Source organism: Euleptes europaea, chromosome 10 (assembly GCF_029931775.1).
Source record: "Euleptes europaea isolate rEulEur1 chromosome 10, rEulEur1.hap1, whole genome shotgun sequence".
Taxonomy (NCBI): domain Eukaryota; kingdom Metazoa; phylum Chordata; class Lepidosauria; order Squamata; family Sphaerodactylidae; genus Euleptes; species Euleptes europaea.
The window spans coordinates 9,198,849-9,342,399 of NC_079321.1; the positions used below are offsets into that span (position 1 = coordinate 9,198,849).

Here is a 143,551-nt window from a genome sequence, read left to right on the forward strand (position 1 = left end):
TCCAATCTATCCTTAGTGAAACTGGAATGATGACTTTAGAGACCAAAGCTTGGCTCTCAACTTTTAAATACTGGATTAAGATTCATTTTTTTCCAAATGAAAATCGTCTTACTCCCTTCTTATTAAAAGAAGCTGCAGATACAGAGTGGTTCACTCTTATCCCACACAAACTGAAAACCTTGGGATTAGATATAGACAACTTATTGATGCTGGACAGCCAAACCATCATCCGAGTTATTAAGCAAAGACTACTTGATCATGAAAGACAAACAATCCTGCCTGCAACTCCTTTATCTTGTTCTTCATCCAAATTGGGTCTTTCTGCCAATTTTGGACTCCGCCAGGATTACTTCTACTTTCTAAGTGATCCTTCCCTCCGCAGGGCCTTTATGCTAGCTAGACTAAACGCCTTTCCATCGGCAGTTTTATTCGGGAGATTTAATGGTTCCCCTTTGGAAAAGAGAATTTGTGGCTGTGGCTTGAACCAGATAGACTCCATTTATCATATTTTATTGGAATGTGAAATGCTAGCGGACCTACGTACTAAATTTTTAATGCCATCAATTTTGGATAGGAACTCTCCCCCCCACTCTTTGATCAGACTTTTATTGAACGGGTATGATCCAGAAACTACAGAAATAGTAGCCATGTTTTTGAAGCAAGCTCTAATGATAAAAATCAAACAAAAAATATAATAGCTGCTATTCCGGTTACTTGTAGAAACTAGTTTTCTATATATACCTTATATCCACTGTATTCCGGCATACCTCATTTTATTCATATCTATTGCTACAGATTGCGATATTGATGTTTTATCATTTGCCAAATTCTGGAATACCTTGTACGATTTGTTATGCCAATAAAGGTTTTTGAATTTGAATTTGAATTGGAAGCGACTTGATGGCACTTAATACGCACACACGGTTGCCAACCTCCAGGTGGGGCCTGGAAGTCTCTGGGAATTCCTATTCTTTTCCAGGCTCCAGAGGTCCGTTCCCTTGGAGAAAATGGCAGCTCTGGAGGGTGAGCTTTGTGGCATCCCATCTCTTCTGGGGCTCTCTCCTGTCCCCGAATTCGGACGCTCCCAAATCCCACCCCTAAATCTCCAGGAATTTTCCAACCAGGAGTTGGCAACCCAACCTTCGTCTTATGTAAAACCACCTAGGAGCAGGGGGAATCCTTGCAGGTCAATGAGAATGCTTCTTGGCTACCCCACTGCTCTAGTAGGGTTGCCAGCGTGGTGCAGCGGTTAAGAGCGGTGGTTTGGAGCGGTGGACTGTGATCTGGAGAACCCGGCTCGATTCCCCGCTCCTCCCCGTGAGCTGCGGAGGCTAATCTGGTGAACTGGGCTGGTTTCCCCACTCCTCCCCATGAAGCCAGCTGGGTGACCTTGGGCTAGTCACAGCTCTCTCAGTCCCACCTCCCTCCCAGGGTGTCTGTTGTGGGGAAGGGAAGGCAATGGTAAGCCGGTTTGATCCTTCCTGGAGTGGTAGAGAAAGCCAGCACAGAAAACCCAACCCTTCTTCTTCGCCATCTCACAGCCGCCCCCCGCGCACGTCCAGACCCGGCCCCGTCCGCAGGTGGCGAGCGACCCCGCCTCGCCCTCTTCCCTGAACGTGTGCACGCGAGGGCATGCCCGTGCAGGGAGCGCCCCGACCCGCGGGAGGCGGGGAGTTGCCAGCGGCGGCGGCGGTGATGCAGCGGCTCCATCGGCCGGACGCCAGAGCGGCGGCGGCGGCGCCTGCAGCTGTTGCTGCTGCTGCTGCTGCTGCAGGAGCAGCCGGCTGTGCGGAGGCGCTGGGCAGGTGAGGGGAGTGGGGGGCCTCTGAGCGCGTGCAGAGGGCCGCGCGCCCCGGAGACGCGGCTGTCCGTCGGGGCGCGGGCGGTTGCTTGCTGGGCTCCGGGGGCGAGAGGCTCCTGCGCGGGCGGGCCGGCCGGCCGGCGTTCGTCTTCGGGTTGCCAACTCCAGGTTGGGAAGTTCCTGGAGAACTGGAGGGGGGCAGGTTGGGGGAAGGGGGTTGGGGGGATCAGGGGAAGAGGTGTTGGGGGAGAGGTTTGGTAGGGGCTGGGGAGGGGTTTGATGGGGTTTGGGGAGAGGTTGGGGGGCTTTGGGGGAGAGGTTTGGTAAGGGTAGAAGAGAGGGTTGATGGGGTTTGGGGAGAGGTTGGGGGAAGAAGGTTGGGGGAGCTTTGATGGGGTTTGGGGAGAGGTTGGGGGGCTTTGGGGGAGAGGTTTGGTAAGGGTGGAGGAGAGGGTTGATGGGGTTTGGGGAGCGGTTTGGGGGAAGAAGGTTGGGGGAGGTTTGGTAGGGGCTGGGAAGAGGTTTGATGGGGTTTGGGGAGAGGTTGGGGGCTTTGGGGGAGAGGTTTGGTAAGGGTAGAGGAGAGGTTTGATGGGGTTTGGGGAGAGGTTGGGGGAAGAAGGTTGGGGGGAGGTTTGGTAGGGGCTGGGGAGAGCTTTGATGGGGTTTGGGGAGAGGTTGGGGGGCTTTGGGGGAGAGGTTTGGTAAGGGTGGAGAAGAGGGTTGATGGGGTTTGGGGAGCGGTTTGGGGGAAGAAGGTTGGGGGAGGTTTGGTAGGGGCTGGGAAGAGGTTTGATGGGGTTTGGGGAGAGGTTGGGGGGCTTTGGGGGAGAGGTTTGGTAAGGGTAGAGGAGAGGTTTGATGGGTTTGGGGAGAGGTTGGGGGAAGAAGGTTGGGGGAGCTTTGATGGGGTTTGGGGAGAGGTTGGGGGGCTTTGGGGGAGAGGTTTGGTAAGGGTGGAGGAGAGGGTTGATGGGGTTTGGGGAGCGGTTTGGTGGCGGTTGGGGAGGGGAGGGACCTCAACATGATGCTCCGGAACCCCCCCCCTCCAAAGCAGCCATCTCCCTCCGGTGAACTGATTTATACATTCTGTGGATCCGTTGCGATTCCGGGAGATCTCCCGGCCCCACCTGGAGGTTGGCAACCCTGGTCGGTCTCTTCTTCTGACAGTTTGGCTGCGCTGGGCTTGAATGGCCCCGGCTGCTGGCCGCGGCTTAAGGCAAGGAGTCAACGCTCCTTTTTTCTTTCCTCCATAAGCCTTGAAGGAGGTGAGCCCTTTTCTCCCCCCCTCCCAGCCCTGCTGTGCTGTCCAGCGTGGCTCAGCTTTGCAAAATGTTGGGGTTTCCCCTCCAAAAGGAGTCGGCTACTCCGATTGTACAACATCTGGTTCGTTTCCAAAGGGTGGACTCCCTCCCCGCACTTTCTCAGCGCTTGCTTTGGGATGCCAGATGCCCATCCCGCATAAGAGTGTGTTCCCCCCACCCATGTGCCCTGATGCGGGCGAAAGCAGCTGGCAGGGGTGTGTGGGGTGGGTGGCTTCCTCCCTCCCTCTCTCAGCCGCTCTTCCCGACCAGGATTACCTAACCGCACACAGGCCTTTTGCGCGAGATTTATTCACCCAGAGCATCTTCGCTCGGCGCCGCTTCTCCCCACGCTGAGAGCCGCTGGCGCATAGAAAACAACCGGTGGCAGAAACCATCTTGTTTTTCTTGTAAATCGGCTATAGGGTATCGCAAGATCTGGTCACTTGGGGGGTCACAGCCCCAGTTAAAAGGACCATATAGTTGGGGAGGGCTTGCTTGGCGTGGAGGTGCTGAAATTGCGCTGTTCAGATGTGGCGGGATTGCTCCCGGAAGACCCCTGAGTGTTTGTATGCGCATGGTCCTACACCGAAGATGCAGTTTGGGTGATCTTAGGCTTCCTTTTTAGTGTGCGGTGGCTCGCTGTTTTATGGCTTTTCTGGCAAAAGCAGTAATTAAGAAGTCCAGTTTGGGTGCTAAAGTTGGAGTCCGTCCAGGATCCAGAAATGTCTAATTATGCGCTGGTCACATAAAGAGAACAATGCAGCATAACCTAAGGTAAAGATGATTTAAAACTTTGATTTTGCAGAATGTTTTTTTAAAACGTAATTTGAAATATGTTTTAATTGTTGCGTTATGTTATAGAAGCATTATAGGAGGTTCTGAGGAAACACTATATGTATACTAATATATTCCATTTAGATCCAGTTCAGGCACAATACTGTAATACATCATTCAGAAGTATATAGAGTTTTAAAAATTTGGAGACAAAATGTTTTAAAAGAATTTGATTTGTTTTCTGTAATTTAGTTAGAAAGAGGTTTTCCCTCCCTCCTAATAAACTCTTACACTGTTTTATAATTACCCATATGTGCAATCGAAGAACATCTTCTAGTAAAAGCCTGAGGGGGAAACCCCTTTCTCACAAACATCTGTGTAGTTGCTCAGTCCTAGTATTGTGGGAACTGATGTCTGTTAGGTAGGCTGTGTGGGGTCTCTGCTCCACATAGGAGAGGGGGCCATGGTGAAAAACTGTAGTCTTTTAGAAATAAAATTATTTGACCCTCTAACAAGAGGCAGGGGGAAGATGGGAAGGACTGTGGCTCAGCGGTAGAGCACCTGCTTGGCATGCAGAAGGTCCCAGGTTCAATCCCCGACCCCGGCATCTCCAGTTAAAAGGACCAGGTAGTTGGTGATGGGAAAGGCCTCTGCCTGAGACCCTGGAGAGCCGCTGCCGGTCTGAGTAGACAATCCTGACCTTGCTAAAGCAAAGGCCTGTGGCTCAGTGGTAGAGCATCTGCTTGGCATGCAGTAGGTCCCAGGTTCAATCCCCGGCATCTCCAGTAAAAGGAGCCAGGCAAGTGGGCGATGTGATAGACCTCATCCTGAGACCCTGGTGAGCCGCTGCCGGTCTGAGTTGGCAATACTGACTTTGATGGACCAAGGGTGTGATTCAGTAGAAGGCCGCTTCGTGTGTTTGGGTGCTTTTCCCGGATTTGTTTTATGGGCGGGCTCATTGAATCAGTTTATGAAGTTCTCTTGACGGAGTTACAGGCAGCCATTTCTCTCACTGTCCCAGCATGCTAAGCGTGCCTTCATTTTCTTCTGCGGCCCTTTCTTCAAATGTCCCTGTCCTGTCGCCTGCCCCTGCAGGATGCTGTAGTTCCCCTGTTAATCTCCTGTCTGCCTGATTTCTCCGAACCCATTCCTCCTCTGAAGTCCACTGCACCTCTTCAGCCGTGAAGCTTGCTGGGTGACCTCGGACCAGTTGTTCTTAACCTAGCCTACCCCACTGGGTTGTTGTGAGGATTAAATGGGAGGAGAACCCTGTCACCGCCCTGAACTCCTTGGAGGAAGCAGAGGATCAGAAATTGGAATGCTTTATTTCTACCAGGGGTACAGGTTTGGGCCTTTTTGTTTCAACACAAGATCTCCCCCGGCTTTGCAAGACAGATCCCAGCCCCAGTTTGTGGTCCAAATAAACGCAGGATATTCTTGTTCATTCATTTTCTTCTACCTGTAGTCAGGGTGTTGGTCTGAGATAAAGGCCCAACCCAGCTCCTCCTAGTAAAATCCTACTGGCCAGGCTCTTTCCTGACTGCTTGCATTCCAGATGTTTGGTGTGGGGGCACTGGAGGTTACTGAGAGTTGCGTGAAGGAAGCACTCGGGTTCAGAGGTGCTCTGTGCTGTACGGTGACACACCCCTACTAGTTAAATTGTGGAACTCCCTGCCCCAGGATGTGGGGATGGCTGCCAACTTGGAAGGCTTTGAGCGGGGAGTGGACATGTTCATGAAGGAGAGGGCTATCCATGGCTACTAGTCAAAATGGATACTAGTCATGATGCATGCCTATTCTCTCCAGGATCAGAGGAGCATGCCTGTTATATTAGGTGCTGTGGGACACAGGCAGGACAATGCTGCTGCAGTGGTCTTGTTTGTGGGTTTCCTAGAGGCACTTGGTTGGCCATTGTGTGAACAGACCGCTGGACTTGATGGACTTTGCTCTGATCCAACATGGCCTTTCTTATGTTCTTATGAGTGAACATGTTCATGGAGGAGAGGGCTATCCATGACTACTAGTCAAAATGGATACTAGTCATGATGCATACCTGTTCTCTCCAGGATCAGAGGAGCATGCCTATTATAGTAGGTACTTTGGAACACGGGCAGGATGGTGCTGCTGCACTCGTCTTGTTTGTGGCTTCCTAGAGGCCCCTGGTTGGCCACTGTGTGAACAGACTGCCGGACCTGATGGGCCTTGGTCTGATCCAGCAGGGCCTTTCTTATGTACTTAGTCATGAGGGCTATCTACCCCCTCCAGTACCAGAGGCCTCTGTCTATCAGTTGCTGGGGAGCATGGGCGTGAGGATGCTGTCGCAGTCATCTTGCTTGTGGGCTTTCTAGAGGCAGCTGGTTGGCTGCTGTGTGAACAAGATGCTGGACTCGAGGGGCTTTTGGTCTGCTTCAGCGTGGCCGACGGAGAAGCTTAGAGGGAGAGGGGGAGTCCGACAAACAGCGTTGTGGAGGCTCCGCTGTCAATAAGCAAGGGAACTGCACTGTCAGCGCAAGGGCTTGTTTCGTCCGTCGCTTTGACAATGGGCCCACAGTTTTGTTTGGGTGGTGTGCGATGTACACAGTCCCTTGGACACCGTAAGCACCCACAGTGTGTCATTGTCATGCCACTTGAACGATGACTCACACAGCAAAGGGCAGGGTAAACAGCCGAAACGCCGAGTTGGATGTCGAAGCATTTATGCGGATGGTTGTTCAAGGCGCCGCTTGAAGACCTGCAAACGGGGCTTGTTGTGTTCATTTTTAACAGTGTGACAGAGCCTTCGCAGGGGTTGCCCCTACAACGGAGGTCCCTAGCCTTGTTCGAGCCTGTGAGCACCTTTGGAATTCTGGCACAGGGTGGTGGACGGAACCACAAAATGGCTGCCGCGGGAGGAGGAGCTACTCACAAAATGGCTGCCGCAGGAGGTGGAGCTACTCACAACATGGCTTCGCAGGAGGTGGAGCTACTCACAAAATGGCTGCCGCAGGAGGTGGAGCTACTCACAACATGGCTTCGCAGGAGGTGGAGCTACTCACAAAATGGCTGCCGCGGGAGGTGGAGCTACTCACAAAATGGCTGCCGCGGGAGGTGGATCTACTCACAAAATGGCTGCCACAGGAGGTGGAGCTACTCACAAAATGGCTGCCGCGGGAAATGGAGCTACTCACAAAATGGCTGCCGCGGGAGGTGGAGCTACTCACAAAATGGCTGCCGCAGGAGGAGGAGCTACTCACAAAATGGCTGCCACGGGAAATGGAGCTACTCACAAAATGGCTACCGCGGGAGGTAGAGCTACTCACAAAATGGCTGCCGCGGGAGGTTGAGCTACTCACAAAATGGCTGCCGCAGGAGGTGGAGCTACTCACAAAATGGCCGCCGCAGGAGGTGGAGCCGTACACACAGAGGAAGCCTAAGTGCAGGGGAGAAGCGAGATCATTTAAACCAGGGGTGTCCAATCTTTTGGCTTTCCTGGGCCACATTGGAAGAAGAATTGTCTGGGGCCTCACATATAATTCACTAACACTAACGATAGCTGATTCATGATGTTTTAAGTAAGTTTACGATTTTGTGTTGGGCCGCATTCGTAGCCGTCCTGGGCTGTATGCCGCACGGAGGCCGCAGTTTGGACAAGCCTGATTTAAACAAACACATTGGGAAAGAGGAGTGAGAATCAAACAACACAGTGGTGGCAGCGATCTGTCTGTGTACATATTTATTGGATTTATATCCCGCCCTTAGCTACTGCTGAAACATTAAACATTATTTTAATCTCCCCATCCAATCGGATCTCCAGTTGGCCAGTCAGAAGCCCTGCTGGGCAAGTTCCCAACTGGCCCCATTCCAATTTTTAAAAAACTTGGTGAGCAACAGGAAAGGTGTTGGCAGGTGCCATGGCGCCCACGGACACCACCTTAGGGATCCCTGCCTTACAAGGTTAAAGTGTTGAATTTGGCCACCCAGTAACTTAACTTGTTCAGATGCACAGGGGAATATACAACCATTAAAGGTAAAGGTCCCCTGTGCAAGCACCTGGTCATTCCTGACCCATGGGGTGACGTCACATCCTGACATTTCCAAGGCAGACTTTGTTTGTGGGGTGGTTTGCCAGTGCCTTCCCCAGTCGTCTTCCCTTTACCCCCAGCAAGCTGGGTACTCATTTCACCGACCTCGGAAGGATGGAAGGCTGAGTCAACCTTGAGCGGCTAACTGTAACCGACTTCCGTTGGGATCGAACTCAGTTCGGGAGCAGAGCTTTTGACTGCAGGACTGCAGCTTACCACTCTGCGCCACGGGGCTCCTATACAAACATTAAAAAGGTAAAGGTCCCCTGTGCAAGCACCGGGTCATTCCTGACCCATGGGGTGACGTCACATCCCGACGTTTACTAGGCAGACTTTGTTTACGGGATGGTTTGCCAGTGCCTTCCCCAGTTGTCTTCCCTTTACCCCCCCAGCAAGCTGGGTACTCATTTTACCGACCTCGGAAGGATGGAAGGCTGAATGAACCTTGATCCAGCTACCTGAAACCGACTTCCGTTGGGATCGAACTCAGGTTGTGAGCAGAGCTTGGACTGCAGTACTGCAGCTGACCGCTCTGCGCTACAGGGCTCCTACACAACCATTAGGCCTGGTAAAATACCCTTCTAATAGATGGACTCCTGGTCGTTTGAGGAAGTGAGTTACGTCTCGCAAAGGTTTTGGGCTGAAATAAATTGTGTTAGTCTTTAAGACGGTGCTGGACTTCGGTGCAGTTTTGGTGCAACAGACTAACATGGATATTCCCTCCTCTGGCATGTTTTGAGGAAGACTGCTTGTGGCTGTCTCCATGGATGGCTGCAGAAAAGAGCAAGACCCCAGTAGCTCCTCAGAGACAAACAAAATTTCTGGCAGGGTCTGAGCTTTCGTGAGCCACAGCTCACTTCTTCAGATACTGAAGATCTGAAGAAGTGAGCTGTGGCTCACGAAAGCTCATACCCTGCTAGAAAGTTTGTTTGTCTTCGAGGAGCTACTGGGGTCTTGCTCTTTTCTACTGCTACAGACAAACTAACACGGCTACCCATTGTGATCTGTCTCCACGGATGGCTTGCGTTTAACAGTGTTGGAAGCCCCCTTTGCCTGTATGCAGAAGGCATGCTTTCATTGATTTCTGCTAACTCACTATCTGAAACTCATGAAAGGGAGTCAGCGGGACATACTTTTCCAATTTCTCTCTCTCTGGGGCATACCAGAAGTTTGGAAAGTCTGGCATGTGCTAAGCAGAGACTACAGCAGTTCTGTTCCAGTCGACTTGTTTCGCCGAGTTTCTATGCGCGCACCTCCCCGTATCAAGTGTGCTGGCATTGATGTCACATTTAGTGAAGGCCAGAAACTCTCCCCCTTTCTCGCCCCTATCGAAACTAATCTTGTGGCTGTAAGGATCTCTCCACTTCCCTCTATGACCCCAAAGTGTTTTCTGTGATCCTACGAAATTCACGTGCCAAGGGCGGGTGAAGAATGTCAACAAGAGTAACAGCCTACTTTCAGAGGGGCAGCTATCTTAAGTCCTTTTCATGGTGTTGGTGATGGAAAGTGCCGTCAAGTACACTTCTGGGCAGCAGAGTATGTGAACAAGATCTTGGGGTACGGGTGGACCGTAAGTTAAATATGAGCAGCCAGTGTGATGCAGCGACAAAAAAAGCTAATGTGATCCTGTTGGCAGCAGAGGATAAGACTCGCAATAATGGGTTTAAATTGAATTTGAATTATACACAATGATACCTCACCCAGTACTTCCAGCATTTTGTGGTCCTTTTATCCTACTTTTTGGTTTCCCCCCCCCCATTAAGTGTTATATAAATATCTTCCTAGTAGTGACCCACTGATGCTGGAATAAAAACTTTGGTAATCTTCATTACGTAACTGTGTGTTGTCAAGTCACAACTGACTTATGGCGACCCCAGCAAGGGGCTTTCAGTGCACTTGAGAATCAGAGGTGGTTTGCCATTGCCTTCCTCTGCACAGTCTTTCTTGGTGGTCTCCCATCCAAATACTGACCCTGCTTAGCTTCTGAGATCGGACGAGAACAGGCTATACCATGCCGCCTCCCCCCTCCAGTCTTTATTAAGGTGCCACAAAACTTTTATTTATTATCACTGCATTTCAAATTTGGGATATATGTGCATGAAAGCATGGAAAATGTCTTCCGGTATTAATTCCTGAGGGATCGTCTGTTGTAGCAAAATTACACGGGAGTCCGGCAGCGCCTTAAAGACTAACAAAGAAGTATTTCAGCCTGCTCTTTCGGGCGTCAGAGCTCATTGGGGAAGTGAGCTCTGACTCACGAAGCCTCAGGCTGAAATATTTTTTTTGCCAGTCTTTAATTTGCAACCGGATTCCTGTGTAATTTCTTTGCAGGTACATAGGTTGGAGATCTGAGTTTGCAAGTTTTCTCTTTGCAATAGCAGCGGCTCCTTGTGCTACGTCGAGGGTCGCCAACAAACATATTGTTATAACTTCCGTTGTAAAGCCTGTCGGGACGAGAATCAGAAAGACGTGGAGCGGACTTCCTTGTGCTTGTGTATAAAAAGAGAGAACAAACACCATCAATTGTGATAGGAGTAGGTGATAGGAGTAAATTACCTCGTAAATCTCTGGAGAATTCGGAAAGGTGTCTTTGGGAAAGACACCGTGAACTCTGTTCTCCTTAGTTTGTGTTTTAGAGAAAACCACCGACATTTTGCCTGCCTGCAAGCTCACGTAATTCTGTCATACATCCTCCAGGGCACTGGGACACTGCCCAAAGGGCCAGATGTGCCGTATGTATTTCCTGGCAACAGACCCATCTACAGACAATGCAGGGCTGGCGTCAAGAGGTGGAGCTGATCAGGGTAGCTGAAAGGGCTTGGCAGCCAGGCGTTCTTCGAAGCCAGCAAAATGGACATACAAAAAAAAATAAAAATACACAAACGTCTCTGTCTTTTTTGGGGAAATTAGAATTGCAGGATTCCAGTCTGTAGCGCTATAGGGTACGATGCATAGTGTTTTCTCATTCAGTGATGGCAAAATGTAGGCCCAGGGGAGAACATCTGGTCCCTCGGGGTCATTTTGTTTGGTGTCTGGTGGTGGTACTAAATTTCGATGCAGAGTGAAAAAGTTGACCGCCTGAAAGGGGAAAAGCAAGTCGGGCATTGAGGGAGTCCACACGTTGTGTGTGTGTAAAGTGCTGTCAAGTTGCAGCTGACTTATGGTGACCCCAGCAGGGGGCTTCCAAGGCAAGTGAGAAGCAGAGGGGGTTTGCCATTGCCTTCCTCTGCGAAGCCTTCCTTGGTGGTCTCCCTTCCAAATACTGACCCTGCTTAGCATCTGAGATTCAATGAGACCGGGCGATACCATGCTGCCATTCCTGCCATCCACACTTTAATGCCACATAAAACCCTAAGAGGGGTGTAACATACATATGTGTCACATTCAGCCTTTTCTTTGCAGCATCTTCAAAATCGGTGAGATTTTATTTGTTAATAAATGTTGTTTTCTTCTCCCCTCCCTGGATAAAAAATACAAAGTATAAAAAACAACACAACCCCATAGTTTCTGGAACAAATGCTACTTGGAATACATTTAAAGGTAAAAACACTGAACCACAAAAAGGTATTCTGTACTCTGTTGGGGACCCGTGAACTCTACCTGTAGAAGTCCACATTTTCAGCATTGTGTTCTAGATCTGGAGCATCCTGAGAGCCAAACTAGGTGATAGATCATTCCTGCATCCCCCATGGGTAGGGTTGCCAACCTCCGGGTGGTGGCTGGAGATCTCTTGCTATTACAACTGATCTCCAGGCGACAGAAATCAGTTCACCTGTAGGAAATAGCTGCTTTGGAAGGTGGACTATGGCATTCTACTCCATTGAAGTCCCTCTTCTCCCCAAACCCTGCCTTCCTCAGGCTCTGTTTGGGGGGGGGGGGAATTAATCCAATCCCTTCTTGTGGAGTAACATCCCAGCACAGACTAGATGCAGGATATTCCACCTCTTTAACAGCAGAGTCCTCAAACAGCCAATTCTATGAATGTGGAGGAATTTTGAATAGCACACGTATCAAATGTATAAGAAAAAACTGCTTTAATAAATGTTCATAAAGTCTTTCAAAACAAAACATTTTCTTTAAGAGGTTTCTGTAACTTTTATATATTAGGTGCTGTGGAACACAGGCAGGACAATGCTGCTGCAGTCGTCTTGTTTGTGGGCTTCCTAGAGGCACCTGGTTGGCCACTGTGGGAACTTGATGGGCCTTGGTCTGATCCAAAATGGCTTTTCTTACGTTCTTATGGAGGATAGGGCTATCCATGGCTACTAGTCCAAATGGATGCTATTCATGATGCATACTGTCAGCGAGGGCATGCAATCGAACCCTGGATAGCGAGGTGACTTTCTTTTCACCTCTCCTTCCCGTGGGAAGGAAGGAAGGGGCAACGGCCAAAGGCTCGAGAAATCTCCATTTCAAAGTGACTTCCTGATTGTAATCCTGCTCTGATCTTAAGGTGTGAATTCTCTCTCTTGGTGTTGGGGAACCTCTAATGTTTTGCATTTCAAAGCTTTTTATTTGTAAACATTTCTACCTTGTGTACTCTATAAGAATGCCCTCCAAATGATTTTGCGCCATTGTAACGTTGTGTGTCCTAGATTACTGTACCCTTCCTTTCAAATAAATTCTACTTTAACTCTCTGCTAACGTCTGGAGTAAAGTTGATGATTCCTGAGAGGCAACGGAGTCCCAGAATCTGACACATACCTACTATCTCCAGGATCAGAGGAGCGTGCCTATTATCTTGTGTGTGTGTGTGTGTGTGTGTGTGTGTGTGTGTGTAAAGTGCCTTCAAGTCGCAGCCGACTTATGGCGACCACTTTTTGGGGTTTTCATGGCAAGAGATTAACAGAGGTGGTTTGCCAGTGCCTTCCTCTTCACAGCAACCCTGGTCTTCCTTGGTGGTCTCCCATCCAAATACTGACCAGGGCTGACCCTGCTTAGCTTCTGAGATCTGATGAGATCAGGCTAGCCTGGGCCATCCAGGTCAGGGCCGCCTATTATCTTAGGTGCTGTGAAACACCGGCAGGACGCTGCTGCTGCAGTCGTCTTTTTGTGGGCTTCCTAGAGGCACCTGGTTGGCCACTGTGGGAAACAGTCTGCTGGACTTGATGGGCCTGGGTCTGATCCAGCAGGGCCTTTCTTATGGAGGATGGGGCTATCCATGGCCACTAGTCAAAATGGATACTAGCCATGATGCCTATTCTCTCCAGGATCAGAGGAGCATGCCTATTCCATTAGGTGCTGTGGAACACAGGCAGGATGGTGCTGCTGCAGTCGTCTTGTTTGTGGGCTTCCTGGAGGCACCTGGTTGGCCCCTGTGGGAACAGACTGCTGGACCTGATGGGCCTTGGTCTGATCCAGCATGGCTTTTCTCATGCTCTTATGTTCTTATGTACCTCATCATAACTAAAACAGCGTAACATCTTTGAGAGAGAGAGAAAGAGCGTAAAGCAGACGGACAGGTAGACGTCAGTGGCAGTTAGCAGCATCAGTTAGTTACAAAAACTGTCAACAGAAGGCAGCATCAGTTAGTTACAAAAACTGTCAACAGAAGGGAGGGGCTGATTCCGGAGGAGTAAAGAACTCTCTGTCACTCAAGTTAGGCTCCAGAGATTTTTCCAACAGGCTCCGCCCCCCAAAATCTCCAGGTATTTCCCAACCTGGACCTGGCAACCCCAGCCATGGGGAAGTGGGCACCATTGTAGAACCGGTTTTTTTTAAAAAAACTTTTCAAATCACCACAACAGCTCGATCCTGCCTAAATTATGGCCTGTTTCGACCCTTGAAAGTGGTGCGGAAGGAGTTGCGGGAGCAGAGAATAGCCCCTTCCCCCCTCCCTGCGTAGCAGTCCCTGCAGTGCTTTAAAAAAAGGGGGGGAGACTCTAAAAGGGTTTTACATCCCTGTGGCAGACGCAAGGATGCTGTATCATCTAGTCTGGCCCTGAGATTCATAGCGCAGGGGCCGTGTGTATTTTCCATAAGCCCAGAAGTTGTTCTTGGGTGTAGAATGTTGCCAATCTCAATTTTTTTTCACATTTTCAGAACAAGACCAAACTCCCAGTTTTCTAGCTTATGTGGCTACAGAGACTTGAAAGTAAGCGGCCGATCTCTGGAGATAATCTAAGAAACTGGGGACAGCGACTGACTAGGATTGCAGAGGTGTCAGAACTCTGTAAAAGCCGCATTTCCTTTCCGTGACTCACAGAAGCCACATAAACTGCAAAATATGCAAATGGGTTGCAGATCTGCTTAACTGACATTATTTGTGCAAATATCAGGATCCTGCTTTCCTTGGGGTACAATTTTGACCTTCTTTAAAACAAAGCACAGGGAGTTAAATCTCGGTGTTGTGTGTTGATTCTGAACGAGAACAGCTGGGGAAAGATTGTCATAAATTTCCATAGTGCTCTGTGGGTGCAAGTCTACGCATTCTTTGTCATGTGCACCAGCCAGTCCCTCCCCCTCCCCCATGTGCACTGTTTCCGAGTTTCCACATAAGTTGCCTGCAAACACTGTTTGTTACTTGGGAATAGCCAAAGTAACTCAGAGTGTAGCTCTAAACCGAGTTTACACCTTTCTAAGTCCATTGAAATAGTGGGCTTACCTGCAACTACGGCGGCTAGAACAGTGTTTGCAAAATATTGGCAAGCGAAAACTGTACCAGAACTGGCAGAATGGATTACAAAACTACAAGAGTATGCAACTATGTCGAGATAAACACACTTTCTCAGAAATAAGTTTGCGGAAGACTAAACAAAAACGGCAGCCATTGTTTGATAGATATGCTTGATCTAACTTTATATATAGACTAAGCAAATGAACCTAGATTGATAGTCAGAATTGATATGCATTGAATGGTTGACAAACATAGATGGATATGACATAACCATGTACATAGATTAAGAGACGAGAGGATAACCAATGAGATTTAAGAGTCTGGGTGGGAGACTTAAATACAGTATTTTAAGTAACTAGAAACAGTTTAGGAGTAATATTAAAACCTAAGATTCTAGCATACGCTTTTTATATTATGATATCAGGTTTTAATGTGGGGTGGAATGAAAGTAAAGACTAATTCTGGGCACGGAGGTAACAAATGACATGTCAAAATCCCTATTTGTCTTTCCTCTCTTTTCTCTGTACCCCTTTTATTATGAAAAAATAAAAATCAGTGGGCTTAGAAGGATGCAAATTGTTTAGGACTGAAGTCTGAGATAGACACATTATTAAATGAATCCAGCTCTTTGGCTGCCTGCTTCACCCACACAGAAAGGAGAGAATAGAAGCTTTGTGAATGCGAAATGGGGGCTGACCTTGGATTTTTCCTTCTGTAATGTTAATTGTGGGCTGCTTTGTGATGGCTGAATATTGGCAGTGGGTTTCCATTCACTAACGTCATGGGATCTACTTAGAAGACGAATTTTGCAAGCCTGTTGATTTTTCCATAGTTTCCTAAGTGGGCTCCTTATCGTTTTGATATCAAGATATTCCTTAAGAAGTGTTGGCGCGGGTTTAATTCTTTGAACACAAACATTTTCTACCACTGAAGTGGTTGTTGCAATTCCCACATCCAAGTTGGATTAAGGCGGTTGTTAATAGTATTGGCCAACTTTTGTGTGTGTGTGTTGGGGGGACCTTTGCTGCTTCTGTTTTTTAAATAAACTTACCGTAAGTGGTTGTTTTGGGTGCGATCCAGCATGACTTATGCAGCAACGTCATATTCACCAAGTTGGTAGAGAAAACCCAACCAGTTCTTGCGGATTCTGTTCTGAAGCGTTGGTAGTTGGGAAATCCACCTTGCTTCTGTCGAGATTGAAGCGAATGTAGCGCCACAAGGTGCTTTGAAATTCTGACTTGCGGTGGTAAAACAGGTTCTTCACATCCTGAAGATCCAAGAGGTAAAATATATGACCCAGTTGTCTGTGGGGAGGAAATTTTGAAGTGGCGGGAAGGGGTGACTGTGGTTAACGTGGTCTGGGATTATGGGTGGTCCATTCATCTTATATTAAGAATTGAAACAAGAATAGTACTGCTATTTGAGAGGAGAACTGATTTGTGACTCGTTTCTTAGGGTATTAAACCCATGTCTGAGTCAGGCTTGAACACCCTGAACACATGAAGCTGTCTTACACTGAATCAGTGTACACTGCCTTACACTGAATCACTGATGGACCCTTGGTCCATCAAAGTCAGTATTGTCTACTCAGACCAGCAGCAGCTCTCCAGGGTCTCAGGCAGAGGTCTTCCACATCACCTACCTTCCTAGTCCCTTGAACTGGAGATGCCGGGGGTCGAACCTGGGACCTTCTGCATGCCAAGCAGAGGCTCTACCACTGAGCCAAGGCTTCCAAAAATGTGTCTCTCTGAGCAAACACAAACTTATTTTCTGGTCTGTTTTGCATCTTTTTGTGCAACGTACGCTCTCTGTTTGCGATGCATGGGAGTATGGATTCTGGGAAGTGGTCTGATAAATGTATGTGGAGGTAGGTGGGTAGGTAGATCCAGGGTGTTTTGTCACCCAAAGCAAGAAATTTATTTATTATTTATTTAAAACGCACACCAAAGCACACCAGCCGTCTTTTTTCCTTCAGAGCTCATGGAGGCTTACAACATAGACAGCAAAATAAATTGAGCTTATAACATAAAACGCCAAATCTAAAACCTCTACTCAGGACTGCTGATAACCAAATGCAGTTCTCAATAAAACCTTTTCCAACTGCCTGCTAAAGATTGAAAGCGGGGGATTTGTAGTGGGGCTCCATAGTGGGAGGACAGTGTTTCATCCTTTCCTCCCTTTTTTCCTAGTAGAAAGACCCCCCTCCAGATGTTGTTAGTCTGGGGGGGGGGAGTAAGACATTGCATCTTATTTTTCCTCTGATAAGCTTAGTAACACAGTGTGTGTTTATGGGGGGAGGAATGAATTTCTACCTGGAAAACAGCCCAGGAATTAACAGGAATTAAATAAACATTCATGTCATGGCCAAGATCCAAATCAGGGGTTAGGTGGCTACGTGGTGTAGTGTTTAAGAGCCAGCGTGGTGTAATGGTGAAGAGCAGTGGTTTGGAGCCGTGGAGTCTAATTTGGAAGCCAGCTGGGTGACCTTGGGCTAGTCACAGCTTTGATAGAGCTCTCTGCGCCCCACCTACCTCACAGTGTGTCTGTTGAGGGGAAGGGAAGGTGATTGTAAGCCGGTTTGATTCCTCCTTAAGTGGCAGAGAAAGTTGTCATATAACAACCAACTCTTCTTCTACTACTACTGCTACTACTACTATGTTTTAAAGTTAAAAATATGCTGGGAGATCAGAACGTTGCCGCCATTTTTTGGAAGGCGGGCTTGGTGTATTTTCATTACTACGGAGGGAAGGCTGTGACATGGTATAGCCCGATCTCGCTGGATCTTGGAAACTAAGCAGAGTTGGTACTTGGATGGGAGACCACCAAGGAAGACTGAGCAGAGGAAGGCAATGGAAGACTGAGCAGAGGAAGGCACTGGCAAACCACCTCTGCTTCTCTCTTGCCTTGAAACCCCATTGTTGGGGTCGCCATAAGCCAGCTGCGACTTGACGGCACTTTACACACATGCAGATTCCATTGCTAACAGTGGTTTTGTTTTTGTTTTGCCTCAGGGGTCTGTGCAACTTTGCTATATACGCTTAACCCAATGACAGCCATCCTGGAACGCCTCAGCACCCTGTCCGTCAGCGGGCAGCAATTCCGCCGCCTCCCGAAGCTCCTGGAGGAAGGCTTCCCCCAAATGCCCGGCACCGTCAAAGAATCGGACGTGCCCCAGCTCTTCCGGGAGCCGTACATCCAAGCCGGCTACCGCCCCACGGGTCAGGAGTGGCGCTACTACTTCCTCAGTCTCTTCCAGAAACACAACGAGGTGGTCAACGTCTGGACGCACCTGCTGGCCGCTTTGGCCGTGCTTTTGAGGTTCAGCGCTTTCGCCGAGGCCGAAGAGTTGTCCTTGGAGGTCCACTCCTTGCCCCTCTTCGTCTTTGTCCTCTCCTCGGTGACGTACCTGACGTGCAGCCTACTGGCTCACCTCTTGCAGTCCAAGTCGGAGATGTCGCACTACACATTCTACTTCGTAGACTACGTCGGGGTCAGCATCTATCAATACGGGAGCGCCCTGGCCCATTTCTACTACAGCGCCGACCAAGCGTGGTACGACAAGTTCTGGCTCTTCTTCCTGCCGGCGGCCGCTTTCTGCGGGTGGCTCTCGTGCACGGGCTGCTGCTACGCCAAGTACCGCTACCGGCGCCCTTACCCCATCATGAGAAAAGTGTGTCAGGTGATCCCAGCGGGGCTGGCGTTCATCTTGGACATCAGCCCGGTGGCGCACCGCGTGATCGTCTGCCACCTCGAAGGGTGTGAGGAGGCGGCTGCCTGGTACCACACCTTCCAGATACTCTTCTTCCTCATCAGCGCTTATTTCTTCTCTTGCCCGGTGCCCGAGAAGTATTTCCCGGGCTGCTGCGACATCGTCGGCCACGCTCACCAGATTTTCCACACCTTCCTGGCCATCTGCACCCTCTCGCAGCAGGAGGCCATCTTCTTGGATTACAAAAACAGGCAAGACATTTTCCTCAGGCGGCACAGCCCCCTCTCGGTCGTCCTGTCCTGCGGCTCCTTCTTTGGCCTAGTGGCCTGCAGCGCGGCCACTGCGCGCCTCTTGCAGCGCAAAATTAAGGTGGAGTTGGTCAGAAAGGAAGACTGAGGCTGCGTCGTACGGGCCGGGCTCCGTCCCAGTCGGCTTAAAGCAAACCAGCAAAAACGACCTCGTCTAAAAACTGTAATAAAAATAAATTTTAACAACAGGGTTCGCCTTGGCAAATCGTAACCAAGGAATTATTGCAGCCTGGAGCTACCTAGAAGCTGCCTTATTCCTAAACCTTCTTTATTATTGTTATTTTTTTTATTTTTTTTACTAAAGCATCTGCCTGTTGCTGGACAAAAGGCATTTAAGACACCTCACTGAAGTCATTTTAAGCAGAGTTTTCTGGTTGTGGTGGACCACAGGTGGAAGAAACGAAGCAACTGAGCAGGAGGGAGGGGAAGTACCGTTGAATCACAAAAAAAGACTGAGTTCTCGCCAAGGTGGTAAATCTGTGTCCAGGTAGGACCACTCCAAACTGCAGATGGGGATTTATACAATTAAATCCTCTTCCGTAAAAACCCTCCATAGAAAATTAGCATGTTTGAGAGAAGAGTTCTAGCCATCCTTTCTCCCTGATGCTCTCCTTATGTATGAGCAGGTTTTATGGGGGAAGCATTTGGTCCTTTGAGCCACAGCCTACAATCTGAAGATGCTCAATTGGGGCACATGTTTACCACCTCAAGAACTAGACCACAGACATAGAAATTTGTTGGGGGTGGACAGGATTCACAGAACGACAGAATCAATTTAATTTTAGCTGTCTTTTACCTTGATTGTGCTACTACTGAATTCAGCTAGTCACCTACAAGGGTTGGATTGAGGGTTGCCAACCTCCAGGCGGGGTCTGAAGATCTCCTGGGATTACGACTGATCTCCAGGCTACAGAAATCAGTTCCCATGGAGAAAATGGCTGCTTTGGAGGATGAACGGTATGGTATTATAACGTGCTGAGGTCCCTGCCCTCCCCAGTCTCCACCCTCAAACCTCCAGGAATTTCCCAACCTGGAGTTGGCAACCCTAATGGAACCTCTTCTGAGTTCTGTATTTCAGGCGTAAATATTTCACGTGTCAGTGGTAGTGTGGATGATACGTATATCACATTTGGTCCCAGTAATGTGTTTGGGACTGATTAAGGTATTTATGAATCCCTGTTCCTACTGCTCTTCCACAGGTGAGTTTGTGCCATCACAGTGTTTCTGTTCAGTAAGAAATACTGAGCTAGTAAGTTGGAGCAATATAATGTAATACGGGGCTCTTTCTTGGTTCTAATCATAGTCAGCATATGACGTCTAGGCATCAACTACCTGTATCCCCCCACACCACTTCCTGAAACAGGTCAGGAGAAAGTTTTCTCTGGGTCACATCACCCATTTTGTTAGATCACAATGGGTAGTCGTGTTAGTCTGTCACTAGCAGTAGAAAAGAGCAAGAGTCCAGTAGCACCTTAAAGACTAACAAAATTTCTGGCAGGGTGTGAGCTTAGTGTTTGGAAATGTAAAAGCAGAGTGAGATCTTGCAGGGCCGCTCTACACTCGAGGTGACCTACTGAGAAGATAAATGCCAGCAAGAATCCATGGCCATAAATCATTGCTCTCTGCTCCATCCTCCAGGTTTTCTTCTCACCCCTGCAGTTTTTTCCCCCTAATTCCTTTAGTTCAAAAGATCCATAAATTGCTAGATATTTTTTTCCAGAACAATGGTGCCTTATATTGCCAAGAGACTCTGATTTTGGGTGGCTTTGTTTCTTTGTTCGTCCCATTTCTGCATAACCTCCCAGTGTGTATCCCAGCCCGAATCAGCTTTCAGAGTCTTTCTGGCCCCTTGGATATTCTCGTAATATCTAGAATATTTGCTCCTATGCTGCTGCCCGATGAATGATCTCATCTGACAGCCAAGACATGGCTGGAATGGGGGGTGGAACGGGGACACGTTAGTATCATGACAAACACACAAGGGGAAAAATATCCTTATGAAGTGGAATGTTGTTTGAGGAAAGTGCTCTAAAAAGCATACAAACAAGGCTGCGTTTTCCCTCGCTTTGCCTACTCGTGAGCAGGGGCCTGTGGGCTGAACTCTGGGGCGTGCGTAGCAGTTGAGGGTCAGACGCACTGAATGTCATGATCTTTGTCCACCCTGGGGATGCCAGCCTGCAGGGGGGACCTGGGGATCCCCCCGGAATTACAGCTCATCTCCAGACCACTGATATCAGTTCCCTTGGAGAAAATGGATGCTTTGGAGGGTGGACTGTATGGCGTTGTACCCCACTGAGGTCCCTGCCCCTGCCCAGGCTCCATTCCCAAATCTCCAGGAGTTTCCCATCCTGGATCTGGCAGCCCTACCCCCCCCCCCATCCTCTAATCGACCCCGTAAAAGTCCCAGAGAGATTTATCCTAATTCGGTGGGGGGGTGCACTGTTAGGTCTGAGAACCAAACCCCTTTGAAGGTGTTCTCCATCAGAAGTTGCATGATCAGGGGCCTGGAGACCGAGCCCTGCGAGGAAAGGCTGGAGAAGAGGAGGTTGAGGTGGGGATGTGATGGCTCTCTTTAAGTCATTGAAGGGCCGCCCCTTAAGAGGAGGGCAGGGAGCTGTTCCTGTTGGCGCCAGAGGACAGGACTTGCAAGAATGGGTTTAAATTGCAAGTGGAAAGGTACCGGCTGGATATTAGGACAAATATTTTTACAGTAAGAGTTGTTCGGCAGTGGAATGGGCTGCCTAGGGAGGTGGGTGAGCTCCCCCTCCCTGGCATCCTTTAAGCAGAGGCTGGACAAGCCCTTGTCAGGGATGCTCTAGGCTGATCCTGCACTGAGCAGGGGGCTGGACTAGATGGCCTCTATGGCCCCTTCCAACTCTGTGACTCTCTTGGTGTATGTGAGCATTCAGAAATCCAGCACTAGAACCTTTCGTGGACATTGTTAAAAACAAGAACCTTCTTTGGGCTCGGGAATGAAACGGGGAGCTATTCTTTTGTTAGCGCTGCATGAGCACATGATAGGCTTTGAGCGTAAACAAGCGGAATAGTAACCCCGGCGTCTCGGTGGCCTCGGCCAGGCAAAGCTCCTCTCCGTTTCCATGCAAGCAAGGTCCCTTTTGTTGGGGGTGAATGCCCATGAAATATTCATTTCCCCTTAGCCCAAAGGAGAGCGGCTGGTGAGAAATCCTGCCCCTTTCATCTTCCCCGTCCAATTGAGGGCGGTTTCAGATACACGCGTGCCTCCTTTTGAAGTTTTTCTTATGCCGAGAGCTAGGCATAAGAACTCATGCCCCAAAGGCAATGTCTAGCAATATGAAATAATACAATAGACCACGGAAATATAAGCCATGCGCTCTCCTTTCTCTGTCCTCTGAACAGCTCATCGCTGGAAACCGCATGTCAGATGTGACCCCGTATGCATAAACTATTCTCAGGGACTAGCCCGTCGTTAAAAATCCATACGGAAAATTAATTAAATACCCAAAGCCACCACTTTAATTCATTTCAGAGAGCCATTTCAGACGTTACGCTGACCCAGGTAAGATCAGCAACTGCCCTGTCCCACACATTCTCTGTAGTGGATCCCGGTCCCCCGAAGTTAGGAAGGCCTTTGCAGAAATGTGCAAAAATGTAATGTTCAGGAAGGCATTTTTACAAAGGGGTTAGAACGGTAATATAATGGAACACTTCAGGAGGTGGCTTTTATTTACATGATGCACTCGCTTCAGACAGGCACCACTCCTTGCGTTCCTGGGGCTTTCCCCTTTAAGCCAGATTTAAAAGTAACCTGCTTTAACCGGTTTAAAGGGGGAATTTGTGACTGTAGGTGAGTGTCCATGAAGACATTTTCTTTGTTGCTCCTACAGAGCAAGAAGTGTAAGGATGTGTCACTGGCCACCAAGATCAAGTTAATTCATGCCATCGTATTCCCTATCACTATGTATGGGCGTGAAAGCTGGACAGTGAAGAAAGCTGATAGGAAGAAAGTAGATTCCTTTGAAATGTGGTGTTGGAGGAGAGGGTTACGGATACCCTGGACTGCCCAAAAAAAACCAAATCAGTGGGTTATAGATTAAATCAAGCCTGAACTGACCCTAGAACACTGGTTCCCAACCGGGGGTCCGTGGACCCCCGGGGGTCCGCGAGAACTAAATTAAGGTCCGCAAAACAAAGTTATAAACCCATAATAACTTAATATTTTCAAATAAAAGTTCTCTATTATAAAAAAACATATCCAAATATTATTCTAAGTTTAATGTTTAACGAACAGTTATGATTAAAGTTTATTTTCAAATTCTCGGAATTTTTATTTTGAACCTTGGGGTCCCTGCACCGAACAAAAAAGTCCTTAGTGGTCCCTGGTCAAAAAAAGGTTGGGAACCACTGCCCTAGAAGCTAAAATGATCAAAACGAGGCTATCATATTTTGGTCACATCATGAGAAGACAAGAAGTCACCGGAAAAGACAGTCACGCTAGGAAAAGATGAGGGCAGCAGGAAAAGAGGAAGACCCAACAAGAGATGGATTGACTCAAAGGAAGCCACGGCCCTCAATTTGCAAGATCTGAGCAAGGCTGTCAAAGATAGGACATTTTGGAGGACATGGATTCATAGGGTCGCCATGAGTCAGAAGTGACTTGAGGACACTTAACACACACACACACACACACAGAGAGCGAGAAGGCAGAGATAAGGCAGAACAGCCATTATTCCCCTTGCCCTGCTGAGCTGTACTTTTATAGCATGCCTTAGAAGGGGAAGCGAGGGTAGAGGGGAGGGGTTCAAGGGTTGCAAGGGGAGGGCAAGTGAGATCACTGTAGCGTCTTCACTTTTGCATAGGTACGACAGGGGGAAAGATCAGCAAGGGGAGAGGGGTGCGAGCAGGAACGGGCTGTGCAGGCACCAACCCCCCCCCCCCTTGATTTTGCGTCCTCCCCCACGGGTGCAGCCGAAATAAGCGTTCCAAGTTGCCTGGAGATTTTCTTGCTGCTTTAGCTGCAGCAAATGAAAACATCTATCCCTCTGGAATCTGACTTGTTAGTTCACCTGGTTTTAGGAAGCTTGTTTTATTCAAAAACTTAATCTGCCCCATCATCCATCCGAAATGGAAGATGGTTCTGCTACCCCATTCATGAGTCTGCTACCTCAGGCTCCTGAATGTGTAATCGCCCTGATTCATTTACTTATTCTTGAGTTTTGGTGACACTGTGTTTTGGCTTCTGGACTCGATAAGGGGGCATTTAATTTAATATTTCTGATTCAAGGACAGCCTGTTTTCTCCGAGAGTTGTTAGCGTGAGACAACGCTATCAGTAACGTGCCTTAAATTATTCCAAGAGCGCTTCCTGGCTTGAACTCGGTAACGGAGCCAATTTTTATTTTCAGCTGCCAGAAGAGATTTCAGCTAGGCTAACCTAGAAAAAAAGAAACATGACATTTCACACAAGATATTTATAAGCATAAATGGGCAAGAGGATGGATATGTGCATCACCTTAGATTGATGGGCTGTATCAGAGCCAGAGTGGGGTAGTGGTTAAGAGTGGCAAACTGTAATCTGGAGACCTGGGTTTGATTTCCGACTCCTGCACATGAAGCCTGCTGGGTGACCTTGGGCTAGTCACAGTTCTCGCAGAACTCTCTCAGCCCACCCAGAGACAGGCAATGGCAAAACACCTCCGGATGTCTCTTGCCTTGAAAATCCTATGAGATTGTCATAAGGCCCTTTCCACTACATGACAAACTCAGTGATTCTGTATCACCACCTACTGGTATAAGGAACAGCCTAAATGTGTTTTCCTTGTAATACCTTTTTATTAAGGCCAACCAAAGTGACACAAAATGTTGAGCAAGCTTTCAAGCTCACTAGAACTCTTCATCAAGCCAGACATAATTTTTCAAAACAAAAATTAAAAGGAAGAGAAAAGATTCTGTGGATTTTGAAATATAAATGTGCTGCGCTTACACTGAGCTAGTTGCCTCATTTATGGTTTATATCAATTAGTAAAAAAAATAAATCCCTCCATAAAACTAATTTGACTAAAATTGCTTTGCTGTTCTAAATAAAATATGCTGATACTGGTTCTGTCTGCTTTGTTGTGACTTCACAAGGGGCGACCATACGTCAGCGGGTCATGATTTGAGCTTATATACTTCATGCTTTGTTGACGTAAAAATTGATTTTAACTTAGTCCTAATGGGTGCATTTTTCTGATTAGTATCGGTAGAACTAGAGAAACGGGAATCCTTCTGACCACAGTTGAATTTGGAAGACAACTATGAGGACCGACCAGCTTAAGTCAAGTTTTGAAAGAAACTCAAAGAAAATGGGGTTGTATTTCTCAAAACATCTGCTGCTGCTTTCACAGAATCCTCTGATTTTCCCCAGAACTCTTTACTCCCAGTGTAGTGGTTAGCAGCGGTGGACTCTAATCTGGAGAACCGGGTTTGATTCCCCACTCCTTCATGATGCGCGAAAACCTTAGTTCGTTGTGCACGATTCTCTGCCTGCTTCACTTACCAAAAAGCAACCCAGAGAGATCTGGAGAAACACTCTTACACAGCACACAGAACAGATAAAGTAAATCATGCAGCTTTATTATACTTAAAAGGAAATATAAAGCAAAGAGAAAAAACAGTACTTAACTGAATATATATATATATATGACAGAACATAACAAAACTTACACACTTGCAAGAAAACAATTACAGACAAACAATTACAGAGGCCCCTGGGTTGCTTCCAGAGAGAGAGATGGCAACAACTGGGAAGCCTGATCTCTTTCCCTAGAATGACAAAATACCAGGATTTTGGGAGGCTTTTTTATAGGTAAAACTGTGGGAGAAGGATTTTTACAACAGCCCTCCTTTCATGTTTTCCCGGAGATAGGCTTGCCATGTTTTTGCTTTGAAGCTTTCTGTTCCCAGAATGTTATTTTTGACAGAGTCTCTGACAATTTGTTTGTTTGTGACAAGTTCCCCCAATTTAGCAGATAGATTGCTGCCGGACCAAATGTCTGTTCTCTCATCAAACAATTACAAGCATCTTGGTGTGTTTTCTTTTGGGTAACTAGCCCCTAGCCTGCAATTTCCTTTAAGATCAGAGGCCCTAATTGGGAACTGGGGTCAGCTAAAAAGTCAGGTCTTCGTGTGACTATAGGTTATAATATTAAGATATAAGTGTGGTTATTTTTAACCCAAACTCATTTAATATAAACTAATATATTTAATATGAACTAATGTTCAATGCAAAAAAATTCTCGCGACACTTCACATGAGCAGCGGACTCTAATCTGGTGAACCGGGTTGGTTTCCCCACACCTCCACATGAAGCCTGCTGGATGACGTTGGGCTAGTCGCAGTTCTCTCTGAACTCTCTCAGCCCCACCTACCTCGCTAGGTGTCTGTTGTGGGGAGAGGAAGGGAAGGAGATTGTACGCTGCTTTGAGACTCCTTAAAAAGGACAGTAAGTCATATAAAAATCCAACTCTTCTGTACATTTCCAAGGAGATTCAGCCTGGAAATATGGGTTTGCTCAAGGAGGGTTATTGTCACTAGAAACAAAACTGAACAGCTTCTTAAGGATCAGAAGGACACTGTCAGATACTCAGGTTCATTTTACTTTTTCATAAATCAGCCAGTATAGGAGGGTTGAATGCAATGGAGAATGCAGTGCTATGTATAATCCACATGTTCATTACAGATTTGTTTCCAAAAAATGAGTGGGTTGGAACCAAACCCTTTCTTTTGCCATCTGTAGCTTCATGACTTGTATACGTGGTGGTTCATTTCAGTCAGATTTGGGTTTGGTATTACGGGGCAGAGAAAACCGAAACACCTACACTTAGGATTTCCAATGTTCCATCATCACAAAACAAAAGTATACTACTGGTTTCAGGCGTGCCTTGGGTAATTTCAATTGCAGATTATTTTTAAAAATTAAAAAGACATTATTTGTTACTGAAAGTGACTTGTGCATCTTATATTTTCTTTCTTCCCCAAAGAGGGGGGGGGGAGTGTTGGTTTGGATATCACACACTGATTTCCACTCTCCTGTCTCCCCAAGCCTGTATTGTTGAAAACAATTCAAAACTTTGTACTGTATTAACAAATGTTGCAAAAAAATAAATAAATCCAAAGTATAAAAAGATATTCCAAAATGTCCGGTGTTATGTGAAATCTGTTAAACCTCAGATCGTGCTGGAAGTATGTCGGTATGCATCTGGCGTGGAAAAGAGTAAAAGCCGTAGCTAAAAAACAAAACAAAAACTTTTAAAGCTTCTTGTGATGGGCCTGCTTTTCATTTTTTTGCCTGTCACAGTGCCCTAACGTTGAAGGTGTGATATAAACAACAGCCAGCGTGGTGTAGTGGTTAAGAGCGGTGGTTTGGAGCGGTGGACTCTGATCTGGAGAACCGGGTTTGATTCCGCACTCCTCCACATGAGCGGTGGATGCTAATCTGGTGAACTGGGTTGGTTTCCCCTCTCCTCCACGTGAAGCCAGCTGGGTGACCTTGGGCTAGTCACAGCTCTCTCAGCCCCACCTACCTCCCAGGGTGTCTGTTGTGGGGAGGGGAAGGGGAGGTGATTGTAAGCCGGTTTGAGTCTCCCTTAAGTGGTAGAGAAAGTCAGCATGTAAAAACCAACTCTTCTTCTTGGGCAAAGCGTTGGAACTGCCCCAAAGCCTACTGCTTTGGCCACTGGAGTCTATGGCATTAAAATCCCTCCCCAAACCCCTCCCTCGGGCTCTGCCCCAAAAACCTACTGCTGGTGGTGAAGACGGACCTGGCAACCCTACCTGGCGAGCTGATGCCTGACAGAGCATTGACCTTGATAGAGCCACGACCTGACTCAATATAAGGGTGTTTTGTGTGCTGAAAGTGGGTATGTTCAGTGTAGGGTTATGGGGTGGAACATGGGGAGGGACCTTATAATTATGTAGAGTCCACCCTCCAAAGCAGCCATTTTCTCCAGGGGAACTGATCTCTTGTAGTCTGGACATCCATTGTAATTCCAGATCTCTAGGCCCCATCTGGAGGCTGGCAACCCTAGTTCAGTGGACATCCCAGGTATGCAAGAAAATGTGTGCAAACTAGCCATGACTTCACACATTCGGAACCATGTACTTTAAAGTCCACTTTTAATGCACTTTGCAACTCGATTTTACTGTGCGAGAGGGCAAAATCCACTTGTGAACTGCGAAAGTGTATCGGCAGCGCATTATTCAGCTTGTGTGCAGGTCAGCTAAAGAGGAAAGGGGAAAGGAGTGGAGAGTTAATACTTCAACAGTTAAATTGTGGAACTCCCTGCCCCAAGACGTGGTGATGGCTGCCAACTTGGCAGGCTTGAAGAGGGGAGTGGAAGTGTTCATGGGGGAGAGGGCTTTCCATAGCTGCTAGTCCAAATGGAGACTAGTCATGATGCCGACCTATTCTCTTCAGGATTCAGAGGAGCATGCCCGTTATATTGGGTGCTGTGGATCACAGGCAGGATAAATGCTGCTGCAGTTGTCTTGCTTGTGGGCTTCCTAGAGGTACCTGGTTGGCCACCGTGTGAACAGACTGCTGGACATGATGGACCTTGGTCTGATCCAGCAGGGCCTTTCTTAGGATCCTATGTTCTCTCCAGTATCAGAGGAGCGTGCCTATTACATTAGGTGCTGCGAAACACAGGCAGGACGCTGCTGCTGCAGTCGCCTTGTTTGGGGGCTTCCTAGAGGCGCCTGGTTGGCCACTGTGTGAACAGACTGCTGGACTTGATGGACCTTGGTCTGATCCAGCAGGGCCTTTCTTATGCTCTGATGTTCTCTCTGCTCCCTGTCAACACCGAGCAAGAGTCCAGTAGCACCTTAAAGACGAACAAAAATATTTTCTGGTAGGGTATGAGCTTTGGTGAGCCACAGCTCACTTCTTCAGAGACAGCGAGAACGTGAACCCATCTGTCTTTAAGTAGAGGAGAGTGAATTCAGACAAGCATTCGTATGTAAATGTGAACAGTATGCAAATGTGAATAGCAGGCGTGATGGGATGAGGTGTGGCCTGCAGAAGAGTCTGTGATGTCCAGGGGAGGGATGGGTGTGGAGAAATCAGCATTGGCCATGAGCCATGAATGCAAGGTCTTTATTCAGCCCAGGTCAATGCATTGACTTTCGTTGGAATATCAACTGTAATTCAGCAGTTTCTCTTCCCAATCTCCCTTTGAAATTCCTTTGTAAGAGAACTGCTCCTCTTAAATCTGCAACAGCATGTCCTGAGCTGTGGCTCCCGAAAGCTCACACCCTGCCAGAAAATATCTTTGTGAGTCTTTCAGGTGCTACTGGACTCTGGCCCTTTTCGACTACTGCAGGCAGACTAGCACGGCCGCCCACTGTAAACACCGAGCAAGGCAGCAACGGCTGAAAAAAAGCCACCGCGCGTGCGCAAAGGCGCGCCTCCCCGCCCCCGCCCCCGCTCCCGGGGAACTCTCCGACCAGGCGGCCGGCCCGAGTGTTGACGGTTGCCAAGGAGACGGCCGTCGCCTAGCGACCGCGGGGTCGAGCAGGCCGCAGGCGTCGCCCAGGCCAGCCGGCTGCTCCTCGGCGGCGATGGGCTCCCAGCCGGTGCAAGGGCTGCCCCTCCTGCCGGGCTCCTCGTTCCGGGACGCCACGGTGAGGAGGAGGAAGACCCCGCTTCCCTCTCCCGGCCCCCATCCCCTCCTCCCTCCCGGGTTGCTAGGGTTGCCAGCTCCCTCTTTGCCCCCGGCGGGAGATTTTTGGGGCGGAGCCTGAGGAGGGCGGGGTTTGGGGAGGGGAGGGGCTCCAATGCCATAGAGCCCAATGGCCCAAGCGGTCATTTCCTCCAGGTGGACTGATCTCTCTCGGCTGGAGATCAGTTGTAATAGCGGGAGATCTCCAGCTGGTACCTGGAGGTTGGCAACCCTATGAGTGGGGGAGCAATAAAATGGGACTTGGGCTGCTTAAAGGGGGGGGGCGGCAGATTGTGACTAGATTGTGGCTGCGTCGCTTTGTGCAAAGTGGGCATGGTGTGCGATTACCAGTGTGTGTGATGTGTCCAGCAGGTTGGTCCTGTGACAGCAAGGTAGACTTCCCCTGACTATGGAAGATCCACTGATTTAGCAATTTGTAATAATCTCTTTTCCTTTCTGTAAATGTATTGAAATGTATTAGGACAGCAAGGGAATAGCTTGTTGCTGGGCAGGATATCTCTGTGTGTGTATGCCTGTGTGCTAAGGAATTGGGGCAAGAGTCATGGAGGGTTACAGTAAACCATAACAAGAACTGGGTGAAACTGTTATTCTACTGTTACTCCACCGCCGCCTCGATGTCTGGAGTGTTATCAGCGCTACCCTGAATGTTGATGGGTTGTCCTATCTTGAATTTGGATAAATATCCCTTCCTCAGTATGATCGGGGCTCAGAGATTTCTGCCCATTAGGGCCTCGGAGTCAGCAGCTGCAAATAAACTGTTTTCTTGAAATAACGATCTCCGGTCTCTCTCTCCCTCCACGAACCCCCGTTTGCCATATCATTTCAATGGATTGCGTCTTATCCTGCCCGCCTGGTAGGGTTGCCGACTCCAGGTTGGGAAATACCTGGAGATTTTGGGGTTGGAGCCTGAGGAGGGCGGGGTTTGGAGAGGGGAGGGGCTTCGATGCCATGGAGTCCACTGGCCAAAGTGGCCATTTTCTCCAGGGGAACTGATCTCTGTTGCCTGGAGATCAGTAGTAATAGTGGGAGATCTCCAGCCGCCACCTGGAGGTTGGCAGCCCTAGGTGTGATGCCATAGAGCCCAACTTCCAAAGCGGCCCTTTTCTCCAGGGGAACTGATCTCTGTCGCTTGGAGATCGGTTGTAATAGCGGAAGATCTCCAGCCACCACCTGGAGGTTGGCAGCCCTACTGCCTGGGCAGTTGGCTGTTCTCACTTTGTCCTTTGGTTCCTGGCCCTAAGGAGCTTGAATTTAGACAGGGAGGAAAACCATGTGCAGTTTCTCCTTGGGGTGGGCGGGAGAGAGAAGTGTGTGCAACTAAAGCATTTATAGCACTGGTTCCCAACCAGGGGTCCGCAAGAACTAAACTAAGGTCCATGAAACAAAGTTATAAACCCATAATAAATTAATATTTTCAATTAAAAGTTCTCTATTATAAAAATATATATTCAAATATTATTCTAAATTTAATGTTTAACTAACAGTTATGATTAAAGTTTATTTTCAAATTCTCTGAAGTTTTATTTTGAACCTTGGGGTCCCTGCACCGAACAAAAAAGTCCTAGTCAAAAAAAGGTTGGGAACCCCTGATTTATAGGGTGCCTACATTTTTCCTCTAAGAAAGCATGTTTTGTGCAGTCGGTAACGTCCACAGCATTTGATTTGATGTTGATTTGAGGGCGGGACCATGGCTCAGTGGTAGAGCCTCTGCTTGGCATGCAGAAGGTCCCAGGTTCAATCCCCGGCATCTCCAGTTAAAGGGACTAGGTGAGTAGGTGATGTGAAAGACCTCTGCCTGAGACCCTGGAGAGCCGCTGCGGGTCTGAGTAGACAGTACTGACTTTGATGGACCAAGGGTCTGATTCAGTATAAGGCGGCTTCATGTGTTCATGTGTTGACGGTAGATTTCTTTTTCTCCATTAGAAAACTGCTTTTCATCGCTCTCAGACTCTAAATTACAAGAACGGGTTTGCCTTTAAGCGACTGCCGACGGTGGGGATAGGACGGGAGCGGCTTCACGTCAACCAGCTATCCCAGGCTGAATTAGATGAACTATCCAACAAGAGACCAACACTGACCTATGGCCAGCCCAAGCAAGCTCTGCCTTCCGACTTCATCCCAGCACACGTGGCTTTCGACAAAAAGGTATTGCTTGAGAACAAGGTGTACACTATAAAATTGTTAAAAACACAAGGCCTGTATTGTGTGTGTGTATGTTAAGTGAGAAAATGTTTTTCACCCCACATTTTTCTAGTTTTTTTCTGGGCTTTCACATCTCTAGTCAGGAGAGCAACAGTTTCATAGTTGAGTGAGATTCAGAGACCTCTTGCTGCTGCTAGCCTGATATTCAGCGGAGCGTCCCTCCTGTTCCCAGAGATGGTGTCTTCGTAGACTCTGGACTCTATGTTCTTAGGATGCAGCAGGGACTCATGTGCTCCCAGTTTCATGGCATCCCCTCTTTCCCAAGAGGGTCTCCTGTCAGTGTTGTCAGCGTGGTGTGATGGACTCTAATCTGGATAACTGGGTTTGATTCCCCACTCCTCCACATGAAGCCTGCTGGGCGACCTTGGCCTAGTCACAGTTCTCTCCGAACTTTCTCAGCCCCACCTACCTCACAAGGTGCCTGTTGTGGGGAGATGAAGGTGACTGTAAGCCGCTTTGAGACTCCTTAAAGGTAGAGAGAATCGGGGTATAAAAACCAACTGTTCTTCTCTTCTAAAGCCACTGTCTCCTGTCTTCTTGGGGCTCTTCCTTTGCAGGTGCTGAAGTTCAATGGTTACTTTCAAGAAGACGTCCCCATATCTACCGAAGAGCATTTCCGCGTCCGGCAAGTGGGCATTTATTACTACCTGGAAGACGACAGCATGTCTGTCATGGAGCCCATTGTGGAAAACTCGGGGATTCCTCAGGGCAAGTTCATAAAGCGGCAGCGCCTGCCCAAGAACGACCGCGGGGACCATTATCATTGGAAAGACCTCAACCGAAGCATCAACATCACCATCTATGGCAAGACTTTCCGGATAGTCGACTGTGACCCGTTCACGCAGGTACCGAATCTTTTTTTTAAAAAACTTTTTTTTCCCAAGCAAACATTACAAAACATACAGACACACAAACATATAAACATACACACATCAGATCCTTACATTATAATGGAACTTACTCTGTAACTTCATTCCCCGGAACAAAAGACTATGCAGCTGTCAGTTGAAAGAACCAGAATCAGTAGAGCATATTCTCCTATATTGTCCCCTGTATTATAAACAATGTTTAGAACTGATTGTGTGTGTGTAAAGTGCCGTCAAGTCGCAGCCGATTTATGGCGACCCCTTATGGGGTTTTCATGGCAAGAGACTAACAGAGGTGGTTTGCCAGTGCCTTCCTCTTCATAGCAACCCTGGTATTCCTTGGTGGTCTCCCATCCAAAGACTAACCAGGGCTGACCTTGCTTAGCTTCCGAGATCGGGCTGTACCTTGCTGCCTTCCCTCCTCTAGAACTGATTACTCCTAACCTTATGTCCTTAAAAGATTCAGCAGATGACGGCATCAAACTATTATTAGCGGATAGGATTCCTGCTGTTTCCATACATGTGGTGGATTTCCTGGCGATTGTTATTAAAAATAAAAATAAAAACGAGGGTAAGGAAATAAATAAATAAGATAAAAACCAACTGAGACAATCTGCAGACACTGGGAAACAATACATAAAAGGGTGTTGGTGTTAGCTGTGCTCTGCGGTAAATCCTGGTTCTCACTTGTTGTCTGGAAGAACGAATTATGGCTAAGATTAGTTATATTGTCATATGTTTGACACTTTTGAGCGAATATGGAGTTTTATGCACTTTTGTTATTACCATTATCATGACAGTAAAGGTGACTGAAACTGAACTGTAACTTCTATTCTGTTATAACTCCTTTAAATATTATAATTGCATATTCAGTGGTGTGTTTCTTACTTAAATTTTTACGTTCCATTGTTTTTATCAGTTAACAACTATATACTCAAGAAATACTTTCTGTTTTTCATAAAAATCACTATATTCACTACAGTCGTTAACTTAGCCATAGTTGCATATTCTGCTTCTTTATTCGTCCATTCAGTCACATCTGGGTAGTCTTCTGCTTTCCACTTTCTTGCATACTTCACTCTTGCCGCTGTCATTTAAATAATTCATTATATATTTTTGGCATATTAACTGGCAAAATATTTAACAACATCCTTTTTTGGGTCTAACACAAATTTGATTTTCAATATTCTTTGCATTTCATAGTGTATCATTTTCCAATATTTTCTTGCTTAATAATAATCCTTCAATAGAAAACAAAGACAGGAATGCCGGCTGATAGTTCCTGTCTCGATTTCTTCATCAGTCGACATGGCTCATGGCTATTGAAGCTGAAATTTTTCAGCAGATTCAAAATATGAATAAGTCATCAACGAGAAGCATCCTGGTTCATGTCCTCGGGTCGATAAATGTTATGTGTTACATGTGTGCTTGTCATTTATTTGTTTGTAATGAAGAATTATTTGTAATTTGGCTGTGTGACTCTGCTAATATTTAAGAATTGTCACTGTGACTTCATTTCTTGATGTGTGACTTTGTAAGTAGCTGTTAAGTATTTTCACACATTAGGTATGGGTGTACTGAGGAATTGTCTCATATTGTGTCACAAATATATTTATTTTTGTATTTCACTTTTCATAAATGTTAGACTTTTTTTGGCAAAATTCTTTTTTCTTTGAATTCTTGTGGTTGATCTCTGGCACTGTGTACCTTTGCTTTTCTGGCCTGGGGAAGAACTGTAGAGTAGTGTCGTGTTATAAGAACATAAGAAAGGCCCTGCTGGATCAGACCAAGGCCCATCAAGTCCAGCAGTCTGTTCACACAGTGGCCAACCAGGTGCCTCCAGGAAGCCACTAATAAGACGACTGCAGCAGCACCATCCTGCCTGTGTTCCACCGCACCCAAAATAATAGGCATGCTCCTCTGATACTAGAGAGAATAGGTATGCAGCATGACTAGTATCCATTCTAACTAACAGCCATGAATACCCCTCTCCTCCATGAATATGTCCACTCCCCTCTTAAAGCCCTCCAAGCTGGCAGCCATCACCACTTCCTGGGGCAGGGAGTTCCACAATTTATGGGTTGTGTGAAAAAATACTTCCTTTTATCTGTTTTGAATCTCTCACCCTCCAGCTTTAGCAGATGATCCCGTGTTCTAGTATTATGGGAGAGGGAGAAAATCTTCTCCCTGTCCACTCTCTCCAAACCATGCATAATTTTATAGACTTCTATCATGTCTCCCCTCAGCCGCCTTCTTTCCAAGCTAAACAGCCCTAAGCGTCCTAACCGCTTCCCATAGGACAGTTGCTCTAGTCCCCTAATCATTTTGGTTGCTCTTTTCTGCACCTTCTCAAGCTCTGTAATATCCTTTTTTAGGTGTGGTGACCAGAACTGTGCACTGTATTCCAAGTGTGGTCTCACCATAGATTTGTACAAGGGCAGTATGATATCAGCAGTTTTATTCTCTATTCCTCGTCTAATTATGGCCAGCATGGAATTTGCCTTTTTTACAACAGCCGCACACTGGGTTGACATCTTCATTGAGCTATCCACTACCACCCCAAGATCCCTTTCTTGGTCTGTCGCTGTCAGCACAGATCCCATCAGTGTATATGTGAAGTTGGGATTTTTTGTTCCAGTATGCATCACTTTACACTTACCATACTCACATTGAATCTCATTTGCCATTCTAATGCCCATTCTTCCAGTACGCAGAGATCCTTCTGGAGCTCTTCACAGTCCGATTTTGTTTTAACCACCCTAAATAATTTGGTGTCATCTGCAAATTTGGCTACTTCACTGTTTAACCCCAACTCCAGGTCATTGATGAACAGGTTGAAAAGCACCGGTCCCAACAAAGATCCCTGAGGCACCCCACTGCCCACATCCCGCCATTGTGAGAACTGATCATTGATTCCTACTCTCTGCTTCCTGTTTTTCAGTCAGCTCTCAATCCATAAGAGGACTTGTCCTCTTATCCCATGACTACGCAGTTTGCTTAGCAGTCTTTGATGGGGGACTTTGTCAAAAGCTTTTTGGAAATCCAAATACACAATATCCACAGGCTCATTCCTGTCCACATGCTTATTGACACTTTCAAAAAACTCTAATAGGTTAGTGAGACAGGACCTACCCTTACAGAAGACATGTTGGGTTTTGCCCAGCAGACCTTGCCCTTCTATATGCTTGACAATTCTATCTTTAATAATGCTTTCCACTAATTTACCCGGAACAGACATTAAGCTGTGTTGCATGTGTTGCATGCAAGGAGTGAGGGCCAGAAGCTGTAGTCTGGAAAGCAGTCCAAGGTCATTCACACTTCAGGCAGAGTCCAAGATAGCAACACAGGCAAGGGCAGTCCAAGGCGTTAGTCAGGGTCAGTCCAAGAAGTCAGGATACCAGGAATGCAAAGTATAGCAGGGAAACAAGGCCGATATACAAGGAGGTTGGTGACAAGTTGCTTGCACAACAGCCAAGCCTACTTGATGATTTAAGTAGGCCTGGGGGAACCAGCTGTTGCTTGTTATCCTATCTCAGCACTCCCTGCCTGGTCAAGTTCATTAATCTGATCACTATCATCAGAAAGTGCTCCTCGCTGGGCCTGCAGTCTAGCACTCCTTCTTCGCTCATGTATCTATGCCCTGAGTCTCCTGCGCCTCTGCTCCAACAGCTTTGCGGGGCTCATGGCACTCCCTGTGGCTGGACCTCTGGCTCAGGCAAGTCTCCTGTGCTGGGTGGCTGTAGACATGGGAAGGACCCATCTACCTGAGGCTCCTCTGCCAGTGGCTGTTCAGCCTGCTTCTGCTCCTCTCTTTCATAGCCTTCAGCTTCAAGGTCTTCATCCTCTGAGGAAGCCCCAGCAGGCTTACCCATGACAAGTAGCTTCTCATGTTACCCTGATGCAGTAGCGAGAAGCCACACTGCTGGGTTTCCCACCGGACCAAAATAATAGGAGAATCCAGGTGTTCTCCTGAGACCCATAGCGGGAGATGCGAATTTGTGATGGGCTTGTGCTACCACGAAAGCTCCCCTCTCCGGTACAATCCTCGACCCTTGCCTTCTTCCTCCTGAGCATTCTGACACCCATTTGTCTTCCCCTAGACTTTTCTGGAGAGCCAGGGGATTGAACTGAACCCCCCGGAGAAAATGATTTTTGACCCTTACACAGAGCTGCGCAAAATGCCCCTGCGCATGTACGTCACGCCCTCCGATTTCGATCAGCTGAAACAATTCTTGGCCTTTGACAAAAAGGTGAGTCTCAAGGTGGACTTGTCGCTAGCGCGGGGGCTTCGCTGTAGGGCTGGAGAATTATGGGGCGACGAGAATTGCCAGTGTGCCTTGCGGGGGGGGAGGGGCTAAGCAGTTGGGTCCTGCCTGCACTAAGTGTCTGGTGTCCCATACAAATGTTGTTTGATTTGCTACGGGCTGCTGAAAACCATTGGAACGGCAGCTCTGCAGTGTAAGGTGCACCCTCTTGACTGCTTGGCCCTCACGGCCCATTTTTTTTTTAAATTACATTATTTATAGTCCAACTTTCTCCCTGGGACGCAAGGTTGATTATGCAAAGTAAGTCAAAATAGGATTTGTATTGTAGAAATCTGGAACCAACCCGAAATCGGAAAACAGAAGCAAAGCATAAGTATTAGCATGACGCTTTAAACAATGTACAAATTACATAGTAGGATACTACTTACAACAAGCTTTTCACAGTCCCTATCTCCTTCCAGAATGAAGTAGCCCCTTTGGGGATTATTCTGGTTTTTTCTTTTATCTCCAGTGTGGTGTAGTTGTTAAGAACGGTGGTTTGGAGCAGTGGACTCTGATCTGGAGAACTAGGTTTGTTTCCCCACTCCTCCACACGAAGCCAGCTAGGTCACCTTGGGCTAGGCACAGCTCTCTTAGAGCTCTCTCAGCCCCACCTACCTCACAAGGTGTCTGTTCTGGGGAGAGGAAGGGAAGGTGATTGTAAGGCGCTTTGATTCTTCCTTAAGTGGGAGAGAAAGTCGGCATGTAAAAACCAACTCTTCTTCTCTTTCTTTGTGGTGGAAAGTGCTGCCATGTCGCAGCCAACTTATGTTGCAGCCAACATGGTGACCCCAGAGGGTTTTCAAGGCAAGAGACAAATGGAGGTAGTTCGCCATTGCCTTCCTTGGTATTGCAGCCCTGGGCTTCCTTGGTGGTCTTCCATCTAAGTACTAACCAGGGCTGACCCTGCTTAGCTTCTGTGATCTAGTGAGATCAGGCTAGGCTGGGCCATCCAAGTCAGCCTCTGTCTATCCATCCATCCATCCATCTCGCTGTCCATCCATCCATCCATTTTTGTCCTACCCTTTCTCCAAGAAGCTTGGGGTGGTGTATGTGATTCCTCCCCCCCATTTTCTCCCACAACAGCCCTGTGAGATAGGTCTGTCAGACAGAGAATGCTTAGCCCAGGCCCGGGGGCCGTTTCAGGCCCGCAAAATCATTTGGTCTGGCCCTTGGTGGGTCCTGGCAGATCTCTCGCTCAGAAGGATCGCAGACTGGCGATCCGCCCCCTCCCGCCGACAGGAATAGCCTCTCTTCGAGGCGGAATAGCCTCTAGTCAAGGCGGATGGTCTGTGGGCACCTGGCTGGTGCAACAGACCATCCTGTGCTGCCAGGTGGGCGAGTGCGCCACCGGTTGGATGCCTGCCTGCCTGCTTGCTTGTACGGGGGGGGGGGTCATCTGGGGCAGCTGCCTGCTTGGGGCTTGGTCAGCTAATTTTTAAGTTGATAATTTTGTATGGCCCGCGAATGATGTTATAAATATCCAAATGGCCCTTGGCGGAAAAAAGGTTCCCCACCCCTGGCCTAGCTTAAGGTCAGTGAGTTCTACATAAGAGTGGGGATTTGAACCAGGGTCTTCCTAGACCCTGGCTCTACACTACCCCCACTTAGTCTGTAATGAGTCACAGAGTCAGATTATCAGCCTGATTCGTCCCGTACTGTGTCCTCTCTCTGACAGCAGCTTTTCAGGGTCTGTCTTTTCACCCCCCTACCTGTGATTCTTTTAATGGAAGAGGCCAGGGGTGGAATTTTATAAGGGGGAGGAATCTGTGCTATTTCTGAGCTGTGGCCCCCTCTGTAACGTAACCAGGTCCTTCGTTTCTATGCCATATGGGATGACACCGTAAACATGTTCGGCGAGAGCCGGCGTTTTATCATTCACTACTACTTAGCAGACGATACTGTGGAGGTGCGGGAATGCCACGAAAAGAATAATGGCAGAGACCCTTTCCCTGTGCTGATAGGACGCCAACGCCTGCCCAAGAAAATTGTGGAGAAAAAAGGTAAGAGCCCTTTGGGCATTTGCCGCGATTGGTGAAAGAGGCGGAGGTATTTGTGTGGTTAATGGGCACATATCTGTGAAATCTGTGGACACATTTAGGTGTAGCAAGTAGCCCTTTAACGTTCATCGTACGAGGAACACAGGAATATCATTAGCCTGCATCTGGGAGAAATCCTCTTTCAGTAGAGAGAACTGACAAGGAATCTGCCTTACATTTATATTCTAGCAAAAGTGAGAATTTAAGCCACTTTAGGAATCACACCATTATAATTCCTCATCCTCAGCTGCTCCAGTGGGACATTCTAAAACTCAGACTCTTTTTGTCAGCTTCAGGGATGTGACATCGTTTGTAGACCCTTGATAAAAGTTCTTTCTGGGGACACAATTAGATTAAACATGGGAGATTGGGGAGTTCATTTCCTGATGTGCTCGATTTTATTTACAAGCAGCTGCAGGAGGCAATTTTGAAGGGAATGGTGGCACTCAGTGGGTGTGTATTAACCCCTTCCCCTGTGCCCTTTTCATACCAGAAAGACCTTTAGTTATCCAACTACCACTAAAAGGGAAGACAAAGACAGGCTGCCTATCTTTTTTTCCTATCCAAGACTAATAGCAGCTCTCAGGGGCTGATTTGTATTGGAGAAGCGGCATTGTGGGGGAGGGTTTAACCACCCCAGGGCACCATGCCCCCAATCCAGTCCACTATAGACATACCCTTTCTCCCCAGTATCTTTTTTCAAATACTATTAGAAATGTTGGAAAATTTAACTAAGAATCTCCCACATCTGCTGCACCAGGATATGAGTGGGAACGGGGACATGGGTGCGGGGGTGGGGTGGACATGGCATCGTATGCACCATAACTCACTTTCAAGAAAACCTGGGAGGGACATCAGGTAGCTCTACACATGAGCACATGAAGCTGCCTTATTCTAAATCAGACCCTCCGTCCATCAAAGTCAGTATTGTCTACTCAGACCGGCAGCGGCTCTCCAGGGTCTCAGACTGAGGTCTTGCACATCACCTATTTGCTTAATCCCTTTAACTGGAGATGCCAGGGATTGAACCTGAGACCTTCTGCATGCCAAGCAGAGGCTCTGCTACTGAGCCACAGCCCCTCCCCTAGGAACCATAGAGTTTCCGGTGATTCCTATAGCTACCCAAAGTTACTTCTGGGTTTTGCCAAGAAGTGACGTCACAGTGTGCACAATGCTGACTTAACAAAAAAAATTATCCCACCGCTGCTCTGAGTGTCAATGGGCAACGAGATTTGCTGGCAGGAAGCTGCGGCCATTTATGCAGGGTCAATTTTGATGCTCGCTCAAAGCTCTTTTTAAAAATGCAACCTTTAAAATGCCTGTTCACGGTCCCGATGCAAATTCCACTCCCCACTCGCCTTCTCCTTTGTTCCTTCCATTACCAACCGCCGTTTGCATAGCTAACACGTGGCTGTCATTTTGCATGCTTCCTTGAGGGGATTCTTTGGTGCGGGGGCGGAGCAAACTCAAAAGGTTGCGTTAAAAGGGCTCCTAAGAAACGCAAAGTAGGTATGCGCCAGCTTCACAGTCACTTCCTGAATGACGGTTCAGTGTGAAAAACTAAAAAAAAATTACAGGGCACTTCAGCCTGGAGCACGCTGCTAATTACTAAGCATAAATGGCCTACTAGTCAGAGCGGGAGGCCTGGCGACCCTTATATGCACTGAGATTGTAACAATGACTTTCAGACACTAAGTTTGCAGTGACTAGTTTCTATCCGTTGCACATCGCTTGCCTTGTTGCACAGCAAGAAGCACTTATTTTTCTTCCCTGGAAACTGCCCTTTTTTTCAGTGGCCAACTGATTTTCTTCTTCTGGGTAGAGCAACCCAAGGCAGCCCACCTCTAACTGACCTGCTTTTCTTCCACAAGACACCTTCCCGACTTGCGTGCTGGAGATCTCTGATCAAGAGGTCCTGGAATGGTTTACCGCTAAAGATTTTGCGGTAGGCAAGTCCGTCACTCTTCTCGGGCGCACTTTCTTCCTCTACGATTGCGACGAGTTCACTCAACGGTTCTATCGGGACAAGTTCGGCATCAGTGACTTCCAGCCGGTTGATATCAAGAAGCCGCCCCCAGAGGAAGTGAAGCAGGTAATGGGAAGGGTTTTATAAAGAGGGATATAAGACGGCAGAGCTATCGATCCAAAGGGCCAGGGCTCCAATCCCCAGTCTTATTGAAATTAAGGCAAGATTTCCTAATAAACATATTCAGCCTTAGAGTGTCTGTCACCTAATTCCATATTGTGGGTTGGAGCCAGACTAACTTGGCCATTTCCACTGACCCCCGCCTTCCCCGCTGTAAACGCCCGTGACATTCTTCAGGGTCTCCTTTCCCTGAGAAGCATCATTTCAGGGAGATCAGTGGTCTGCAAAGGTTTTTTTTTTTTTTTATATCCCTTCTGCCACTGGACCATTTAGGGCTTTTCCACCTGGGTTTTTTGAGTCGGCTCTGGACCCGTATTGAAGAAGAAGAGTTGGTTTTTATATGCCGACTTTCTCTACCACTTAAGAGAGACTCAAACCAGCTTACAATCCCCTTCCCTTCCCCTCCCCACAACAGACACCCTGTGAGGTAGGTGGGGCTGAGAGAGCTGTGACTAGCCTAAGGTCACCCAGCTGGCTTTGTGTGTAGGAGTGGGGAAACTAACCCGGTTCACCAGATTAGCCTCCCCTTCTCATGTGGAGGAGGGGAATCAAACCCGATTCTCCAGATCAGAGTCCAACACTCCAAACCACCGCTGTTAACCACTACACCATGCTGGCTTCTGGTTAGTCCCTTATTTCCACATGCGTTTTTGTGCCTTTAATTTTCACTTTGTTTTTTTGTTTCGTTTTGTTTTTCCCTCGGTTTTCTCCCCAGCTCTTTTGAGACCTCTTTTACACGGATGTTTTTCTGGAAGGCAGTTTTGACTCAGCTTTTTCCTAGTGTGTTATGTTTCTATCGGTTTTCTTTGTCCACCTCCCTCCAGCCCACTTTTTAATGATTGAACTGTCGTCATTGTTGAACCACTGCCTCCTCCTCAGATGAGTGAATTCAGTTTTTTTTAAAAAAAAAATCCAGCCTTAAAATAGTGCTATAATGCTGTACTGTAGTGTTAGGCAGGTTCTCTCAATTCCCAGCTTTCATTATTAAAAAAAGTAAGTCTTTAGCCTCTTCCCTCGGGGTGATATAAGGAAAAAAAGGCATATCTCCACAAGAAAAAGAGGTTAAGAGACTTTTCAAAAAAATGAAAGGTGGGAATTCAGAGAAGCTGCTTAAACCATCATTGTAACACTATAGTGTTATATCGCTATACTAGGGCTGGTTTTTTAAAAATTGGGGGGGGGGTGCTCTGACACCACCAATAATGACATCGATGATGAAACCACCCTTCCTTGAAAATGCTGATTGTTTAAGCCACATATGGAAGAAAATAAGCGGACTCCCCAACTGTAAAAATGCACAGAGGGGCTGAGGTGCAGAAGAGCCCTGCCCGAACCAATCCCAACGCCTGTGGATCAACTCCCAAGAAAATCAGGAGTAATTCCAGCATGTGGAAAAGGTCATGGTCTGGATCCAACCCTGTTCCTTACAAAACCTAGAAAGTCACTTCTAGGGCAACTTTGCTCTGGCCATGTTTGGAAGGTTAGCTCTGCACCCATGCATTTATGAATATTCTCCCTGGCCAGCGGGGTTGGTCAGCATAAGCAAAGTCCAGGGAGGGATGACTGAGGCTGAAGAATGATTTTGATTGACAGTTCAGAGGGCTAGATCAGGGCCAATTATAGTTTAAGCTAGGAACAATAGTTATCTAGAAAGTTTGGAAGTAGGAGCCTAAAAATTGGAATGTGGAATAGGACTGAAATGACGGGTTGTTAGAGAACTGGGAAAAAATCTAGCGAGCGGGGAAAACTGGGCAGGGGAGGAGGCCAGAGACAGCTAGAAGAAATCAGTGTTATTTGCTGCTCAGATGAGCTTCTGGGTCTGAAGTGGGACCATTTCTAGTCCTGGTTTCCAAGCAGCGAGAAGTTCCAGCAGCAATACTTTGGGTTTAGCTTTCTTTTCACGAGAAAGCCACGATGCCTTAGTATGTCTGTGTTAGATACACGTGTACAAGCAGAGCTTAGTGGGAGCAAACAGACGCTCCTTCAGCAGGAAGCAGACCCTCAAATATTTTGCACATACCTCCAAAAGGCTGGACTCAAGTGCCAGCTAAGTCCAGCTGGCAAGACTCTGCTTTTTATCTCTTTTTATTGTTTTAAATAAACACTATTTTTTGCTGTTCCTCTGCCGCCTCAGCTGGGTGGAGGTCAGCTTTGCCAAGCTCATTCCAAAAGCTGGTGAGCGATTCTCAATGATCAGGAGGCTCCTTCCTGTCATTAGCTCCCCTTGGGGAAACATCCTCTAGCCATCCTGGATCCAGCTCTTCAAAAATGGTTTGTCAGCCACTGTAATGGCAGGGATCCAAACCTGGGGCTGTGGTCATTTGAAAAGCCTTCTCAGCCAATAAGAATCTCATTGCATATTGGTAAAGAACAGAAACCCCAAAACAAACAGTATCTTTGGTACTGACACATCACCTCGTTCCTGTTGTTGTATCCCAGAGGTCCCAAACTTTGTTACATCAGTGGGCACTTTGGGAAATTTGAGAAGAGGTAGTGGGCTCCACAAGAAAAATGACTTCCATGGGATCTAATTACAAAACACTAGGGCATTCCGCAAAATCTTGGGTGGCCCCCTACGATGAAGGCAGTTGTTTCCAAATGGCTGCTTCCAGCAGATGCAAAAGTGTTCTGTCTCCTGGGCTCTTCCAAGCGGTGGACTCTAATCTGGAGAACCAGGTTTGATTCCCCACTCCTCCATGTGAGCAGCAGACTCTAATCTGATGAAACAGGTTGGTTTCTCCACTCCTCCACATGAAGCCAGCTGGGTGGCCTTGGGCTAGTCACAGCTCTCTTAGAGCTCTCTCAGCCCCACCTACCCCACAGGGTGTCTGTAGTGGGGAAGGGAAGGTGATTGTAAGCCGGTTTGAGTATTCCTTAAGTGGTAGAGAAAGTCGGCATATAAAAACCAACTCTCCTCCTCCTCCTTCTTCTTCATCATCTTCTTCTTCTAACTTAGAGAAAAGCCAGGATTGGCTGTTTGCTTTGCAAAAACATGCTTTGGAAAATAATAATCGTCATAAACGTTTTTTTATATCCCGCCCTCCCCTGGCAGCGCTGGGCTCAGGGAGGTTAACAACATATCAATACACATTTCCATATACATTAAAATCATCTTAATTATACACAATTAAAACATTTTAACACGCTGAACTAAATTCCATTTTATATCAGTGCATCAGTGGCGCCAATGTAAATACCCATGGGGAGAACTGATATTATGGCAACCTTTATTTAGCTGATTGCCCAGCCCCAAGGGAAGAAGAAGAAGAAGAGTTGGTGTTTATACGCCGACTTTCTCTACCACTTAAGGAAGAATCGAACTGGATTACTATCTCCTTCCCCTCCCCACAACAGACACCCTGTGAGGTAGGTGGGGCTGAGAGAGCTGTGACTAGCCCAAGGTCACCCCACTGGCTTCATGTGGAGGAGCGGGGAATCAAGTCCAGTTCACCAGATTAGCCTCTGCCACTCATGTGGAGGATTGGGGAATCAAACCCGATTCACCAGATCAGAATGCACTGCTCCAAACCACCGCTCTTAACCGCTACACCACGCTGGAGAAGGGAGGAGGGGGAGGCCAGCTTACAGATGGTACCGTCGCTATCCTCAACCATAAGCCTAGTGGAACATCTCCGTCTTACAGGCCCTATAGAACCTTGCTAGGTCTTGAAGGGAATGGGTCTCATTAGACAGTTCCACCAGGCTGGGGCCAAGGCTGAAAAGGCCCTGGTCCTAGCCAAGATAGCTGGATATTCTTAGGGCCAGGGATCTCCAATAGGTTGTTATTAGCCGATCATAAGGAAGGAGCACGTGAGTGCCAGGAAGCACACTGGCGAGTGTCATGGTGTCTGAAGAAAACATGTTGGGTGCCACTGCTGGGAAATGAAGCGTCTTGAAAAGAATATAGTCCTATTTACAATGTCCCAGTGACAGGCCTTTTATGCAGGGATGTTTCCCCACGGTCACCCCTGCTGACTGCTTCAGGGCTTCCTTTTGATTATGCATGCCTTTTCCGCCAGTCAGAGGTCGCCGTGCTCTCCCTGCACGTTTTGCCCGCATTTTCCAGTTCCTGGCTAAAACAGCATCCAGAAAACACGGGCAGAATGTGCGGGGAGAGCAAGGTGACTGGCGGAAAAGGCATGTATAATCAAAAGGAAGCCCCAAGCAGTTGGCGGGGGTGACCATGGGGAAATGTCCCTCCATAAAAGTCCTAAGAGCCAGCATGGTGTAGTGGTGAAGAGCGGTGGTTAGGAACGGTGGGCTCTAATCTGGAAAACTGGGTTTGATTTCCCACTCCTGCACATGAGTGGCGGACGCTAGTCTGGTGAACTGGATTTGTTTCCCCACTCCTACACATGAAGCTAGCTAGGTGACCTTGGGCTAGTCACACACTCTCAGCCCACCTACCCCACAGGGTGTCTGCTGTGGGGAGGGGAAGGTGATTAAGTGGTAAAGTCGGCATATAAAAACCAACTCTTCTTCTATGTTGTGTGGCCCAGGGTTATCATCCTTCCTCCTCGGCTTCTTTGAATTGCAGGTCATCCCTCCCTACAATGGTTATGGCTTCGTCGAAGACTCTCTCCAGAACTGCTTCAGCCTGATTCCAAAGCCACCGAAGAAAAACATCATCAAGATGCTCCAGAATGACCACAAAGTGTTGCGTTACGCCGTCACCATGGTGAGATGTTTTCTGACGAACGCTTGTCCTTTTCAAGCGAAGAACGAGACGGTGGTGTTGCTCGCCTCGAGTTGTGCGATTTCAGTGTGACAATCAGGGAAGCATTTGAGAAGGCTCCCAAAATGAGGATTTAAAAAAAAATATGATCTGGCTCTCTCAAAACGTTGTGTGAATGGCAAAGGAGATAACAGACCCTCAGTATTCCCCACTGCCTTTTGGGCAACGCCGTTGCATCGTACTTGGAGCTCCTGGCCACGATCCAGCTCCTGTGTATGTGTAAAGTGCCGACAAGCGGCAGCCGACTTACGGCGCCAGTCATGGGATTTTCAAAGCAAGAGACATTCAGAGGTAGTTTGCTATTGCCTGCCTCTGCATAGCAGCCCTGGACTTCCTCGGAGGTCTCCCGTCCAAGTGCTAATCAGGGCTGACCCTGCTTAGCTTCTGAGACCTGATGAGATCAGGCTAGCCTGGGCCACCCAGGTCAGGGTGATCCAGCTCCTACTCATGTGTAAACAGGAAGCGAGGTGCATTGCAACGTACACTGGAACGTTCCTCACGTTTGTTTTGACTGTACCCTTTAGACATACCTTCAGGTCCATACCCATTCCCCCTCCTGAGGAAGAATCTTGACACATTAAGGGGGGGGGAAATCTCTGCAGCCCTCCTCCTTCCCTGTTCTGGTGTTGCTGGCCTCGCTTGTGTTCCCTAGCATCTGCCCCTGCCCCTTTGGGTGTGTCACCTGCTGCCAGGGCAATTGCTGTCATTATCATGAAGAAACAAGGCCAGGGGTGGTTTTATCATGTATGTTTTAAATTCGTTGCTAAGAACATAAGAAAGGCCCTGCTGGATAAGACCAAAGTCCATCAAGTCCAGCAGTCTGTTCACACAGTGGGCAACCAGGTGCCTCTAGGAAGCCCACAAACAAGACCACAGCAGCAGCACCATCCTGCCCGTGTTCCAAAGCACCTATTAAAATAGGCCTACTCCTCTGATCCTGGAGAGAATAGATATGCATCATGACGAGTATCCATTTTTACTAGTAGCCATGAATACCCCTCTCCTCCATGAACATGTCCACTCCCCTCTTCAAGCCTTCCAAGTTGGCAGCCATCCCCACATCACCACATCCTGGGGCAGGGAGTTTCGCAGTTTAACTGCCTTGTGTGAAGAAATCTTTCCTTTTATGTTTTGAATCTCTCACCCTCCAGCTTCAGCAGATGACCCTGCATTCTAGTATTATGAAAGAGGGAGAAAAGCTCCCTGTCCTCTCTCTCAATACCATGCATAATTTTATAGACCTCTATCATGTCTCTCCTTAATCACCTTCTTTCTAAGTTAGACAGGCCTAAGCATTTTAACTCTTCCCATAGGGTAGTGGCTCCAGTTGCTCTTTTAAGGCTAGAAAAGTGAGATACACATTCTGCAAATAAATAAAAATAAATAAATTCGGTGGAAGGACAGGATGTGCATCTATCTAGGAGCTCAGAGCGCCACACACGGGTCTCCCCTTTCCCATTTTACCCTCACAACAACCCTGCAAGGTAGGCTAGAGTGTGACTGACCCGAGGCCACCTGTGAGCAACAACAGCTGAGTGGGAATTTGCAAAGCGGTGCCCAGGAAACGAGCCCATCATGCTAGCGGCTCAACGCTACCCTGACCCAGTGTGACTCACCACTGGCTTTGTTCTCTGCAGGAGTCTCCAAATCCGGAGGACAGAAAGCGACGCTTTGTCCTCTCCTATTGCCTCGCCACAGACATGATGAGCATCTACGAGCCTCCCATGCGCAATTCGGGAATCATTGCGGGCAAATACCTGGGCAAGACCAGGGTCCCGAAGCCCGGCTCCAACACAGACAGCCCCATTTACTATGAACCAGCTGACCTCACAATTGGAGCCATGGTGGAAGGTGAGTTGGGGGCGTCTGGTAGGTGGACAGGCGAGGTGTAAACACCCTAGACAAAAAGAAGAGTTGGTTTTTTATGCCAGCTTTCTCTACCACTTAAGGCAGAATCAAGGTGGCTTACAATCACCTTCCCCTCCCCACAACAGACACTTTGTGAGGTAGGTGGGACTGAGAGAGTGTGACTAGCCCAAGGTCACCCAGCAGGCTTTGTGTGTAGGAGGGGGGAAACAAATCCAGTTCACCAGATTAGCCTCCGCCGCTCATGTGGAGGAGTGGGGAATCAAACCCGGTTCTCCAGATCAGAGTCCACCGCTCCAAACCACCTCTCTTAACAGGTTTGATTCTCCCTTAAGTGGTAGAGAAAGTCGGCATATAAAAACCAACTCTTCTTCATCATTGCAGCCCCAATGTGTTTTTTGGTGCTCACTTGCTTTTTCTGAACTTTGCTGGTTCAGAAGATCCTGGGAGACATTACCTTTGGATCAGCAGGGAGTATAAAGGTAAAGGTCCCCTGTGCAATCATGGGGTCATTCCTGACCCATGGGGTGACATCACATCCCAACATTTACTAGGCACGTTATGTTTACGGGGTGGTTTGCCATTGCCTTCCCCAGTCATCTACATTTTATCCCCAGCAAGCTGGGTACTCATTTGACCAACCTCAGAAGGATGGAAGGCTGAGTCAACCTTGAGCCGGCTACCTGAAACTGACTTCCGTTGGGATCGAATTCAGGTCGTGAGCAGAGCTTGGACTGCAGTACTGCAGCTTACCACCCAGGGCTCTTCAGCAGGGAGTACCCATGTTGAAATGTAATTGTCCCCTCATAGGACTGTGCTTGGCTTGGAACCTCTCGGCCTTTTGAGATTGCCCCCCATGGCAGCCCTTTTGTGGTGGCCCCGGTACCCTTTCTTCAAATTCCTGAAGTGCCTTCAGGCTTAAACAAGGTGGGGGGGGGGCGCTCTAGTCCCAGGGTCTGGCACCATTGCGGGGGGGAGGGGGCTCTAGTCCCAGTGAGTCACAGCCACACAATTCTGGAAAGTTCTGCTCCAGTCACTTGGCAGAGCAGGGCAGATCGCTCACCCAGCTGCTGTCAGCGGCGACCACGGCCTTTTCTTTCAGCTGGGACATTCTGTGCGAGAGAGTGAGTGAACAAGTGCGCGGTTTCACCCCGCCTTCGGTAAGCAGCGCCCAAACACCACTCGTGGCAACAACTAACTGGCTGTCTTCCTTCCAGTGTTTGGCCACCGTTTTGTGATCACCGACGCTGATCTGTACGTCCTGCATTACATAGAAAGCAACCTGGAGAGCTTCCCAGCAGCCGTGGTCCAATCGATGCGGGATCACTTCGCCCCTCGCCAGGAGGCAACGGAGGCAATAAAGAGGTAGGCCTTCAAAGTAAACATGCAGGGCCTGGCAAGAATCAGGGCCGAGAAACAAAAACTGCATTGGCCTTTGGGATTTGTTTCCAGGAGCTGTCACCCTACTGGATAATGGAAGGCCAGGAGGGCTACTGATTTATTGGCAACTGTCCATATTAAGCATGCCCCTCCTTTTGTGTGTGTGTGAGGGGCTCTGCTGCAGGGCCCAGAGGGTGGTTGGCACCACCACCACGAACCTTCCTTAACTGGGCCTGGACAAGGGCCATTTATCCGCGGCTGTTTCCTCGCGGTCACCCAAGCGACTGCTTCGGGGCTCTGCTTTGATTATGCTTGCATTTTCCGACCGCCGGGTCGCCCCGCACTCCCCGTGCATTTCCCCGTGATTTCTGGATGCTGGCTAAACACCAATCCAGAAAACGCGGCCAAAACGCGTGGAAATGCGCGGGGACAATGAGGCAACCTCTGACGGTCGGAAATTGCAAACATAAAGCAAAGCCCTGAAGCAGTTGGCAGGGTGACCGTGAGGAAACAGCCATGTGTAAATGGCCAAGGATCTGAAAGGGACACAGTCCTTTCAGTCTGGCTCCAAAACAAGATTCCCACGCCCGCTTTAAGTATCAATCCATCTTAGTAGCTATTTGGGTTGGCTGGTCCCTATTCGCCACCGGTGGAAGGTTTTGGGGGCGGAGCCTGAGGAGGGCGGGGTTTGGGGAGGAGAGGGACTTCAACACCGTAGAGTCCAATTGCCAGCTATTCCCTGGAGATTGGCAACCCTAGTAGCTATGAGGTTTTCCCAATTCACTTTTGTAAGACCCCAGTATGCGTTTGAGCTAGATGTTATCCAAAACACATTGTTTTCCATGGACGTTTTGGGCCTTGGCCGGGACAGAGGGTGGGATATAAATCCAACAAATAAATAAATACTCCCATTTTGCCCGCGGTTCCTGAGGATAACTTGCCCCTCACAGAACTGATGGCGGTGTGTGTGTGTGTGTGTGTGTGAGAGAGAGAGAGAGAGAGAGAGAGAGAGTGAGTTAGGGTTGCCAACCTCCAGGTACTAGCTGGAGATCTCCTGCTATTACAATTGATCTCCAGCCGGTAGAGGTCAGTTCACCTGGAGAAAATGGCTGCTTTGGCAACTGGACTCTATGGCATTGCAGTCCCTCCCCTCCCCAAACCCCACCCTCTTCAGGCTCCACCCCAAAAACCTCCTGCTAGTGGCAAAGAGGGACCTGGCAACCCTAGAGTGAATGAACTGCATTAGGAGGGGGGAAGGGGGGGAGGGGAAATCCCTGCACCATCCACAGTGGTTAGGATTGAGTCCGTAATTTATAATCCCACAAGAAACTCTCAAGAAGTCTTTCTTGCAGCTGTCTGTACTAGTTTTTGACTGAGATCTGTAATCAAAATTGAGAAGTCAATTGAGCAGTCAATTGAGAAATAACTGTCAAGAAGTCTTTCTTGCAGCTGTCTGTACTAGTTTTTGACCGAGATCTGTAATCAAAATTGAGAGGTCAAAAAAAGTTAACAGATTTTACCTTGACCAACTAAACAAACAGCCTAAGACCATTTTCAGCACAGTTACCGGTCATTCCCCAACACTGTGATTACTGTGTAAAGAAAGAGAGCCAACATGGTGTAGAGGTTAGTGCTGGATTAGGAAACGTTCTGGATTTGCTTGTTTTCAGTTTACAAAGCCATTTTGTAAAAAGTGTTTTATAAATGGTCAAGCTCTCCCTCTGCAGGATGAATTGGCACAGATCAGAATCCTGCCCTCTCATTCCACCACCTCATTTCTGGTTTTCTTAACCCAGAAATGGAAGAAGAAGAAGAGTTGGTTTTTAAATGCCGACTTTCTCTACCGCTTAAGGGAGACTCAAACCGGCTTACAATCCCCTTCCCTTCCCCTCCCCACAACAGACACCCTGTGAGGTAAGTGGGGCTGAGAGAGCTGTGACTAGCCCAAGGTCACCCAGCTGGCTTCATATGGAGAAGTGAGGAAACAAATCCAGTTCTCCAGATCAGACTCCACCGCTCCAAACCACCGCTCTTAACCACTACACCACACTGGAGGAAGGAAATAACATTTGGGACAGGATCAGACTTGTTAGTTGCAGTCATTCTCGGGGTTTCCAGCTCCATGTTGGGAAATCCCTGGATGTTGGGGACCACTGCTGTAAGCCTTACAAGAGACGGCCGCCTTGACCAGGCATGGTGAGCGAACACTTGATCCGAGTCTTTGTAGGCCCAGGTCAAAGCTGCTCCTTCCCTCCTGCAGGCTGGAGCGAAGCGAGCCCGACGAGCAGGAACTAGAGGCGGTTGTGGCTGAGATGCGGGAGCACCTGCAGCGGCACAATTACCTGCCAGACAGTGGCTTGCAGGAAGCGTTCCTGCAACAAGACAGAGACGGCTCAGGGCTCCTGGACAAGGCTGGGTTCTTCAATCTCTGCGAACACTTCAAAGTGCCTGTTGACGACCCGCTTTTCCAGAAGGTAATGGCATAGAAGGAAAAAATCACCACGTCTGCATGCAGTGGGGAGCCCCACTGCCAAATCGTACTTGTTAGACAAAAGCCACCATCCTGCATGCATTTATTTCCCCTTTAAATTCAGCGGTTGAGGGGGCCCATTCTCAAGGAAATGGGGGTTGGACTGGCTGGATTCTAATCCAGTAGCACCTTAGAGACAAACAAGCTTTGGAGGGAGGGGGGGTATAAGTTTAGCCTGTATGTTTAGCCTGAAGAGGAGGAGACTGCGAGGGGATATGATAACCATCTTCAAGTTCTTGAAGGGTTGTCCTTTAGAGCAAAGCTTCTTAAACTGTGGGTCGCGTAACTGAATGTGGGGTCACGAAATATTTGGCAACAGTAAAAGGGTTCTGAACCTCTTATCAGTAAATGTTTGGTTTGTATACCTATTATATACCTATATACCCGGGGTCATGTAAAAATTTCTCAGGTGAAAAGTGGGAAAAGTTTAAGAAGCCCTGCTTTAGTAGTTTTCTGTTGCTCCAAAAGGTCGGACCAGAACCAACGGGTTGAAATTAAATCAAAAGAGTTTCCAACTAGACTAGGAAGAATTTTCTAACAGTTAGAGCGGTTCCTCAGTGGAACAGGGTTCCTCGGGAGGTGGTGGGCTCTCCTTCCCTAAAGGTTTTTAAGCAGAGGCTAGAGGGCCATCTGTCAGCAATGCTGATTCTATGACCTTAGGCAGATGATGAGAGGGAGGGCACCTTGGCCATCTTCTGGGCATGGAGTAGGGGTCACTGGGGGTGTGGGGGAGGAGGTAGTTGTAAATTTCCTGCATTGTGCAGGGGGTTGGGCTAGATGACCCCGGTGGTCCCTTCCAACTCTATGATTCTATGCTACGCTATGAAGTGTTCAAGAGTCAATGCTCCCTTCGTCAGATATCTAGTTGAGCAATCTAAGAGCATTTTAAGAACAAAAAAACAGAGCTATCTGAAAGGGGGGGGAGAAACCCAAGCCTCGTTTTAAAAAGCCTTTTGCTCAGAAGGAATTCTGAGGAAGCAGGAAGCATTTGAATCTCCACCCCTTGACATGCTGCTTTGTAATTGACTGTCTACCCGCTGTGAGAGAAACCAAGCTTGCGTGTCCCACGCTTTTCCTTATGCAAGGGGATTTCACCCGGGCTGAGCTCAGGGGAGAGGGAAGAATCAGGTTAACAGAGGGACGGGAAGTCCTGGGATTTGTGAGGGCCAGCAGCAACGTCATCTCTAATGGAGGGAAAACTCATGTGTAACTCCAAGGAACAACCGAGACAGACCGGGGAGGGCGGGGGGACATGAGTGAAAGGACCCATGCATAAATGACCATAGTGTACATTCTGCATATGGAGAAGCTGTTGTGGGGCTCGCCCCTGCCTATTTCTGGAGGTTTGCCCCAGAGAAATCATACAACAACCTGGATTCTAGTCAAATGACTGGATTTCCAGGTGCTCAACCTCTTGGCCTTTGTTGCTTTTCTGTTCCAGCTCATCAGCCTTTGTTCTCACGGAGAAAGCCAGATAAAATATCCCAGCTTTCTCCGAGTTTTCCAGTGCTGATCGTCACGAAAGGTAAAGCGCGCGAGAGAGAAGTCAGAACTCTCCCATATAGATCAAGCGTGTATTAAAATTATTAAAGTGAGCTTATCTTGAACATTCAGTTGTGCCCGGTCAGTCATTTTGAGGCACTTGACAAAAAGAAAATCAAAGATATTCATATTGTGCATGCTTACATTTTTGCTAGAGAACAGCCTGCCTCATTGAGATTTGGGGGCGGAACCTGGGGAGGGCAGGGACGTGAGCGGGGTACAGTGCCACAAAGTCCACCCACAAAAGCAGCCATTTGTCTCCAGAAGTGTTCGGTGTAATCTGCAGATCATTTGTAATTCAGGAAGATCACCAGTCCCCCCCCCCCACCGGGAGGTTGGCGACCCTATCCAAAGCCCCAGCCCTAAGTGCTGTGCAGGGCTCGGCCAGTGATGGCCCCTTTCACAAACCCCTCTGGTAATCGCATCTGGACAAGAGGTTCTCACAGGGTTTTCCACCGACAGCTGAAGCCCGACATGTAACTCAAGTACAGGAAGTAGGCATTTAGTGCCAAGATCTGTGGTTCTCACCACTATCTCTATTCAAGTTAAGTCAAGTAGCCTTTATTGGCATAAGATAAAGTGTATAAAAGCAAATACATAAAATCCGTACAGTACAAGAAACTCCATAGTTTTTACAGTAAAATCAATTAAGGTGCATTAGACAATTTAACAGTACTAGCCCAGCATTATTTGGTGCATAAGTGCTCACGTTCTTGAATCACGAACTGTAAGAATCTTGCCACCAATTCAATTTTTATGGGGTCCTGGGTGGTCATGAGGAAAGACACCTTAATTTTGGCGGGTAACCATCCCCTGTCCACAAATAATGGGTCAATAAATTGGGAACGGCCCCTAGAATAAAATGAGCAGTTAAGGAGGACATGGGAAACTGATTCTATTTTGCCCTCCCTGCAAGGACAGGCCCTATTCGTATATGAGACCCTATTGAATCTTCCATAGAGCAAGGCGGAAGGAAGGGCATTAAATCTAGCAAGCATGTAAGCCCTTCTCTGTTGGGAATCAGTTAAGCATGAGAGGTAGTATGCTAAGGACTGATTGTATGTCCCGGGCTTCCAGTGTATAGGGGAGTATCTACTGCAGGCCGCTCCTCTAAGCTCCTGCAGATCTATATCCAAAAGCCTGTTCTTAAATCAGCTCAAAAGCTGATTTCTCTGTGAGGCAGAGCAAAGAGTCCAAGGGGATTCCAATTGATCTAATTTTGCTTTCGATATAATTTGTCCAACTAGCACGTTCAAATTCTGATAGCATATGATGGGCAAAGCTGTTGAACTCTGGTTTGAAATGCCAGTGTAACCAGAATTTGGTTGTCATGAGCCAGGCTCTGGTTTCCAAACGCATTTGGTTTGTTTCTAGACAGAGCGATGCATAGGGGACACAGGATGGTAATCCTAGAATTTTCCTTAGGAATTTGGATTGTATTTTTTCTACATCCTGATTTAGAGCTTGGATCCAGATTGGAGCTCCATATAAGAGCTGAGAAGTTGCCTTAGCATTAAAAACTTTGAGAGCTGCAGGGACATATTGATGGCCCTTAGTATAGTAAAACCGGGTGATTGCCGAAATGCTATTCGTAACCGTAGTTATTGCTAGTTTCCTGTGTGTCACCCAACTTGCTCTATAGTGAAAGTGAATACCAAGGTATTTAAACCATTTTACCTGCTCGATCTCATTTCCTCTTATCCTCCATTTAAGAGGGGTCCATGTTTTAGCAAAGGCCATGATTTTAGTTTTTTCAAATTTACTGTTAATGTATTTTGATCGCAGTACTCTAGGAATCATGATAGCAGCTGTCTCAGGCCAACTCTTGTAAGGGAAAGCACTACCGCATCATCTGCGTATAGGAGTAACGGGATGTGTATTGAGCCCAATTTAGGGCTATGACAGTCAAGTGTACTCAGAAAGGGTGCAAGGTCATTTATAAACAAATTAAAAAGATGAGGTGCCAATAAACAGCCTTGCTTTACCACTTTGTTAATTGGAATTTTTTCTGTGAGCTCTCCTAAATGGGAATACCTAACTTGGCAGCTTGTGGAGGTATGGAGCCTTCTTATCAAGAACAGTAATCTCCTATCTATCCCCATTTTTGAGAGTTTATCCCAGAGCAGATCTCTAGATATAGAGTCAAATGCTCCTTTTAAATCCAGAAAGGCCGCCAAATGTTTAGGGCCCGTCCTACTGTTGTATTTATTAACCAAATGTGATAGAATAATACAGTGGTCCAGTGGCGATTTCCCTTTACAGAATCCAGCTTGTTCAGGACCTAAAATTTTCTGCTCTGCAATCCATGCTATAGGTTTGTTAAGCAAGTGTCTGGTGTATTGTTTCCCTATTGTGGAAAGCAGACTTATAGGCCTATAGTTGTTGGGGCACTCTCTCTATTACTGCTGTGCCTTTCAACATTTCCAGATCTTCAGTATGTGGGAGGTGCTAAACCAAGGGGTTTTCATCATAGAGAATCATCACATCGTTCAGAAATAATTAACAGTCATAATTTTGATAGTTCACGAATTCCAACCTATAACCAACCTGATGGGTACACCTTTGTAGAAGAAGAGTTGGTTTTTATATGCCGACTTTCTATCCCACTTAAGGATGAATCAAACCGGCTTACAATCGCCTTCCCTTCCCCTCCCCACAACAGACACCCTGGGAGGTAGGCGAGGCTGAGAGAGCTGTGACTAGCCCAAGGTCACCCAGCTGGCTTCATGCGGAGGAGTGGGGAAACGAATCCAGTTCACCAGATTAGCCTCCGCCGCTCATGTGGAGGAGTGGGGAATCAAACCTGGTTCTCCAGATCAGAGTCCACCGCTCCAAACCACCGCTCTTAACCACTACACCACGCTGGCTCCCTTGTGAGTGTCAAGTCACAGCCAACTTATGGTGACCCCAGCAAGGGGCTTTCAAGGCAAGTGATTAAACAGAGGTGGGTTGTCATCGCCTTTCTCTGCAGAGCCTTCCTTAGCGGTCTCCCAAGTACTGGCACTGCTTAGCTTCCGAGATCGGGCTACACCATGCCGCCTTTCCTCCTGGTACACCCTTACCAAAACTCATATGGCTTCAACCACTGGGCAACCCTTCCTTTAGCTGTATCTAAGTGAATGATGGACACGTAAGCATGAATGTTTTTGATCATTCTATGCCTTTTTTATTTCAGAAAATATTTTGTCACAGATCATTTTTATAAAAGCTTTTACAAAAAAAAATACAAAATTTGTATTTTGCAATGATAGGGGTCGTGGGTGGGTGGAACAACCATTGAAGAGGAAAATGGGGGGGGGGATTTCCAGAAACAACACTGAACATTATATGGAAGAGCAGGCATTTTCATCTCAGTTTCCTGGTTGGAATTTGGTCCGTAGTTAGAAAGATTAATTTGGGGGGGGGGGAGAACCCCCAACACATTTTTTCTATATGTTGCCCTGTGCAAAGGATTTGCTTGCAGAACAGTATGTAGATCCTGTAGGCCTCCCCCCGCTGAAAAAAAATGGAGAAGCCCTTAGTAACAATTTTGCTGTAGCCGTGTGCTCAGGAAAATACCGGCTCTCCTACCGGAAGACACAAAAATCCCGTACAATGGCACCAAGTTTCCACCTGCAGCATCGGAAATAAAGTAATTCCGTCCAGTCTGAAAACACGCTACTTCCGACCTTCACAATTACTTTGTACACGCTATTCGCCTCCCTTTCCAAAAAGAGCCACAAGAAACACACAGGGGTTGTGAAGTCAAAGAGATCGATTTGCATTTTTCCTGACAGCTTTACCAGGAGGTTTTTTTAAACACCAACAACAACAAAAAGCCTAAACTACTTCCAAGAAGACAAATTTTCTATGCCCCTTCTGCGCAAAGATCTATTTACTAAGCTTGGGGAAATGTACGGTTACATCCGTTAAACGGTGCTACGTCTCTTGAGCTATCTAGGGCTCGACAGGTAGGAAAAAGAAGCGCTATCAAGTTCTCCTTTCAACCTGGAATGAGGCAGTTAAAGGAAGGACCCCAGTCCCCAAACGTAACACCCCCTCCCCTCCATCACAGATAAGTTCGGTCACATTACAGAAACTGTCATCCCTGTTCCCTCCTCTTGGGGTGCTGTTGCAATTGCCGGGGAAACCTTTTTATTGGCCGGCCCAGGTGGTGGCAGGAGGTGATGTAATACTGAATCGGGAACCAGGGACTCAAATGGGCCAGATCTGTAAGTATCCTCCACTTCCATTTTGGTGGGAGGCTATATTTCTGTTTTACTGCAAAAGGCAGAACTGCGCGTTATGTGCAGTTCCACAATTCCTTCTGGAGCAAGGGATGATTGAGGTGTGTGTGTGTGGGGGGAAGCGGAACTTCTTTTATTTTTCTGCTTCCCCAGCTGCTGTAGAGGATAGGGGTATCTGTAATATTTCCCTACAGAAGTAAAAAGCAGTGCACGGAGAGTTTTTTTTTTTCCCCCAGCAGGAAAATTGCACTAGTGTGCTTGAGTGTGTGAAGTTGTCCCTGTTCCCTCTTATGGTCAAATTGCAGCCCGAGGTAGCTGCGTTCCAGGTTTTTTAAATTAATTAAAAAAAACATACGAAGAAAGGTTCCAAAGGACAAAGCAAGACGGAGACTCTTTGCCCCTCCACTTGAACAAAACATTTTTTCTGAAGGAAAGTGAACCGCGAGGCATTTACAGGCGAGTCATTTGGCTTGCTACTGAACCAAGAAAACCCATATGTGGCATTGTGCATTTGTGTGTTGCATTATCTGGCACTGTCCCAAGGAGGAGGCGGAAGGATTCTGACTCTACCAAGGGAACGCCAGCCTAGAGTCAAAAAGGCATAGAAAAATGAGGCACTGTGTTCGGCAAAAGCTGTCCCTTTCGTGAATCGCTACACTAGTGTCCCTACATATGGGAAATACAGAAAGAGAGAGACACACGGAATATTTTAAAAAGTATGAAAGGTTACATGGCAATGTAAGGCACTTATTTGCACTAGCATGCTACGCTGTGGGTTGACAACCTTGTACAGGAGTAAAAAGAGCAAGCAAACAGAGCCGGCCAGTTTCCGCAGCTCCTCAAACTCGAACCAAAGAGCGATCTTGAAAGACAGAAGCCACGGGTCGCTGTGAGTAGCAAGCAAGCCCCACTGGGGGGGCAGCGCGGTCAAATCCCGTGACTCCAGGCCGAGGCAAAGTCAGGCGAGGTCCCAACTCAGAACAACCATCTCTCTCTTTGGAACGGCGGCCGATAGTCTGCGGGCAGGAGAGGCGCAGAATGAGGGGAGGCCTGGTTCCTACCAGCCTCAGAGAACTGTTTTTGTAGCTTCAGCAAACTGGCCTGTTCCCACCCGGCCTGGCCTCGGTTAGCACCACTGCTGACTCAGTTCAGTCCATTGCTCCTATATCAACGTTCTAAGGATGAGGTATATTTAGGAGTGGAAGAAAGAGAGAGAAAGCGACAGGCACGCTGCAATAAGTTTGGTTTCCGGCTCAGAACACCCCTGATCGGAGCATTCTGAGATTTTGCTGGGAAGTGAATGGCCGGCGTCACTCTGTGCTTTGCCAGCCAGCGCTAGGAAGAGGGGAAAGACACGCTTCAGACCAGTCGACAGTCCTAGAAAGACCGGCCACCGCCCTGGATGTTTGGAAACGACACTGAACCTCCAAAAGAAAAATGCCGCGTGTGGCTGAGGCATTGGGGTCTACTCGGTGAGCCACAAGTCTCGCAGACCTGATTTCAGGGGAAGAGAGTCCATGCGCACGCATCCAGAAGTGCCAGAATTGCAATATGCGCTATTTGCTATAGGATTCCAACCTTGTAAAACAATACCAATAAACCAAGTGTTGGCCAGCTATTAAGATGCTCACTCTTCTGTTGTGGAAGGCTGCTGAACATGCTGCTGTTTTCTAGCCGATTCCCCTACTCCCTGCACAAAGCAAACATCCTTACTGCAACCAGGAGGAATTGCAGTTGTGATCCACAGTGCACCACAGAACGCCAAGGGAGAGCCCTCTCGATTACAGTAAAATAAATACGTGCGCCTCGAGTCCCTTCTTTGTATTAAGTGATGACATTCATGATAAAGGGATCGATTTGCATCGGGGCTAAAAGCCACAACCCGGTTCTCAAAAATAACTCTGCTACGGGAAGCAACATGAATTGTACTCTTCAGGAGGTCAGGAGATAAGTGAAAATTACAATGAAAACAACATGGCAGTACCAAGAATCCACACATTCTTTTAGAGGGAAGGACTGATTCACTCCTCCACTCTCCCCAAATGCTGCCACTGCTTCCTTCTGCTTCCAAAAAAATTAAATGTAGCAGGGTAAAGGGTAGACTCTGAGGTAGATTTTTTTACATTTGATTCCATCCTTACGCTTTGGGAGTAGGTGACGGACCAGATACTGGGCAATACCTCCACTCATTGAGCACTTCAGTTTACACCTCCCACAATTCATAAACTCCAAATCAACGTGTTAGAAACCGGATTCTCCATCCTTCTGCATGGTTGTAATTTATGAAGCCTCAGAAGGAGAGCGAGAACACCAATTCTCAGGAGCCACAAGAAATTGCTGGGAAGGGATTCAGAATGCTGAGAGGGAGTGGATGAAGGATTTAGAGCAACTTTGGAATCCTACGTTTGGATGGATCTGGGCAGTAGATTACACCGGCACTTCTGTTAAGGACGTGTGACACAGGGAAGAATATCAAGGGGTAACCAAACAGGGAGCCTGATAAGACAGAGGCACGCAAGCCATCCATCAGTATGGACTGAACAGTCATTTGAGCGAGTGGTGGAGTTTCCTCTTCGCTAAGGCACTGTGTCTAGGTCAGGAGAGACCGAGTTGCTGAGGCTAGGCCGGACCAGTGGAGATGGACAGCAGTCAGGATCGCAGGTCTGACCGCCAGAGTTGCGAGTGAACTCGGAAGACAAAAAGCAAATGCTGCTTTATGGTTTGTAACCAGAGGAAGGAAGGTTGGACAGGAGAAATCTGCATCTGTTCCAAGTCTCGGGAAAGCAAGTGGCGCCCAGGAGCTGAAAACAGCAACTGCCAAGAACAACTTGGACACAATTCAGAACATGCACACCAGGTTACTTCCTGGTCATCTTGGGAAGGCCAGACAACCTAAAACATCACACTGGGAAGAGTAATGTGTGGATGGGAGTTAGACAGAGAAGGAACAACCACAGATTCACTCCTCTGCCATGGCTCAAACTGTGTTTCCCACACACCCCTGTCTCCGCAGGAGTGCCGTGTCTTAAAAGGTCCAAAAGCTCCACATGCGACCCAAAAATTTCTATACCCGTGGCAATGCGTCCCATGTCCTACCGTTGCTGTCTCTCCATGACAAAGAAGCACCAGATGCTTGAGAGCAGAAGGGGTGTGTGTGAGGGAAGGCACACTTTTAAGGCAGAGAATAGACCGGTTTGTAAAACGTTTACAGGGGGGTGAGGAATAAGCAAGAACGAGTTGGAAGCAAAGGGGGGGAAAAAACGCACACTAAGGTCATACACTCCAAGTAGAGACATTGTGTGGCGTTCCTAAGCGCCCACCCCACCCCGGTCGCGAGAGGGCCTTTTGGTTGTTCTTGTAAACTGTCCGGAGACGAGAGCTTTCGGTGAAGAGCGTTCAAGCCTTCTGAGGTGGAACTTTGTGAGGACAGCAAGGGGGCGGGAGAGAGGAAGGGGAGCCGCTTCCTAGTCCCAGAACATCGATTCTTTCGTTCTCCCCCCTCCGCTATCCTTGCAGGCTCTACGGAGACTTCAGCTTCTTGGTACGTGGCGAGGTTCCGTTTTCTGCTTTCACGACTCCATTTTCGTGGTAGCCTGCGGGGGGGGGGGGGGAGGAAATGCAGGAAAGGATGCCGTTGGTTATTTTTTTTTAAAAAAAGGAGTTTGGAATTCTGCTTCCAGGGAGCACAGCGGTTTCAGGATGGAGACTCCAGCCTCCGGGATGTGAACCCAAACAGATAATTCACGTTGCCCGTAAAGAGTTCTCAAGCCCAAAGCAGAGGAGGTCACAACATCAACTGAGCTGTTCTCCAGCCATCACCTCCGCAACTTAGAGCAGACTCTGCCATGCGGTGTGCCCCAGCTTGGATGGACCAGGCTAGAAGAAGGAGAAGAGTTGGTTTTTATATGCCGACTTTCTCCACCACTTAAGGAAGACTCAATCCGGCTTACAATCATCTTTCCCTCCCCACAACAGACACCCTGTGAGGTAGGTGGGGCTGGGAGAGTGTGACTAGCCCAAGGTCACCCAGCTGGCCTCGTGTGTAGGAGTGGGGAAACAAATCCAGTTCACCAGATTAGCCTCCGCCGCTCATGTGTAGGAGTGGGGAATCAAACCCGGTTCTCCAGATCAGAGTCCATCACTCCAAACCACCGTTCTTAACCACTACACCACGCTGGCCAACTTTCACCACCTTTTAAGGAGAATCAAACCGGCTTACAATCTCCTTCCCTTCCTGTCCCCACCACAGACAACCTTGTCAGGTAGGTGAGGCTGAGAGAGCTCTAAGAGAACTGTGACTAGCCCAAGGTCGCCCAGCAGGCTTCATGTGGAGGGGTGGGGAATCCAACCCAGTTCTCCAGATTAGGGTCCGCCGCTCTTAACCACTATGCCCCGCTGGCTCTCAGGGACAACACTCACCTGACTCCCTTTTGACCGTCTTGGACTGCTGCTTGCCCTGGGCAGCCGCTGTGGCTCTCTTCCTGGCGCTCTGCTCGTTCCGGTATTCCCGCCAGCGCCGCAGCTGGAAGTGGATGAAGCGCCACATCATCCAGGCCTGTGAGAAACACACCAGAAGCAGCACGAGCATCCTAGGAAGAGGCGGGAGACAGAAAAGGTGGGGAAAGTAAGCAGTGGCCCGACGGGTCCCAAGGAGACATGAGTGGGGGAGGGAGGGGCTCTCGGGCCTATTGCAAGAGGATTCGGACAGCTCATCCCTTCTCTGGCAAGATTTGCACTGATGGAGCACTGGTTTTGGTCCAAAGCTCGCTCTCCCCTGTTCCAGCTGTGGATAGGGAAAAGGGCCGTAGCTCATTGGTACAGCCTCTGCCTGGCACACAGAAGGTCCCAGTTAAAAGGACCAGGCAAGTAGGGGATGTGAAAGACCTCAGCCTGAGGCCCTGGAGAGCCGCTGCTGGTCTGATTAGTCAATAAGGACTTTGATGGACCGAGGGACTCTGATTCAGTATAAGGCAGCTTCATGTGACCAAGTGTTCAAGTCAGGGCCACATGAGCAGTAACAAGCAGAAGAATCAAGATTTTGAATAATTCCTTTATTGTGCACCTCCCTCACAGGGTGTCTGTTGTGGGGAGGGGAAGGGAAGGTGATTGTAAGTCGGTTTGATTCTTCCTTAAGTAAGTCGGCATATAAAAACCAACTCTTCTTCTTCTGATGATGATGATGATAAAAAGTGCACATGATAATAGCAGTTAAGACTAACGAGGTTCCCTCTCAAATAGGGAATCGCTGGTCAAATTCTAGTTTAGTACATGAGTTAAGAGGGCCCCCAATTTAGCATCAACTGCTGTTGGCTGGTACCAATGTAACACTTTTTTTTTGCTGTCAAATCACAGCTGACTTATGGCAACCCCATAGGGCTTTCAAGGGAAGAGACGTTCGGAGGTGGTTTGCCATTTCCTGCCTCCATGTCATGCCTCTGGTATTCCTTGGAGGTCTCCCATCCAAACACTTGCCAGTGTTGAGGCTGAGAGCGTGTGGCTGGCCCAAGGTCACCCAGCACATTTCCGTGGCAGAGGGAGGATTCGAACCTGGGTTTCCCAGGTCCTACTCCAACACCTTAACCACTACACTATGCTGGCTCTCAAAATGTAACACTTAACAGTGATTAAAGCTGGGGGTGGGGAGAATGTAGAGAAATGCACGCAAAGCACACGATCCTGCACTTCTACTATCTTACCTTTCTTTCTTTGTTTCCCCCTGTTAGACCAAGGTCTTGAACAATAAAACTATAAAACTTAAATAAGACCCACCTCTAAAAAAAAACACCTCTTTTCGACTTTTCTCGGCAGCCTCCAAAAAACAAGAAACAAAGTAAGTATGCTGAGTGTCAGAGTCCTCGAAGAGGAACTGAACCTTTCGCTCCAAGGTTGCTCGAGAAGATGTGGACCATTTGTTAAAACGTGGTACAATCCATTTTAGCCTAAGTTGGTACACGTAAGGACAATGCAAAAGGATGTGTACCAAGGAGTCCACTGACTGAAGAGTGCAGGGACACAACCGGTCTGAAATTGGGATCCTTTGCATACGGCCCAACAAAACTTCTACTATCTTAACCATCATTAAGAGATCAGGAGCGTTACCTCCGTACCAGCCCCAAATCCCTTCTCCCTAAATTACTACAGGATGGGTAGCTGAATTCAAGCATCGTATTCCGATCAGAACGAACTGCCACGTCGTCCGTCCCCTGCTGAAGTAGCACGATTCACCAGAGCCTTACCTGAAAAGCAATGAATTGAAATTTCCTTTTTCGGGTTCGAACGCCTGGTTTTCCACCCGAGCCAGCCCAAAGGCAATGACCAACACTGAAAGGGTGAGGGTGAAGAGCCGGGAGATGACGAACACCACTGCCCACGCATTAAACCTGTGTGGAAATCAACGGGAGACAAAGTCCACCAGTGAGCACAGAAGTTTGCCAGGCTATCTGGTGAGCACTGAAGAATACCGCAGCTGTCTTGAGATTGCCCCATGAGGCACTAGGGTCTGGTGTACCTGATCTGCAGCCTAAAAGCACAGTCCAGATTCCGCACCAAGACATTAGGCAGTTCAAGTAACACCCTTGGCTGCCAGACAGGCAAACGTACCAATGGCATATCAAGTTGTAGAGGGATGTAGAATCATACAATTGTAGAACCATAGAGTTGGAACGCGCCAGACAAGCCATCTAGTCCAACCCCCTGCTTAATGCAGGATCAGCCTAGAGCATCCCTGACAAGTGCTTGTCCAGCCTCTGCTTAAAGACCGTCAGTGAGGGAGAGCTCACCACCTCCCCAGGCAGCTGATTCTGCTGTCGAACAACTCTTATTGTAAAAATTTATTTCCTAATATCCAGCTGGTACTTTTCTGCCTGCAATTTAAACCCATTATCGCGAGCCCTCTCCTTTGCTGCCAACAGGCACAGCTCCCTGCCCTCCTCAAAGTGACAGCCCTTCAAATACTTAAAAAGAGCAATGTTGTCCCCCAGAACCTCCTCTTCTCCAGACTAAACATGTCTAGAAATCTGCATCGGGACAATGACTGCGTTGTGATTGGGTTGTCACCCGTCATAGAGGAATCACCAGTCACAACGCTGCTGCTTTTTGATGGAGGCAAAACTCTTTCCTTTCAAGAGAGTCAGCTTCTAGTCCTCATGGTTGCAAAGAAAGCCTCCGTAAGCATGGTAACAGGATCCCCCCCCCCCCAAACAACGCGTGAATCCCAAAAGGGACTGGTGGGGACTCTTCAGGGAAGGGCACATTTTTAATCCTCATCTTGCACCAGATACCAGATTGCCTGAACAAAACCCAAATTTTACTAACACAAGACCATGTGGCAACCTAGGGCAAGTAAACTGCATATTCAATGCAGACTTGCTGCACATAGAATTCTTAGCCCAGTTAGGCATGTTTTCCTATAATGGAAGCAGTGGGGAATTTCGTCCTCTCTTGGAAGTCTGCACACAAACATGTGAGCGTCCTGATTGTCAAGCCGGTACCTACCACATAGCAAATGAATTTCCCAACTACAGTCTGACATACACTTCTCATCATGTCTCTTCACAGGCAGGGACCGCCTTCCCTGGAGGTTTTTAAGAAGAGGTTAGATGGCCATCTGTCAGCAATGCTGATTCTGTGACCTTAGGCAGATGATGAAAGGGAGGGCATCTTGGCCATCTTCTGGTCGCTGGGTGTGTGTGTGGGGGGGAGGTTCTATGACTTCTATGATTTTATGACTTACAGACAATATACAGTCTATCAAGGACTTCTTTGGTGCCACACTTGCTGAGAATAATACCGTTTAAGTACGCGAGGCGCTCAGCTGGATGGGCTGGGGAGGGCGTGATCTCGGCAGATCTCAGAAGCTAGGCAGGGTCATCTCTCGCTAGTACTTGGATGGGAGAAGAAGAAGGAAAGCTGGATTTTATATGCCGACTTTTTCTACCTTTTTAAAGGAGAATCAAAATGGCTTACAATCTCCTTCCCTTCCACTCCCCACAGCAGAGACCTTGTGAGGTAGGTGGGGCTGAGAGAATTCAGAGAGAACTGTGACTGGCCCAAGGTCACCCAGCTGGCTTCATGTGTAGGAGTGGAGAAACAAACCCAGTTCACCAGATTAAAGTCTGCCGCTCATGTGAAGCAGCGGGGAATCAAACCCAGTTCTCCAGATCAGAGTCCACCGCTCCTGGCCACTACACCACGCTAGGTCTCCAGGGTTGCTACGCAGAGCCAGGCGATGGCAAACCGCCTCTGGAAGTCTCTTGCCTTGAAAACCCCATGAGGGGTCGCCGTAAGTTGGCTGCGACTTGCTGACACTTTCCATCACCACCACCAAGCAGGCTAGAGAATATCAGGAATGACTTCTGTGTCATTTGAGATGCAAAGCCTACTGGGAGCTACTGGAAAGGAATCTTAGGTTTCTTTCAGTCTTAAGATAGCACCTTGCTAAGAACGCTTGCTTGGGAGCAGGTCCCAACTGAATAGACTTGAGTGTGATTCCGAGTAGACCTGCTCAGGGGTGGCTGTCAGGGTCAGCGTGGTGTAGTGGTTAAGAGAGGTGGTTTGGAGCGGTGGACTTTAATGTGAAGAACCGGGTATGATTCCCCACTCCTCCACATGAGCGGCCGACGCTAATCTGGTGAACTGGGTTGGTTTCCCCACTCCTACCCATGAAGCCAGCTGGGTGACCCTGGGCTAGTCACAGCTCTCTCAGCCCCACCTACCTCACAGGGTGTCTGTTGTGGATTGTAAGCCGGTTTGATTCTTCCTTAAGTGGCAGAGAAGGTTGGCATATAAAAACAACTCCTTCTTCTTCATCTCAGAGCTCTGCTTAGGCCCCCCAGGCTACACTTCACCACAAGAAGGAAGCCGCCTCTTCACCACCCCAAAAAGTCACAGGCAGGAGTACTCACAGTTTTTCATTGTTTTCATCTGTGAAGTAGAAGAGGCGAGCCACATGGAAGAAGAATTCGGCCACGTACTGCAGCAGCAACAGGATGAGTCCCAGGCGTGTGAGGCTGGAGAAAGACGGAGGAACAATCCTTCACTTGGGAGAACACCCAAGGATCTATTAGGGCCCCCCGCAGACATACACATTTGCCCTCAAATACCACAAACAGCTATGAACACATGTGAAGCTGCCTTATACTGAATTAGACCCTTGGTCCATCAAGGTCAGTCTTGTCTGCTCAGACTGGCAGCGGCTCTCCAGGGTCCCAGGTAGGGGTCTTTCACCTCACCTACTTGCCTAGTCCCTTTAACTGGAGATGCCAGGGATTGAACTTTAATACTTGATAACTACTCCAGATTTTAAGACTATCTGATGACTATGAGATGTTGACAACTTTATTTATGGTTGAAATATAACACTCCCTCATTTAAGAGGGGAACACACACGGGGATTAGTTTCCCATCTGTATGGATGTCTAAAACAGAGGAAGAAGTTTTGCAGTTATATATTATTTGTTATCCTGCAAACACAATGCACATATAGTCCATAAAGAATTTTAGAAATTTATGTATATATTTTGTAGTCTGGACTGGCGATTGTTCAGACCACTGAGGAAGACTGTATAGCCAAAACGCATATGGTCAGAGCCAAATTGGTTGATGTAATGTCTAATTGTCTTATATGAGCATGTTGATTTGGTAGGCTTTTGCAGGGCCTTATATGTGTTAGTAGATTTTATAAGGTAAAGGTAAAGGTTCCCTGTGCAAGCACCAGGTCATTCCTGACCCATGGGGTGACATCACATCCCAACGTTTACTAGGCAGACTTTGTTTATGGGGTGGTTTGCCAGTGCCTTCCCCAGTCATCGTCCCTTTACCCCCAGCAAGCTGGGTACTCATTTTACCGACCTCGGAAGGCTGGAAGGCTGAGTCAACCTTGAGCCGGCTACCTGAAACCAACTTCCGTCGGGATCGAACTCAGGTAGTGAGCAGAGCTTGGACTGCAGTACTGCAGCTTACCACTCTGCGCCACACATACATATTTTGTACAGACATAACTTTTAGATTGTAGAACTTTTGGCCTTGGGTGTTTATTTTTTTCTTGACCTTCAGGTACTTAATTCTGCTGCCTTATACTGTATCAGACCACTGGTCTAACATTCAGGGTCACCTTCCTTTCGAATAAAGAAAACAACAACTGGAAGTTCCGAACTCCAAGCGTATTGTAGCAATAGATTGCTACAGCACAATAGCGTTACGATAATCGAACATTGCTGATGTTTAAAAAACACACACACACACACCCTCAAAGAAGCCTCTAGCGGCAGGGAGGGAAATTGCAGATGCAGGAAGACAGAGACGAGGGAAAAGGCACCAATATGGGAAGGACATTAAAAAAAATGCAGTGTACAAGAGCACTGACTGTCATCTTTCCAAAAAGAGTGTATCAAACCTGGCCCGGACATGCTCAAAGCAAAACAGGAGAACACCTGGAAAGTGGACAATTAAGGGACCACGTGATGGGGATGCTCCAAAACAAAATAATATTTCGCTCAATGTATGGACACGGTTTTAGTCATCTCTTGATACTGTGTGTCGTGTATTTATACTTCTTACATTTCACCTTTCTAAAGGTACAATCATGATTTTATGGACATCACATTTTCTGTACTGACGGGGAACATTTTACTAACATTCTATGTACTCGTGTTTAAAAAGGTCCCCTGTGAAAGCATCGGGCCGTTCCTCACCCATGGGGTGACGTCACATCCAGACGTTTACTAGGCAGACTTTGTTTACGGGGTGGTTCGCCAGTGCCTTCCCCAGTCATCTTCCCTTTACCCCCAGCAAGTTGGGTCCTCATTTTACTGACCTTGAGCCGGCTACCTGAAACCAACTTCCATCGGGGTCGAACTCAGGTCGTGAGCAGAGCTTGGACTGCAGTACTGCAGCTGACCACTCTGCGCCACGGGGTTCCTACTCATGTTTACTAACATTATATTAAATTGCTGCACAATAACAACTGATCAGCCCTGACCTGGATGGCCCAGGCTAGCCTGAGCTCATCAGATTTTGGAAGCTAAGCAGGGTCAGCCCTGGTTAGTACTTGGATGGGAGATCACCAAGGAAGTCCAGGGTTGCTACACAGAGGCAGGCAATGGCAAAACACCTTCATCTCTTGCCTTGAAAATCCTTGTGGGTCTGGCAGTAAAGGTACAACAAGTCATTTGTTTTTTGATTGTCCGTTATTTGAGGTTGATAGACAGAGATTGGTTGGGTCATTTGATAGTGGAAAGAAGGCACTCACCCTTCCTGTATTTTTTAAAAATAACAAACAAATCGGAGATGGTAAAGATCACAAAATTTATAAATTTTGCGATCATTACCATCTTTGATGTGTTATTAAAATTTTTTAGGAAAGTTGAGTGCCTTCTTTCCATTATCAAATGACCCAACCAGTCTCTGTATATATTGGCTGCCTATTTTAAAGGATAAGGGGAATATATTAAATATTTTGACCATAGTGCTTTAGTGTGCTCCTGCTTAAGACCTATTAGTCATTTGAGCAGAATCATTAAAGTAAAAGTAAACCCTACAGGGGAGATATAAATTGTCTGCGACTTGACAGCACTTTCCACCACCAATGACTGATCTAATAAAAGGTACGACCCTACAAACATTAAATTCCTGGTGAAAAAGGGACCCACACGGAGAAGGACCCCTGTCCCATTACGTGCCCACTCACCAACTTATATCCGTCCACAGTTCTTTGTTGGTGGCCTCTTCTTCGTACCCACCATGGATGATTTCTTGGGAGGGTTTGTTCCTTTTCCATCATGGCCCCAACATTCTAGAGCAGCCTTCCAGAAGAGGTTCCAAACCCTCCCTCTCTCTTCTGTTGCGTCAGAGAGCATCCGAAACCACTCCAGTTATGGGGATTTGACTGAGACTATTTGGGGGCAGCTGGGGACTGTCTTAGTTGAAGCTGGAGATCGGGCCGAGCGTTCTATAAGCTCCAGAAGGATCTCTGCATACTGGAAGAATGGGCATTAGAATGGCAAATGAGATTCAATGTGAGTAAGTGTAAAGTGATGCATATTGGGACAAAAAATCCCAACTTCACATATACACTGATGGGATCTGTGCTGGCAGCGACAGACCAAGAAAGGGATCTTGGGGTGGTAGTGGATAGCTCAACGAAGATGTCAACCCAGTGTGCAGCTGCTGTAAAAAAGGCAAATTCCATGCTGGCCATAATTAGACGAGGAATAGAGAATAAAACTGCTGATATCATACTGCCCTTGTACAAATCTATGGTGAGACCACACTTGGAATACTGTGTACAGTTCTGGTCACCACACCTAAAAAAGGATATTACAGAGCTTGAGAAGGTGCAGAAAAGAGCAACCAAAATGATTAGGGGACTAGAGCAACTGTCCTATGGGGAGCAGTTAAGGCGCTTAGGGCTGTTTAGCTTGGAAAGGCGGCTGAGGGGAGACATGATAGAGGTCTATAAAATTATGCATGGTTTGGAGAGAGTGGACAGGGAGAACATAATACTAGAACACGGGGTCATCTGCTAAAGCTGGAGGGTGAGAGAGTCAAAACAGATAAAAGGAAGTATTTTTTCACACAACACATAGTTAAATTGTGGAACTCCCTGCCCCAGGAAGTGGTGATGGCTACCAGCTTGGAGGGCTTTAAGAGGGGAGTGGACATATTCATGCTGTGGATACTAGTCATGCTGCATACCTATTCTCTCTAGTATCAGAGGAGCATGCCTATTATTTTGGGTGCGGTGGAACACAGGCAGGATGGTGCTGCTGCTGTAGTCTTGTCTGTGCCTTCCTAGAGGCACCTGGTTGGCCACTGTGTGAACAGACTGCTGGACTTGATGGGCCTTGGTCTGATCCAGCAGGGCCGTTCTTATGTTTTCAGTTGCTTTGTTTTACTTTGGATTTTATTCCAACTATGCCGATTTTAACTGGATTTCTGGGCAAGCAGGATGTATAAGCAGGACAAAAGGAAAAGGAACTTGGTACCACTTACTTTAAGAGGTATGCTCCAGCTATATGCACAAGGTAGAGGCTTATATACTGCAACTGGCGAGGAATCTCTTCCTGGGAAACAAAGAGAGACCACATCAAGCCAACGTTAGCCGTAAAGAGGCACCAAAGGATCTAATACAGCATTAGCAACATCGACTAGGGAGGGGCTGTGGCTCAGTGGTACAGCATCTGCTTGGCATGCAGAAGGTCCCAGGTTCAATCCCCGGCATCTCCAGATGAAGGGACCAGGCAGGTAGGTGATGTGAAAGACCCCCGCCTGAGACCCTGGAGATCCGCTGCCGGTCTGAGTAGACAATACTGATGATGATTGACCAAGGATCTGATTCAGTATAAGGCAGCTTCATGTGTTCAGTTAAACAGGGGACTATATTCCAAAATGTTCCAGCTTCCACGTCAAAGAAAGGTGTACACTAGTTGACTGAACAGATGCGTTTCTATAAGCCTTATTTATCTTGGAAGCTTTATATCCCTTTTCAGTCTGGATAGGTTTCAATCTAAAAAGTTTTCATATATGGAACACAGCATAACAATTAATTCAGGGGTCCCCAACATGTTGCCTGTGGGCGCCATGGTAACTGCCCACATCTTTTCTGGTGCCTGCCAAGTGTTTTTAGGAAGTGGGCAGAGCAAGGTAGGGCTTCTGTTCAGCAAGGCTGCTGATTGGCTGTGCAGATTTCTTTCAAATGTTGCTTTGGCATCAGCTGCCACCGCAGCACAAGGATCAATACTGTGTTACTGAAGTTAAGCTGTGGCAATCATTTTGTGGCTGAATTCGCCTCCTGCGGCAGCCATTTCGTTGCTGCGCCCACCATGCCCTGTCAGAATTTCAAATGTGCCTTTAGGCTCAAAAATGTTGGGGACCCCTTAATTAATTTATCAATAAAAATATGACCACATGAACATATGAAGCTACCTCTATACTGGTCCATCAAGGTTAGTATTGCCTACTCAGACTGGCAGCAGCTCTCCAGGGTCTCAGGCAGAGCTCTTTCGCATTATCTGCTACCTGATCCTTTTAACTGGAGATGCCGGGGATTGAACCTGGGACCTTCTGCATTCTAAGCAGATGCTCTACCACCAAGCCACAGCCCCTCCCTTCAAAATATTAAAAATGTCAACCTTAAACAGGATACACTATAGAGCAACCACCCCAATCAATAGCTGTAACTCATGCGCAGTGGGAGCAGGAAATATTTCAAGGTGTCAGAACAGGGATTCTACAAATATTAAGAGTGGGCAGGATAAAAAAATTAACCCTTCTCAATGCTATGGAGAACTTTACATAATGAAACAACAAAGTGGTTACTGTACACCTGCTCAAACCTGGGCAGAAAGCAGGAAAATTGCCTGCAAAATGCATTGCACCGTTGAGAATATGTATTCATGGAGCTGGATCCACCAACATGTTTCTGAAGACAGAAAAATTTCCATCCCTGGAGTGTGACTTCCTTGCCTCCTCCCACCCTCTGCAGCCCATAATGCCCCCCGCCCAGGCAATCAAGTCTCACTTCAGAGATGGAAATCCTTCTGTCGACAGAAATCCTCTGCTAGATCCAAGCCACGGCTTCTCTTGGTCTTCAGCATTACCCAATGGCATCATTCCATTCGGTTGCAGTCTATATTCATAGGTCGTTTATGCCTGGGAGTTTTACCTGAGGTTCGTTGCTCGCTGGACCCACACCTTCCTATTGGGAATCTATGCACCAGCAGTCTCCAAGCTCAAATCAAGCCCCCGCCCCTTTAAATGCTGCTTTGTAATTGGCTTACTTTGTAGAGCTTACTGTTAGAGAAAATTCCCACCCCAAAAAACCCAATTGCTGCTTAAAAAAACATTTTAAGAACAAACAATAAAAAACAGAGCAATCTGAAAAAAGCGTGGGGGGGGGGGGGGAGAGAACCAAGCCTTAGTTTTAAAAAGCCTTTCTTTTGCTCAGAAAGAGCTCCTCGGAAGCAGGAAGCATTTAAATCACCACCTCTTTACACGCTGCTTTGTAATTGGCTGTGAGAGAAACCAAGCTTGCGTGTCCCACGCTTTGCCTTCTGCACTGGGATTTCACTAGGGCTGAGCTCAGGGGAGAGGGAAGAATCGGGGTAACAGAAGAACGGGAAGTCCCAAGATTTGTGAGGTCTGGCAGTGAGGTCATCTCTAATGGACAGGTAACAACCGAGACAGACCGGGGGTGAACGTGAGTGGAAGTACCTATGCATAAACGACCATGGATTTCAACGGACCTTACTCCTAGGTTTGCAACGTTAGGCAACTACAGTCAGACTTCGTACAGCTGCAAACCCCAGTTAGAGCAGAGAAAGTTGGCTAGGCGGGCACTCACCTTCCGCACCTTCTGGAAGTACAACTCTGGCAGCGCATGCAGCCAATAGGCCAGCTGGCATAAGTAGAAAAACTTGACCTGGAACCTGACACGGAAGAAGAAAAAGAATGTTCCTGATGCATCCGCAACAAGCCAATAACTTTATGGTACGTTGGAGGCATTTTGCCCCACCAAGTGAGCTGGCCGTTTGCAAAGAGGGAACATTCCCAAGTTCAGCTTGGTCCCAGTCCGGTTACAATCACCGGTTACAATTTTCCCCTCCCCACAACAGACACCTTGTGAGGTAGGTGGGGCTGAGAGAGCTCTAAGAGAACTATGACTAGCCCAAGGTCACCCAGCTGGCTTCATGTGGAGAAGTGGGGAAACCAACCCAGTTCTCCAGATTAGCATCCGCCGCTCATGTGGAGGAGTAGGGAATCAAACCCGGTTCTCCAGATCAGAGTCCTCCACTCCAAACCACCGCTCTTAACCACTACACCACCAGGAGAGAAATCAGGCAGGATCAAGTCGACAGGATCCAACCCACTGTCTACATTCCCATATGACCGAGATGTTCCACCAGGGCTATGGTTGTGGCCAGCAACGGTCTTCCAACATAGCTGGCCTCCCTTCCTGTTTCCCTTGCAGCTTCTTTTATTAGATCTTGAACAGGGGACCCTGACTGCTTTCCAGGCTGGCCTTGGCCCCTGTGTGCCAGTAAATGAGCACCATCTGCTTTTAAGTTAGAGATTGTTCGGTTTTAATTGGGGGTAAACTTGTATGGTTTTTCTATGTTTTATGTTGTTTTACCTGATGTTAGCTGCCCTTCTCCCAACTTTGGCCAGGAGAAGGGCGGGATATAAGAGGAGGAAGAAGAAGAGTTGGTTTTTATATACTGACTTTCTCTACCACTTAAGGAAGAATCCAACCGGCTTACAATCACCTTCCCCTTCCCCTCCCCACAACAGACACCCTTTGAGGTAGGTGAGGCTGAGAGAGCTATAAGAGAGCTGTGACTAGCCCAAGGTCACCCAGCTGGCTTCATGTGTAGGGCAGATCAGCCTCCGCCACTCATGAGAAGAAGTGGGGAATCAAACCCAGTTCTCCCGATTAGAGTCTGCTGCTCATGTGGAGGAGTGGGGAATCAAACCCAGATCAGAGTCTACCACTCCAAACCACCACACCACACTGGCTCTCTAAAAGACTAAAATAAGACTAAAAATAAAATAAAATAAAAAATACTGGACTTCTGTTCAAAAGACCAGCATACAAATAATCAAGAATACACAAGCAGCTTAGCGCCAGTGAATTTTTTTAAAAAGTGGTATTTGGCTGGGTAAGGAGTCCCGTGGTGCACGGTGGTAAGCTACAGTACTGCAGTCCAAGCTCTGCTCGTGACCTGAGTTCGATCCCAATGGAAGTCGGGTTCAGGTAGCCGGCTCAAGGTTGACTCAGCCTTCCATCCTTCCGAGGTCGGTAAAATGAGTACCCAGCTTACTGGGGGTAAAGGGAAGAGGACTGGGGAAGGCACTAGCAAACCACCCCATAATCAAAAGTCTGCCTAGTAAACGTCGGGATGTGACGTCACCCCATGGGTCAGGAATGACCCGGTTCTGGCACAGGGGACATTTACCTTTTACCTATTTGGCTGAGTATCCATACCAAAGGGTGGCACTAGAAACTGCTTGCCGTGTTACAAACCCCTTGCTAGGGTTAACATCACCAACAGAAATAGCTCCTTTAGGGCCCGACGGAAACCTTTAAGGAAATCTTGAAAGCGGTCGTATTTTTCCACAGCAACGGCAAGGTTAAAGATATGCATCACCCCGGGCTGTGTTTTACATACTGTCCTTAACAGATGCACCCCAAATGGATCTCTCCCTCGCACAGCTCTGGTCTAAAAAATGCTGATCATCAGCCAAAATAAATGGATGACGTTTGGAGTCTGAGACCTTGACTGAGGAGGAGCGAGCCCAGCGCGGTTGAGACCAGAGGCCCCTGTTCAAAATAGGAGACGGTATTTCAGTTCCCTTATCTGGTCTAGCCTGTGCTTATTTATACCTCTCCAGCAAATTGTTTCCACTAACAGCGCAGAGGAATGACTGGAACAAAAGGAAGCGGCACTGGCAGCCAGCACCAAGGAAAGCCATGAAAACAGAGTAAAGGCTCCCTATAGACCAGGGGTGTCAAATATAAGGTCCAGATCCGGCCCCTTGGGAGTTCTTATCCAGCCCGCAAACCAACCCCTCGCTCCTGAGGTGTCCATTATCAAAGACCATTAAATAAAAGAAAATACTGTAGGAGTGTTATTGTTTTAAGAATGTTTGTATTTAAAGTAAAAAATAAGGAATAATATCATTAATTGGCTTTGCCTGTGTCTTCTATAAAGTTTGTATTGCCGGTACCTGGCATTATATTTTATGGTACACATGGCCTGGTGACATTTATGTCATATCCAGCCCTCATAACAAATGAGCTCGACACCCCTGCTATAGACCATATAGAGAAATTACGCTTGCAGACACAAATGAACTTCAGAAGGCAAAGTCTTCAGACGAATTAAACGGAGGCTGTGTACGAAGCCGGAAAAGGACCTCACATAAACACATGAACACATGAAGCTGCCTTCTACTGAAACAGACCCTTGGTCCATCAAAGTCAGTATTGTCTACTCCTACCGGCAGCAGCTCTCCAGGGTCTCAAGCAGAGGGTCTTTCACATCACCTACCTGCCTTGTCCCTTGAACTGTAGATGCCGGGGATTGAACCTGGGACCTTCTGCGTGCCAAGTGGATGCTCTACCACTGAACCACAGACCTCAGCCTTTCTACAGCTCTTGAGGATGACTCCACAGGGATGGAATCAACTTACATTTCTTACTGGAGTACACTCAGTCGACTGTGGGGGGGGCTAGGGGTCAAAGCAGAAGATGGGAGCCACCTTCTTACCGTCCTTGTTTCCTTTTGCCCCTGGTGACCAGCAGCCCTGATTCCAGATATTTTTCGATCTGCCCTTGCTAGGACAAAGGCTTTACCTGCAATACTGGCAGAGCTCACAGAAGGGGGCTGAAAGAATGTTCTCAAGACATATTGTCGAAGGCTTTCACGGTCAGAGTTCATCGGTTCTTGTAGGTTATCCGGGTTGTGTGACCATGGTCTTAGTATTTTCTTTCCTGACGTTTCGCCAGCAGCTGTGGCAGGCATCTTCAGAGGAGTAACACTGAAGGACAGTGTCTCTCAGTGTCAAGTGTGTAGGAAGAGCAATATATAGTCAGAAGGGGGTTGGGTTTGAGCTGAGTCATTGTCCTGCAAAGTATTAAAGGTAATGTGCTAATCATTGACTCAGCTCAAACCCAACCCCCTGACCTCAGATGAACGGACCAGGAAGGAAGCGGCTCTGTTGATAGCATGGGGCCCGCTCTGCGGCTACTTACGGGAGATGAATGTGAGGGTAGTTCTCCCACAGGCTCCTAGGGTCCGATAAGTATCCTTCCTGAAAAGTGAAAACAAAAGCGAAAAAGAGTCAGTCAGCAGGTATCTCCAGGTAAACAACAGCCTACCTGCATTCCTGTGCCTATTCGAATGTAACAGACCATTATCCGACTAGAGATAGACTTCATATTTGCAAACTATTGGTTTAGACTCTAAGGAAACTCAGGGTTTTAAATATTAAAGTTTTTGTTTGTATTGATAACATAAGCTGTGTGAGTCCTGCCTGCATCAGAAAAATTCTGGATGTGAATATATGAGAGAGAGACAGAGTCACAGAGAGAGAGAGAGAATCATAGTTCGAAGGGACCACCAGGGTCATCTAGTCCGACCACCCTGCACAATGCAAGAAATGAACAACTGCCTCCCCCCACACCCCCAGTGACCCCTACTCTATGCCCAGAAGATGGCAACAAAAATCCTCCAGGATCCCTAGCCAATCTGGCCTAGAAGAAAATTGCTTCCTGACCCCAAAGTGGCGATTGGCACTACGCTGGGTATGTAAGAAAGGGCCATGAGAGCCAAACACTGACGCAACCCTTCCTGCCCTCCCTCTCATGATCTGCTTAAGGTCATAGAATCAACATTGCTGACAGATGGCCATCTAGCCTCTGCTTAAAAACCTCCAGGGAAAGAGAGCTCACCACCTCCCGAGGAAGCCTGTTCCACTGAGGAACTGCTCTAACTGTCAGGAAGTTCTTCCTAATGTTTAGCTGAAAACCTTTTTGATTTAATTTCAACCCATTGGTTGAAATGACCAAGAATGGTTCCAGCTAACACATCCATGCCCGTTTGCACTGTGTATACTTTTAGAGAGTCAGCATGGTATAGTGGTTAAGAGCGGTGGCTTGGAGCGGTGGACTCTAATCTGGAGAACCGGGTTTGACTACCCCTTCTTCCACATGAGAGGCGGAGGCTAATCTGGCAAACTGGGTTGGTTTCCCCACTCCTCCACATGATGCCAGCTGGTGACCTTGGGCTAGTTACAGCTCTCTTAGAGCTCTCTCAGCCCCACCTACCTCACAGGGTGTCTGCTGTGGGGAGGGGAAGGGAAGGTGATTGTTAGCCAGTTTGAGTCTTCCTTAAGTGGTAGAAAAAGTCAACATATAACAACCAACCTCTTCTCCTTAAATGAAGCAACCATCGTTTCCTTTTGGATTCACATTTCAAAATTTCAAACTTCCATAATTTGAGTGCATGGCAATAGCTCCCCACCCACCCCCTTCCCAGAAGGCAGAAGCGATGCAGAAAGCACCCTGCAGACTTTGCATCCCTGCCTTACCGTTACAATGACATACAAGCACCAGACCACGGAGGTGAGATGAAACGCAACCAGCTGTCCAGACTCATTGAACTTGCTGTGCTTGACTTTGGACAGGTGGAGTCTCCGGTTGATTTTCTGGAGGAAAAGAAGGAAATTAAGGAAACCCGAATGACAACTCCCCTCCAGTAACAAGGCGACGCATGGTAGAACATTGCACCAGGTCAAGTCAAGTGACCAGAGGATACCATCCCAAAGACTGTTCATGGGGGACACAGCAGTCAGTACAGACCAGCTTCCCTACAGTAGCTCACCAAAGCACTAAAACTGCAGCATGTGAATTGATCTACACCAGGGGTCTCCAACATTTTCAAACAGGACTCACCTTGGCCCAACGGCAGGTAGACAAATTCACATCCTGCTGTCCTGCGTTTTCGTAAAAGCTTAATGTGACATAAAGCTTTGCGGCTACATTCGCCTTCTACTGGACGGGGCAAGGAACACTTTCCCAATGTCATGGGGGCTTGGTAATAAACCCTCGTAAATTCTAAACTGGCTCCCAACACCAGAGAGATAACATAAAGCAGTGATCTCCCCAACTTGATACCAAAAGACGAGCGTGACGGACAGCTGCGTTGCGGAGACTTGTCCTGGACTTGGAGCCCTGTGATTGACAGGGGTGAAATTCTGAGAGTGGCAGGTGTAACTGTGACAGTTAAGAAGAGTTAACAGAAAAACCGTGGCCATTTATGCATGGGAGGTTTTGCCTTGGATTTGCCGCTCTCTAGATGCACGTTTTCCCCATCCGAATCTCAAAATTCAAAAATAAGCCCCTGTGCAGTTATGAGAATTCGGACAGAGAAAATGGGCATCTAGAGAGCGGCCAAGGCAAAACCTCCCATGCATAAATGGCAAAAGAGCAGGCACTTCTTATGGATATATACAACTGATGTTTTATAATTCGAGATGTAACTAATATGTTTTACCTATAAGTGATTGGAACTTGGTTTCCTACTGAGAGGGCTTTCTTTTTGGCAGTTTCTTGAAGGTTGGTGTATTTGTTTCCACTTTAAGTTTCTTTTGTGCGGTTTTTCTTTGCTTGTAGGAGTTAGGAACCCGAATTCACTTCCCCATTTCCTTTCTTAAACTGGCCAGGGATCACTCCTTCCACCAGAGCTGTCTCCCACTAAACTTTCAGGAATCACTCTATGAACCTTACAGCTATTTTCCTTATATAACTAGTTGTTGACCCTATCTTGATCCAGCAACTCAAAATGTGTTCCTTTTCGACTCCTGAGGAGAAATCCTCCACCAGAGAGCTTATAGCGTTCGCAGCCGTTTCTCAAGCTCTGTCGGTCCTCCTCTCTCTCTCAGTCAACTAAGGGCGAAAACGCACGGTCGCTTTAGCCTCGTTTATTCCCTGTTTCAGCCAGGATTCAGCCAGGATCGAACGCATGCAAGTTCGCAGAAAAACTGTGGCCATTTATGCATGGGAGGTTTTGCCTTGGATTTGCCGCTCTCTAGATGCCCATTTTCCCCATCCGAATTCTCATAACTACACAGGGGCTTATTTTGGAATTTTGAGATTCGGATGGGGAAAACGTGCATCTAGAGAGTGGCAAATCCAAGGCAAAACCTCCCATGCATAAATGGCTCAGTTTTTCTGTTACCAGCCAAATACCTTTTATGAAACCTTGTTTACCTGATGTATACTAAACCTTAAGTTGAGACCAATAAAAATGTGTTTTAAGTTTTACTTCAAAAAGCCTCTTGTGGGCCATGTATTTCTGACCATCTTAGCTGAAATAACCTCCTTCCCTCCGTCGTTACAATGAGCTTCTTGGCAACCACTTCCTTCTTCCCCTAAACAAAAACGCCAGCCCTGATTTTCTTCCACCTCACTGAAGCAAGAGAGGCTTCAGAAGAACCGAGGAGTAACAGATGATCCCCCTCCCCTGTAAGGAAAGTTTTCCTTTTAAAACAGACACATGGAAAGGAAGGGTCTCTTTGCTGGTTTCAAAGCACCACATTAATGACTAAATCACAGGGCTATATTGAGATGGCTACCCTCTTCGATATCCAATCTCTACAGGTTAACAGGCTTCTGACTGAAGAGAAGACAAGGTTATTTATTCCAGGTGTCGAGGGAAAACCTTGTATCTCAGCCAAGGAACACTCAAGCTTGTCTTTAAAGATTTTTTTGTTTGTTTAAAATCAACTTTATCATTCTTGAAACGAGAAGACACGAAACAATCACAACGACTCAAAATATATTTGCATATGTAAATGCAATTAGACCAAGAAAGGCACGCATGTCATCCCTAATCTTATCCATCTTAAGTCAGAAAGATAACATGCAATTTCTGAGATCCACACCAAAGCACTTTTCAGAAAGATCAGAACGATTCAGGGGTTTCTTGGGTGCAGCTACCTTGTGTGTGTGTAAAGTGTCATCAAGTCGCAGCCAACTTTGGTGACCCCTTATGGGGTTTTCTAGGCAAGAGACTAACAGAGGTGGTTTGCCAGTGCCTTCCTCTGTAGAGCAACCCTGGTATTCCTTGGTGGTCTCCCATCCAAATACTAACCAGGGCTGACCCTGCTTAGCTTCTGAGATCTGATGAGATCAGGCTAGCCTGGGCCATCCAGGTCAGGGCGCAGCTATCTTATATAGACCCAATTACATGTAACCCACATGACCATACCAAAAACTTCCAATTTGTTCCTTATGATATGAGGTGAGTGCTTCTGTCAGCTTAGAAGAAATTTCCCATAGAAATATGTGTTGAAATTGAATTATTAGATCAACCTGTCTGGAGATTTTTTTGGGCATCCATCCTTTCAAAGTTACCTCTTCCCCAAAGTTTCAAAGTTACCTCTTCCTCAAGGATGGGACACCATCGAGTGCACAGCTGAGAAAGTAAAACTTTCTCAGTACCAGCATTGGAAATTTGGAAACTGAAGTAAACTGTCAGGCCTGTGTTTGTTCAGTCAATACCTCTATCAGAGAAGGGCCTGCAATATAGGAAGTGTCGTGTTTGTGTCTGCAGGGAGCACCCATCCCCAAAAAATAGCTGTCTTTATGGCCAAAAACGCATGGTCCCTTAACCCACTTTATTCCCCATTTCAGTCAGGATCAAATTGACCCGGGCTGGGGGGAAACTGTACGCATTACCTTGAAAAGCAGGGACAAAACTGTGTGCAAATCCATCCATGTAAACAGAAAGTGCGGGAGACATGCACAGTTCCTGTTTAGCTTGCAACACCCCCGCCCCCGGTGACTGGTCATTTCCTGGGGCAGGGAAGGCCCTCATTGGTCAATTTGAAATGACCAATCACCGGGGGCGTGGGGTGTGTGCCAAACTAAACAGGAACTTCATGTCTCCCGCACTTTCTGTTTACATGGATGGATTTGCACACAGTTTCGTCCCTGCTTTTCAAGGTAATGCGTACAGTTTCCCCCCCAGCCCGGGTCAATGTGATCCTGGCTGAAACGAGGAATAAAGTGGGTTAAGGGACAGGAAGATGCCTGGCTCAGAACCTCTAAAGACTCCGTGATTGGCCCCACCCCTATGGCAGCCATTTTATGATTCATCTCACCTCCCACAGCAGCCATTTTCTGGTGGTGCCCAGACGACCCCCTTTCAAAATTCCAAACAAGGTTCACCAAAGCTGGACACCCAAGGCATTTGGCTAGCTGGCACACAATGCAGAACTTACGTCCAAGGCGTATTCTTGCACCACGGCGTGCAGAATTATTGCTATGAAGATGTAGAAGAGGATGGTGACCAAATCCTTCAGCCCGTAGTGATAAAGGACAATCTCGCCGTCTGAAGGAAAGAGAAGGGACCAGGTGGTAAGAAAAGACTGGCATCAACGTTCAGCGCACAACGATTTCGGGACCAAACTGTTCACAGAACTCGTTGGAAGGGCAACGCTGGAGGCAACGAAAGGGACAGTTATACACATTTGGCGTGGTTTTTTGGGGATGGGTGAGAGCCAAGAGCTTTATTCTTTTCCCTAATGGTAACACAATGCCTAGGCAAGGGGAGCTAATTCCTGCTCCTTCCCCTACCTTAGCTTGCTGCGCTCTTCCGTTTGGAACTATTGTTCTAGGGCCTGTCAGGGATCAGGACCAGGCAGGACGCAAAGGGCCAAACGCCACCGAATTCAGCAAGCCGAAGCAGGGATGGGAGCGGGGAGGAATTCACCCCCTTCCTCAGATGCCCTGTTTTAATTCTTAAAAAGACTTTCAAGAGAGCTCTCCCCCTGGGTTTAAATTCCGTCGGATAACTGTTAGGAAAAGAGGAAGAGGAAAAGAGGAAGACCCAACAAGAGATGGATGGACTCAATAAAGGAAGCCACAGCCTTCAATTTGCAAGATCTGAGCAAGGCTGTCAAAGATAGGACATTTTGGAGGACTTTCATAGGGTCGCCATGAGTCGGAAGCGACTTGACGGCACTTCACACACACACAACTGTTACCATTTGAAATTAATTTTTATTATTCTGTTCCCTGTTTGCGTTTTACTCATGAGCTGCCGAGGATGCTTTTTAGAGTCGAAAGGGGCTGTAGAAACGAGCTAATCTGGCGAGCGCTCAGTACACCTGTCTTCTCATCCCTGGCTTAGCAACCGTGTGGGTGACTTCAGAGCACAACGCCCCACTGAGACATGGCGAACGACCACCTCCGGGCCGCTTCCTGCTTTTTATATTGTTTCCAGCTGCGGATACCTCACGAGGACCTCACATTATCTGAGAATACGGTTGCCCACCTCCAGGCGGGGCCTGGTGAACTCCTGCTAGCACAAACGGATCTCCAGGCAACAGAGACTGCCTGGTTCCCCTAGAGAAAATGGCTGATTTGGAGGATGGACTTTGTGGCATGGTCCCCTCCTGAGGTCCCTCCCTTCCACAAACCCTGCCCTCCCCAGGTTCCGGTCCCAAAATCTCCAGGTATTTCCCAACCCAGAGCTGGCAACCTTAGCTGTGAAGGAAGGCACTCCTTCACACTGCTGTTTTTCATGCTTTGTTAAAACAGAGGTTTCAACACTCGGTTGCACAAGCCTAGTTAATGGAAAACAGAGGCAGGAGCCTCTGCTGGGAAGGCCAGCGGCCTTCGACCCGTTCAAACCAAGAGCCCAGTTCTCACCCCAACCTCCTCGGCTCTTTCTACTGCAACACAGGGCTGCTATGTGTGCCCCCGCCCCGGTCCCTCTGACAGCAAAGAGCCTCTCAGGAAGATTTTTTCGTTTTCTTTTTTTGAAGCATAGAAAACTGCTGTGTTTGTACCACTGAGAAGCAGTCATTCTTTATTGGCTATCATCCTCATTCTTTATTGGCTATCGTCCTCATTCTTTATTGGCTATCGTCCTCATTCTTCATTGGCTATCGTCCTCATTCTTCATTGGCTATCGTCCTCATTCTTTATTGGCTATCGTCCTCATTCTTCATTGGCTATCGTCCTAATTCTTTATTGGCTATCGTCCTCATTCTTTATTGGCTATCATCCTCATACTTTATTGGCTATCGTCCTCATTCTTTATTGGCTATCGTCCTCATTCTTTATTGGCTATCATCCTCATTCTTTATTGGCTATCGTCCTCATTCTTTATTGGCTATCGTCCTCATTCTTTATTGGCCATCGTCCTCATTCTTTATTGGCCATCGTCCTCATTCTTTATTGGCCATCGTCCTCATTCTTTATTGGCTATCGTCCTCATTCTTTATTGGCTATCATCCTGTGGTACCTCATTTTAAGGCCAGGCTTAGTTGTGGGTCAGCTAGGGTGCCTCCAGTATATTTTTGCAGCATGCTGGTTCAATACACCACGTGGAAAAGTTAATCACATTTTAGAGACGCGGAATGCCTGTTTTTATTTAATTTGTATTTATTGTTATCGGTTTTATAAATTACTGATGCATTTTATTTTGTGTTGTCAACCACCCTGAGCTCTGCCTTTGCAGGGGGAGGGCAGAATAATAATAATGATAATGATGATAACGATAATAACAATAATAATTTGGCTGCCTTTAATAATAATAATTTGCTGCCGATGATGATGATGATAATAATAATAATATTTCCATGGGGGAACTCCCCCAAGTTTGCAGAAAAACATTCTTTCTTTTTTTTTTTTTAGACCAACCTTCCCCATCCTCCAAATCTCTGGATGAGCTCTATGTGTCTCACTGCTCTTCAGGAGTCACAGAAGTTTGTGCAGAGTTAAACTTTAGATAAAGAAAAAGAAAAAAAAGAAACACAGAGGAAGGGGGTCATGAAAGTTGGCCAGCAAGAGGCCTTAAGAGAACAGTTTCCTGGAGGGAGAAATTCACCAATTGCAGATGCCAACTTTGTTCCCTCTATAATAGCAAACTTGACAATCAATTGTCTATTGCAAAAGGCAACCCGCAGACACGATAGAGAATCCTCTAAAGATGCAGAAACCCTAGGAGAGGCATAAAGACATTTACTTTGCCTGTTAAAAAGGCCCACATACCTGACACAAATAGCATGAGGAACATGCTCGTAAAACTCAGAGTGCAGAAAGGGGTTGAGGCGGTTAGGGGAAAGCAAAAACCGAGGCTGAAGGAGAAACTGGTCTGCTTCAGCCCCCTACAGTACTTTAGAGAGGGAGATATGGGTCAGAAGAGAAGTTTCCTCTTCCCTCCACCCATCAATTGCTTGGAGAAACAAGGGGAGCCTGCCTGAGCCCGGAGCCCTCTCTGCCCACAGCCTCTGCCCCTGGGAGCATACAGATCAAAGGCAGCAAGTCCTCCAAGCCTGGCTTCCTCTAGACCCAAACAATGACCAGTTCCTCACTGATGATGCTGCCAAAACATCCCATTCCTTTTCCCTACGTTAACACTGGAATTATACCTACTTCTTCACGTGACTTCAGTGATGTTGCTGTTTTCTTTTGAATTTGTTTCTCCACTATATGGACTCTGACTTCTCAAAAAATCCACCTTAGTTCATATTACCATTGCAATGTTTCTAACGATGTGTTACATGGAATATTAGTACATATGTTTACTTGTCTCTGAGCATATGTTATGAGTCACTAGTAAAATCATTATTATTAGTAGCCATTGCCTGGATGTTTTCCAGTGTGCCTGTATCTATCTAGCCGGTTAAGCTGATGTTTGTATTACCTAGGCTAAATTCAGCATAGTTCCTTCTTTATGTTTGGTGCCAAAAACAAGACATAGATAGTCCCTGTCAGGTGTTTTAATGACATAGGACTACACCTACAAAGCAGCAAACGGGGGGGGGGGGGAGAGGCCTCCCTTTTCTTTCTTACACACACGTGCAATATATAATATATCGTAACATAATATATACGAGCCCTGACCTGGATGGCCCAGGTTAGCCTGATCTCGTCAGATCTCAGAAGCTAAGCAGGGTCAGCCCTGGTTAGTATTTGGATGGGAGACCACCAAGGAAGCCCCAGGGATGCTATGCAGAGGAAGGCACTGGCAAACCACCTCTGTTAGTCTGTTGCCATGAAACCCCCCAAAAAGGGGTCGCCATAAGTCGGCTGCGACTTGACAGCACTTTACACACACACACACACACACACACACACACACACACACACACACACACACACACACAATATATATACGAAACGATTGGGGGGGAGAGATCTGAAAAATGACAAGCCCCACCAGATGCACAACTAGTGGGAAGATTTTGGGGCAGGGACATGAGCGACATCACTTTAGTCTCTTCCGAGTACAACCCGGAAGTGACAATGGGCAGCTCTAGGAATCGCTGGAAACTTTATGTTAAAACCATAGAATTTCTGGCAATTCCCAGAGCTACCCATGGTCACTTCCAGGTTGTACCTGTAAGTGACATTCCAGCAAAGATGACACCAGCATTAAAAAAAATCCTCCTGCCACCAGTCCAAGTGGTGGCTGGCGACGGCAGTGATCAGCAGGAGGCTTGGCAAGCCTATGCCCAACAACCATCATCCTTAATATTGGGTTGGCTCTCCCTCCTGCATTCTCTGGGATCTGCATCTTGATGGCTCTTTTAAAAAGCAAAATGGCGGTGGCAGCATTCCCACGATGCATTAGAAGTAGGATTATGACCCAGTAGAGGGTTGGAACCTGCCCGGCTGGACCGCTGTCATAGGTCATCAAGAAGAGGTGCTTTTGGGTTCCCCATAGGGTCACTTACCTGCTGTAGGCACACTGACGTTATACTGAGGTAAAATAAACAAGAAGGCAGTCTTGGCTGTAACCTAAAGAGAAAAAATACGTTCCTGGGTTAGTTGGCTTGAAAATCCCAACAAAGGAAACACTGTGATCAGAGATTTATTTGCCCCCCAACCCTCTAACCAAGGAAGAGAAACAACTCATCACTGAGCCCACCTCCTCCACTCAACTGTCCTACCCTGAAAGTGGTCACAAAAAGAAGATGTTGTCAGCTTCATCCATTACTCAACTGCTGTAAGAGTCAAGCTGCTTAATTTACATTTAGTGGCAGGTCCATGCCTCAGTAGGGGTGCTTCTGTTTGGCTGGCAGAAGGTGCCAAGTTCAATCCCCAGCACATCCAGTTATACAGATGTAATAGCAGGTCATGAGACAGACCTGGGAGAGGGGCTGTGGCTCAGTGGCAGAGCATCTGCTTGGCATGCAGAAGGGTCCCAGGTTCAATCCCCGGCATCTCCAGTTAAAGGGACCAGGCAAGCAGGTGATGTAAAAGACCTCTGCCTGAGACCCCAGAGAGCCGCTGCTGGCCTGAGTAGACAATACTGACTTTGATGGCTCAAGGGTTTGATTCAATTTAAGGCAGCCTCATGTGTTCCTGTGACCCTGGAGACCTGCTGCCAGTCTGAGTAGACAATGCTGACCTTGATAGACCAATGGTTCTGACTTGGTATATAGCAGATTCATGCGTGTGCGTATATTCTGGCACCTACGAATGGGAGTTTGCACTGAAGGATCTGTAGCAATCACCTTAAGCCTTCATATATCCCCCCCTTCTCCATCTTAACTCTATTTACAATGCTTTGCATGGCGGCCCTTACCCAAGGAGCTTGGGGTGTTATATATTTTGCTATTCCATACACTTATTTCCGCAGCCACCCTTTTATTTATTTAAAATATTGACCTTCTGCCTTCCATACCCCACTTCCTGAAAGGAAGCCAAGACAGCTGACACCAAGCGGAATCACTAACTTCGAAGGCCACAATTTAAAACGAATCAATATTAAAAGCTAACATTACTGAAAAAATGTCAACTACTATCCCAAGACAGAAAAGATGCAAGAAGCCCCTGATCAATATTGACATTAAAAGGGCCCTAAGATGTCAATGTTGTGCCCCATGGAAACTGAGCGGCTTTACATATTGACCACCACCAGAGATGGCTTTTCCTAAATTCCCAGGAAAATAGGACTGCCAGCCTCCACGTTCTCTCCTGGAATCCCAGCTGATTTCCAGACTACATCGATTGCTTATTTATTTATTATGTATTTATCTTAAACATTTATTCCACTTCTCCTGGAGAAAATGGCTGCTTTGGAAGGTGGACAGTATGGTATTAGACCCTACCAAGGTCCCTCTCCTCCCTAAGCTCTACCCTCCCTACCTCCACCCTCAAACCTCCAGGTATTTCCGAACCCAGAGTTGGCAACGCTACTGGGAAAGAAGTTCCACAACTGGAAAACTCCATGTCGAAAAGGGAAAACTCCCAATTATGAATGGCCTTCATGGGTGTGTCCTCAAGCTCCTTATTTCAGTTCCTGGATGGGCCAGGCTAGTCCCATCTTGTCAGGTCTGATTCCCATCCGGAGTACATGCTATCTTGGGTATACAACGAGGAACTGAATTTTAATATTCTGCTTTATATATTTGTCCTCCTCAGTGTTTCATAGTTATCAAATTTCTTCCTGATGAGACTGTATGAGCAGAACGTTGTCCCAAACGGCTGCTGGTTTGCGGCTAACTCCCTTTGTGGTTTTTAATTTATTGTTTCTCCTTAATTATTTGATATTTGCTTAATATTCTCTTTGTAAGCCGCCCTGAGTGCTTTTTAAGTAGAAGGGAAGGATCTGAGTTATCCATAGGGTTGCCAAGTCCCTCTTCGCCACCAACGGGAGGTTTTTGGGGTGGAGCCTAAGAAGGGTGGGGTTTGCAAAGGGGAGGGGCTGCAATGCCATAGAGTCCAATCGTCAAAGCGGCCATTTTCTCCAGGTGAACTGATCTCTATCGGCTGGAGATCAGTTGTAATAGCAGGAGATCTCCAGCTACTACCTGGAAGTTAGGAAAACAGTATAGGAGCGAAAAACATTTACAAACAAGGTGCAATTTTTATATAAGCTACTGAGATTCCTTTAAACATACAATGTTCAAATACAAGTAACCACTCTATAACCAACACATAGTATGTACAAAATATACAATAAAGGTGTTGGTTATAGTGTGGTTACTTGTATTTGTACATTGTATGTTTATAGGAATCTCAGTAGCTTATATAAAAATTGCACCTTGTTTGTAAATGTTTTTCGCTCCTATGCTGTTTTCCTAACCTTTGGTATTAGTATAGAGGTGCCTGTTTCTCCCCCAATACCTGGAGGTTGGCAACCCTACTTATACATAAAGAAATCTCGGAAGCTAAGCAGGGTCGGCCCTGGTTAGTATTTGGATGGGAGACCACCAAGGGAGTCTGGGGTTGCCATTAGGTTCCACTTCGCCACCGGCAGGAGATTTTTGGGGCAGAGCCTGAGGAAAGCAGGGTTTGGGGGGGAGGTTCCTCGCTGGTGGCGAAGAGGGCCCTGGCCACCCTATTAGCCCCACAGAAACAGCAAAGTACAGCCTTGAATCCAGAGGCAAATATGGGAACAGGAAAGCCAATGGCCGAAGCATGGAAGCTATTTAGAATTAAGAGTGGGGGCTCAAACTTTGAGCCAGTTTTCCTCCACAAAACCAAACCGCACCTTGGCTGCTCTGTTGCATCCTCAATAACATGCCAAGCTAGCAGCTGGAAGCTGGGCCGGCCCAAGAATCTGAGTCACACCCCGGGAAGGGGGGGGAAATGGACAGAGGAGAGAGCAAAACAATACTGACGGTCTTGAGTGGTGGTGGGGAAATACCCACAGGAGAGCCGGCGACATCTAAGCCGCATCGCCTCTTGCTCTCAGTCTTAACGGAGATGCAAAACCAATACAACAAAAGCAATACAATACAATACAAAAGCAATACAACCACCATCCTAAGACCACAGCTGAAGTGGCCTGGTGGGGGGGATACAGATCCAGGCTCCACCCCTGCATGCAAGCTCCGAAACCGACTACCAAGACCAGGGATGGGGAACCTCAGGCCCTGGAGCCGTATGCGGCCCCCAAGGACATTTTTCGTGCCCTCGGGAGCTCTGGGGCCGGGTGTGTGTGTGGGGGGGAGGCATGGAGGCTGGGGCCTGGTCGTGTGTGTGTGTGGGGGGGGAAGGCTTTTCTTTCTTCCTTTTTCTGTCACTCTCCTTTCTCTCCCTCTTTTTCTGTCTCTTTGTCTGTCTCCCTCCATCCTTTTCTTTCTTTCTCCCCCTCCCTCCATTTCTTCCTCCCTTTCTCTCTCTTTTCCCCTCCCTCCCTTTTCCTCTTTCTCTGTTTTCTTTCCTTCCTCCCTTCCTTTCCTGTGGATCGGCTGCGGGCTGTGCCCCCCTGGCGCCTCGTTTGCTCGGGCCCACCACTGGCTGCCCTCCCGCCTGGAAGGGGGGGAGGATGGGGAGCAGGGGCGTCCTCCAGGCCTTCTCTGCTTGGCCTCTCCTGGGGTTGCCGACCTCCAGGTGGTGGCTGGAGACCTGGCAACCCTAGCCTCCCCCCCCCGCCGGGAGATCTGCACCTGGTTATGGCCCCCAAATGATGTTATAAATGTGCAAATGGCCCTTGGCAGGAAAAAGGTTCCCCACCCCTGACCAAGACAGACGGGACCCGCTCCGTAACTGTGCTGACTGCCCCGTTTCCTACATTTGGCACAGAAACTACCAGGATTCCTGCCGATAAGCATATCAGGACTGACAGAAAGGCGCTCGGGCGTCTCAACATTACGGCCTCTTCTATCGCTTGCCAGCACTTTCGCACTAAGGTTCCCCCCCTCCAAAAGGCCCACCGCAAAACCGTTCACCGATCCAATTTTCCATTGCCTGCCTTCTGAAAAAGGCATTTTTTAAGGGAAGGGGACGTACTTGCATGCTACCTCTTCTGCTCGTACATTTTTTTTAAAAAAGTTTTATTAATAAAAATGGACAGTCAACAGTATATATACATAAACTAAAAACAGTCACATAATCACATAAAAGACTTTACAACCCTGCATCTGTAGCCTCACTTAACTGAAACTATATCTTATTATAAAATGGACATTTCCATTCTTTGAATGGTTCTTGTCCATAACAGGTCTACACCATTAATATCATTATTTTTTTTGGTAAGCGGTTAGCTTCACTAAAATATACACCTCTTTTATTTTTGACAACCAATCATGTATCTTAGGGGAGGATTTCTGGTTCCACGGCCTAGCAAAGACCATTCTAGCTGCAGTTAACATGTGTAACTCTATTATCCGATGGTCTCTAGGAATTTCGGGTCTCTAGGAATTTCGGGTCTCTAGGAATTTCGGGTCTCTAGGAATTTCGGGTCTCTAGGAATTTCGGGAAGATAGTTCAACAATAAGGTTTCTGGCTAAAGTGGAATTTGTTTCCTCAACCCAATTGACATAATTTTTACAGCCTGTTTCCAAAATCTTTTGCACGTACGTTTTAGATTCTAACAAGAGGGGATCCAGGAGGTCTTGGCAGGAGAGGGGAAAGTCCCATTTGCTCAAAGGCCCCCTTTCCCACCTCTGGGTACAGCTTAGCTCCCGGCCCCTATATGCTGGCTCTGCTTCTCCCCCAACAGCAGCTCTAGCTCTACTTCCTTCCGTCCTCACCATCTTCTCCTCCAGATGGCGTTTGGGGTTGTTGCCAAAAGAAATCCAAACTCCGTTTTCTCATCCCCCAATGACAATACATGCACATATATCACTCCTATTTTTTTTTTGGCAGGGGTTCTTGCCCCCAAGTTATTTTTAAACAACATATTTTCTGCAAAGTAGGGGGCTCCCCTGGTTGCAGAATTGTAGCTTCCTGCCGGGGCTGTCCCCTTTGTGTAGATTTTTTGATCCGCATAGTGACCAGACCATGCTATTAGCTGGATTTTCCATTCATTCTGTCTACCTCGCCTGGAGAAAGGACACCCCCCCTTCTTCCCCAGGCAGGGATGATCCACTAGTACAAATAATGAACTAATAAATAATGAACTAATATAATACAGTGTGGTATAATGGTTAAGGTGTCAGACTAGGATCTAGAAAAACCAGGTTCGAATCCCCACTCGCGCATGGAAACTTGCTGGGTGACCTTGGGCCAGTCACACACTCTCAGCCTTGACCCTGGCAAGAATTTGGAGGGGAGACCGCCAAGGAATACCAGGGGCATGATGCACAGGCAATAAATGGCAAACCACCTCTGAACATCTCTCACCTATGGGGGTCGCCATAAGTGAAACTCCCACTTCAGCCTTCAGGGTTCCATACAACCATGTTTTCTAATTTCTGCTGCTACCAAAAAAAAAAATACTATGGGCCGCAATTTAATTTTTAGGTGCCAGGGCAACCTGGAGCCTGGGATTTGTCAAATTTTGGATTAACCGTTTTATCATCTCACAGGTGCACTGGAAACCCTCAGACGTTTCCCCCAAGAGAGTGGTTATCTGGCAATCTGCGTCAAACTGCCATTCCCATCTCACGGTCTACGGGCCAAGCATTCAGACTACCAACTATTATCTCCCAACAAGTTGGTGGCACTTTAACAGTGATCTAGTCTACTCAGCAGCTCTCTGGGAGCCAGCGTGGTGTAGTGGTTAAGAGTGGTGGTTTGGAGCGGTGGACTCTGAATCTAGAGTCCGGGTTTGATTCCCCACTCCTCCACATGAGCGGCGAAGGCTAAGCTGGTGAACTGGATTTGCTTCCCCACTCCTACACACAAAGCCAGCGGGGTGACCTTGGGCTAGTCACAGCTTTCTCAGCCCCACCTACCTCACAGGGTGTCTGTTGTGGGGAGGGGAAGGGGATTGTAAGCAGGTTTGAGTCTCCCTTAAGTGGCAGAGAAAGTTGGCGTATAAAAACCAATTTTTCTTTTTGTCTCGGGAATACAAATAAATTCTTCACTTAAAAGCATTTTTAGATCAAGGAGGGTTCTACTAAGGCGTAACAGCTGCCTGAGGTTATGGGGCTTTTGATACGCAGCTATATGTCTGTATACACAGACATCGTGACATAATGCAAAGGCTATGTATATGGCGCCGAATAAGCTCGGGGGAGGGAACCGGATTAAAAAGTGTGAAGGACGCAACAGGTGAAGAGGCTACAGGCCAGATCTGCTGGAGGAAGGAGGGTATGCATTCAAAGGAAGATGCCCTGAGGATCCCTCTTCTGTATCACTGCTATAGTTTGCATTTATTTAGGGGTTTCCCCCCCCCCCATCCCTACAGGATGGAACGAGAAATGCCTGATGTTCAAGCTGGTTTCAGAAAAGGAAGAGGCACTAGAGATCATATTGCAAATACACGTTGGTTACTGGAACATACGAGAGAATTTCAGAAGAAAATCAGCTTGTTTCATAGATTACAGCAAAGCTTTTGACTGTGTGGATCATGAAAAGCTATGGCTGGTTTTAAAGGAAATGGGTGTGCCACTACATCTGATCGTTTTGATGAGCAACCTGTACTCTGGACAAGAGGCCACAGTTAGAACAGAATATGGAGAAACGGAATGGTTTCCAATTGGCAAAGGTGTCAGACAAGGATGTATTTTATCTCCCTATCTCTTCAATCTATATGCAGAACATATAATTAGGAAAGCTGGATTAGATTTAGATGAAGGTGGAGTGAAAATTGGAGGGAGGAACATTAAGAATTTGAGATATGCTGATGACACTACATTATTGGCAGAAAATAATGAAGATTGGAAACGACTACTGCTGAAAGTTAAAAGAGAAAGTGCCAAAGCAGGACTACAGCTAAACATCAAGAAAACAAAAGTAATGACTACAGGAGAATTACACAACTTTAAGGTTGACAATGAGGAAATTGAAATTGTTCAAGACTTTCTATTCCTTGGCTCCACCATCAACCAAAAGGGCGACTGCAGCCAAGAAATCAGAAGGAGATTGAGACTGGGAAGGGCAGCCATGAAGGAGCTAGAAAAGATTTTGAAGTGTAAGGATGTGTCACTGGCAACCAAGACTAGATTAATTCATGCCATCGTATTCCCAATTACTATGTATGGGTGTGAAAGCTGGACAGTGAAGAAAGCTGACAGGAAGAAAACAGATTCCTTTGAAATGTGGTGTTGGAGGAGAGGGTTACGGATTCCGTGGACTGCCAAAAAACCAAATCAATAGGTTATAGATCAAATCAAGCCTGAACTGACCCTAGAAGCTAAAATGACTAAACTGAGGCTATCGTATTTTGGTCATGTCATGAGACGACAAGAGTCACTGGAAAAGACAGTCATGCTAGGAAAAGTTGAGGGCAGCAGGAAAAGAGGAAGACCCAACAAGAGATGGATTGACTCAATAAAGGAAGCCACAGCCTTCAAGTTGCAAGATCTGAGCAAGGCTGTCAAAGATAGGACATTTTGGAGGACTTTCATTCATAGGGTCGCCATGAGTCGGAAGCAACTTGACGGCACTTAACACACACACACACAAACACACACATCCCTACAGGGCACAGTTTACATTTCGACCTTGTCATTTTAAATTAGAATTTAAAAAGCTTCAATTCATCGCAGTCGTTTTGAGCTTTTATTCTAAAGTCACGGGGATAAGTCAAGCTTCTTTCGTTCACATCATGGTGGTCAGACCATTTGACTAAGTCCTAAGAACACATGAACACATGAAGCTGCCTTCTACTGAATCAGACCCTCCGTCCATCAAAGTCAGTACTGTCTACTCAGACCGGCAGCGGCTCTCCAGGGTCTCAGGCGGAGGTCTTTCACATCATCTACTTGCCTGGTCCCTTTAACTGGAGATGCAGGGGATTGAATCTGGGACCTTCTACATGCCAAGCAGATGTTCTACCACTGAGCCACAGCCTCTGGTTCAAATCTCCGATCGGCCATGGGTGACCTTGGGATAGTCACTCTCTCTCAGTCTAATCGACCAACTTCACATGGTTGTTGTAAGGGAAAAACCTTTTTTTCAAGGAAACCATGGATGTTGCCTTGAATTCTGTGAAGGAAGGCAGAGAAAAACAGTGTCCCGTAGAGAGATTGTCTGGGGTTGTTTAGTTCAGGGGTGTCGAACTCATTTGTTATGATGGCCAGATATGACATGCATGTCGCTTGGTCGGGCCGGGCCATGTGTACCATAAAATTTAATGCCGGGTACCAGAGATGCAGACTTTATAGAAGATACAGGCAATGCAAATTAATGATTTTTTTAACTTTATTTTTTACTTAAAATGCAAGCATTCTTAAAACAATAACACTCTTACAGTATTTTCATTTATTTGTATTTATTTAACAGCGGGCTCGCCAGCCCAGATTGGGAGCGGGGAGGGGTGGCTGCTTCGGCTGGCTCGTGGGCTGGATAAGAGCTCTCAATGAGCCGGATTTGGCCCCCGGGCCTTATGTTTGACACCCCTGGTTTAGCTGTTTCGATATTTTTTGCTCCTCGGTGCCAATGCAATCGCTCCAATTTGACAAACAGATGTCCCCTTTCCTTTACCGAAAGCAGGGCCATGCTCAGCAGCTGACGGTACACAACAGCCAGAGATAATATTTCATTCTCTCTGCAGCGATACTCCAGCTTGTTAACCACCATGTGGCTCTTTGACAGGCAGGGAGCAGATGCCGTCCCCGCAGCAATCGATCGCTGCTGCCTCCACGGCAGGGGTGGCTTTTCCAACCTCCTCGAGGAAGCAGCCTGGTTAAATAAGGAAGCATGCATCTTAACCTTCCACAGGCTGTTGCAAGCTCTGTTTCTGATGATGCTTCAGAAGCACACTTAACTCATTGGAAGAAAAATGTCAGCGGTGGTGGGGGGAGAGGGAAGGGAGAGAAAAGCACCCTCTTCACATTCCAGAAGTTGGAGCTTATTTATCTCATCACTGGAGGACATCTTTCACTATGTGTTAATATGCCCGCTGTATAGCGGGCCTAGAGCCAAATTTTTGGACGGATTCTTGAAGGGAGTGATTTTCTGTTCTGAATTTGATAAATTGGTCTTTTTACTTTCTGACTCGGGGCGAAAACGCACGGTCGCTTTATCCTCCTTTAATCCCTGTTTCAGCCAGGGTTCATCCAGGATCGAACGCATGCGTTTCGCCTAATGTGCGTTCGATCCTGGCTAAAACAGGGATTAAAGGAGGATAAAGCGACCGTGCGTTTTCGCCCTCTGCCTCGCATGTAACCCTCAGAATGTCCCAATTTGCTATTGCGGCCAGGAAGGTTAGAGCTCTTGACGTTATTAAGAAAAAGTCTGCACAGGAAATCAAACAAGGTTTTAATCGAGACTGTGTATGTAGCTGATTTTACCAGGGCAATGTATACCGTTGTAATTTTATCTTTTTCTGATATCATTTTACGTTTTCTGTATATACGAAAGGCCTATGTTTTGTAATGCCTATTGCTAAACAAATAAATGAATACTACTACTACTATTTATCAGCCTCCTCTCTACCACAGTGTTAAAAAGTTCAGATTTTGGGAAGGCACGAGTTTGCAACGCCGCCAGCAAAGAGATGTTGGTTTCCAGAGGCCGCTAGCTGCAAAAAAATCAAACACGTGGCTTGACAGAAAGCAAAAGCCAAGAACTTTAATGCCTTTGGGCGGAAGATTCCCTTTTTGTTTCTACCCGAGCTCTGCCCAGTTTTTTTAAAAAAATTCATTTACATTACACTGCTGCACCGCTTCCTAACCAGTGCCTCCACGGTTTGACTAAACCAGGGAGATAAAGACAGAAACGAGACAGCTTGAGAGGACAGACTGTACTTTCAAGCATGGCTGCTGTCATCCCAGGGCAAATGAGGGGGGGAAACGGAAGATTTTCAAGCCAGCACCGTTTTACTGCTGTCTGATATCCCAAGCATTTCCAGCCAGAACAACAGTTGCAAACAGGGCAGCAGCTCTCCGCCGCAGAGAGCGAAAGAGAAAGAACTGAAGAGCAAAGAGGAGGTTTTGCATCCGGACTAGCGGCGGCCCTGGACTGTGTTTCCAATTTCCCACTTCTGTTTTTTGTACCTTTCCTGTTGGCCATGACTGTCTAATGGGAACTAACAAAAAGGGAAGAAGAAAAAAACCTCAACTTTAACAAGGCAAAGAACCTAAAAGTTGAGCTGAAAATTAGAACAAAATACTGATGTTATTAGTTGTGCAGTGTACGCTAAATTAAAAACGCCATGCCTTAAATGTACAGGGTGATCAATTAAAAGAACATATACAATAGTAACTAATTTTCCAACATAGTTGATGATAAAAAAAAAATGTAAATGACCAATAAATAACCCAGATGTGTTTCGGCCTATGTGCCCTTCTTCAGTGGTCATGTATACATTTACGTACTTTAGAAACACATCCAGAAATACATATACAAATAGAGGTATTGGCAGCCAATACGTTTTATCATCGATCGATGATATACACATCCATACATGGGAAATACATTATAAGACCTCTTTGTGAGCCAATCTGAATGGTGAAAATTCCATGTTTTAGAACAACAGGTGACAACGGACCACACAATATAGAAGGTTATCACTTTACAGCACACCTCTATTTGTATATGTATTTCTGGATGTGTTTCTAAAGTATATAAATGTATATATGACCGCTGAAGAAGGCCACATAGGCCGAAATGCGTCTGGGTTATTCATTGGTCATTTACATTGATTTTTTATCATCAACTATGTTGGAAAATTAGCAACTATTTAAATATTCTTTTAATTTATCAACCTGTACATTTAAGGCCCAATGTTTTTAATTTAGTGTACGCCGCAAAATAAATAATATCAGTATTTTGGCCATGACTGTTTATCCACAGGACAGACTATATAGTTTCGTTATTTTGGCGCGGGGTTAGGATCAACACTAAGACAAGGTGCAGTGGTTGCTACCGTCATGAAGATTAGATATAACACCAAGAACCTGCTCACGTGTACCCTTCAGTACAGGGGGACTTACAGTAAACGTGCTAAGGGACTGCAGCCCAAGATGAATAAATTAGAAGGGAGGGGAAAAGCCACCTAGTTAAAAAGATCAGATATGAAAATAAGTTCTTTTCATCCAACTGCTAAATTGCTCAGGCATCACTTCTCACTTCCAAAACTCGAACCACACCTGTTTCCAACTATAAAAAGACACCAGAAAGATATCCACAGCTGCATTCAACCATCCGTGAAATGTCAAAACGAGTACTAGGAAATGGTTTGAGGAGCATACCAGCGCCACCCATCTCTCAAAACCTACAATCCAACTGCCCCTGCCTAGTCACATATATTTTCCTTACTGAGTACAATCAAAAAAGAAATGTCCATACAGCTCAATATTCGTTCCAGGATGAAGTCTGGGACTTTTCAGTTTAGAAAAAAAGAGATGACCGAGGAGGGACATGGCAGGGGTTTATAAAATTATGCATGGGGTACAGAGAGTGGACAAATACTAGGACTCAGGGGCACCCAATGAAGCTGATGGACAGTACTTACGGGATGGACAAAAGAACATAAGAGCATAAGAAAAGCCTTGCTGGATCAGACCAAGATCCATCAAGCCCAGCAGTCTGTTCACACAGGGGCCAACCAGGTGCCTCTAGGAAGCCCACAAACAAGACGACTGCAGCAGCACCATCCTGCCTGTGTTTCGCAGCACCTAATAGAATAGGCATGCTCCTCTGATCCTGGAGAGACTAGGTATGCATCATGACTAGTATCCATTTTGACTAGCAGCCAGGAAGGAAATGCTTCTTTATTCAACAAGTGAGCCAAAAGTGGAATCCGCTGCCAGAGAACGTAGTGATGGCCACAGGCATAGACGGCTTTAAAAGAGGGTTAGACAGATTTGTGGAGGAGAAGTCTATCAGCAGCTGCTAGCCATGGTGACTAAAGGGAACCTCCACATCCAGAGGCAGTCAACCTCTGGATACGAGCTCCAGGAGGCAACCAAGGTCCATCAGTCAGTATTGTCTACTCAGACCGGCAGCCGCTCTCCAGGGTCTCAGGCAGGGGTCTTTCCCATCACCTACTTGCCTAATCCCTTCAACCCAGCCTTGTCAAGCATCTGTGAATACGGCCACGTGTGAAACCACCCTGTGAGCTATTTCTGGTTCTTCTTTCCCTTCTCCCACCCCAGTTGCCTCTCGGTGGGAGGATCGAATCCTGGCCTTCCGGGCCAGCCCCGCTTTCCTCTCCGAAACCTCCCCCCTGACTTTTCCCTCCCTCCCCCCTGGGTGCTTGCATTTCCTCCCCCTTTGTCACATCCCCTGCCCAGCTGGTGGAGAACGCCCTCTCCGACTCGGTTTCTTCTGCCCGGGTGCCTTTTGCGGCATCGCCCTGGAAGGGGTCCCGCCTGAACTTTTTCCCTGTCCTGAATTCCATTCCTGTGACGAGGGGAGGGGAGCATGAATGGAGGCTTTCTGCCTCCCCTCCTCCCGCCCTTCTCCGGGGTTTCTTCCAAGCCCCCACCCTCTCGCCTCCCTCCCTCTTCGCCTCTGCAGCCCTGGCACGCCGTGCAGAAATGCCAGGAATGCCACGCTCCTCCTCCTCTTGGCTTTCCAGCTTTCTCTTTGCTTTGCTTCCCTTTCCAGGCAGTGGTTCCTCCCAAATGAACTTGGCTCCTCCAGACACTCTCCTGACGCGGAGTCTGGTGGGGCCCTGACAGCACCCTTGGTGTGCGTGTCAGGAAGAGAGGGCGCCTCTGTGACTCAGTGGAGTGTGCGATTGAGGTTGGGGTTTTGGTAAAAAAAAAGAAAAGAAAAACCCTCTTCTCCCTCGCTTCTCAGTGCCACGTTTCAAAGCAAACTGAGGGAGACAGGGAGGGGGGAGACGGGGAGCTTTTTGCACAGGCAAATACGAGAAAAAGGGATTTCAGCCGCTTTTACCCTGCGCCTTTCTCGTTCCCATGCGCTTGAATTAACCAGTCGCTCCCAGTATATAGAATCATAGAGTTGGAAGGGACCACCAGGGTCATCTTGTCCAACCCCCTGCACAATGCAGGAATTTCACAACCACTTCCCCCACACACACCCAGTGACCCCCACTCCATGCCCAGAAGATGGCCAAAATGCCCTCCCTCTCATGAACTGCCCAAGGTCACAGAATCAGCATTGCTGACAGATGGCCATCTAGCCTCTGCTTAAAAAAATCCAGGGAATGAGAGGTTACCACCTCCCGAGGAAGCCTGTTCCACTGAGGAACCGCTCTGACTGTTAGAAAGTTCTTCCTAATGTCTAGTCAGAAACTCTTTTGATTTAATTTCAACCCATTGGTTCTGGTCCAATTTTCTGGGACAACAGAAAATAACTCCCTACTCTATATGACAGCCTTTCAGGTACTTGAAGATGGTTATCATATCCCTTCTCAGTCTTCTCCTCTGCAGGCTAAACATACTCAGTTTGAAGAAGAAGAGTTGGTTTTTATATGCCGACTTTCTCTGCCACTTAAGGAAGACTCAAACCGGCTTACAATCCCCTTCCCTTCCCCTCCCCACAACAGGCACCCCGGGAGGGAGGTGGGGCGGAGAGAGTGTGACTAGCCCAAGGTCACCCAGCTGGCTTCATGGGTAGGAGTGGGGAAACCAACTCGGTTCACCAGATTAGCCTCCGCCGCTCCTGTGGAGGAGTGGGGAATCAAACCCGGTTCTCCAGATCAGAGTCCACCGCTCCAAACCACCGTTCTTAACCCCTACACCACGCTGGCTTCTAGGATGCTTCTACGCAGAGGCAGGCAGTGGCTAGCCCCCTCTGCTCATCTCATGCCTCGAATAACCCCTCGAGGGGGTTACCATAAGTCGGGCGCGACTTGATGGCAATGGTTATTGTAAAGATGGCCAGCCTTTGGTTTCCTTGGAGGAGAGATGCTTAGGACTTATCTGTGATGTGGGGCAGGCGGCCCTGGGGAGGTGGGGGGAGGAACATCTGACACAATACAGGGACACAAACCAGAAGATGGTCACCGTTGCCTGGTTGCCTGAAGGTTCAAAAGACGTTGGCCTTCCCTTGCTACTGCTAGAGGAAACCTGATAGTGTTTTAAAGTTGCTTTAATCTCACTGAGCTGGCTGGTGAATCATGCGAGTTACCTCAAAGTAAACATACTTCATGCTCTTCCCTGCCTTTGCTAGAGCCCAGTTCTCTACCAAAGAAATAAAACACCTCTATGTTATAAGGGATGATCCACTAAGAAGGAATCAACATAGAAGGGCTAAATCATAACGTAGCCAAGTACCATTCAGCATTCATTCATTTACTGATAGTCTGTTTGACCAGCCAAAAGTTCATACATAAAATTGTCTGCCTTCATAAAAACGGCAAAACTAATATAAATTACAAAATTAGATAGAAGTCTAATGATATTAAAATGTGAGATACTAAAATAAATCACAAGAATTCACTTTTCACATCTTAATATTTCTAAAAATATAACAAGGTAATTGTTCCCATTCTATTTTTGCGAGTTTTAATTGCGATGGCACAAAATTTGGCAGCTGGGAGCAAAAAGTGTGGAGTTTCGCCCATCAGGAGCCTCTAAATCAAAAATTCTACGGGCTTATCGAGGAGTTCACTGATCAGGGGAGCAATGAATTTAATACGGGCCTCATAATAGAATGAACAGCTGAACAATACATGTTCGGTGGTTTTGATGTCTCCTGACCTGCACGGGCATAGCCTTTCCGATCTTGGAATCTTCTTGTATTTTCCTAGCCAAGTACCAAATGAATCGCTTCACATATTATTGTTCGCCCCATAAATACTGTGTAATTCATACTCTGCAATTCATTTCAACAGTTGTACCCAGAGATTAAATACAACAGATATGCACAGGCTGCTTGCAATATAGTCCATATAAGGGGAAGGTAGCTCCAAAGCCCCGAAGAAGGAATATGGTCCCCGAAGAAGGAATACAGTAGGAATTTGGGGCGAAAACGCATGGTCGCTTTATCCTCCTTTAATCCCTGTTTTGGCCAGGATCGAACGCACATTATGTGAAACGCATGCGTTTAATCCTGGTTGAAACAGGGATTAAAGGAGGATAAAGCGACCATGCGTTTTCGCCCATGGTCTTCTAGAATAGCTCCGTTTCGGCATCCTGAAGGACACCTATGCATGTTTGTTGTATTTAATTTCTGGGTACAACTGTTGAAATGAATTGCACACTATGAATTGCACAGTATTTATGAGGTGAACAATAATATATGAAGAGATTCATTTGGTACTTTATGATTTAGCCCTTCTGTGTTGATTTCTTCTTAGTGTAGAGCCCAGTTCTTGGCATTTACAAGTTCCTGAAACAACGCCAGGAGTCTGGTGGCACCTAGAAGGCCAGAATTCAAAAAGGGAAATTCCAGATAATTCAAAATACACCGACTTGCTTCCGGCTACCGCCAGTAACATATAAAACAATCCATAGCCTCCAGCCAAGCGCCGCCTTAACAATTGCTTTTGCTTTGATGCTCTCAGACAGAGACTCTCACCCCGACGAGATTACAATAGGTACTCTCAGATTTGCAACACACACCGGATGAAAAAGAGAAGGACAAAGGTGCCCAGAAAATGCCAGTCGCAAGACCGGCCCGGAGGGGATAACAGCAGAACACCGCTGGTTGCTCACAGCTCAAACCAGTTCGAGTTAACACCAGCAGCCTGGATAAAGACTCGTCTCTTTCATGGACCTCGCATTACTCACTGACAGCCTCGCCGCCTAACATAACTTCTCACCAACTACAGTGGACTGCCCAGCAGAGAAACAGACCCCGGAGCCAAACCCCGGAAGCAGACCTAGATGCCAACTTAATTTTATTTATTTTCATTTATGTTAGTTATGGTCCACCTTTCTCACAGGGACTCAAGGCAGATTATATACAGGGAGTCATTACAGTCAACGAAATGGGTCATTCAATCACCGATGTATTAGGATTTTAGGGGTCTGGAACCGCCAGAAAGAACTGAAGCATGGCATGGGGAGGGGCCGTGGCTCAGTGGTAGAGCATCTGCTTGGCATGAAGAAGGTCCCAGGTTCAATCCCTGGCATCTCCAGCTAAAGGGACTAGGCAAGGAGGTGACGTGAAAGACCCCTGCCTGAGACCCTGGAGAGCCGCTGCCGGTTTGAGTAGACAATACTGACTTTGATGGACCAAGGGTCCGATTCAGTATAAGGCAGCTTCATGTGTTCATAAGTATTAACATGACACATTAAGCGGTACAGAGATTACATAATAGGATCCTACTTACAGTAAGCTATACACAGCAGTATAGACCACAGTCCCAACCATTCTTCCAAGTATATTTATGAAAGCTTTTGTACAGCGCAACACTGTTACCTGTGCAGAACCCCCCCCCCCTTGAATAATCCAGTTTTGCATAGTTTGTGGAAAGCCAGGAGGCTGGGAGCTTTCCTGACCTTCTCGGACAGGTTGTTCCACGATACAGGAGCCACAACCAAGAAACCACATGTACGGACAGTTGTTGATTTACACCAAGGCAGTGCTATTAAAAAGGTAAAGGTCCCCTGTGCAAGCATCAGGACATTCCTGACCCATGAGGTGACGTCACATCCCGACGTTTACTAGGCAGACTTTTGATTATGGGGTGGTTTTGCCAGTGCCTTCCCCAGTCCATACCACCCTTTGGTATGGATACCCAGCCAAATAGGTAAAAGGTAAAGGTCCCCTGTGCCAGTACCGAGTCATTCCTGACCCATGGGGTGATGTCACATCCCGATGTTTACTAGGCAGACTTTTGATTATGGGGTGGTTTTGCCAGTGCCTTCCCCAGTCCTCTTCCCTTTACCTCCAGAAAGCTGGGTCCTCATTTGCCCAACCTCGGAAGGATGGAAGGCTGAGTCAACCTTGAGCCGGCTACCTGAAACCAGCTTCCGTCGGGATCGAACTCAGGTCGTGAGCAGAGCTTGGACTGCAGTACTGCAGCTTACCACTCTGCGCCACAGGGCTCTTCAGGCAGTACTATTACAGGGCCTAATTATGTCAGCTATACCGTCTTGGGCTTATCCACTTGCTAATCAAGCCATTTAATATATGCCATCATGCGAAGGCAATGCGCTTCTGCTAACTACATTGGACGAACAAGTCTGTCCCTGCGCAGTAGAACAAATGGAAAACAAACCTGGCATCAAAATCTCAGTGTTCAGAAACTGGTGGAGGGGCGTTTTAATCTTCCTGGACGCAGTATTACTGCAGATCTAAAAGTCATTCTTCTTTTTAAAAAAAAACTTCAAAGGGGGAATCCATCGAAAAAGAGCTAAACTAGAACCCATCAAAAGATTAAACATGTTATCACCCGCTGGCTGAAACAGAGATTTCACTGTAGTCACGAATAGTTCTTTATTCCTTCAATTAGACCTCTTCTTTCTCCCCAATGGGGACCCAAAGCAGCTTGCATCCTTATCCTCACAACTACCCAGTGAGGTAGGTTAGGCTGAAAGTGTGTGACTGGCCCAAGGTCTTCTAGCAAGCTTGCATGCCAGATCCTAGTCTGATTCTAACCATTGTACCACACTACCCACCCTTGTCCGCCAGCGTGGGGTAGTGGTTAAGAGCGGTGGGTTGGAGCGGTGGACTCTGGTCTGGAGAACCAGATTTGATTCCCCACTCCTCCACATGAGTGGCAGAGGCTAATCTGTTGAACTGGGTTTGATTCCCCATTCCTACACATGAAGCTGCTCTTCTTGGTGGTCTTCCATTGAAGCACTAACCAAGGCTGACCCTGCTTAGGTCCCCGATCTGACATGTTCAGGCTAGCCATCCAGGTCAGGGCTGTACAGCCCTGACCTGGATGGCTAGCCTGAACTTGTCAGATCAGGGAATAAGGAATAAGGAAAAAGGGATTAAGGGATAAGGAAAAGGCAATATCACGGTATGCACTGTTACGCATCTGCTAGTCTGTGGCCCTCTGCTCTGGTAATATGCAGGCATTTAAGAAGCTTCCGAGAGCCAGCGTAGTGTAGTGGTTAAGATGTTGGACTAGGATCTGGGAAACCCAGGTTCGAATCCCCAGTGTGGTGTCGTGGTTAAGAACAGTGGTTTGGAGCGGTGGAGTCTGATCTGGAGAACCGGGTTTGTTTCCCCACTCCTCTCTATCATCCTCCACATGAGCAGCGGAGGCTAATCTGGTGAACTGAATTTGTTTCCGCACTCCTACACATGAAGCCAAACGGGTGACCTTGGGCAAGTTACAGTTCTATTAAGAGCTCTTTCAGCCCCACCTACCTCACAGGGTGTGCTGGGGGGAGGGGAAGGGAAGGTGATTGTAAGATGGTTTGAGTCTCCCGTAAGAGGTAGAGAAAGTTGGCATATAAAAAACAACTCTTCTTCTTCTCTGTCCTGGAAACCAGCTGGGTGACCTTGGGCCAGTCACACACTCTCAGCCTCAACCCTGACAAATATCTGGATAGGAGACCTCCAAGGACTACCAGCGGCATGACGCGGAGGTAGGCAATGGCAAACCATCTCTGAACGTCTCTTGCCTTGAAAATCCTACAAGGTCGCCATGAGTCAGCTGTCACTTGACAGCAAAAAAAAAAAAGAGGGTTCCAAACACCAGAATAGAAACCTGATCTGACCCTCCTTAGCTGGTTTGCCGCTTTAACCTGTCTGGCTGCAGGCAGGTTGAGCAAAAGTATGTTGACAAAACCCCCCTAAAACCCCAAAGATTAAGGCCCTGACAGAGCCACCTGTTCTGCTCCCTGTGGTGTAGTGGTTAAGAGTGGTGGTTTGGAGCAGTGGGCTCTGATCTGGAGAACCGGGTTGGTTTCCCCACTCCTACACATGAAGCCAGCTGGGTGACCTTGGGCTAGTCACAGCTCTGAGAGCTCTCTCAGCCCCACCTACCTCACAAGGTGTCTGTTGTGGGCAGGGGAAGGGAAGGCGATTGTAAGCGGGTTTCATTCTTCCTTAGGTGGTAGAGAAAGTCGGCATATAAAAACCAATTCTTCTTCTCACCCTGTCTACATATTTTTCACAGGAGCTCTCTCTCTCTCTCTCTCATCACTTGCTGATGCGGAGACTTTAATCACGCTTTGAACATGTACAATTCTGTGTGGGCCATGAGCAATCGGCCTCAGCAAAGAGGCAAGATGCACAGGATGAGATTTCGCTCAATTCTCTCCGCACGAATCAGTCTGCGAAGCTGCCACGTGTAGGGGATGGAACCAAGACAGAAGAAAGGTACGGCGGGAAAGGGGGAAGAGGGGCAAAGGGGTGGGATGTCACAGCACGGATCGGCCAACAGGGTTTCTGGTTGCCATGGATCTAAGCAGATAGTTTCCACATTTCTCACAGTTCATCACCCCATCCATCCCTCTGCCCACCTCTGAGGGCCTTCAAAAGCTCCGTTTCGTAGAATCATAGAGTTGGAAGGGACCACCAGGGTCATCTAGTCCAACTCCCTGCACAATGCAGGAAATTCACAACTACCCCCCCACACCCCTAGTGACCCCTACTCCATGCCCAGAAGATGGCCAAGATGCCCTCCCTCTCATCATCTGCCTACGGTCACAGAAGCAGCATTGCTGACTGATGGCCATCTAGCCTGGGACCTTCCGAATGCCAAGCAGATGCTCTACCACTGAGCAAGGGACCCTCCCCATCAGCAGGCAGCATGTGCTTTACAGATTTAAGAACATAAGAGAGGTCATGCTGGATCAGACCAAGGCCCATCAAGTCCAGCAGTCGGTTCACACAGTGGCCAACCAGGTGCCTCCGAAAGCCCGCAAACAAGACGACCGCAGCAGCACCATCCTGCTTGTGTTCCACCGAACCCAAAATAATAGGCATGCTCCTCTGATACTAGATAGGTATGCATCATGACTAGTATCCATTTTTACTAGTAGCCATGACTACCCCTCTCCTCCATGAACCTGTCTGTTCCCTTCTTAAAGCCTTCCATGTTGGCAGCCATCACCACATCCTGGGGCAGGGAGTTCCACAATTTAACTATGTGTTGTGTGAAAGAAATGGAAATCTTACCAAAATTCTAAGCCAACCTCGGGCCAATCACTCCCTCTCTTTTACCCCGTCCCTCCTTCAACAAGCTCAAGGTGGGTATACGGATCTGCCCACTTCCATTTTATCCTCACAACAACCCTGTGCGGTAGGCTTGGTCGAGACAGCAGGACTGGCGCAAGGGCAGACAAGGACTGGCAAAAAGGCTATCAAGTATGCAACCCTGAGCTCCTTAGAGAAGGGAGGAGGATCCAAACAGACTTTTATAACTTTATTTTAATTGCTTTATTTATTTTTTATTACCCTCGTCCTTCCTCTAACGAGCTCAAAGCAGGCATACGGTTCTGCTCGCTTCCAGTTTATTCTCACAACAACCCTGTAAGGAGGTATCACTGGCCACCAAGATCAAGTTAATTCATGCCATTATATTCCCTATTACTATGGATGGGTGTGAAAGCTGGACAATGAAGAAAGTCAATTCCTTTGAAATGTGGGGTTGGAGGAGAGTGTTAGATACCATAGACGGCCAAAACAACAAATCAGTGGGTTCTAGATCAAATCAAGCCTGAACTGACCCTAGAAGCTAAAATGAATATACTGAGGCTATCGTAGTTTGGTCACATTATGAGAAGAGAAGAGTCACCGGAAAAGACTGTCATGCTAGGAAAAGTTGAAGGCAGCAGGAAAAGAGGAAGACCCAACAAGAGATGGACGGACTCAATCGAGGAAGCCACAGCCTCCAACGTGCAAGACCTGAGCCAGGCTGTTAAGGACAGGGCGTTTCGGAGGACATTGATTCATGGGGTCGCCATGAGCCGGAAGCGACTTGATCGCACTTCACACACACAACCCTGCGAGGTAGGCGCCGTCGAGAGAGCAGGACCATCGCCAAGGCAGCCCAGCGTTCGAGCCCCGGGGGTGCCAAAGGCCTGCCGGGCAAGACCCCCCTCCTGCACGACCCCCGAGGGTGCAAACTTCCCGCAACTCCAAGACGACAAAGCCCGCCCGGGATCACCCCCGCCCCCCTCGCCCCCTCGCCCCCCTCCCTTCCTTCCTTCCTTCGTTCAGCCTGCCGGGCCTCCGGCTCGGTTTCCCGAGGGCAGCGGGACTAGCGGGGCCGGAGCCGGCTCTCCTCGGCCCGAGAGCCCATTGTTCGCCCCGAAGGGAGCGCAAAGGGATGCCAGGGCCGGGCCAGGACGGAAGAATCCGGGCGGGGGGGAGGGGGGAGAGAAGAAAGGATCCCGAGCAAGCAGAAGGTCGAGATCGGGATCATCTGGGGCGGGGGGGGGGGTCTAGAAGACGGGATCCAACCCCATCTCCGCAGGAGGAGGCTCTTGGAGAGGAGGGCAGGGAGAAGACGGGGGGGGGGGGCAGGGGAAGGAAGAAAGGATCCCGAGCAAGCAGAAGATCGAGATCGGGATCTGCGGGGGGGAGGGGGTCTAGAAGGCAGGATCCAACCCCATCTCCCCAGGAGGAGGCTCGGCCGTGCGCCTTGGAGAGGAGCGCAGGGAGAAGTCGGGGGGGGGGGAGGGAGAAGTCGGGGGGGGGAGGGAGAAGTCGGGGGGGGGAGGGAGAAAGGATCCCGAGCAAGCAGGCGATCGGGATCTGCGGGGGGGGGTGTCTAGAAGGCAGGGTCCAACCCCATCTCCCCAGGAGGAGGCTCGGCCGTGCGCCTTGGAGAGGAGTGCAGGGAGAAGACGGGGGGGGGGGGGGAGGGAAAGAAGAAAGGATCCCGAGCAAGCAGAAGATCGAGATCTGCGGGGGGGGGGGGGTCTAGAAGGCAGGATCCAACCCCATCTCCCCAGGAGAAGGCAGAGATCCAACCCCATCCGCCCAGGAGGAGGCTCGCCCGTGCGCCTTGGAGAGGAGCGCAGGGAGAAGTGGGGGGGGGGGAGAAGTCGTGGGGGGAGAAGTCGGGGGGGGGGGAGAAGAAAGGATCCCGAGCAAGCAGAAGATCGAGATCTGTGGGGGGGAGGGGGTCTAGAAGGCAGGGTCCAACCCCATCCGGCCAGGAGGAGGCTCGGCCGTGCGCCTTGGAGAGGAGCGCAGGGGGGGAGAAGACGAGGGGCCCCGGGGAGGGGGACCTGGGGGCGGCAGGCGGCGGCCCCGGGGGCCGGCCGGGGGTCCGGGGGCGAGGAGAGGGGCGGGCGGGCGGCCCGGGGGGGGGGGGCGGCTCACCTCGAACATGAGCGCGACGAGGACGCAGAGCACCAGGCAGAAGCCGATGTCGGCGTGGTTGTGGACGAGGAACTCCTGGCTGAAGAGCGGGTGGCTTTTGGCCCGCCGGCGGAACGCCATGGCCGGCAGGCAGGAGGCAGGCAGGCAACCCCCGCCCCGCCGCCCCCACCCACACCCACACCCACCCACCCCCCGGAGCCAACTTCGCCCCGGCCCCGGCCCAACTTCGCCCAGCGGCCGGCCAGCCCCGCGCAAGCGCGCCCGCCTCGCCCCGCCCGCCTTAACCCCTCTCTGCCCGGGCGGGCCGGCCGGCCTCGGGGGGGGGGGAGGAGGAGGAGGACCCCCCCCCCACTCCTCTCCCTTTCCTCTCTGCGGACGCGCCGCCTTGGGGGCCGCGCCTGGCTGGGGGTGCGGAGGGAGCGCGCCCGGCCGGCTGCCCCATTGCTGGTGGGCTCGACTTCGAGGACCTTTGTGGCTCCGAAGACAACGACGGGTTGAGTGGTGGGCTTCAGCCGCCAAAAAAGACGCGTCTTGGGATGGGATGCGGTTGTATCCTTGCAAAGGAATGATCAAAAGCACATTAGAGACAAACGGAAACCTTTCTATGACTACATGGCAACAAAAAAACAATAATAAGACTCCAAGAATTACAATGGACTCAAGGTGGAGTTTTTATCCACTTTATTAGAAAATAACTGTATTAATAAAAACTCTAGGGCAGTGGTTCCCAACCTTTTTTTGACCAGGGACCACTAGGACTTTTTTGTTCGGTGCAGGGACCCCAAGGTGCAAAATAAAAATTCCGAGAATTTGAAAATAAACTTTAATCATAACTGTTAATTAAACATTAAGCTTAGAATAATATTTGAATATATATTTTTATAATACAGGACTTTTAATTGAAAATGTTAATTTATTATGGGTTTATAACTTTTGTTTTGCGGACCTTAATTTAGTTCTCGCGGACCCCTGGTTGGGAACCAGTGCTCTAGAGGGTAGCGCAAAGCGCTATACGGTTAAATATGAACTGAATGATTTACTGCTTGGTTTTTTTTTGCTCATTTCCCCCCCCCCCCCATTCCTTTTTTTCTTTTTGTGCCCTTACTTATTGTTAAAAGTCAATAAAAATATTTATATAAAAAAAAGAGAGAGATGGGATGCAGTTTTATTGAAATTGTTGGTCACTGTTAAGTCCGCGTGGGAAGGAGCCACGAGATCCGAGACGGAGCCCACCAACGCAACCTTGTTCGATTTCAGCACAAAACTCACTTACACCCTGAACGTGCCCTGCTTACATGTCCCCCTGGCCACCTGCGGCCGCTCCCCCCCTGATCCGTGATAGGGGGGGAATACCCTCTCGGTGACCAATGGGACATGCTGGCTTAGGGCCAGTAGGATCCGTTTGCTTAGCCAATAGGGCGAGCAGGGTTCGGGATCCTTCGTGCGGAGCGCAAGCTCCCGAGCCTCCCCTTGCTTACTGCCCTGCTAAGATAATTCACAGTGGGCGGCCGTGTTAGTCTTTTTGCAGTAGTCAAAAAGGGCCAGAGTCCAGGAGCACCTTAAAGACTAACAAAAATATTTTCTGGCAGGGTGTGAGCTTTCGGGAGCCACAGCTCCCTTCTTCAGACACCAATACATATTGAATACATAGGCATGATATGCCCTTGAAAGCTCCTACCCTACCAGAAAATATTTTTGTTAGTCTTTAAGGTGCTACTTGTACCCTGCTAAGGACCTACACAACAGAAATCAGTTGTTCAGAATGTATTATGCCCTGAACTGATGGTGCCCAGGGCTAAAACTGAGAGAGGAGTTGGGGAATTGGGAAAATTGGCCAGAGTGAGAAGGGAAAGTTGACTGAGTGGTGGACGGAGTGGGTTACTAGGATGTGTATTGTTCATAGGCATGCTGCCATTAATAGGCAAGGCACCGCAGACTGCGATGGAAGGCATGATGAAACGGCATACAGGAATGATTGACAAGCCCTATGTAAGTCTTGAATCATAAGGGGGGGATGAGACAGCAAGGTAGGCTTCCCCTGACTATGGAAGATCCACTGATTTAGCAATTTGTAACAATCTCTTTTCCTTTCTGTTAATGTATTAGGGCAGCAAGGGAATAGCTTGTTGCTGGGCAGGGTATCTCTTGTGTGTCTGTGTGCTAGGAACTGGGGCAAGAGTCACGGAGGGCTACAGTGAACCATAACAAGAACTGGGTGAAACTGTAACTTTACTGCCGCCTCTATGTCTGCAGTGCTATCAGCTTTACCCTGAATGTTGATGGGTTGTCATATCTTGAATTTGGATAAATATCTCTCCCTCAGTACTATCGGGACTCAGAGATTTCTGCCCATTAGGGCCTCTGGGTCGCAGCTGCTCCAAATAAATATCTGTTTCTTGAAACAATGGTCTTGGGTCTCTCTCCCCCCCGCCCCCGAACCCCCAGTTTTGTCACAACGCTCTGCTGGGCTTCCCTGCCCGGGCAGAAGTCGACGGGACACCCGCACGGGTGGATGCCCCGCCCCGATCTGCGGACTCTGATCTGGGGGACCGGGTTTGATTCCCCACTCCTTCTAGGGTTGCCATCCTTCAGGTACTGGTAAACAGTGAAAATCGGTATATAGTTAGTGCTGTGTTCCATATGGAAAAATTCCAAAATTACAAATAAACCTTATTTGCTTTTACTGTATGTTGTATATACTTCATACAAACTTACAGTCGTTTAGCTTCTCACATACATATACATGCAGATTTACACATTTGAATACATAGGCATGATATGCCCTTGCAGTTTTTTTCAAATCTGGTATAATTGCCAATTTTTCTATGAGCATTACTTGCCCTTACAATCTGTGCTGTGCCATATGCCATGCCAACTTTATTTCCCGGGATTGGGTAAAGTTTCAATAACCTTTATCAAGGCATCAACTGAAATTGAGGCAACAGCCTTCCCCTGCCGGTCACAATATGAAGTATATACAGCATACAGTAAAAGCAAATAAGGTTTATTTGTAATTTTGTTTATTATTTCGGTGTTTTTCCATACAGAACACAGCAATAACCTCCAGGTACTAGCAGGAGATCTCCTGCTATTACAACTAATCTCCAGCCGATAGAGATCAGTTCCCCTGGAGAAAATGGCCGCTTTGGCCATTGGACTCTATGACATTGAAGGCCCTCCCCATACCCCACCCTCCTCAGGCTCCGCCCCAACAAAGAGGGACCTGGCAGCCCTACATTTGTGCCTTGGAGGGAGAGGGACAAAAGTGAATTGCGGTTGATGCATTTTACACCCCTTGGGAAATTAGGGTTGCCAACCTCCATGCGGGCCTGGAAATCTGGAATTACACCTTTGGAGGGTGGACTCTATGCCATTATAAACCACGGGGTCCCTTCTCTCAACCTCCCCGTTCCCCAGGCTTCACCCCCAAATCTCCAGGAATTTCCCAACTGGGAGTTGATAACCCCATGAGAAGCACCACTGCTCGAGGGGTGGGGGTGGCGACATTTCCAGACATGCATTCAAACTAAACAGCCTATTTGGGAAACTGATCTTAAAAGATAAGTGGCAGGAGCAACCATGACCAGGTTAGCATCGCACAAGGTCCCACTTTCGGTCCCTGGCATCTCCTGTTAAAAGGATCAGGTGGTAGGGGGTGTGAAAGGCCTCCACCTGCGATCCTGGAGAGCTGCTGCCAGTCAGAGTAGACAATACCACCTTTGACGGACACACATGAACACACATGAAGCGGCCTTCTACTGAACCAGACCCTTGGTCCATCCAAGTCAGTATTGTCTCCTCAGACCGGCAGCGGCTCTCCAGGGTCTCAGGCAGGGGTCTTTCCCATCACCTACTTGCCTAGTCCCTTTAACTGGAGAGGCCGGGGATTGAACCTGGGACCTTCTGCAGGCCTAGCAGAGGCTCTTCCACTGAGCCACAGCCCGTCCCCTGGAGCATGGGGCAGGCGCCACATTGGGGGACGGTGCTCAGAAGAAGCACAGGTGGCATGACGAAGAGCCACCACGTAGCTCCCGGCCCACTGAGTGTCAACGATCTAAACCACGAGACGGGTTTTAAAGTTATCAGATTTTAAAAAATCACGTCCAGGTATTGCTCAACCGTGGAGCAGAGAGAGAGAAAAAGAAACCACAAAAAACGTCAGCCTCCTCTTTGACGGAGGCTCACGTTTTGAGTCCCCGCAGGCTACGAAATTCCGTGGAAAGGATAAATGCTCACAGGACAGTCAGCTGGGCTGGATTAGGCAGCATTCCTGGCTTGTGACGTGGCACGCCTGGCCCCGGAGGAAGCAGAGGGCGTGTCTTTAAAGGCAGTCTTCTTTCCTTTTCTCTTCCTTGAAAGAGAAGCGGCTAACAGATCTGCGAAATTACAGACAAGAAGAAGAAGAAAAAAAGTTGGATTTTCTATGCTGACTTTCTCTACCACTTAAGGGAGAATCGAACCAGTTTACAATCACCTTCCCCTCCCCACAACAGACACCCTGGGAGGTAGGTGAGGCTGAGAGAGCTCTAAGAGAGCTGTGACTAGCCCAAGGTTACCCATGTGTAGTAGTGGGGAAACCAACCCGGTTCATCCAGATTAGTGTCTGCCGCTCATGTGGAGGAGTGGGGAATCAAACCCGGTTCTCCAGATTAGAGTCTGCCACTCCAAACCACCGCTCTTAACCGCTACACCACACTGGCTCTCCAAGAAATGGGACCAGCCACTGTTTTTCTTAAGGAAATCATAAACAGAGCCGCTCGGCTGAAATGGAAGGAACTGAGGCCCGGCGGGTCAGACAGCACCAAGTTATATTTATAATGGCACAGCCTGGTTCCATCCATGCTTGCTCAGAAATAACTTCCATTTGGCTCGACGGAAGTTATTCCCAAGCTCACATCATGAATCGGAAATCTCTGTGCGATCTCTGGAGGCGCAGCCTACATTTCCTTACAGGGATGTGGTGTGGATAACATGAGGATGGGGGAACTGCATACGCGCCTTGGAGGAAGAGGGACAAAAGTGAATTGCGGTTGATGCATTTTATACCCCTTGGGACGTTAGGGTTGCCAACCTTCAGGTGGGCCAGGAAATCTTCTGGAACTACACAGGGTGGACTCTGTGGCATTATAAACCACTGAGGTTAAACCCTTCCTTCTCTCAAACCTACCCTCCCCAGGCTTCACCCCCAAATCTCCAGGAATTTCCCAAGTGGGAGTTATAGAATCACAGAGTTGGAAGGGGCCATTCAGGCCATCTAGTCCAACCCCATGCTTAATGCAGGATAAGCCTAGAGCGGGGTGAGGAACCTTTTTTCAGCCAAGGGCCATTTGGATATTTATAACATCATTCGCAGGCCATACAAAATTGTCAACTTAAAAATTAGCCGACCAAGCCCCAAGCAGACAGCTGCCCCAGATGACCCCACCCGCGCACATGCGCGAGCAAGCAGGCAGGCATGCATCCAACCAGTGGCGCACTCACCCACCTGGTGGCACAGGGTGGTCTGTTCACCAGACGGGCGTAGCCATCCAGCCGCACGCCAGAGTTGCTACAGCTGGCTCCTGCTACCTCCCCCTGCAGGGATGAAATGAGGACACACTGGCTAAGAACTTGCCCCCATCCCCCCTTTAACCTCTCCATTGTAGCCACTTCTGCCCCCAGCCCTCTTGTAGTATAGAGGGAATACATTTCTCCACGGCCTGGGTGGGAAAGGGTTAACACAGTTTCTTGGGCGGTCTGAGCAACTCCATAGCTAATGACTCTTCTGCAAGGGGGAAGAAAGGTTCCTTTTCTCGGCAAAACAAACTTACATCTGCCTTGAATAGAGACTATTCCTGTCCGTGGGAGGGGGCGGATCACCAGTCTTAGATTCTTCTGAGCTAAAGATCTGCCAGGACCCACGAAGGGCCAGACCAAATGATTTTGCAGGCCTTAAATGACCCCTGGGCCTGATGTTCCCCACCCCTGGCCTAGAGCATCCCTGACAAGTGCTTGTCCAGCCTCTGCTTAAAGACTGCCAGTGAGGGGGAGCTCACCACCTCCATAGGTAGCTGATCCCACTGTTAGACAACTCTTACTGTAAAAAATTTTCCTAATATCCAGCCGGTACCTTTCTGTCCACAATTTAAACCCATTATTGCGAGTCCTGTCCTCTGCTGCCAACAGGAACAGCTCCCTGCCTTCCTCTAAGTGACAGCCCGTCAAATACTTAAAGAGAGCAATCGTGTTCCCCCTCAACCTCCTCTTCCTCAGACTAAACATTCCCAAGTCCCTCAGCCTTTCCTCGTAGGGCTTGGTCTCCAGGCCCCGATCATCATCGCTCTCCTCTGCACCCGCTCCATTATGTCCACATCTTTTTTGAAGTGAGGCTTCCAGAACTGCACACCATACTCCAGGTGCGGCCTGACCAATGCAGTGTACAGCGGAACTATGACATCTCGCAATTTGGATATTATGCCTCTGTTGATGCACCCCAAGTTGATAACCCTACGAGAAGCACCAATGTTCCAGGAGTGGTGGTATTTCCAGACACGCACTCAAACTAAACAGCCCATTTGGGAAACAAACATATACTTAAAAGGTAAGTGGCAGGAGCAACCACGACCAGGTGAGCGTCGCACAAGGTCCCAGTTTCAATCTGGCATCTCCCGTTGAAAGGATCAGGTGGTGGGGCATGTGAAAGGCCTCCATCCGAGACCCTGGAGAGCTGCTGCCAGTCAGAGCAGACAATACTACCCTTCATGGACCAATTGTCTGATTCGCGACAAGGCAGCTTCCTGTGTTCATATGAACAAAGAATTCATGGTTTACTCAGATCAGTCCTAAAACAACCGGATTATTGATTGTGGGAAACAAGAGCTACTGTTAGCCACATTTCCAAGCCACTTTTCCCAATAGCCTCTCTACGCCGTGGCCTGTGCCACAGAGGCCGCAGCGGCGGAGGGGGGCGGTGCGGTCCTGTGGCGCTCTGCCGCCGGCGGGACTGGCCTCGCCACCAGCATAAGTGCGCTTAAACACGCGATTACACGCACTTATGCTGGCGGCAAGGTCACACTGCCTCCTAAGACGTTTCGGCCCAATTTCCAGGAATGGGCTGTAACTGAGGTGGTTTGCCTTGGCCTTCCTCTGTGTAGCAATCCTGGACTTGCTTGGTGGTCTCTCATCTAAGTACTAACCAGGGCTGACCCTGCTTAGCTTCTGAGATCTGAAGAGATCAGGCTAGCCTGGGCCATCCAGGCCAGGGCATACCAGTTCCTAGCTTTCATTATTATTATTTTAAAAATCATCTAGCCTTTTTTTGTTGCAGTTGCAGGGGAAATGTACAGCCTGCAGTCCCCCCCTTATAACTCAACAACAAAAAGGGCTTGCCTTGTGTGTGTTTTTTAAAAAAATGAAATCTGGGAACTAGGAGATTGTGGCAGTAGATTGTTATAACATTACACTGAATAGCGATCTAGTAATTCCTGATGCGGGGAGCACTCCTGTGTGTGTGGAAGGAAATGGGTCCTGGGAAAATGCAGGGAAACCCATCGCGAAGGCCATCATGCCGCTGTGCTGAATTGCAGGGGATGGTCTCTGGGTGGAAAACCCCCTTGGGCTGCCAAGCTGTTAGGAAAGCCAGTAAGATTAAATCTCATGGCCAAACGCCATCAAAAATTTGGGGTAGATTTTGAAAATGGGATTAAGTAAAACAAAATTTTACATTAGAAGAACAGTTGGTTTTCATATGCCGACTTTCTCTTACCACTGAAGGAAGAATGAAACCGGCTTACACGCACCTTCCCTTCCCCTCCCCACAACAGACACCCTGTGAGGTAGGTGAGGCTGAGAGAGTGTGACTAGCCCAAGGTCACCCAGCTGGCTTCGTGTGTAGGAGGAGTGGGGAAACAAATCCAGTTCACCAGATTAGCCTCCTCCGCTCATGTGGAGGAGAGGGGAATCAAACCCGGTTCTCCAGATCAGAGTCCACCACTCCAAACCACCACTTTTAACCACCCCACCATGCTGGCTAAATTTAATATGCCCCCCCCCCCAATAATTTTATTTATTTATTAGATTTTTAACCCGCCCTTTCCCAACCAAGGTCAGACTCAGGGAGGCTTACATCCAATGCACAATAATCAGCAATGAAACATTCCAAAATTTAAACAAGCTACTAAAATGGATCATATGCATAAAAATGTGGGAAATGGGTATGCTGCCTAAAATTTTATTCTAGCAAGTGAAGGATTTGCCCGTACTAATCCGAGGGTGGTTCCACAAACCAGTGCTAACTAAGGAGTCCTGTAAACACAGGTTAATTATGGATGTGTTCGCTACAGTTCGGCTGTCATCGACCCCTTTACACTTACCTGATTTTTTAAGAATAAATTTGCCACCCACCCCCTCCTTACCTGCATGAAGTATAATGATGCATCTTGATGAATTTTAAAAGTCTGTGGTTGCAGCTCCCTCCAGTGGCCACGTAGATAATAACATGACAAATACAAAATTTGACTTATGGATGAGCTGGCGGGGTGGCGGGGCGACCACATTCAGTTCAGCATTTGGTAATTTTGTACTGTGCGCTTCTTTATTGTACAAATGCATGCATGCGTGTGTGTGTGTGTGTGTGTGTAAAAATCCCAGTTTTCATCTGAAAATTAGCCAAACACTTATCTTAGAATCTTAATAATTAGAAGTCTTGATGCGCTTGTAATGCTCACGTCCCGAACATTCCTACTGAAATGCTTAATGACTGCTTTACCTGAATGAGACCATGTAAAATGCACTGTGAACTTTGTCAGCATGGTGTAGCAGTTGAGAGTGATCCTGGAGAGAATAGGCATGCATCACGACTAGTATCCATTTTTGACTAGTAGCCATGCGTAGCCCTCTCCTCCATGAACACATCCACACCCCTCTTAAAGCCTTTCAAGTTGGCAGCCATCACCACATCCTGGGGCAGGGAGTTCCACAGTTTAACTACATGTTGTGTGAAGAAATACTTCCTTTTTTCTGTTTTGAATCCCTCACCCTCCAGCTTCAGCAGATGACCCCGCATTGTAATACTATCAAAGAGAGAGAAAAGCTTCTCCCTGTCCACTCTCCCCATACCATGCATAATTTTATAGACTTCTATCATGTCTCCCCTCAGCCGCCTTCTTTCCAAGCTAAACAACCCTAAGAGTTTTAACCGCTCCTCATAGGGCAGTTGCTCTAGTCCATTTCCGTAAAGGAAAAAAAAGAATAAGAGAAACTTAGATGGGTAATACATTAACTGATAACTTGATAATAACACTAATAATGTTGTACTTTTGCCCCCCTTCAGAAAAAAATGTAGATCTGGCCCTGCCTGGACTAAATATTCACAACACTGATTAACTAGGAAGGAGTATATTATATTTGACATGAGCCAAATATAGATGAGATTAACACGCAACATGTTTGCCTGGTGCTCTTACGTAGTGCAGAAGGCGGTGCCAAACAGATGCCGGAAAAAGTACATTGAACCTGGGCAAAATGAGTCAGTTTACCAACATTGGGGAGAGAGGGAGCAGACTGGGGGGAGCATCCACCATGGAGCTGGCTAGTGCGCTCACCATCTTCCTGGCCATATGCCTGGTGGTCCTAACAGCCAAGAGGAAGATGTCTTCCCATGGGAGGATGCCCCCTGGACCCACGCCCCTGCCTCTGATAGGGAATTTCCTGCAGATCAAATCTTCACAGACCCTCAAGTCTCTGATCAAAGTGAGCAGGGAATCTTGGGAAGGGACAGGGGGGCATTGCTGGGTTTGTTGAGTTTAGAGGGACTTAAGAATGTAAGAGAAGCCACGCTGGATCAGACCAAGGTCCATCAAGTCCAGCAGTCTGTTCACACAGTGGCCAACCAGGTGCCTCCAGGAAGTCCACAAACAAGACGACTGCAGCAGCACCATCCTGCCTGTGTTCCACAGCACCTAATATATTCGGCATGCTCCTCTGATCCTGGAGAGAATAGGTCTGCATCATGACTAGCATCCATTTTGACTAGTAGCCATGGATAGCCCTCTCCTCCATGAACATGTCCACTCCCCTCTTAAAGCCTTCCAAGTTGGCAGCCGTCACCACATCCTGGGGCAGGGAGTCCCACAATTTAGTTATGCATTGTGTGAAGAACCCCCCCCCCTTTTTTTGCCAGGATTTGTGCTGGGGAACATCATAGAGGTTTACAAAATTATGCACTGGGCAAGAGGGTGGACAGAAAGAACTTCTCCCTTGAGGGCATGCAATGAAGCTGATGGATTCAGGGCAGACAAAAATGTTTCTTTATATATCAAGTGATTAAAATGTGGAATTCACCGCCAGAGGATGTGGTGATGGCCACAGGCAGGGTTGCAACCGGCGGGAGGTTTTTGGGACAGAGCCTGAGGAGGGTGAGGTTTGGGGAGGGGAGGGACTTTGATGCCATAGAGTTCAATTGCCAAACCCGCCATTTTCTCCAGGTGAACTGATCTCTATCGGCAGGAGATCAGTTGTAATATCAGGAGATCTCCAGCTAATACCTGGAGGTTGGCAAACCTACCACAGACATAGATTGCTTTAAGGCCTTTCCCACATGCACAGCTTACCACAGATTTTCCCAGTGGCCAAATCTTGTGTCTTGGAAACGCTTTCTATGAAATCATTGCACACAATGCCTTATGAAGACCACAATGCCTTATGAAAAGTTTTGGAGAGATGCAGGAGTTCCACAAACTGTACTATGCAGATGGTTAGTCCTGTAATAAAAATTGACATTTTCCTTTATTTCTCCATTTTGTGCCTTCTATGATGTCAGAGAAATCCCGGTTTTCTAAAAGAGGATGCGGCAGATTCTTAGAGGAGAGGTCTATCAGTGTCTACCAGCCATGATGACTAAAGGGAACCCTCCACATTCAGTGGCAGTAAACCTCTGAATATTAGTGCCAGGAGGCAACTTCAGGGGAAGGACTTTGCCTCTGTTGTTCTGTTATTAGCCCTCCAGAGGAACCAGTTGGCCACTGTGTGAGACAGGATGCTGGACAAGTTGGACCACTGGTCTGATCCAGCAGGGCTCTTCCTATGACATTATGAAGGCCTCGGCCTCTATGCCCGGTTGTTGGCCCTCCAGAGGAACTGGTTGGCCACTGTGTGAGACAGGATGCTGGACTAGATGGACCACTGGTCTGATCTGGCAGGGCTCTTCTTTTGTTCTTATATCTGGCTACCGCTTTCCCTTCACCCTCTCCTCTGCCTTCCTTCACTATCCCCTCTCCAAAGATTTATCTGTCCCTTTCCAGATACCTCCAACAACAACAGGTGTGTCTGTACTTTCCTCTGATTGTCTTGGTCTCCCTCCAGCCGAAGGGACCTTGCTCTCCCTTTGGCATCTCACCCCTTTGCCTGCATCCCTTCTTTCTCTTCTTTTGTTTCATGTCCGTCACAAAGAGCGGGAAAAAGTCTGGTGGTTCTCTCTACGTGGAGCAATTTCACTTGGCTTAGGCCTCATGAGAGCCAGCATGGTATAGTGGTTAAGAACGGTGGTTTGGAGTGGTGGAGTCTGATCTGAGTTTCCCTTAAGCGATAGAGAAAGTCAGCAAATAAAAACCAACTCTTCTTCTTCTTCTTCTTCTTCTTCTTCTTCTTCTTCTTCTTCTTCTTCTTCTTCTTCTTCTTCTTCTTCTTCTTCTTCTTCTTCCAGAGTGATGACTTAGCGCTTTGTCACAAATGCATAAAGATATAAACAGGCGAGTCAGCCAGCTTGGCTCTTTGCTGGCATCAATATTTTTCTCTTTCAGATATACATAATAATGGTGCGGGGACCCAATTCCAAACCACAATGATCGGAGCTGCCCAACACAGCTTATTGAAACCAATCCCTCCCCGTAGGACTGTACTGTGTGCCAGCCAAGGTGGTGTAATAACAGGGTGTACCATGTACGGCGCTGGTATCACCCTCACAAAACACGAGTTTGAGTTTGGCATCGCTGGGGTGTTGCCTCACCACCACCGTAGGGCGAAAGGCATTTAGCAATCCACTAGATTGAGCTCAGCAGGCTGTCAGCAGTAATTCTGCATGCAAGGCCATTACATAAGGAACAGTAGAATTCGAATACATGAACACATGAACACATGAAGCTGCCTTATACTGAATCAGACCCTTGGTCCATCAAAGTCAGTATTGTCTACTCAGACCAGCACATGTGTAAAAGTTATGTGTGTGTTGTTGTTTTTTAAGTGCCTTCAAGTAGCTTCTGACTTATGGCAACCCTATGAATGAATGTCCTCCAAAACGTCCTATCGTTAACAGCCTAGCTCAGGTCTTGCAAGCTGAGGGCCATGGCTTCCTTTACAGAGTCGATCCATCTTTTGTTGGGTCTTCCTCTTATCCTGCTGCCTTCCACTTTTCCTAGCATTATTGTCTTTTCCAGTGACTCTTGATTTCTCATAATGTGACCAAAGAACGACCGTTCTTCAGTCATTTTAGCTTCTAGGAAAAGTTCAGGCCAGATTTGATCTTGAACCCACTTGTTTCTCTTTTTGGCTTTCCACACTATCCGTGAAACTCTCCTCCTACACCACATTTCAAGGGAATCTATTTTCTTCCTGTCAGCTTTCTTCATTGTCCAACTTTCATACTCATGCATAGTAATGGGGAATGCTATGGCATGAATTGATTTGGGCCACCAGTGAAACATCTTTACACTTAAGGATCTTTTCTAGCTCCTTCATGGCTGCCCTTCCCAGTCTCAATCTCCTCCTGATTTCTTGGCTGCAGTCTCACTTTTGGTTGATGATGGAGCCAAGGAATAGAAAGCCTTCAACAATTTCAATTACTTCATCGTCAACCTTAAAGTTGCGTAATTCCCCTGCAGTAGTTACTTTGGTTTTCTTGATGCTCTGCTGTAATCCTGCTTTGGCACATTCTGTTTTAACCTTCATCAGTAGTTGTTTCAAGTCTTCCCTATTTTCTGCCAGTAATCTGGTGTCATCAGCATATTGAAAATTATTAATATCCCTCCCACCAATTTTCACGCCTCCTTCGTCTAAATCTAATCCAGCTTTCCTTATTATATGCTCTGCATACAGATTGAACTGATAGGGAGATAAATTACATCTTTCACCCTCAGTTACACCCTTCTAAGTCCACTGACGTCAATTGGCTTAGAAGGGTGCAACTTTGCTTAGGATAACACTGTCGTTCTGACAGTTCCCAAGGAGAATAAAATCTTGACCAGTTGGCGATGGTCAGTATATAAGGTCATTTATGCATGGGAGTTTGTCCTGAGGTTCGTTGCTTGCTGGACCCACACTTTCCTGTTGGGAATCTACGCGCCAGCAGTCTCCAAGATCAAAGCAAGTCCCCACCCCTTTAAATGCTACTTTGTAGTGCTTACTGTGAGAGAAATCCCCCCCAAACCCAACTGCCACTTAAAAAAGAATTTTAAGAACAACAACCACAACAACAAATAGAGCAATCTGAAAGGAAGGGGGGGGGAAATCCAAGCCTTGGTTTTAAAAAGCCTTTCTTCTGCTCAGAAAGCGCTCCGAGTAAGCAGGAAGTATTTGAATCCCCGCCTCTGGACGTGCTGCTTTGTAACTGGCTGTGAGAGAAAGCAAGCTTGTGTGTCCCGCACTTTGCCTTATGCACGGGGATTTCACCTGGGCTGAGCTCAGGGAAGATGGAAGAGTTGGGTTAACAGAGGAATGGGAAGACCTGGACATTGTGAGGGCTGGGCACAAGGTCATCTCTAATGGACGGAAAACTCAGGCATAACTCCAAGGAACAACCGATTCAGACTGGCAGCGAACGTGAGTGAAAGTACCCATGCATAAACGAACAACATTTTAAGTGAGATAAACTTGTTGTATCCAGAACAGAATCAAATTCCGGTTAACAATTACAATCCCTTCCCTTCCCCACAACAGGCACCCTGTGAGGTAGGTGGGGCTGAGAGAGCTCTTATTAGAAATTTAACTTGCCCAAGGTCACCCAGCTGGTTTCGTGTGTAGGAGTGGGGGAAACAAACCCAGTTCACCAGATTAGCCTCCACCGCTCATGTGGAGGAGTGGGGAATCCAACCCGGTTCTCCAGATCAGAGTCCACCGCATCAAACTACCCCTGTTAACCACTACACCACCCTGGCTGCCATGCCGCTCCTGCTGCTCTTCTCCTGGAAGGGAAGCTCGCAGGACGTAGAGCTCCGCACCGAACCTGCATCTTTCCTAGGTAAATACGAAGAAGTGTTTGAAAGGTGTTATGAAGGAGACGGATCACCTGCATCGCCGACAGCAACAGAAAGTGCTGTGCCTCCCTGATTGCCTTGTAAATGCAATGATTCTCCCACTTGTACACAAAATGGCATTCAATCGCGAGAGTCACACACCAGACACAAGAACCACATCAGAATAGCGGAGGAAACCATTATCCGGTTGATACTAGCATGCACACTCAGTATGGGAGACTAATGTAGCCCAGAGTAGAACAACTTGCAGGTTATCCCACCTTAGCGGGCTTTCAGATTTGAAAATTGATACCTACCTGGGCTTTTATAATTCTGTCTATATATTGTAATACATTTGTATACTGAAGAAGGCTAGTTGGAGGAAACGCGTATGGAATGTTGTTAAAGTTTATCAACCGATTAGTTGCTGTTGAGCCTTGTTTTTATCATTTTTACTGTTTTTAGCCCTGATATAAGCGCCTTAAATGAAATATATTTCTATATAATATAATTTTATCTTTCTCCACCCTGTGTACCCATCTAGTGGAGGAAACTATTCAAAAAGTGAACCCCACGAGATGGTAGGCAATCACATTGCACCTTTGCATCAATGCTAGAGCATATGCGCAAAAGCAAAAAAAGGGGGGAGAAGAGGGGGAGCATTCACAATGTCACAAACGATGTGGCACTCCCCACAGAACATATCGTTATTTTCCTGGAAAGTGTGGACAGAGAAAAAAACGTCCTCGGTCAGAATATATAAAAATGGTGAAAGGGGAGAAATGCGGACAGAAATTCTGCATGCACAGCCGAACTTCGCAGATCGACCATGAGGATAATAAGTTGTAAGTGACTGGTGGAGAAACGGCCTTGGTTTTTCAGAACTCTTGCCACTGAAGCAAATTCTGCACAAATACATATCAGCGTTTATTACAACAACGTAAAAGCATCAGAATATTTTCCCCACCCTGGACCGTTATCATCCAAGATCACAAGCGGTGTTTGGATTGCTGATTCTTCCTTCACTGCCGGGAGCAGCCGGGGCTCTAGTGTCTGCGCTTTCGAATGTCCTCCGCATCGTCCACGCAGCAGTTCCCCATTCCGTTGTTGCATCGGCCGACGTAGGTTTCCACTGGGTGGCAGAGGGTATGCCGGCAAATCCCCTTCAGTCTCCTACATCGTTCTGTGCCTTCAAAGAGAACGGGAGAACATAAGAACATAAGAAAAGCCCTGCTGGATCAGACCAAGGCCCATCAAGTCCAGCAGTCTGTTCACACAGTGGCCAACCAGGTGCCTCCAGGAAGCCCACAGACAACTGCAGCAGCATCGCCCTGCCTGTGTTCCACAGCCCCTAATATAATAGGCATGCTTCTCTGATCCTGGAGAGAATAGGTATGCATCATGACTAGTATTAATTTTTTACTAATAGCCATGAATATCCCTCTCCTCCATGAACGTGTCCACTCCCCTCTTAAAGCCTTCCAAGTTGGCAGCCATCACCATATCCTGGGGCAGGGAGTTCCACAATTTAACTCTATTGGAGAGACTGTGTGACCCTTCTTACAATGCCGCTACACACTTCTGGCTGGTTACGATGTCATATGGATCCTCAGAATACCAAGACACACACACATGCTGATGGGAGATGTTTAATGGAGCTAGTTATGTTCGTAAAGACTGCATGGATCAGTCTAACAAGAGAAGAGGAGGCTTTAGGACAGACCCTAGCAGGCAAGTACTGCTGCCCATCCAATTCCATCAACCTATAGAAACCAATGGACAGTGACATGCCAAGCTTTTGGCAGGCTTTGTTTCCTCTCTGTGTGGCATAAAGCCCTAAAACTCAGTGAGGGACCTCGGCAAGGTATAATGCCATCGTGTCCGCCCTCCAAAGCAGCCACTTTCTCCAGGGGAGCTGTTGTCTGGAGATCAGTTGCAATTTCAGGAGATCTCCAGGCCCCATTTGGAGGTTGGCAAACCTAACCAGGGACAGAAGAAGGTCTTCTCCTCCCATTAGGGTTGCCAACCTCCAGGTAATAGCTGGAAATCTCCCGCTATTACAACTGATCTCCATCCGACAGAGATCAGTTCACTTGAAGAATACGGCCACTTTGGCAATTAGACTCTATAGCACTGAAGTCTCTCCCATCCCCAAACCCCGCCCTCCTCAGGCTCCACCCCCCAAAATATCCAGGTATTTCCCAACCTGGAGCTGGCAACCTTACCACTCATGCAATTATTAGCTCTTTAAACAAAAAGCACATATCCATCTATAAAGTGGGGAAGGAGGGGTTGGTTTTGATTAATCAAACCATAGGGGTCAAAGCAGTTGGGGGGGGGGCATTTCGTGCTGCAGTGGGAGGGAGGAAATGAGAAAGTTGTACACTGCAGGTAGAAAATCCTGCCCACGGAAAAGCTCTAGTGGATCCTTGTCAATATATTAGATGGAGTACTGCAGAAAAGGGGGAGGTGCTTTTCCCCAAGGGAAATCTTTGAGAAAATTCTCCCTGAATTTAGCCTAAATGCACACAACACTCTTACCTGACTTATCCAAATAGGCAGGGTGGAGCAGCAGTAAAACAAGCAGAAAGAGATACATGAATCTCATGCTGACTGAGATATGTTTGCGACTGATATCGCGCTGGGGAAGAGAGCAGTGAAGATTGAATCAGGCAGAGATTCTTAAATACAGAGATCCTTCTGGCACCCAAACAAGAGCGATTTCATTGGTACCGGGGCAGGATTGGGAATCTTTTTTTTCTTTTTTGCTACCTTTCCTGTAACAGCAGTGTGACATTTTAACTGGTAGCTCTTGTGTCTCCTCTGTACCTAACACCATGGGTTGGATCCAACCAGTTCTTCCACTGGCGAGAAAGGGAGGAGGGTGTCCCCTTTGACAGCCAAAAAGGGATCATGGGACCTCCATGGACAAAAGACATGTAGAATGGGGGCTGTGGTTAGGAGGAGAATTAGGTGAGGCTGAGTGAAAAAGCTGGCTGGATCCAACCCCGTAATTCTCATACTCTGTAAAGATGGTGCGTCATGTAGGCACCACCCAGCATTTTAGGTGGTATATAGTTAAATAGGTAATTAGTTTATTTATATAACACCATTCAGCTAAGAGTCCCCAAGGGGGTTTACAACCTAGCAAAATACAATAAAATCAACAAGGCTATTAAGATACAGTGAAAAATTTGGTCCCAATGATACAATTAATTCAATGCAATAGAAATCAATACAATATAATATTGCAATAGCTCCCCTCCCCCAACACACCATTCCCCCCCGCATTTAATTCAAAGGCATGCTGGGAAAGGCAAATCTTCAAACCCACCCAGAAGGCTTTAAGAAAGCAGATATTCCCAATAGGGCTGTGCAAAAATAATAATAATAATCGGTAAATTTCGGGTTCAGGTTTATTGGCCCCAATTTTTTAAAGAGAAACCTGAAAGAAGTTGAATTCCCATACTGGTAAATATGGGAATTTGGCTTATTTACGGGTTTCCCCAAAAAATTAGGCCATTAGAGTCCATAGGGACTTTTTGCAGCTCCTGGGGGGCATTTTTGCAGGTAGAGCCCCCAAATTTGCAGCGTAGCTACAAGAGACTCTCCTTGCCTGAACCCTTATGTTTGGTAAGGATTGGGTCCAGGGGTCCAGAGTTATGGGGTCTGGAAGGGGTCACTCCATCCTCCTCCATAGAGAATAAATAGTGAAGTGCCCATGGTCAGAATCTCTATTGTGAATATTGCTATGTATCTCTTTGGAGGAGCCCAACCAACTTTCCCATCATTGCTTTCAATAGTGGGAAAGTTTGCCAGGCTCCTCCATAGAGATACATAGCAAAATTCACAATAGAAATTCTGACCATGGGCACTTCACTGTTTATTCTCTATGGAGGAGGATGGGGCTGACTCCTTCCAGACCCCATAACTCTGGACCCCCGGACCCAAACTTCACCAAACATGGGAGTTCAGACAAGGAGAGTCCCTTGTAGCTACGCTGCAAATTTGGGGGCTCTACCTCAAAAAATGCCCCCTCCCATGAGCTTTGCAAAGCCTGGGGAAAGCTGAACCCGGAAAAGCCCAAATAATTACCCGTTTTTTTCAGGGATTTAAAATTTGGCTTTTGCTTTCTCCCCAGCTTTGCCATTCAGTAAACCCAAACCTGAAATTTACCAAAATGGCTTTTTTCGGGGGTGGTGGGTGGTGGGTGTTGGTTCAGGTTTACCAATATGCACAGCCCTAGTTCTCAACTCTTGCAGGAGTGAGTTTCAGGGTTGGGGAGACACATCTAAGCCAGTGTGGTGGAGTCGTTAAACTGTCAGGCTAGGATCTGGAACACCCAGGTTCGAATCCCCATTTTTTTTGCCATGCTGGGTGACCTTGGGCCAATCATACACTCTCAGCCTAACCTACCTCACAGGAAAGCCCACATGGGGTTGTGTCAACTTGTGTGTGTGTGTTAGGTGCCATCAAGTTTTGGCGGCCCTACAAAACAATGTCCTCCAAAACATCCTATCCTTAACAGCCTTGCTCAGATCTTGCAAATTGAGGGCCATGGCTTCCTTTATAGAGACGATCCATCTCTTGTTGGGTCCTCCTCTTTTCCTGCTGCCTTCAACTTTTCCTAGCATGATTGTCTTTTCTAGAGACAACATGGGGTTACCACTAGACAAATCTTTGACAGGGCTGGTTCTCCCAGGAAGTCCCTATGGGACAGCCTGATGTCTTGGGTTGGTTAATATGGGTGAAGGTGGTGTAGTGGTTAAGAGCAATGGTTTGGAGTGGTGGACTCTGACCTTGAGAACCGGGATTGATTCCCCACTCCTCCACACGAGGGGCAGATGCTAATCTGGTGAACTGGATTTGTTTCTCCACTCCTCCACATGAAGCCAGCTGGAGACCTTTGGTTAGTCACACTCTCTCAGCCCCACCTACCTCACAGGGTGTCTATGGTGGGGAGGGGGAAGGTGATTGTTAGCCGGTTTGATTCTTCCTTAAGTGGTAGAGAAAGTCGGCATATAAAAACCAACTCTTCTTCTTCTTCTTCTTCTTCTTCTTCTTCTTCTTCTTCTTCTTCTTCTTCTTCTTCTTCTTCTTCTTCTTCTTCTCATCACCATACTCTGGTCCAAAGGCATTTAGGACTTTAAAAACCAGCATCTTGTACTGAGTCCAGAAACAGACTGGAAGCCAATGTAGATTAGTGTCACACTAGCTAGACATGGTAACTCCATCAGGTACCTGTAAGGACCTTGCTGCTGCATTTTGAACCAGCTGAACTTTCCAAACTGTCTTCAAGGGCAGCCCCACACTTTGGAGAACTCCCTCCCCCCTTAGTCCTATTGAAATCAGCAAATCTTAACAATACTTTCTTAGGCTGGGTTGCATTTGTGGTCAGTACAGAGTACACCCATGAAAGAATATACAAGAAATTATGTTTGCTTGATCTTGGTTTTTGATGATCTAAATGTTCTTCATACCTTTCAAGCCATTTGAGCAATAAGACAGTTATAAATTAAATTAATTCCCCAAGGTCGAATTAATTGTTAATAGAAGAGGAGGACAGGAATAAGAATTGGGGAAATATTCAAAACACGTTTTCTCGTGAAAAAAATAATGCGACAACGCTGAGTGATTCCCTCAGAAAACCAGTTTTTCTTATCTCGCCTATGGATTTTATTTCTCAAAAGGCAACATATCAGACACGATTTCAGAGGCTCACCCTCCCCCCCATATGGGGTCAATTTTTTTTAAAAAAAAAACCACAACAACACCCCGATAATTCCTAAAGGGATGACTGAATGGGATTTGTTAATAACGAAGATAGCAAATCCTTACCTTAATCGTCGCTTCTAAAACCTGTGGGGTGACTCTATACCGACAGGCTTTCCCCCAGCAACATGAAAATGGAGGCTTTGTGTAGAGCTGCCACAACGGGGCGGTATTCCTACCACAGCAATCCCGCCCTTCGTGCGCCGCCTCCTCGCTATCTGTACGCCAGCCCCGGCTTGGACTCAGACGGGTCCAGAACAGAACTTTCTCCACACTGTGACATCATCATCGGCCGCATTCCAGCTGTGGCTTCCCTCCCGGGTAGGGTTGCCAGGTCCCTCTTCGCCACCGGCGGGAGGTTTTTTGGGGCGGAGCCTGATGAGGGCAGGGTTTGGGGAGGGGAGGGGCTTCAGTGCCATAGAGTCCAATGGCCAAAGTGGCCATTTTCTCCAGGTGAAGAAGAAGAAGAGTTGGTTTTTATATGCTGACTTTCTCTACCACTTAAGGGAAACGGGCTTACAATCACCTTCCCTTCCCCCTCCCCACAACAGACACCCTGTGAGGTAGGTGGGGCTGAGAGAGCTCTAAGAGAGCTGTGACTAGCCCAAGGTCACCCAGCTGGCTTCATGTGTAGGAGCGGGAAAACAAATCCAGTTTGCCAGATCAGCCTCCACCGCTCATGTGGAGGAGTGAGGAATCAAACCTGTTTCACAATGCAATGCAATGCAATGCAATGCAATGCAATGCAATGCAATGCAATGCAATGCAATGCAATGCAATACAATACAATACAATACAATACAATACCTTTATTGGCATCTTGAAGTAATAAAACACGCCGAACAGCCGGCGAAAACCCGGTTCTCCAGATCAGACTCCACCGCTCCAAACCACCACTGTTATCCACTACACCACGCTGGTGAACTCATCTCTATCGGCTGGGGATCAGTTTTAATAGCAGGAGATCTCCAGCTAGTACCTGGAGGTTTGTGGGGAAAAGGCACCTCTTATGCTAGTACCTGAGTTTGGAAATCAGCATAGATGCGAAAAGATTAAACAAAGTGCAAAAAACGTTATGGTGCTACACACTTATACAAACCACAAAGGTGATACAATGGATGAAAATATGATAAACATGAACAACAACAATGTAACTGAACAAAGAAGAGCATACAAAAGCAGAGCATGCAAAATGAAGAAATGGCCTCTACTGTGTACAGAACGTGTCCGTTGGAATTGAAACCTTGTTCGTCTTTAAAGTTCTGCAAGGTGATGACAATGTTAAGCTAAAAGGTTGCCACAGTGTGTTCAGCTACTCTGAACAGGTCAGGACGCTGCTGTTCCTTTTCAGGATGCTCATGAGAGCAAGACCCACCAGAATTTCTGTAGCTGGTCGTGGACAAGGCTGGACGCTTTGGTTGCTTGTCTTATATCTCATATACAGACGTACGACGTCAATGAGGCCCTCAAAGGTCTAACAGATACATGGAGAAGAGCAAAAGTCCAGTAGCACCTTAAAGACTAACACAATTTCTGGCAGGGTTATGAGCTTTCATGAGTCACAGCTCACAAAAGCTCATGTGTGTGTGTGTAAAGTGCCGTCAAGTCGCAGCCGACTTATGGCGACTCCTTTTTTGGTGGGGTTTCATGGCAAGAGACTAACAGAGGTGGTTTGCCAGTGCCTTCCTCTGCATAGCAACCCTGGACTTCCTTGGTGGTCTCCCATCCCAATACTAACCAGGGCCGACCCTGCTTAGCTTCTGAGATCTGACGAGATCAGGCTAGCCTGGGCCATCCAGGTCAGGGCCACGAAAGCTCATACCCAGCCAGAAATCTTGTTAGTCTTTAACGTGTTACTGGACTCTTGGTCTTTTCTGCTGCTACAGACAGACCAGCATGGCTACCCGTCATGACGCAAATGGAGACTTTACGAATTCTCCTACTCTCCAGCTTAATGGCAAGTTGCCGATACCTATTGATCGTGAGATTTTTGTGATATATGAGATATCTGTGGGCATATTTGTTTACAGTATAGGTCTCTATGCTGCCTTGATCTGGATGGCCTAGGCTAGCCCGATCTAGTCAGATCTCAGAAGCCAAGCAGGGGCAGCCCCCATTAGTACCCACAGATATCTCATATATCACCAGGGGAGGGGCTGTGGCTCAGTGGCAAAGCATCTGCTTGGCATGCAGAAGGTCCCAGGTTCAATCCCCGGCATCTCCAATTAAAGGGACTGGGCAAGTAGGTGATATGAAAGACCTCTACCTGAGACCCCGGAGAGCCGGTCTGAGTAGACAATACTGACTTTGATGGACCAAGGGTCTGATTCAGTATAAGGCAGCTTCATGTGCTCATGTGTACTTGGATGGAAGACCACCAAGGGAGTCCAGGGTTGCTACACAGAGCCAGCCAATGGCAAAACTGCCTCTGTTTGTCTCTTGTCTTCAAAACCCTACAGGGTCAGCATAAATCGACTGCGACTTGACGACATTTTCCAACACCCACCAGAGGCCTGGCGTTTATTGTATTCCTCAGAAACCTTCCCTTGTGATGAGTTGTCGCACCATCAAAGAAGGTGAAAGCCAAAATACGTTTGGTGTTTTGTTGGTGGTGTCTTGTGACCAACAGGTGCCGTTTTTTGACCGAGTATGTGACATAAATGTTGATTGTCCTGTATTAGCTAGTTAAATTATATATCTGCCATACTGTCAAATTTGCATATTTTAAGTATATACTGGATTATAGGTTATCCAGTGTTGGAGTTAACCATTTTCAGTGGATCAACTAGCAAACATATTTCAAATTTATTATTGTTACTATTAAATTTATTTTTAGTTCAGGTTTTTTATTTATATACTTCTTTATTTATATACTCCTTAACCCTTTTGGTTACCTAATCTGCTTCTTTAGGTTAGGATTTCTTGTTACCCCTCCTCCCCATTTTGTTTTGGACCTAATTTGTTTGCAGTATAGTCATACCGTAGAGGCCCTTTTACCTCACCCATGAGAGTTCAGGGCACCAACAGAAGGTACACGGTGGCCAGCCGGTGGCTTCAGAAGTCAAAAGGGCATCTTGATTTTATTATTTATTAATTAAATTTCATTTATGCCTCACCTTTCCCTCCCAAAGGAGACCCAAATCAGTGTATACCATTCTCCTCTCCTCTGTTTTGCCCTCACAACAACCCTGTGAGGTAGGTTAGGCTCAGAGAGTTTGACTGGCCCAAGGTCGCCCAGCGAGCTTCCGTGGCACAAGTGGGGATTTGAACCTGGGTCTCCTAGATACTAGTCTGACACTCTCAACCACTACACCACATGTGGTCTTCTCAGGGATGGCTGGGAGCAAGCAAGACATCCACAGCAGTGCCTAGGTTTGCTTCTGCTGTGGACAAAGAATGTAGGACAGAGCTTGGTTTCTTGGGATGGTTTCTTTCTCCTGGATCGTTCTAAGATCCCAATGGACGAATGGTCCAAATTTAAAAACAGTTGATGGTGACCTCATTAAGTCTATAGCGCGCATGTGTATGTCTATATTGTCTTTGGTATCCAGCCACTGTCAGTTCTCGGAAGATAAGCAGGGTCGGCCCTGGTTGGTACTTAGATGGGTGACCACTGAGGAAGTCCAGGGTTGCTATGCAGAGGCAGGCAATGGCAAACCACCTCTGAACCTCTCTCGCCTTGAAAACCCTACAGGGTCACCATAAGACAGCTGTGACTTGACGGCACTTCCCACCACCACCAGACATCCACTGGAGAAGCACTGGGGAAGCCTGCAAGGGTGAATTCTGGTTGGTCAGGGAAGATCGACCCCATGCAACTCCCACTCCTGCAGAAGAACTGAGGCTACCACGACTTTCCTAGTGCTCTGCATAGGCAGTGAGTGGTATGGTGTAACAGTATCACTTCCTCCTCCTTAATGAACGGTCCTAATAACACTGTAGCATGTGATCAGGACACAAGGGCAATAGTTGGATTTATTTATTGAAAACGTTTGGGTTCCACCTTCCTTACCATACACGATGACTCAAGTGATGGAGCTGGGGAGCAAATGACACCTCCGGTCGAAACTAGCAGACCAAACATTAAGATGGAAACAAAGATTGTCCAGCTAGTGCAGTGGTTCCCAAACTTTTCAGGCCGCCGCCCCCTTGGTTCCACAAACTCAACCCCAGCATCCCCTACCCTGTCCAGCATCACGGTTGAAGGGCCCCTCCTCTAGTGCCCCCCTGCTGCCCCCTTGCCTCTTAGTGCCCCCCTAGGTAATCCCATTGCCCCCCAGGGATTGGTACTGCCCACTTTGGGAACCACTGAGCTAGTGATATCAGCAACACGCACTTACACCAGTGGTCCCCAATGTGGTACCCATGGGGCACACTTTTTCTGGCGCCCGCCAAATTTTTTTAAAAAGTGGGTGGGGCCAGGGGAGTCTCTTACCCAGCAGGGCTTTTAATTGACCATTGGAGATCTGATTGGTAGTGTAGAATAAAATAACTGTGTTTTGGCAGCACAGTGCCACCACAGCCCTGGTTTTGTGTTCTCTCGCACCAGCAGCCTCCAAGCTCAAATCAAGTCCCCGCCCCTTTAAATGCTGCTTTGTAATTGGCTTACTTTGTAGTGTTTACTGTGAGAGAAAATCCCCCCCAAAACCCAATTGCTGCATAAAAAAGCATTTTAAGAAGCAAAAACAAAACAATGGAGCAATGAACTGAGGCTGCCTTCTACTGAATCAGACCCTTGGTCTATCAAAGTCAGTATTGTCTACTCAGACCGGCAGCGGTTCTCCAGGGTCTCAGGCAGAGGTCTTTCACATCACCTACTTGTCTAGTTCCTTTAATTGGGATTGAACCTGGGACCTTCTGCATGCCAAGCAGATGAAATCCAAGCCTCGTTCTTAAAAAGCCTTTCTTCTGCTCAGAAAGAGCTCCAAAGAAGCAGGAAGCATTTGAATCCCTGCCTCTTTACACGCTGCTTGCTTTCTGTGATAGAAACCAAGCTTGAGTGTCCCGTGCTTTGTCTTATGCATGGGGATTTCATCCAGGCTGAGCTCAGGGGAGAGGGAAGAATCAGGTTAACAGAGGAATGGGACCAGGATTTGTGAGGACTGGCAGTAAGGTCATCTCTAATGGAGGGAAAACTCATGCATAACTCCAAGTAATAGCCAAGACAGGGGGCGAACATGAGAGAAAGTACCCATGCATAAACGACCTTTGTCTTGGGCTTCCTCTGTATGAGTGTGGCTCTGTTTCCTGTGGTGGCCATTCAGCAGGGTATAATGTCATAGAATCCACTTTCCAAAGCAGCCATTTTCTGCAATGGGAACTGATCTCTATAGCCCGGAGATCAGTTGTAATTCCAGGAGATCTCCACTCACCACCTGGAGGCTGGAACCCTGCCAGTAACTGTGCCATTGTTAGTCTCTGCAGTAGGATTGCCAGGTCCCTCTTTGCCATCAGATGGGTTTTGGGGGTGGAGCCTGAGGAGGCAGGGTTTGGAGAGGGGATGGACTTCAATGCCATAGAGTCCAGTTGCACTGCCCCCTTATCAGAGAATCTGCCTTAAGTTCATCAACCCATTGTTGGCTGGTAGGGAATGGCATCCAGTTGAGCACAAGGTAGCCTTTCTTATGTCTACTCAGGATGTGGCCACAACTGACCATGTAGGCAAGTTTTGGCAATATGCAATGTGGATCCGTGAAAGACACTGTAAATGGGAACAGGCGAGCTCTGTTGAGTAAAATTGTATGATTATGTTCTCTGCAGGTATTGTGTATGCCAATAAAGGTTTGTTTGTTTGATTGATTGAATCCAATTGCCAAAGCAGCCATTTTCTCCAGGTGAACTGATCTGTAACGGCTGGAGATCAGTTGTACTAGCAGGAGCTCTCCAGCTAGTACCTGAAGGTTGGCAACCCTACTCTGCAACCTGCCACAGATGTGCTGTTTAGGAAGCCACAAGAACCAGGGATGCAGCACAAAGCAGTTGGCAACAAATTCCCTTTGATTTTGGCTGAGGTTTTCTGAGTACTTGCCTAGCAGCTCATAGTTTAGGCAAAATGATGAACACAGCAATTCTCCAGCAATTGTACAGTGTGCTTGTCACATATATCAGGCGATGAACTAGTGTGTATGTTTTTTTTAACCACCGTGTGCTGAAGCTAAGGGAAAGCCCTCTAATTGACTTTAATAAGTATTCCAAGCGAGACAGATGTTTCCTGGACTTGGAATGAGAACCAAACCAGCTGACTGTCCTTCTATGCAGAGTAGAGTCTTGCAAAATCAATAATCTTCAATAATTAGGAAACTGGAGCAAAGACCTATCAAATGTCACCCTCCCAGTATTGCCTGACACTATAAAGAGCTATGAAATCTTTCCCTTTGCTTTACACACTTACTTGGAGCCTCCTCTTTTCTGTAAGTTCAAGATCCCAGCCAGCACTCTGATCAGCATGAAGCTCTTTTGTCTTCTCTTTGCTCTTATGCTCCTACTGCCCCCAGCTGTTCCAGGTAAGGTTGTGCAAAAAAAATGTTTTTGGGAAATTTCGGGTACGGGTTTTTTTGGCCAGATTTTTTCGGTAAACCCAAAATAAGCCAAATACCCATACTGGTAAATATGGGTATTCGGCTTATTTGGGGGTTTCCCAAAAAATTTGGGCCCATTATAGTCAATGGGGGGCATTTTTGGAGGTAGAGTCCCCAAATTTGCAGCATGGCTGCAAGGGACTCTCCTTTGACGGTCACCAAAGTTTGGTGAACTTTGGGCCGGGGGGTCCAATTTTATGGGAATGCAAATGGGTCACCGCCATCCCCCAGGCATTTGTGAGCCGAGCTGTGCATCAGGTTCAAAAGTTCAGCATTGCCCACTGGTGGAAAGAGGCAATTCCAGGCTGGTGCCTCAAAGTCTGGGGTTTGCCTTCGTTTCTAGGTTGCTTGCATGAAGTCCATGCAAATGAGCTTCCAAACAGAGGAAAAAGGCTTAAATGCAAGCGAAATAAGGCATGAAAAACATTCATTTTGGTGGCAAATGACATCCTGTGAGCCGACCTTTATTGTGGTCATGAAAAATCAGAGATGGTCACTGTGCGGGGAAACAAAGCATCTACTTGGGATGACCTTCACTTTCAGAGCAGGTTTTTGGGGTGGTGGTGGTGAGATTGGAGCCAGCTGAAGTCTTGACCATGGTGCCTGTCTGAAGGACATTGCTCATCCACGTGGATGAAGAAATCTCCTTCGGAGGCCTGGTGGTGTCAGCAGCTGTTGAGGCTGGCTCTTTTTAGTTGGCAGGTATATCCCTCTGGATGGGGTTGGGTGAGTCCCGTCTTTTAATGACTCTTCTGCTTGCAGACTAGTTTTCGGATTGGGTGACATACCTGGAAAGTTGGTCAGACCAAGTTGGCTCCAATTACACAATCCCCATCTCAAAATCAGAAAGAAAGAAAGAAAGAAAGAAAGAAAGAAAGAAAGAAAGAAAGAAAGAAAGAAAGAAAGAAAGAAAGAAAGAAAGAAAGAAAGAAAAAGGGGAGAAAGCACAGAGCCATGCCTCTGAGCAAAGGGAAATAGCAAAACCCAAAAAGCCAAATATCTATTCAGCTTTTTCGGGAATCAGCTATTCAGCTTTGGCTTTGTCCCCAGGGTTTGGAATTCAGGTTTATTTTCGGTTCAGGTTTATCAATACGCACAACCCTAGTTCCAGGTAAGAGACAACCTCAATTCCAGGGATATCAAACAGGCAGTTGTTCACCAACTTTTTTGAAGTGGGACCCTCTTCAGTGTTGTGTAATGATTCAAGTATTGGACTTGGCTCTGGGAGACCCTGGGTTCAAATCACCACTTTGCCAGGAAGTTTGCTGGGTGACCTTGAGCCAATAGTTCTCTGGCTTGCCTACCTCACAGACCTATTGTGAGGTTATAACCAAGAAGGGGGAACCATGCAAGGTGTCCTTAGCTCCTTTGAAGAAGGGTGGGCTACAAATGCTCTCATCCTTCAAGTGACCATGCCATGGGCTGTAGCACAAGACACCAGAGTGAAGGCGATCTTTTCCTCCTGCTACTACAGGAGAATTACACAACTTTAAGGTTGACAATGAGGAAATTGAAATTGTTGAAGACTTTCTATTCCTTGGCTCCATCATTAAGAAGAAGAAGAAGAGTTGGTTTTTATATGCCGACTTTCTCTACCACTTAAGGCAGAATCAAACCGGCTTACAATCGCCTTCCCTTCCTTCCCCTCCCCACAACATACACCCTGTGAGGTGGGTGAGGCTGAGAGAGAATGACTTGCCCAAGGTCACCCAGCTGGCTTCATGTGTAGGAGTGGGGAATCAAACCCGGTTCTCCAGATCAGACTCCACCGCTCCAATCCACCGCTCTTAACCACTACACCACGCTGGCTCTCCCATCAACCGAAAGGGAGACTGCAGCCAAGAAATTAGAAGGAGATTGAGACTGGGAAGGGCAGCCATGAAGGAGCTAGAAAAGATTCTGAAGTGTAAGGATGTGTCACTGGCCACCAAGATCAGGTTAATTCATGCCATCGTATTCCCTATTACTATGTATGGGTGTGAGAGCTGGACAATGAAGAAAGCTGATAGGAAGAAAGTAGATTCCTTTGAAATGTGGTGTTGGAGGAGAGTGTTATGGATACCCTGGACCACCAAAAAACAAAAAAACAAAAATCAATGGGTTTTAGATCAAATCTAGCCTGAACTGACCCTAGAAGCTAAAATGACTAAACTGAGGCTGTTGTTCTTTGGACATATTATCAGAAGACAAGTCACTGGAAAAGACAATCATGCTAGGAAAAGTTGAAGGCAGCAGGAAAAGAGGAAGACCCAACAAGAGATGGCTTGACTCTATAAAGCAAGCCCCGGCCCTCAGTTTGCAAGATCTGAGCAAGGCTGTTAAGGATAGGACACTTTGGAGGACGTTGATTCATAGGGACACCATGAGTCGGAAACGACGGCACTTAACACACACACATGCGCACTCACTGCAGATACCCATACTGACTATAAACATAAAACACTTTGCATAATCACAAATATAAGTAGGGATGCCAGGTCCCTCTTTACCACTGGTGAAAGGTTTTTGGGGCACAGCCTAAGGAGGGCGGGGTTTGGAGAAGGAAGGGACTTCAATGCCATAGAGTCCAATTGCCAAAGCAGCCATTTTATCATAAAATCATAGAGTTGGAAGGGACCACCAGGGTCATCTAGTCCAACCCCCTGCACTATGCAGGAAATTTACAACTACCTCGCCCACCACACCCCCAGTGACCCCTACTCCATGCCCAGAAGATGGCCAAGATGCTCTCCCTCCCATGAACTGCTGACAGTTGGCCATCTAGCCTCTGCTTAAAAACCTCCAGGGAAGGAGTTGTCCAGGTGAACTGATCTCCTTCAGCTGGAGATCAGTTGTAATAGCAGGAGATCTCCAGGTAGTACCTGGAGGATGGCAACCCTGAATATAAGGTATACTTGTTTTATTGTTAGGATTTTTTATTCCCTTATTTTAATATTGGTATTAGTATTAGGATATTTATTGTTATGGTTAAGCTCAAGACCTTTGGTCAAAGGAGCTAGTAAATAAATGGAAATGGTATTAGGATATCAGACTCTAGAGTTTTAGAGTATTTTAGTATTATAGTATTTTCATCATAGTATTGCTTTAAATCATTTTATTCATACTTAACTTCTAATTTTAGATTGTGATCAAAATGGGGGAAAGAGAGAATTAGCTGACAACTCACACCGGAGCCACATAAAGAGAAACTGAGCACCTGACATATATATCAACATGCCTTTAGGATCAATATCATTTGCCACAGGCGGGGGGCGCTCTAGTCACAAAAATGAGCCTTCGCAAAGTATTTGAGAGACAGCTGTTTCATCTATGGCTTGAGTGTGCGAATGCTGCATTGCTCTGAGTCCCATTCCATGATATTTACACTGCAATCCAATGCAAAATCACTCCACTCTAATTGATTTCAGTGGGGTTAGACTCGAGTAACTCTGCATAGGACGGCATTGCCAGAGGCCCGCACTAAATAGCAGAAAACCCTCAGCACAGGGAGTTTGGCAGCAATAGTGCGGAAGATGGTAATTTTTGTACTGCGCTCAGGTTCTTTTGTACACATGAACACATGAAGCTGCCTTCTACTGAATCAGACCCTTGGTCCATCTAGGGGCATTAACGCATGGGCAGAATGTTCCTGGTTCGCTCCTCTGTTATCCCACAATATTTAATCCCACAATATTTAAGTCTGGATAATCAAACGCATGACGCCAGCCTATCCCACATTAAGTCTGAAACAAGTAGCTGCTGGAGGCTCCCCGTGCGTTTGAACCAACCATATAATGTGGGATAGTTCGCAATGCGGGATAGCAGGGGAGTGACATCGCCCAAGGATTGGCTGAGGAGTTATCCAATCAAAGGGCGATTCTCCCCCTTTTTTTTTCTTGGAACGCCAGCGTTCCGGTATACCATCGTCTCAACCTGTCAATTAAAAAAAGGCAGGACGGGAGGCCGGAAGCAGCAATTGCTCGCACAGGAAAGGGGGCGGGACGGGGGACGGGAAGCGGCAATTGCTCGCGCAGGGAAGGGGGCGGGACAGAGGAGACCGGTAAGGGGCATTAGTAGCGAGCTAGCCGAGTAATTACACGCACGTCGGCGTTCCGGTAATGTAGCGGAATTAAAAAAAAGTAGCGGATTAGCACCGAAAAGATCGCTATAAACCAGGGATTGATTAACCCGGGTTTTTTTGCCTTAATTCGCGACTAAGGTGGGTCCGATGCGCATCCCTTGGACGGTCGTGCGTGTGGACCATGGAGATTCGCTACTATTAAGGCACAAAAGCGAGACAAATTGGCCGTGTGTTAAGCCCCAAAGTCAGTATTGTCTGCTGAGACCAGCAGCGGCTCTCCAGGGTCTCAGGCAGAGGTCTTTCTCATCACCTCCTTGCCTGGTCCCTTTAACTGGAGATGCCGGGGATTGAACCTGGGACCTTCTGCAGATGCTCTGCCACTGAGCCACAGCCCCTCCCCACATTGTAACCACATTCTCTTACTTCCCCAGGAACTGCACATTTCATGGCACATTTTATTAAAAAAAAGCTTTGGAGGGGTGATTCCCTTTCCCATTCTACATAAAATGCAGAGGACAGATAAACTAGGGAAATGTTTTCCCTCCCTTCCAATCAAAATTGCTTCATGTCGGTGTTGATGTTACTTCTCACACTAGCTTCTCGATATATGTATCACTCCATGTTATTCTCAGATCATGTCTCAAGATTATCCTTTGTAACTTCAGTACCACTTAGGGTACTGATGGCCTTTATTTTGCTACATGATTTCTGCCTTCAATAAGAAGATTCTGTACTCATCATTGAGACAACTTTGATAAACAACTTTTGTACATATGAATTGTATATATGGTTTTTTGTGGGTTTTTGATGTACATTTTGTCGTGTGTTGTCTTGAATTATATGTGGTAGCTTATAAAGGATTTTTTTGCACTTTGTTTAAATTGGTTTCGCTTCTGTACTGATTTCCAAATCCCTTGATACTTGTACAATGGTGTCTGTTTCGTTCTCCCACCTGGAGGTTGGCAACTCTACCACCACTGCTGAGCGGCTCCTTCCCAGGCTGATATCACAAACTTCTGATATCATAGTTTGGGAATGAGTTACGCTGCTGTGTCTCACAAACCATGAAAGTAGCTTAAGAGAGGCCTTTAGAATTCCAGTGCTCTCTAAGAAGCATTTGGCTCTGCAAATCTATAATTTTCTGTGTCAACTATATCTGATAATGCACAATTCAAATAAACGCCTCCTAATACACTACACCAGTTTGTACAGCCAGCGTGGTGTAGTGGTTTAGAGCTGTGGTTTGGAGTGGTGGACTCTGATCTGGAGAACTGGGTTTGATTCCCCACTTCTCTACATGAGCGGCAGAGGCTTATCTGGTGAACTGGATTGGTTTCCTCACTCCTCCACATGAAGCCAGCTGGGTGACCTTGGGCTAGTCGCACTCTCTCAGCCCCCCCTACCTCACAGGGTGTCTGTTGTGGGGAGAGGGAAGGAAGGTGATTGTAAGCTGGTTGGATTCTTCCTTAAGTGGTAGAGAAAGTCGGCATATAAAAACCAACTCTTCTTCTTCTTCTTGGGCAAAGTGTTGGAACTACTCCATGACATTTACCTTTTGCTGCAAAATCTCACCACAAGCTAAACACTTCTTGTTGTTCTTCTTCTTGTTGTTGTTCTTCTTGTTGTTCTTCTTCTTGTTCTTCTTCTTCTTGTTGTTGTTCTTCTTCAACTAAATAATGAACTTTAGTAAGATTTTCTTACTCATTCTCTTTTTCTTTTGTGTGTGTAGAAAATACCGAGTCAGATACTGTCATTTGCTGGAAGAATAACAACTTTTGTGCCACTTTGTTTTGCCCCTTCTTCTACAAAGAAAACGGAACGTGTTATGCTAAGGCACAAAAGTGCTGCTCACGCTGGATATAAAGCAAACCCTGCTGTCCTTCACGAACAAGTTTTTGGAAACCATCTCAGGATCTGACAGTACATCCTCCATCCTTGTCTTCCTCTCTGGGTCTGTCTAGCAATTTATCTAATGTAAATAAATGCATGTATATTATTTTCCCTTAAATAAGACAAAACTTTACAAAATTACTTCTCATTATTATTATTTATGATGCTACCGTAAATAGCATGGTGAATGTTCTGAAGGCCATGATAGGTCCTGATTGTTCAAAAGATCTGCCCAAAGTAGGGTTGCCTGGTCCCTCTTCGCCACTGGCGGGAGGTTTTTGGGGCGGAGCCTGAGGAGGGCGGGGTTTAGGGAGGGGAGGGACTTCAATGGCATAGAGTCCAATTGCCAAAGTGGCCATTTTATCCAGGGGAACTGATTTATATCGGCTGGAGATCAGTTGTATTAGCTGGAGATCAGTTGTACTGCTAGTACCTGGAGGTTGGAAGGAATCCAGACAGCACCCACACGATATATCAAAGTACTATATATTTATATGTGTATCTTATTGTTATCTTATTGTACATATTGTTCACTTTTGCACCTACTTTCACTTTCTATAAATTAGTACTTTGATATATCGTGTGGGTGCTGTCTGGATTCCTTCCATTATCCATACAGCACTGAGCCTTTCTTTCTCCAGTACCTGGAGGTTGGCAACCCTAGGCAAAGGCAATGACCAGATGGGAAACTGGTGGAGATAGTACCTGTGCTGCTTGGAAGTCCTTGGAAGAAGAATTGCCTAATGATTTAAAAGCAGGAATAAAATAATATTTTCAGTCTTTATTGTGGCCCACAGGCCATTCAGAATCAGAAAAATACGATTATAGACTTAATTATCTATGTGAAATCTCAGCATACATAATTCATTTTAGCGTACGTAGGTCTTTTATGAATGTTTCACTCGCTCTCGCCCCTCTGATGATTTGGGGTCTTTGTGTTGATTATGCATGTTGTTTCCAATAGTCAGAGGTCGCCTTGCTCTCCCCCTGCGTTTCCTCGTGTTCGGCTCATGTTTTCAAATTTGAGATTAAACAGGTCTCTGAAAACGTGGGCCAAACACAGGGAAATGCAGGGGGAAAGCAAGGCAACCTCTGATGGGTTTCCGTTTCCATCTAAACATTAGGAAGAACAGTTAGAGCGGTTCCTCAGTGGAACAGGCTTCCGCGAGGTGGCGAGCTCTCCTTCCCTGGAGGTTTTTAAGCAGTGGCAAGATGGCCACCTGTCAGAAAAGCTGATTCTAGGACCTTAGGCAGATCATGAGAGGGAGGGCATCTTGGACATCTTCTGGGCATGGAGTAGGGGCTACTGGGGGTGTGGTGGGGAGGTAGTTGTGAATTTCCTGCATTGTGCAGGGGGTTGGACTAGATGACCCTTGTGGTCCCTTCCAACTCTATGGTCTATGGGTGGAAACACCATGCATAATCAACACAAAGACCCGAAGTCATTGGTGGGGTGATGGCGAGGGAAACAGCCATGCATAAAAGACCTTACAGTTTAAGGGTTAGAATTTGAGTACTCTAAACACAAGATGTTATCTCAGCCCAAATTTTCATTGCAGAAAACAAAAACTCAGATACAGATAGATTAGTTCTTTGGTATTGAGAAATACCTGGAGATTTGAGGGTGGTATTTAGGAGAGTGGGATTTAGAGAGGGGAGGGATCTCTGTAGGGTATAATCTCATGCGATCCAGCTTCACCTCCGTTGGCTCCACATGTAATCTGTTTACAGCCATGAAGAAAACAGTGTTGCACTCCGAAGATATTAGAATTCAGGGGCTCCAAAAGAAGAAGAAGAAGAAGAAGAAGAAGAAGAAGAAGAAGGGTATTTATATGCTGACTTTCTCTACCACTTAAGGAAGTATCCAACCGGCTTACAATCACCTTCCCCTACCATGTGAGGTAGGTGAGGCTGAGAGAGCTCTAAGAGAGCTGTGACTAGCCCAAGGTCGCCGAGCTGGCTTAATGTGTAGGACCGGGGAAACCAACCTGGTTCACCAGATTAATGTCCACCGCTCATGGGGAGGAGTGGGGAATCAACCCAGTTCTCCAGATTAGAGTCCACCGCTCTTAACCACCACACAACCACATTATTTCCCAACGAAAAGATTATCTCCTCGGAGGTAAAAACGTGTTCACACACAATCCAGGCTATATTCCAGGCGTCTGATCACTGGTAGCAACCTCCCAAGAAGCACTTAAAGCTGGTCTCTAAGATCACTTTCTGGTTTCTAGTTTCACTTTCTGCCGCTGGGAAAATTTGGCATCAAGCCAGCCTCTTTCAGATTCTTGACATAGTTTCCAGACCGTTTTATACTGTACCATCTACAAGGTCAGAACAGTCAGTTTCTGGAGGACATTTCCTCCCGATCTTCCAGGAACAGGGAGGATCTTTTTCAGTTCTTATCAGTATGCTTGAGGCATGTGCCAGCGACGCCCTTCTGCCATTTACACTGGGCAAAGTGGGCAAGATCAACAATTAGATGTGCATCAGACATTAAAAATAGAGTCCAATTGCCAAAGCGGCCATTTTCTCCAGGGTAACTGATCCCTATCAGCTGGAGATCAGCTGTAATAGCAGGAGATCTCCAGCTACTACCTGGAGGTTGGCAACCCTACCTGGAGATCTTCTGGACTTACAACTGATCTCTAGATGACAGAGATCAGTTCCTCTGGAGAAAATGGCTGATTTGCAGGGTGGGCTCTATGACATACCCCACTGATTTCCCTCTCCTGAACCCTCCCATCCATTAGCTCTTCCCTCAAATCTCCAGGAATTTTCCATCCTGGAGTTACGAGTTGCCAGGTCTGGGAAATACCTGGTGATCTTCCTGAATAAACCACAAAGATATTGGTAACTGCTGTAAAAGTGGAAAGGACAAGTGACACACACACACACAGACACATAATACAAGCCAGAGGTCCCCAATCTTTCTCAGCCTGCAGGCAAATTTAGAATTCGGACACGGCATGGTGGCCACAGCAACCAAATGGCTTCCGCATAGGGTTGCCAACTACCAGGAAGTAGCTGGAGATCTACTGCTATTACAACTGATCTCCAGCCAACAGAGATAAGTTCCCCTGGAAAAAATGGCCGCTTTGGCAATTGGACTCTTGTAGTGCCTTATTAACTTAGTTTATGGGGAAAGCATATATTTTCACATATATGCATATTCACATAGCATAAGACACACATACATATATATATATTCTTATGTACAGATCTAGAATCACTATGCATGATGGGTAAAGTAGCAATCTTTGGTCAAGAGACATTTACTACTGGGTCAGGTTGACCCAGCAAGCAGTTTGCAAGTCAGCTGCAAGTGAGATCATTCTCACTTGGTACAGGCAGGTTCCCTAATTAAGCCTGGAGCTTTGATTTAAGACAAGAAGTGTCATCCTGGAATGTAAACGTGTGTTTCCTCATTAACCATTAGGGAACGCCTTGAAGAGCATTTTCTATTGGATATGCAAAT

General features: G+C 47.4%; 3 protein-coding genes and 1 non-coding gene across 4 annotated transcripts; 2 read left to right on the plus strand and 2 right to left on the minus strand.

The window, feature by feature from the left end:
- Positions 1 to 17,602: 17,602 nt before the first annotated feature.
- On the plus strand, positions 17,603 to 18,661 carry PAQR8 (progestin and adipoQ receptor family member 8). Its single transcript, XM_056856697.1, has one exon. It carries the CDS (start codon positions 17,603 to 17,605, stop codon positions 18,659 to 18,661), a length of 1,059 nt encoding a protein of 352 aa, XP_056712675.1.
- A 10,489-nt stretch (positions 18,662 to 29,150) lies between these two features.
- On the plus strand, positions 29,151 to 52,871 carry EFHC1 (EF-hand domain containing 1). Its single transcript, XM_056856827.1, has 11 exons — positions 29,151 to 29,213; positions 31,196 to 31,417; positions 32,032 to 32,319; positions 36,441 to 36,590; positions 38,455 to 38,647; positions 40,555 to 40,775; positions 45,367 to 45,507; positions 47,202 to 47,415; positions 48,648 to 48,795; positions 51,071 to 51,284; positions 52,782 to 52,871. The coding sequence occupies exons 1-11, from the start codon at positions 29,151 to 29,153 to the stop codon at positions 52,851 to 52,853; spliced, it is 1,926 nt and encodes a 641-aa protein (XP_056712805.1). The 3' UTR covers positions 52,854 to 52,871.
- A 7,751-nt stretch (positions 52,872 to 60,622) lies between these two features.
- On the minus strand, positions 60,623 to 107,696 carry TRAM2 (translocation associated membrane protein 2). Its single transcript, XM_056856837.1, has 11 exons — positions 107,570 to 107,696; positions 85,360 to 85,423; positions 80,893 to 81,002; positions 77,197 to 77,313; positions 75,860 to 75,918; positions 72,449 to 72,533; positions 70,099 to 70,169; positions 66,012 to 66,116; positions 63,345 to 63,488; positions 61,528 to 61,697; positions 60,623 to 60,701 (listed from the first exon to the last, which is right to left on the minus strand). The coding sequence occupies exons 1-11, from the start codon at positions 107,687 to 107,689 to the stop codon at positions 60,628 to 60,630; spliced, it is 1,119 nt and encodes a 372-aa protein (XP_056712815.1). The 5' UTR covers positions 107,690 to 107,696; the 3' UTR covers positions 60,623 to 60,627.
- Positions 71,139 to 71,210, minus strand: TRNAS-AGA (transfer RNA serine (anticodon AGA)). Its single transcript has one exon. It is a non-coding gene; the product is annotated as a tRNA-Ser (tRNA).
- Positions 107,697 to 143,551: the final 35,855 nt, after the last annotated feature.

Coding starts and splice junctions, on each gene's coding strand:
- PAQR8 (XM_056856697.1), top strand. CDS start 17,603: ATGACAGCCATCCTGGAACGCCTCAGCACCCTGTCCGTCAGCGGGCAG.
- EFHC1 (XM_056856827.1), top strand. CDS start 29,151: ATGGGCTCCCAGCCGGTGCAAGGGCTGCCCCTCCTGCCGGGCTCCTCG. Junction 32,320..36,440: donor ACTGTGACCCGTTCACGCAG/GTACCGAATCTT, acceptor GTCTTCCCCTAG/ACTTTTCTGGAGAGCCAGGG. Junction 45,508..47,201: donor TGCGTTACGCCGTCACCATG/GTGAGATGTTTT, acceptor TGTTCTCTGCAG/GAGTCTCCAAATCCGGAGGA.
- TRAM2 (XM_056856837.1), bottom strand. CDS start 107,689: ATGGCGTTCCGCCGGCGGGCCAAAAGCCACCCGCTCTTCAGCCAGGAG. Junction 77,314..80,892: donor TGCAAGAATACGCCTTGGAC/GTAAGTTCTGCA, acceptor CTTTTCCTCCAG/AAAATCAACCGGAGACTCCA. Junction 63,489..66,011: donor GATGAAAACAATGAAAAACT/GTGAGTACTCCT, acceptor ATTTCCACACAG/GTTTAATGCGTGGGCAGTGG.